The sequence below is a fragment of the Nymphalis io genome, chromosome 6, assembly GCF_905147045.1.
Source record: "Nymphalis io chromosome 6, ilAglIoxx1.1, whole genome shotgun sequence".
Lineage (NCBI taxonomy): Eukaryota > Metazoa > Arthropoda > Insecta > Lepidoptera > Nymphalidae > Nymphalis > Nymphalis io.
Genome location: NC_065893.1, coordinates 6852531 through 6996709, shown reverse-complemented (window position 1 = coordinate 6996709; position 144179 = coordinate 6852531). Strand labels below are relative to the sequence as shown.

The window sequence follows — 144179 nt, the reverse complement described above, 5'->3', positions numbered from 1 at the left end:
TTTAAAATGTTCTTTAAATAAAGATAACATTTTTTCTGGCATCCAATTTGAATAAAAGAAAGCCTAAACGTTACTTTAAGTTTAGCTTAATCTACCTGATAAAACCTGTGAAGATTAACGTTATCATACAGACAGATAGACAGTCAAAAAATTTACTCTCTCTCTCTCAAATTTACTCTTTATTTATCGCCCATAGTGTTTTTTTTTATATAAATCTGTTAAATCTTACCAAATCTTGTTGGGCTTCATCTCAAGGCAAGGTACTGACTTTAGGAACCCTAATACACACATTATATTTTATAATGCTTACGTTCGGTCACACTTGTAATATGCATCGACTGTATGGAATCCATGTTATGCTAAGTATATTCAAGCAATCGAAACAATTCAAAATAAATTTCTTAAAAAATTGAAATATAAATTTGGTCACGATTTGCCTACTCTACTGTCCTTAAAAACTAGACGAGAACATAGAGACCAATTGTTTCTATTTAAAATTATTAACAGCCTTATAGATTCGCCTTATCTCCTAAATAAAATATTATTTAACTGTCCTCGCTCAAGTGCTCGGTACAAAGCCACTTTCGCAACTCCAAATCATAAAACAAATTATTACAAAAAATAGTTTTATAGTAAGATCGTGTAACAACTATAACGATAAATATAACCACATAGACTTGTTTAGCAGCGGTCTCAGTAAGTTTAACTCGATACTTAAAAATAATTAGATTAAGATTTGTTATTAACTTTTTTTTTTCCTTTTTCATATTTCACATGATATAAGTTTGGTTTATATACATTTTTACACTTGTTAGTTTTTTTTTTTTACCATACATTTAATTTTACTGTTTTATCTTTTTTATATATATGTTCACTTCCAGATTAATTATTTGTGGACACTGTATTGGCATGTGTGTTATTTAAGGTTTATAAGTTTTATGTAATATAAAATATGCTGTTTGTTTCACTTACTTACAAATAAACAAATAAATGTACAGACAAACGGCTTCTACTGCTTTCTTATATGTATAGATATGTTCATTGTTAATACGCACAATTTTTATCGAGATTAACCCAGTTTTATATTATAGTATAATATTTTGAATTCATCAATGCGATTAATATAAAATATCAACCCTGCGAATGAAACGATTGCCTCGAGGCTTTTACAAATATAGACAATAATTTTATTGTAAGAGTGCTTATTCCAATTGCCGCTTGTCAATTTCTGTCATTTATAAGCTTGTGTTCGCATGACTGTGTATGTGAGTATAATCACTACCACTACTTTAGTCGAACCAATAGAAATAAAATATCTTAATTATATTATTTTTTTATTCTGTATTGATTATTATTGGGTTTTATTTTCACTTGTTTATAAATAAGCGACTACGAACATACAAATCATAACAAATTACTGAAATAATAAACTATTGGATATACATACGACAGACGATAGGAGTGAAAACTCGAAACTGTTAAATATATTTGTCCAATTTCCAAATCTATTGACACTACAAATAATAATTCTATTCCTTTTTATTCATCAAAATACACAGTGTGTCGAAACTCGTTAAAAATATAAATACAGCTAAATTCAAATAAATAATAGTTAAAATACACTTATATCATTTTTATATAATGTTAGTATTTACATAAATTTCAATCATTACTATCCTTATTAAATCCCACAGTACTTAAATTATTTTTACTTTCTACATATGATTTCATTTCAATTTCATTATATTATTATTAGCATGTCGGGAACGCGGGGCCACGATTATGTATGCTCTAAGATAAATGCGTCTAAAGAAAATATTTTCACTTCAAACATAAAACCTGTAAGTAAAAACTAAAAATCAACTGTCGCACAAATAAATATTATGTTCGAAAAAGTTTTGAATCCGGCGCACGTAATATGCTTTAGTTGATCAAATCTTTATATATCTCTAATCTATAAAAATCTCGTGTCACGGTGTTTGTGGTCGAACTCCACCGAAAGGGCTCGACCGATTTTTATAAATTTTTTTATATATTTGGGAGGTATGAGAATCAGTCGTAAGGTATATTTCATAGCGCTAGGTGTTAGGGGTGTCCCTATCCAGAATTTATTTTTCAATTTTTTTGTATTTTTTTTTAAATTTTGTATTTTATTTTGATTTGGCGTTAAAAATACATACAACCCCAATTTTCACTCTCCTAACCCATCATCCCATTTTGTAATCACGATTTTAGTATTTTTGTATGAACGATATCAAAATAATTACTTATAATGAACCTTATCGAACTTTCGTCACGTCATTCACGTCATTTTGACATTTAAAAATTTGCAAAATATTTAACGATTTATTAATTTGATAAGAAATATAAATGTGTTTTATGAATAGAAAAGGTTGGTAAAATACTAAAAAATCAAATATATATCGGTATACCGTTTTTATCAGTAAATACAACAATTTGGTCTAGTTGTCTGTGTTACATTAAAAAATGCCGTTTTTGTATTTGGGCCGTCGAACTAATAAAGCATTAAGCATGCGTAACAATAGAGCAGAAAGAACAGACGAACAAATCCAACAAAATAACGAAAATGTGCGTGTGGCATGTCATTATTGAACGATTTGCTCATCGGCACTAAATATATACTATAGGTATCCAGTAAAGGCTGTTCCTGAAGTCCATTCGCACACGAAAAAATATCGCACAGGACTTCGTTCCTCCCCGGGTCTCTTCTTCCCCAACCGTACATTTTTTTTGTTATTGTATTAATTTACACGGGTCTTATATCGTATCTTCATCGCAATTTTATGAAGAAAAGTCAAGGAAACGAAATTGTAGCAAGTATAAATAATGCAAGCTTGAAAAATAAGTTATTTATTTATTTATTTTTTTTATATTCGCCGGGAGGGCAAATGACTCTACTCCACCTGATGGTAAGTGGTAGTAGAGTCCAAACGCGACGACGGCCAGTACAGACGGGAAAAACGTTCTGCACTAGCCGCCTTCGCCTTGCCGGCCCGCAAGATGCCTCTTCACGCCTCGTTTGAAGGAACCCGGGTTGTAAGAGGAGGGGAACACGTGAGCTGGTAAGGAATTCCATTTTTTGGAAGTGCGGCAAAGAAAGGAGTTGCCAAATTTCTTTGTTCGCGATGGAATTGATGTCACAGTTAGGCGGTGACATCGAGAACCAGCTCGCGTGGACTTAAGAAGGAAGGGGGAAGCGGGAATTAGAGAGAATAATTCCTCAGAGCACTCGCCGTGATACAGTCGATAGAAAGCGCTCAGTGCTGCTATCTCACGACGCAATTGTAAAGGTTCAAGGGTGTTTGTGACCTTTACGTCGCCAATAATGCGTACGGCACGTCGCTGCAACCGGTCCAAGGCCTCAAGTAGGTACTTAGCGGAGCCATCCCAAAGGTGCGAGCAATATTCCACGCAAGACCGTACCTGTGTTTTGTACAGCAAGCACAGTTGTTGTGGCGTGAAAAATCGCCGCACCTTGTTCAGAACTCCGAGTTTCCGTGAAGCTGTTTTTATAACAGCCTCGATGTAATCCCTTGGACTAAGGTCGTAGCGAACGTCAATCCCCAGCATGGTGATTTTGCTTTGTATCACCAGCGGAGTACCACAGAGGGAGGGAAGAGGGGAAAATGTTGACTTTTTCGCCGTGAGAGCGCATACCTGTGTTTTCTTGGCATTAAACTCAACAAGATTATCAGAGCCCCATTTGGCGATGAGCTCTAACGTCCTATCGAGTTCAATGACAAGATTCTCCCGCCTCTCCTCAGTTTCCGCCCGCCCAGCCACTGCGCGTCCGTGGTATCCACCATGCACTGTACTATCGTCTGCATAGCAATGTATGTTCCCAAGGGAGAGCATATCATTGATATGCAAAAGAAAGAGTGTGGGAGATAGCACAGATCCCTGGGGGACCCCAGCATTCACTACATAGAATTGTGAAGCGCAACCATCTACTAAAACACGAAGGCTACGCTTGTGTAGGAAGCTGGCAATCCAGGTGCATGCTGGCAATCCAGGTGCATATATGTTAATAAATCATGTAAATTAATTCAAGTATACATACATTACATACATTCAATATAGACATGATTCGAGTGTTTACTATTGACAGTATAATCTGAGAAATGATAGTATAATCATATGCTCAGCGTCAAAAAAACTATCGAAGGAAAAAAAATCAATGTCCATTATTTATCAAGCAATAATAACAATATTTATTATATAGTAGACTCTGTTTTGATTGTTTGAAACTTTTAAAGACATTTTTGATGTTTAATTTATTGTTAAAAGGTTTAAATTACTTTGACAATATTCAAAATAAAATCCTTTAGAAATAATATCATAATTCTGAATCAAATTTAATAATTTAATGCAAAAAGTAAAACTTAATTCCATTTTAATTCTGTAAGAAGCGCCACCTTTGAACAGACTTTTGTTTGTTTATATAGTTTGTGTGAAAAAAATCATCTCGAGTTGTGTAAAATATTAAACTATATTTCAAAAAATATTTAGCAGTAATTAAATTTGTCCGTTTTAATAGAAACTGTTATTTGCTAATAATTGAATCGATTGAAAGGCAATAAAAAGACTCGGTTGCGTCACTGGAATTATAAAAGGATTTATTTAATTTAATATCTTAGAAGTCACGGCAAAATTAAAATTCTTGCGCAAGAAGAAAAATTATGGTGATGTCCAACGATGCGGCAGCGAAATAGCCAGCGCAAAGATTATGTTCCATTCGTATGTACTATATTTGTCCCATATTCTAACGCCAAACAGCAATATTTAGTAATGTTGTGTTTCGGCTTAAAGGGCGAAGGAGCCAGTGCAACTACAGGCACTAGGGACTATTTAGTTCCCATGGTTCACCCCCACCCATATACATTGGCATTAGATATTAAAAAAAAAGTAAATTTTTGCTATAATTTAAGCAAAGGATAGCAAAAATGTATTTGACATTTTTGCTATCATTTAATTTCAAATTTAAAGTAAGAATTAATTTGATTAACATATTAATTTGAATAAAATAACAATTTTTAACTTCAGAACTCGGTATCAAAGTATACTTTCATTTACTATGAACTAAATACCTACAGGTATTATAATATACCTTGTTAAAAATTTATAGAGAATTTTAAATCCTTACCCGTCGAAAAGAAATTGCTCAATCTTGGTTTATCATCATAAATAGGTACATATGTAGTATAGAATATCGTCAAACTAGAACACAGATGTTCCGCTCATAAGCGCAAACCATTAAGGAAATATGGAGGAGGCACTATTTAATATTTGCATAGAAGATGATTTGGATGTAAATTTACCTATACAATTTAAGATTTAGACAAACTTTTAATACTTTTAACTTACAACTAATATATATGTTGTTATCGTTGTTTGTAAAATATTTTTAATCATATAAATTTACTAGGAAATCATATTATTACAATGTTTTTATTTTAATATGCGAAACATTAAAATATTATATATATAAAAAAAAAACTTTCAATAAATTTAGTTAAAAATATAAGTTTAAAACGGATGACTATATTTGATACATTTTATTCCACGAAAAAATTAATTAAGTATACACAAGCTAACGATAATGCTGATAATCCCGTAGTTTTTATATCGTATAATTTATACAACATTTTTTAAAAATTACTACTCTTTTAAACGTGAATTTAATATTTTGAAACCATTTCCTTCATAAAAGGAAACATGGTTGTCCTATGCAGTATTTTAAGGTAATTTTTAGTCATTCGAATTCATTGACTTGGTAAAGTTCTACTTATGCAAAGTAAGTACCAACTACCTTTTATTAAAATAAGGTGAATTTGAAAACCTCATCGCCACGCCATTTCATAAACCTCTTTTAATAGAAATAACATAGATCCTTGAGAATTTGGTCTATAGCTTCATATTAGGTCCTTACATATGAAATTGGCGATTTGTACGGGAGGAATATAAAGTCTATTTTTTTTTTTGTAAAATATATTTAATTAATCAAAGTATGCACCGTTGTTATGTCGCAGATATTTCAATTGTATATTATATTGTTTCATAAAAAAAACCGCGTTTATTTTTATATGAATGTATAGTTAACTGGTCTAAAGATCCAATAATAATATTGCTAAATAATAATAAGTGTTTTTGTATTTTTTTATTCAGAAAATTATATATTTAGCGATTACTAGCTGTTGCCCGCGGCTTGCTCGCGCTTAAGTATAATTAAAGGATAACTGATAGTTTGGAAGTCTGGCATTTCAAAGTAAGAAGCATGAAATGTCATTATGGTCAGAAAAAAGTAAGGTTAAGGGTTTTTTTTTATTTTTAGATTGATGATTATTCTTTTTTACTGGTGATAAAAATGAATAATCTCGCATTGGAGCAGCGCGATGGAATAAGCTCCAAATCTTCTCCTCAAAAAGGGAGAGGAGGCCTTAGCCCAGCAGTTCACAGGCTGATACGATTATTCTTTTAATAATCAGCAGTGACCTTACTGCGAATACCGGTAGTTTCATTTAATATATTTTATAGTGACTTAAATGACTTGAAGAAAAAGTTATTTTATACAAATATTCCGATTTACGATTCTGTTGCTTAAATACCCCGGGATCCACCCACGCCGTTGGATATAATTAATAATGTAAATGACCAAGCGTATCTGTTTTTTGTATTCTATCAACCTCAGGTTAAACAAAACCATTCAACTCACTAAACAACACGACAACACACGCACCTCTTTGTAAACGATAGTAGGCCTTATAAGGATAAGGCACGGGCTTGGTAGGGACCAAGCCCGTCCCCGAATCCCGTATGAGTGGGTATCACCCACTCATCAGATATTCTACAGCTAAACAGCAATACTTAGTATGGTTGCGTTCCGGTTTGAAGGATGAATGAGTAAGCCAGTGTAACTACAGGCACAAAAGACATAACGTCTTCGTTCCCAAGATAGGTGGTGCATTAGCGAAGTAAGGAATGGTTAATATTTCTTACATCGTCAATATCTAAGGACGGTGGTGAAATTTTTCTGTCTGGCTACCTATGATATAAATAATAAATCTTATTTACATCCAAAAACATGTACACAATTTTAGTTGTCAGTTTTATCTAAATCTAGGGTTCTTACATAAGCAACATAGGAGGTAATATTACAATTTATATACATACATATTATTTAAATAAAAAAACGACGTTTGCGGTATTTTTTAGGGGCTAAAATTACTAGATTACTCGCAGAGCTCACTCTGGAGCATGCAACATAACAACTGTCCATGTGATAACAGTTCTCACTAAAATCAGTGCCGGCCATGTTCAACGACAGGCGAGGAGACTTTTAATTGTCATGGGGAAGCACACTTTAAAAGGGAACTATACACTTTCAAATTCGAATGATATATTCTCATGGATGGTATTCTTGGACTGAAAACTACCTCTCCTCGAGCACATCCTAAAATAAATCTATAGGAATTGACGGTCATGTTGAGGTAAAGCTATCTTAGATGTAGACTATCAATTAAGTGGTGCACATGGCAATAATGGAATACGTTTTCTTTTTATAAACATTACTACCATAGTACAGTTCGTTTAAAAAAAAAGTATTACTTGTCGTTCGTTTAAAAAAAAGTATTACTAGTATCCTAGGGAGGTGATAGGAGATAGTGATAGATTGTTCTAACTCCTGTGGTTTAGGCTCTGCGTTAATGAATTAGTCAGGAAAAATCATTATATCTGTATATATATAACAAAAAAATACGTATGTATTTATAAGGTTTGACAGACTCAACCAATTTTGTTGAAATAAAGATTAAACAAAACCTTGAAATACTTCTTATATTTTTATATTCAGTTATTTCAATTTGCAATTTTTAGCCGTTTCAAATATTAGCCAGCCAGCCAGACAGACAGCTAGACAGACAAAAATTAAAAAAAATGATTGTTTTGGTTTTGGAAAATCGCAAATAGCCACTTCAGTTTTATTTATATGCTTAAATTTGACAATAGAATACCTTAATAACATTCAAACTAATAAAAATTAAATAAATTATGGTCAATTTTGTACCACTGGGCGATCACTAGTAATTATAATAAGTTAAATTATTTATATGCAAAAACTGTGAACATTGGAAACGTTTTTTAAATGTTATAAGTATAAGGAAGTTATAAAGTTAAAGTTATAAGTAATTTTTGGATAGCAATTTTTTTATCTTGTTAGTTCCTAGGCTGGTCGTGTTCAGTCTGCCTGTCCATGATAGGGTCATCCATATTATGGATCGATATTCTAAGGAAGTCCTTACAAAATGTTTAAGCAACAAATGTTTTCCTGGTGATTAAAAAATATTATAATTCAGAGCTTGTACACCCGACTAAACTTTAGATAGAGAGTAAATTCAATTATTTTAAATAATATTGATACTTGTTATTCATACAAGAACACAGAATTGACAGAGCTATTCCTGAGAAATATTATTATTTGATTTAAAGAGAAAATAATAAATATGAATTAAGGAAAGAATCAAAAAAAGTATTTCTGACATCGTCACTGCCCACATATATTGACCACAATATATACATGACCACATACTTGACCCACATTTACTTAATGAGACGACAAGAGCTTATTTTGACTTACCAGAAGCGGCGTGTTGAATATCGCGTGTCATTGAGAACTTAATAGTTTAATAACCTAGATATTGAACTTGTTAGATATTTTGATACTTTTCATTACTAAGTGTTTGAATTGTATTTAATATTAAATTTTATTTTACTAATCAAAATATAAGGGTCTCGAAATTCGAAAATTATTTCGGTAAATAATAATCCTCCGATTTCGACCACGGCGGTCAATCTTAAGAGAAATTAAAAAATGCGCAAAACATATTATACAGCACAAGTGTGTGCGCAAACACAGGTGCACTCTCTTTTTCCTAATTCTCATAACCCGATGAGACGGCAAACCGACACATCAACAACGAGTGAATCAATATGTAATAAGCGACAAAATATTTTGTTGTTATAAAAATAAAACGAAAGACTTTTATAAAAACCCTCAGTTATTTGTAAAGAAAATCACTACACAGTTTTTGTCTCAATAACTAGTAGTATTACGAGTATAAATCAATGATATAAAACGAAAAGTACATTATTTTACGTTTCTGGTAATCTTGAAAATAAAATGCAGTTAAACATACAATATTTTATAGGTAGACAGAAGTAGCAAATAAATGCATCGCCAATGCATCACCAACCCAGGTAACTAAGATACTATCAACCTTGTACCTATAGTTATACTCTCACTCAAATTTCAAACAGGATTGTGTTCCTGTTTGAAATTTGAATACTCTGTATTGCTCTTGCTTACTACTAGAATATGTGATGTATGGATAGTATCTACCCAGACGGGCTCGCACAGAGCCCGAACATCAATTATATAATAAATATCATAATATTAATAAGAATCCATTATCGCAAGAGTCCAATCCCTGATGAAAAGCGATCTTCCTAAAAACTGGGAAGTACTTAAAATAACGTGGATGAATATTGAAAAAGTCACTAACCGAGCAGGAGTGGACGCGGCATATAATATACGCATATTAGCGTCGATTCTTGAGGATAGCATCAGAGATTAAGTAGCGAATACAGTGCAAATTTGGTATATCTCTATAAAATGGTTTCTAGTAGACGATGCACTCATGAACCACTTCGGGTCCATCGTGGTGATATTGATTATCATCAAAGCCCGCGAGCTCTTACTCATACTGTTAGCTTTGTTTTATTTGATTTTAAATTGTTTCTTAGCAACTTAATAGCAACATTGCAAAAACAAAAAAAAAAAATCATTGCATTCGTTACAAAAGAAATAAAAATAAAAAATGAAGTAAAAAAAATCAAGTGAAAAATAAAGAGAATATCGATGTAGATAATGTACTAAAAGCTAAAAATTAATTCGGTAGGTTCTAGGTACCAGTCATCACACCACTCTCCTAATCAATCTAATGAGGACAAAAAAATAAAATCGTTGGGCGCGTGAAATTTCTATTAAGTCAAGCGCTATATCATTATGATTGCTTAATCTGACATCAAAGAGATAGACGCAAATAGAAATCGATGAAAAAACCATAGTTATAAGATTTCGTTAATACATCAGCGAACTTCAAAGAGATATTCATATTTCACAATGATGTGTAAAAAAAGGAAGCGGGGACGCCATAGAATTGTCCAGTAACCGTTTGACCCTGTTTCACAACATGTGGTTTGTCGGCCGAGTTTTCGAATCGATATTAATGACTGAAAACAAACGTTTCTTTTAATGTTTACTACTTCCTCGAGTAGATCACTTTCATTAAAGGTGTGTTTGACATTCGTATTGATATTTACTTCAGTATCGCGTAGTTCTATTTTTACGACTTACCCGTAATATTTTTTGTAGTCAACCACTACAACTACGCTTTAGAAAAACGATGAGCTATTTCTGTATGGCATTAAAATCATCATTATAACTTCAGTATTATGTCAACGGAATTCCACTACTTAATTAAATATATCAATAATCTCATTTTGTTGTTGTTGTGTTTGTTTCGTTTATGTGTCAATATTTAAATGGCATTTAAATTAAATGTAAATAATTAATAAAGAAATAATGCCAGCTTAATTCCATAATATCTAAAATATATAAAATATTTTTACGCTCATTTCGTTCATCATTCGTTTTGTAAGGGGAAAAAAGTGCAACTTGAGAAATGGACGAGAGCAGATGCGACTCCAAAAGTTGAATAATTCATTTAATTCTCCCAAAAGGCTATGGAACTTTGGAGACTGTACAACAAAAGAAAAATTCCGAGTAACTTAAATGTTTATTTATAGTAAAGTTGTAAATGTACGTATTTCATCGTCATGTCACCAAGGCAAATTCTTTGATACTAATACATTTCAATACCTGAAAAAGTGATTGATATTATAGTATTCTATTTATCACTATGTCGGCGACTCTATTCCGGCGTAGTGAGGTCGATGAGTTATGAGTATGTAAGCAGTTGAAGTTTTTTGTTTCTATCGCGTCTTGTTTTTAAGGTACCTTACACATCCATAACCTTATTTTAAACGACCCTGATATTGTTCAGTGGTGCTTGCCCGGGTTTGAACCCACGATCATCGGTTAAGATTCACGCGTTCTTACCACTGTGACATCTCTGGCTGAACTGGATTTTCATGTGCTTAATTTGTTATTATAATTCATCTCGTGCTTTACGGTGAAGGAAAACATCGTGAGGAAACCTGCATGCGTCTAATTTCACTGAAATTCTGCCAAATGAGTATTCCACCAACCCTCACTGGAGCAGCGTGGTGGAATAAGCTCCAAACCTTCTCCTCAAAAATGGGAGAGGAGGCCTTTAGCCCAGCAGTGGGACATTCACAGGCTGTTATGGATATTGCCGTGTGGTGACGGCGACGAATATCACCACCCCATCTCATCCGTAGGGGGGCGTAGAAGTCGATCCGAGGGAATATACATCAGAGAACGGGCAGCAGCGTCTCTCTGAGTACTATGACTAACTTACTGCGATCGCCAACCCGTCTGCCAAGCGTGACGATTATGGCATATCCCCTCAATGATTCGCGCAACTAAACAACGGCTCCTAGTCCCCGGCAACCCTGCTATTCCTAGCCTTGGTAACAGCTGTGGTAACGGCGGGGCAGGGGGTGCTAAGAATCCCCGGCAGATTTCGTGTTACCAACACCGACGACCTCTGGCCCTGGCAACATATAACACGCGTACACTGCGGACCGACGAAAAGATCATCGAACTGGAGGAAGAACTGAACAGGTTACACTGGGATATCGTCGGATTATCCGAAGTCCAAAGACAGGGGGAGGATACGATGATCCTGAAATCCGGTAACCTTCTCTACTTCCGAGAGGGCGATCAACTGCCTCAAGGTGGTGTGGGTTCATAGTCCACAAGTCCCTCGTTAACAACGTTGTGAAAATCGAGAGCGTGTCGACTAGAGTAGCGTACCTTATACTCAGAATCACCAAGCGGTATTCTTTGAAGGTCATACAGGTATACGCGCCGACTTCGACACACTCCGACGATGAGGTTGAGGTCATGTATGAGGATTTATCTAAAGCCATACATACCAACAAGTCTCATTTCACTGTTGTAATGGGGGACTTCAACGCGAAGCTGGGCAAACGATTCGGTGATGAGTTAAAGGTGGGACCTCATGGAATTGGAGACCGCAACCCTCGGGGCCAGATGTTGGCCGACTTTATGGAGAAGGAGGGACTCTTTATGATGAACTCCTTTTTCAAGAAGCCAGGTCAGCGTAAATGGACCTGGGTGAGCCCTGATGGGAAAACCAAGAATGAGATAGACTTCATCTTGTCGACGAGAAGACAAATATTTAATGACGTCTCCGTGATCAATGCAGTCAAAACTGGGAGCGATCACAGACTCGTAAGAGGCTCGTTAAATATTAATGTTAAACTCCAGAGGTCCCGACTGATGAAGTCTACGCTCCGACCATCACCTCTCCAAATCCGATATCCCGAAGCCTTTCAGCTCGAACTCCAAAACCTATGTGTCTAGAATAGCGGCGACGCTCCGCCTTGGGAACTCCAAGCGGAGATGCTCGCAGAGGTGTACGGTTTCCGGGCCGAGGCGAGAGACGCGGCGATCGTCCAGGGTCGGCAGAAGTTTTAAGAGGGTATGGGCTCGGACATCAGCGAGCTCCACATACCGCCCACTGTTCCCGTGGGGGAAACGCGTAATGCGTTTTTCCATCGTGAAAAAAAAGTCATTATTGTACGTAAAATTTGAAGCCATTGCCAAAAGACATGGAAGTTTTCAGTCAAGATCTCCTTTCTGAGAGACCGTCATGGTCCAGAAGGACATGGTGGAGTGGGAATGGAAAAGGGCTGATCCTGCTCGGCGGAGCGGCCCCGACGCCCGGGGTTTAAAAGATAGGACGTAATCCTGGGACCGTGGATGCGTGTCTTATTTTAGACGGCACTGAGGAGGACGGTAGCCGGGATGGCCTCGCACTGCTGTACACACTAGCAAGGAGTGCGGGAGGGGTGAGATTACCTTCGCCCCCTGAAGAGAGCTTCACTGAGCTACGAACGGAGCACAGCATGGGAGAGGCCGCGGATGCCTTACATATTAACACGATCCCACAGCCTCTCCGATCTGTGCTGAGGACGGCCATCACAGTGGTTTTAATGGGCAAAAATCCCACATAACCCAGTTTCCCCCCATGGGAGCCGGGTGCCTTTCTGAAGGTTTCCACTGTGGGGAAAAAAAGTCAAACTATTCGTGCATACTTTTAAGAGTCGTTTGCATAATTATTGTTTATCAATATAACTATAGCATGTTACAATATTATACGTATAATATGAAGCCATTGTCAAAAGACATGGAAGTTGTCAGCCAAGATCCAGAGCTTCATATTGGACAAAGTCTGGACTTTGTCCCCCTTCTAGTGATTTACACCAACAACATGTAACAAAAATATTTTTCTTTTTTCACTTCAAACCTTGGAGGAGGGAGTATTGAACTGGGGGAATGATTTCATCGGGATGTGAAAAGGCTAGAGCTAGCAAGCCTCTTTAATTCCGTCATCCAACATGGCAAGACCCCGGAAACGTGGAGCGGGAGTGAGGTGGTACTGGTTTTCAAGAAAGGTGATAAAACCCTCTTGAAAAACTACAGACCAATCTCCCTCCTGAGTCACGTGTATAAGCTGTTCTCAAGAGTCGTCACGAACCGTCTCGCCAGCCGACTTGACGAGTTCCAGCCCCCAGAGCAAGCCGGCTTTCGATCAGGCTACAGCACCGTGGACCACATCCATACTGTTCGGCAGATTGTACAGAAGACAGAAGAGTACAATCAGCCGCTGTGTATGGCATTTGTGGACTACGAGAAAGCCTTCGACTCCATCGAAAGCTGGGCAGTGCTCGACTCATTGCAGAGATGTCATATCGACTGGAGATATATCGAGGTACTGAGATGTCTGTACAACGCCGCTACAATGACTGTCCACATCCAGGACTGTAAGACGAAGGCGATCCAACTGCGCAGAGGGGTGAGACAGGGGGATGTAATATCTCCGAAACTGTTCACCAACGCGTTGGAAGACGTTTTCAAGACGCTGGATTGGACTGGGTATGGAGTCAATGTAAACGGCGAGTACATCTCACACCTTCGATTTGCCGACGATATCGTCAACATAGCAGATTCGCTAGAACAACTCACCGAAATGCTGCGTAGCCTAGCCGACTCTCCCCGGTGTGTCGGTCTCGGTATAAACTTGGACAAGACCAAGGTCATGTTCAATAGGCATGTCGTGCCGGGACCGGTATACCTCGAGGGGAAACCTCTCGAAGTTGTTAGTGAATATACCTACCTAGGAGAGATAATACAAGTCGGTAGGAACAACTTCGAGAAGGAAGCCGATCGAAGAATTCGCTTGGGATGGGCAGCATTTGGCAACCTTCGTCAAGTCCTCCAGTCGTCTATACCGCAATGTTTGAAGACGAAAGTCTTCAACCAATGCGTCTTACCTGCCATGACATACGGTGCCGAAACGTGGACACTAACTGCGGGACTAGTCCACAAATTCGAAGTCGCTCAGCGTGCTATGGAGCGAGCTATGCTCGGAGTATCTTTGAAGGATAAGATCAGAGATGAGATTATCCGGAAAAGAACCGGAGTCACCGACATAGCTTGCAAAATTAGCAGGCTGAAGTGACAATGGGCTGGTCACGTATGTCGTAGGACCGATGGCTATTGGAGCAGACGAGTCCTAAAGTGGAGACCGCGAATCGGCAAGCGCAGCGTAGGGCGCCCTCCAGCCAGGTGGACCGACGACCTTAAGAAGGTGGCGGGCACCAACTGGACGCGGAAGGCGGAAGACAGGGAGCTTTGGCGCACTTTGGGAGAGGCCTATGTTCAGCAGCGGACAGCGATTGGCTGTTGATTGATTGATTGATTGATTGTGAAAAGGCTTGAGGAATGGTTTCAAGGTCGTTTGGACGCAGCTATGTTATGAGATTACTGATGGCTTTTAAAGCGAGAAGATACTTCCCAATATAAGAGAAAACCTTAAATATTTTCAATTTTTTATATACAATATAAACTTTTTACCATATTATATTTTATTGTGTGAACATGTGATATTGTTTTTCGAATTAATAAATTTAATAAATAAAGTTAATAAAGTTACATGTATACTGTTTGCTTAAAATTGTTACCTGCCTTACATACCTGAAAACAGTATGTGATAGAAAAAAGTACTTATGTGTTCTTAATAAGTGATGCGTATTAATGAATAAACAAGTAAAAAATACCTAGATAGTTCGATTCAAATAACCTTTATATATATATATAACAAAAATAATGTATTACAGAATATTTGGCATAGCGTGGCATAATGTATTGGAATTTAATATGTAAGGTGGTGGTAAGGGTTTGTTGTAAATTTTTACGATAAATTAGATTAAAATAAATACTATTAAAATAGGTTTTACGATTAGGTTTTTATTATCAACACTAAAATTATTATTTTAAACAATAGTTAAAACAGTAGTCTATTGTTACTATAGTATTATATTACATACGCTAAAATATGATATTCTTGTTTACACTTACATTTAAAACTTAGTCTTATTTATGTAAATTCGAATAAACAATGGATTTTCAGTCATAAATCAAATAATTTGTAAATATTATAAAGTATATAAAAGTTTTTAATACGTTTCGTTACTAATTTGGCAAGTTTTTATATACATTATCAATATTAGTTGTAATTAGAATTAAAAATAGCTTACAATCTTAGATACAATAAAATACTAAAATATAAAAACTTGAAGCGTCTTACGCCTTAAAATTATATAATTATTATAAAACAGTAAGATATATTACAAAAATTCTCATTTTAAAATTAAAACAATATTTTATAAAACTACATTAAATTCCATTTCCTAATGTCCGCTAAGATAAAAATAAGATAAAAATTAACAAAAAGTTATGGTTACTGGACATGCATTTTCATCGATCAAAATTAAACTTATTAACTTTCTTTATATGAATGACAAATTTTTGCTAATTATGAACGAAGTCACAGCTTACACTAAATTTACGTAACGGCATTATTTAGATTTATTACAAACTCCATTTTTTTATTGAGTGTTTATAAATAAATTACTCATTATACATCATATACTCATTTAAAAGTTAGACTTTAAATTATTCCGATGGACGATAAAACTATAAAATATTTATGGTGAACACTTATTATCCATATGTTAGTAGCCGAACATATAAGATAAACAACTTACATAAAATTGGATGATTTCTGTTTGACATGGAATAATTATACCAAAAGATTTCTTGCCCTAAGTATTTAATCACACGGCCTAAATTGTGTTGTATGTTTTATTAAAAATAGTATTTAAATCGATATCTGTTGACTGAACTTCAACATTCGGCACAGTAAAATTATCATAAGAAATGTATTGAGGAGGCTGCTGAACGAAATCTTTGGGTACAACCGGTCGTTTTTTCTTCTTCATATGTCCTAAAACTGACAATATTACAATAAATACTAAAAGTCCTATGCAACAGCCCACAACCAAACTAAGTCTTCTTGTCAACATTTCAACAATAGCCATGTAAGTGTTAGAAAATTGACTATCTAACGCTCCACTAAATATTTCAATTGTGCTTACACTGGTACATTTACTAGTGTAAGAATCATTCATATACGATCGAAAATTATTGAAAATTTGTTCATCACCATATAAGTTCATTCCTGAATTTTCCATAGATGGAGACGCTATTCTTGCGTTGGGCGTCGAAGATACTGCGGTATTTCTAAAATTGCCGACAGCGATAACACAAATTACGTATCGCGCTCCTGGTGTCAAATGATTTAATCTCGTTGATCTGGCCGTCGAATTCAGAACTTTGCCTCTTATCTTTGATAAACAAAGTAAAATATGTTAGAAAAGTTTGTAGGTCATATAAACTATTGTTAATAGAAGATTTAAATGGATTCACAGTACAAACACAATAACTTCGAGCGTGGGTCATAATTTTGTTTTTATGGTCCATCGAAGTCACTGTATTCAAATGTTTGGTGTAATTTTTGAAACCTACCTACTTTAAATATATTTTCCATATACATATTTAAATTAGGCGTGACATATCAACGATTGGTTACCCTTTCATTATATTATTTTTTAAATGAATAAAACATTACTTTCAAATGATTTTTAAAAGAATTGAGAATGTTAAATGTTAAAATTGGTACGTAAATAAAAATAAATGATTTTATTTAAAATGTCCAAATCAAGAATAATCACTAACTGCTTTGACTTACCATTGTTGGCATTTGCTCCCTGAAGTATGCTACTTGATATCCATTTAAGCCACTTTGATTACGACTGTGCCAAGAAACTAAAACCGAATACGTCTGAATGTCCTGTATGGCTATACGGATTACGACAGGTATATCGCAAAGTTTCTGAGACGGGAGTTCTAAAAATCTGAAACCATAAAGATTCTCTGGATATTCACATCGTAGCTTTGTATTTCCTTGTAAAGTAATTTTTTTATGATCTTGCATCCATATCCAAAGGTCTTGCGATTCGCAGTTGCAAGCCATAGGGTTTTCTGAAAAAGCAAAGTTTTTAAAGTTATGATATATTTATAATGTTTTTTTTTTTACTTTCTACTTATATCGCGTAAAATAAAAGGAAAGGAATTGCCACAAGAAACTTTCAAGTACAATCGGTTGTATTACATGCTCTAAAATATGAAAAAAGAAAACTATGTAAAATAAGGAGTAACGAAGTAATAATATTGCTTACCATCAAAGGCGATCGTTTCAATCTGCATTTCTAAAGAACGTAGCATCTCGAATGGTATCTTTTGAAAGTAGTTTCGACTTAAATCAATATATGCAATTGTTTTTGATTTTGAAAATATATCTGATACTATTTTTGATAGCCAGTTGTCGCTTAAGTAAAGTTCTCTGAGGTTGGCAAGGTTTTGAAAAACATCTTTAGTTATTCTCGAGATATGATTAAAAGATAGGTCCAAAATCTCTAATATCTGTAAATCTGATGCAAAGTCCTGCAGTTCCCTGATCGTATTGCGAGAAATGTTTATTAATTTAGCTGAGTATAAACCTTGAAGTCTCTCTGTAGGAATATTTTCTAATTTATTTTTACTTAAATCCAACGTTTCCAATTTATGTAAATTCAAAAACGCACTAGGCGAGATTAATGTAATTAAATTATGTGTTAATACTAGTTTCCTTAAAGAATTAAAGTTTTCAAAATCCTTACTAGTTATAATAGATAAATTTGTATTTGTAACAACTAATTCCTCTAAATGTGGAAATTGCTGAATCGGATATGTTTCTAACAGTTGTTTTATAGAATTTGAAGATATATTTAATACAATTACACCTGGAAAAGTCATTTCTGACATACTATTACTAGGAATATGCCTAACAAAATTGTGTGATAGATCTATTTCTTTTAAAAATATTGAATGTTGTAAGAAGTTCGATGGAAGAACTGTTATCATATTGTGACTCAAGTTTATTATTATCAAATTTTTAAGCGACGGAGATTCAAAACCATTCAATACGGAAATGCGATTATGACACACATTAAGAGTCCGTAAATTGTGCAATCCCACTAATTTAAAGAAGTCAATGCCTTGTAATTGATTGTGACATAAATCTAAAACCTCGAGCGAAGTAGCATGGAATAATGCATCGTGAGGAAAGTCTGTAAAGCGATTACTCTTTAAATTCAATTCCTGTAATATGTTTGTGTAAGCAAATATATCTTTGTTTAAGTCTTTCAAGTTATTATGAGCCAAATTAACTCTTCGTAAATTTTGATTCTTCATAAATATGGCAGGAGGTAGTTGCGATATGTTTGACATTTCCAATGTTAGTGATTGTAGCGAAATTAAATGTGAAAAAGTTTTGTTATCTAAATGCGTAAAGTTATTATTAGAAACAACGAGAGTTTTTAATCCCAGTATTCGAATGCAAATAATATCTTCCCATGTAAGTACATTGTTTTTTAGTTCGATTTCATTTAAATTTTGCAGTGTCTGTAATGACTTTTCATCAATTAAAGATATAAAATTTTGGTTAAGCCATATTTGCTTAAAAGATAAAGAAGAAATATTGAAATCTAGAACAATAATCTTGTTTTCTGATAAATCTAACGTTTGAAGTTTTATTAAATATTTAAATGCATCCCATGCCACATATTTAATGTTATTATTCTTTAGGAACAGTTGTTCCAACGTTACAAGATTGTAAAATGTTTCATTACTTATGTCATTTATTTTGTTATAACTTATATCTAATAACATTATTTTCTTAAGATGCATAAATGTTCTATTTTCAATATGCATTATACTGTTATTTTGTAACAATAATGTTAATATATTAAATAAGTCACTAAACAAAGTAGTTGTCAAAACTTTTAACTTATTTTCTGTTAGCCACAAAATCTCTAAATTTGTTTGACTTCTAAGGGAGCTATTTTTCAACAAGGATATATAATTATTATTTAGTTGTAAGGATATTAATGAAGAATTTCCATTAGGAAAAATATCGCCTATCGTGGTTAAATTATTATTCTCCAAATTAATAGTCTGAATCTTCCGTAGTGTAATAAAAGCATGAGAATCAATATTTTTAATTACATTGTCTTGCAAAAATAATTCTGAGAGTTCTGAAAGTGGACTAAACACATTTCGTTTGATATGACTTAATTCATTATTTTGTAATCTTAATGCTTTAATGACGACCAAATTTTCAAATACTGAAACATCTAAATCTTGAATTTTATTTCTATCTAAGCTTATAATTGTAAGTTCACGATTAAAGCTGAATATATTCTTTGGAAGTACTTTTATAAAATTTGATCCCATGTGCAGCATCGTTAGATTTTGTAATGAATCGAAACAGTTTGGACGTAGCAATTGTATAGCATTATGTTCTATGTTAAGAACTTTTAATCCCACTGTGTTGTTAAATGCATCATTCGGTATTTCGAAAATATTGTTTTCGAATAATAATACCTCATAAAGTTGCTTAAGATTACTGAATAAACCATTTATATGGTGTAAATGATTATAACTTAAATCAATAGAGCCTATATTTAAGTTTTTGCTGAAAGTATTTTTTCCTACATTTACAATTTTATTTTTGCTTAAATCTATTATTTCTATATTGAATAAATAAGTAAATGCGTCTTCAGGTATTTCATGAATTTCATTACTCATCAAAATTAAGATTTTTATATTAGGCATACTCTTAAACCAATTTTTATCTATTTTGGTAAACAAGTTTGAACTTAAATCTAGATTTGATAGGTTAGGTATAGTAACATTGATGTTTTCAGGAATTGAATTTATTTTGTTCGAAGCTAATTTAAGTTTTATTAGTTTACTTAAATTTCCAAGAGGCTGTAAAGGAAATGTTTCCAAAAAATTTTCATTCATGTCTATCTCAATTAAGATTTCATCTAATGTCTGGAATGCATAATCAGAAATATTAGCTATTTTGTTACCACTCAAGTTGATTTCTTTTATTTTCAGATCTTTAAAAGTATTTGCTTGAATATATTTAATGTCATTGAATTGAAAATCAAGCGCTTCAATGTTAAATAGCTTGAAAATAGATTCATACGGAATTTTGCTTAATTTGCTGCCAATTACACTTAACGATTTCAGCGAATTACGTAATGACGTAAAAGCATTGGGGTTAATTTTATTTATGCCAGTCTTTGTAATTTTTAAATGTTTAATTTTTGTGTGGGAAGGAAAGAAATCCCTGCTCAATTCTGTCGTCGAACGTTCTAAATTATATATCGATAACGAATGAATAATTCCTTTTATCTTTGTCAGTACATTCTTAACAACGCTGGAAGTAGCACTTGGACACTCCAAAAATAATTCTGAAACAATATATTGAACATGTGTAGTTAATTATAATGTTAAAAAGTAATAAATTAGCTTAATAATGATATTATATTTTTAAGTATACCTCCTCTATATTTATTACACGGACAAAGAGGATTATTCGATAAACTCGGACAGTAAGCATATTCTTCTCCTTTCAGTATCGGCATATGGACCATTAAAAAGAAGGCGTATATTCCACATTTCACAATATTTCGAATAAGTGTACCCATTTTCTTTAAATATCGTTTCATCAATATCTTTCACTTCATTTTTGGACGTCGTCAATCTACAACATACACAATATTATGTAGAAAATATATAACAGGTACAAAGCCAGAGATAAAATTGCCGCAATTTTTTTATTTCAAACGAGTTTTATGAAAATGCCTTGATATTGATATTATTGTAGTATTATCCTTTAAAGTTAGACTGTATATAAACATTTATAAATTTATAAACTAAATTCAGCGAATATAATATTTTTTATCAATCATTCATGAGTTATAATTTTACAAGTCTTAGATTATACTTATGTTTATTACGTAAGTAAATAAGTAGTAAGTAAAGTGTTTAAATATTTTTTTAAATATACATCTATATTAAAAAGTAACATATAGACACTGTGATTTTATTATATAAAATTTATTTACGCTTCGATAATACTGTTATTGATACAAAAAACTTATGTCTTGAAAAAAATTAAATTATTTTGTAAGTATGTGTTATAGAGTATGTATGTAAGTATGTCTTAAAGAAAAAATATGATGAATAAAGTTAAATCATACATAATTTCCCTATTAATATTAATTTAAAAGGTTAAGAACAAGCAAGATTATACAAGATTATATAAGACTCTCTAATTAAAGTTTAACGCTACAAGAGGATTTAATTAATCGTAGTTTCTGTAGATATGCACATTTACTCTCTTTAATGTTAGGTGTCATTTATTTCTTTAAGAATAAATGAAATCACTTAGCGTAATGGCCTTAAATATTTATCATATTAAAAACGTATGTGCATTTATGGTGTGCAAATTTTTGAAGGTGTTTTTTTTTTTGCAATAATTTTTATTTATAGAACCTATATACCGTAGTGGTATATTTCTGGTAGTCTTGTAAATTAGCATATTTTTATTATAATATATTATAATAAAAAAGGTATATATTATATATAATAATATTATTATAAAAATAAAAATAAGTAGTCACACTTACAAATGGTATTGCATGGCTTCTGATGGTATAGTGCCAATACGTGACCAATTTTGGGAGCTAAGTTGTCTTCCTTGTACCTGTAGGTACACTGGATAACTTACCCTTCAAACCGGAATAATTATTGCTGCTTGGCGTTAAAATATGTAATAAGTATTAGGTGGGCTTGATGGAACAAAGAATTAAGTTTTATACTTTTTTTATACAAAACAGGTAAGCGGACGAGCAAAATAGGCCACCTGATGGTAAGTGATTTCCACCGCCCATAGACATTGGCATTGAAAGCTAGAACAGAAAGAAGATTGAACTGCCCCAATGCGGGCTTACACACACACGTGTTGAAAATCTGCATACACATGCAGATTATCTGATGATTTCTTTGACGAGCACATGAAAATTCAGTGGTTTCATCCAGTGGACGTTTTCACTAAATTTAAGTTTTCACGACTGAGAGCCACTAGGACTCACTAATCCATTGCGATAGCAGTCTTCGACACGGATAAGAGAGGTTGCGGAATCCTCTCAATGTAACACATCTACGACACCTTCTCCAAGGTACACTTTTTCCACTTGATAATAAAAATGATACGACTACACTGTACTAAAAATGATACTTATTGACTCAAAACTAGTGAAGTGAATGTATCGATATGCGTTGTCATGTTAACCGCAACAAGCGAGTTCTATGTGAAGATGGCTGAAGCTGAATTATATATTTTTTATTTTTATTTTATTTATTTAAGATTCACCAGTGGTAAATACATCAACACGTACAAAGGTATACAATTTTAATACAACTTAAAACTAAATGCATTACCTATTAAGGTGAATACCACTTGCAAAGATAAAGTTGGAGATGACAAACTTATAAATAATTAATTGTTAGTAAATCAAGGTTAAAAATGACAAGAATTAACAATAATAGTAAAATAATAAAATACAAATATAAACAAAATAAATTAGTTAGCTGACAATTTTGACAATATTTTTTTGTGAAACTTGTTTGATGAGTCTCCAAAAGGGTCTAAAACAGCACTGTGCTCATTCAAAATTCCACATATGCGAGATACAGGTGAATTGCTTCCTAAAACAGTTTTGCGGAAAGGTCTTACTAATGGTGTTATTGGTTTACGTGGATATCTAATGGGAACATTCAATTTAATTTTTGATATCAGAAACGAGTTATCATAGTTGTTGTTAAGTGTTTTATAAATAAATTTTAAATCCAACAAATCCCTCCGATCAATTAGTGAAAGAATTTTGAAAAATTCCAATCTTTTTTTGTAAGAAGGAAGTATTTTCCCTTTACCTAACGAGAAAGTAAGATGATAAAGAAAACGTTATATGATATAAAGTTCCCTATTTGTATAAATACTTCATACACGTAGTAATATTCCTTCCATCACAAATACGAGGTAAATTATACAAACAACATTTTCAATTGTATTCACGTAAGTAAAAAATAACCTGCTGATCGCGTTCTAACCTCTGAGCCGTAGAGGCTAGAACGTGTGAATCTTAACCGATGATTGCCGGTTCAATTCCAGTCAAATACTACTGAATGTTCATGTGTGTTAATTTGTGTTTATAATTCGTCTCTTGCTCTCCGTTGAAGGAAAACGTCATAAGAAAACCTGCATGTGTCTAATTTCACTGAAATTCACCCGCATTGGAGCAGCGTGTTGAAATTAGCTCTAAGCCTTCTCCTCAAAAGGGTAAGGGGACTTTTACCTGGCGGTTGGACATTTACAAGCTTTTGCTTTACTTTTTAGATTACTTTTATCCGATCGCAGCGTCATTTACCGAGTCCAATATAAACCATTCAGAGACCTACTCAAACACACACAAAATCATTTATCGAAATCGATCCAGCCATTCAGGAGTTCAGTGCCATACATATGCAAGATACACATAGAAAATTATGTATATAAAGAGAAATAAGGTAACACGTTGAAAATAAAGTTCTGAAGACAGGCTTTTATTTAATGAATGTACTAAAACCAACAGCATGTATTTTGCTGGACATCACAGTCCCCACAATCGTTTGCGTTGAAGTGGTCAAAAATTAATTTGTAAGCTTTAACCTACACATACTAAAAAGTTATGTTAAATGAAAGCTTGTAAAAATGCATGGAGCTAGGGTTGGTTAATTGTCATAAAGGATATATAAACGAATTATGTTTAATTTAAAAACGTAATTTAAGAAAAGTGAGTACCGAGTTTACAGCAGGTTTAGACGACTTTAAAAAATAGAAGGAACCTACTCTGTCCTTTAAGTGACGCAGTTACTTTCCATCAGCCCCCAACCCATTTACCCCTTATACCATAAATAAAACTGTTGTCGTTTATTCGATTAAGTACAATAAATTTTATTCTGGATATAATATTTATACCGAACCAGTTATAGCTTAATATTTAATTCAATCTTGTAAAAATAAAGATTTTAAAGCGGCTTTAGACTGTAGTATGTACTCTTGCTACTTAACTAAAGTTTATTTTGATTTTTGGTAGCAATGAGGCTATTAAAATCGTAACATTTCTACTTAATGCAACGACTTGTACAGTTAAAGTTGCTGTTCGTTTTGTTTTACGTACGACTGCGATGTCAATCAAAGGTGACAAGTAGATGACACGTCTTTGCCAGAAAAATTACAGTAGAAATGTGGCTAAAAGAATGTATCGTTATGGCTTTGAAGTTGGCGAATAACATTTCTGTATGATTTGCTCATGTGACAGATATTATTAATAGTTATAATTTTGTCATTTGAAACATTAGATACCACATCTGCCACTACGGCAGGGCTGTATTGCTAATTTGTCTTTGAATCGCTTTGAATTGTAAATATGTTTGATGAATGTATGTATATACTACTACAAAGATCAAAATCAACATCCAGATGTCTGTCTGTCATTTTAAGAATAAATCTGAACTTCAGCCTCAGAGGCAGACATGGGCAAAGAATTTAGTAAACTTTTTTTATTTTTACAAATATGAAGCGTCATAACTCAAAAACGTAGCAACATACGACTTTAATTAACAGTGTGCCAAGTGCGATTTTTTTTTACTTATTCAATAGCGTTCACGTTAGCTGCCATTTGTATAGAATTTCGATTATACGGCACTGTTTTCATTCCATACAAATCGTTGTTAACCTCTATGCTATCGAATAAAAAAAAAAAAAAAAAGAATAAGTATAATAACTCGCATTACGCATACTGGACTAAATCGATTCGTATTGATCTGAAATGTAATCGTTATCGATATGAAACATAAGCAAATCATATACTAAACTACTCGCCGTATCTCCTACCTATTATCAATATTTGAAACTAATTTTTCTTCAAAATATAAATTACTTCGATTTTATGTATATGTTTTTTTTTTTTTTTTTATAGTATAGGAAGGCGGACGAGCATATGGGCCACCTGATGGTAAGTGGTCCCCAACGCTCTTAGACATTGGCATTGTAAGTAATGTCAACCATCGCTTACATATCCAATGTGCCACCAACCTTGGGAACTAAAATTTTATGTCCCTTGTGCCTGTAATTACGGTGAGGTGAGGCGAGTCTTCCCGGTGTGTCGGTCTCGGTATAAAATTGGACAAGACCAAGGTCATGTTCAATAGGCATGTCGTGCCGGGACCGATATACGTCGAGGGGAAACCTCTCGAAGTTGTTAGTGAATATACCTACCTAGGACAGATAATACAAGTCGGTAGGAACAACTTCGAGAAGGAAGCCGATCGAAGAATTCGCTTGGGATGGGCAGCATTTGGCAACCATCGTCAAGTCCTCAAGTCGTCTAAGCCGCAATGTTTGAAGACGAAAGTCTTCAACCAATGCGTCTTACCTGCCATGACATACGGTGCCGAAACGTGGACACTAACTGCGGGACTAGTCCACAAATTCAAAGTCGCTCAGCATGCTATGGAGGGAGCTATGCTCGGAGTATCTTTGAAGGATAAGATCAGAAATGAGATTATCCGGAAAAGAACCGGAGTCACGGACATAGCTTGAAAAATCAGCAGGCTGAAGTGGCAGTGGGCTGGTCACGTATGTCGTAGGACCGATGGCCGTTGGAGCAGACGAGTCCTAGAGTGGAGACCGCGAATCGGCAAGCGCAGCGTAGGGCGCCCTCCAGCCAGGTGGACCGACGACCTTAAGAAGGTGGCGGGCACCAACTGGATGCGGAAGGCGCAGGACAGGGAGCTTTGGCGCACCTTGGGAGAGGTCTATGTTCAGCAGTGGACAACGATTGGCTGTTGATTGATTGATTGATTGATGGATTTCATATTTCAGGGACAAGATTTTAAAGTTCCATTTAAAGATATTTGATTGATTGATTATTTTAATTACAAAATTTGCCACGTTGAAAACAATATATGACAATTCATCTAATTAAATAAATGCTACTAACTAATTCAAGTTGGACGATTCATAAAAAGGATAGATAATTAGTTGAATGGCCTGACGAGTTTATGTGGATAAGTGAGTGGATAGACGAATGAATTGGTCGATTAATATCTATAACCTGTTTAGTTGAATGATTGGATTAGCAGTTAGCGAATGTGTAAAACGTGTCGGCCGTCAGAGCGTCACGGTAGCATGCGCAAGTTATACCGTTGCGCTCCTCGTTAAGACGGAAAGGGTATCGCTGGTTTTTATTGGGTATTCCGAAAATCGGGGCGCACTCGGCCTTGATAAATTTAATAATAACGAATAGATGTGAATGAATTAGCATATTTAATATTATATATATAGGAATTTTATTTAATATTTCTTACATTCTTTGATATAATGATATGATGATTAATATAATCCTATAATCAATGATATTGTAATCTTAGTTAGATATTATTTTCTACATTTATAAAATTTGCTATACCTAATGCAATATGCTGTAATAAATAATTATTAAGTACCTACCCTTTACCTCGTTTCAATAAAAATAACTTTTCAATAACTTATTTGCTGTAAATGTAGTTAGTTGAAATAGTAGAAGTTGTTTAAAGTTATTAAATTTACGTACATAATTTTAAACCCGACACTTAGGACCATTTTTAAGAATACGAAGCGGTAGCAATTTCTAAATGTTAGTTAACATTAGCATTGTTATAATCAGTGGGTAAAACAATGTACTAGCTAGGTAAGGAACATTATCGATGTTTGATTATCTGGATTTAATTGCCTATAATGTATTTCAATTTCGTTGGCTTTGTTAAGAAATTATTATAATATTCGCATCTACTTTCTTACTTTATTATTATTCAACCAATAAAAATATAGAAATGTTATATATTATATGTTAATTATACAATTTACTATAATTCAATTAATTTTGCCGTTACATTTTAATTAGCCTTAGCATACTTTGATCATTTGGTGCAAGTTCGTCTGGGTAGGTAACACCCACTCATCATATATTCTGTCGATAAACTGTGACCGAGTATAACTAGGGACTAAACATCTTAGTCCCCAAGATTGGCGGCGTATTGGCGCCATACATATGGAATTATATAAAAAATAAATGATAATCTATTACTTATTTTTCTTCCGAAATTATAATAAGCTGCATTTAATGGTATAACGTTTTATCAACAAATAATACAACTGTTGTGTTATTTGTACCTCGATATGAACGTAATTAAATTGTGTAGGACACCATACGTCCCACAAGAGAAACTACGCCAAGTTAAAATATGAATTAGACTATTACAGAGGCGGTCACTGGCCGCCAACTTACTGCGCTATGATATCGTTCAGTTCTCTGTATAAGTGACAGACGGTGCTAATGACAAAGGGTTATCATTTCATCGATACGTTATAAGCAAAATGATTTAGATATAAGATTAAAGAGTACATGAGGCAGTTTGTTGTTTAATGAATCCATACTAAAATTATAAATGTGAAAGTAACTCTGTCTGTCTATATGTTACGCTTCATGGCTAAACCACGGATCCTATTTTGAGGAAATTTGGTATGAGGTAAGCTTTAAATCCAAGGAAGGATATAGACATAATTTAGTTGTTGGGTTATAACTTAGCTTGCTTATAATGTTTACTTATATATTAAATGTGTCTTTAGTTATAATCTGTTTTGTGGACCATAAATAAATAAATAAATAAATTGGTGCGTACAGCTTCACCAAGGCGTGACCTTTACCAGTGAATCTATTTGTTATCAGTAATTGCCAATAGATATCTTTAATCTAATTAGGAATGTCTGTACGGCGGTCACCACCCACCGTGCTCACTCCTAATTTTCTAACACAAGACTCAGACTCGGCGTCATTTATTGTGAAGTCCGACGAACGTTACTAATACGTTTATGATATTGTGTAGGGCAGTGTGTGTAGGGCAGTGTGTGCAAGGCAGTTCCTTTATTTCTATAGTCGCAACGTATCCGTGTTTACGCTTAATTCGTTTATGATAGTGTTGTTGCTATATAAGCAACCACAATATTATAAACGAATTTTATAATAAAGTAAGTACGCTTAATTCGTTTATAATATTGTGGTTGCTTATATAGCAACCACACTATCATAAACGAATTTCATTTTACAATGAAAACAAGAGGCAGAATTTTTGACTCTTAAAGAAAATATGGAAACGATCAAACAACAAAATACTAACTACCTAAAGTCCCTCCAATTTCTGTCAGAAAAGTACGACACTAATTCGTAAGTTCTTAAGTTGTACACTATTTTCTTTATCAATGGACTGGCCATTGTTGGTAAAGAAAATAGTGTACAAAAATAACTTATATTAGCCCTCGAACGTAAAGTAGAAAAACTAGAACGAAACATTAAATCATCATTGATTTAAATTAAAAACATCCCGCATTCTAAATTATTTAATACTATTATTATCTAATACTTTTACCTTCTATGACAACAATCAAGTTATAAACACTGACATAGACACAATTTATCTGGTGGATCTCTCTATCTCTCTTAAACTAATTGTGCAAAACATACGGAATATAAATTTAAGTTTTATCAACTTTCAAACAATTTTGAAACGCTCTAAAATTGAGTGTCTGCGGCCTTACATCTAACCACTTGACCAACGAGGCAGTCAATAGTAATTATTACCTCTGTACCGATCCCTACGAGTAATCGAGCCTGGTAATCTTTAAAACAGTTATTATTAGCATGGATACTAGTCTCTCACGAAGGAATGTGACCATTGTTAACGGTTTAATACTACTGATTAATTAAAATACCTGTACATTATCTTTGTGATGAGAAATAAATATCGTTTCTTTTCAAATATAATAACATATCCTCCCCCTACTACGCGACCGCGGGAGAAAACTAGATAGATATAGTGGTCATATCCTTACGAGATACCAAAGCAAGTTTAGAAGTTCCCTAAATATTAACTAAAGTATATATGTATATAATATATAATATTATATTATCAATGAGTCATAATTTAGTTTATGTTGTATCTACTATAACAAGATTTTATATAAAGTTAGGCTGTTATAACTTTTAATTAGTAATGAGATTTTTTAGTTTTGTGACATATGAAAATATGTTTTAAAAAAAAACAAAAGATTTGTAGTTGTAAGATTTTGTATTGTACTCAATTTACAAAAAAATTAAGAAGTGTCCATAATTAAAATTAAATTAGCTAAGGATTGGTGCTTAAGTAAACAGATAAAACAGGAGGTAAGTTCGTTAACATAAAACATAAAATAAAGTATCTCAGTCTTGTTTTCGCTTGAATATAACAAATGGCGCTTATCCTTTCCGGGAAATAAACGACCACCGAGAAGTGCTGAGAGACGGCTTGTCGATTTTGAAGTAATCGAACCTTTCCAATAACAATTTCTTGATTGCTTCTCATTTTTACCTTCCTAGTTGTTGTTATTTCAATGATCATGTAAAATAATTAAAAACATTTTTTTCTACCATTTAAAAAAATATCATTACTTATAAATAATAGTTTAATCTAATTTTTAGTTTAAAATTAATTATTTAATTTGTTAATAGTGATATAAAAATATATTTTAATTTAATAATAACAATATAAAAGGCATTTTCATATAGTTATTATATTAGACCTTATTATAACATAAATCCATTTTTTTAAAGTATGATAACAAAAGTTTTTGAACATTTGAATTATCTTTTACTTAGGATGTAAAAAAATTGTTTCGAACTACAAATTTACGTCAGGTAATAAAAAAGTCGGTAAACTAAAACTAAAAAAAGAAAACATAAAACGAAATCTTTATTTATAAGCATTAAAACAATGAACTTACCATTTTTATTAATAAGTCACTTTTTTAATTATATTTCACAATGCCACAAAACACTGTCGAACACAAGTCCTTTACATATCCAAGTAGTAACTTTTGTCCATAAGCACACTTTCGGTTTAAATGGCGCGCTCGGCGAAATCTCGGCGATATAATTCCGAAACTGAATTTGGAACAGTCTGGAGCGACCGTCGTGTTTCCACTCCCGCAGCTCACTGGCGGAGAGATCTCAACGGAGTCTGCGTAATAGAACGGCATTCCTACAGATTGCTATATGGGAATAAACGCTAATAAATTACCAACATCATACACGCGTAACGCCAACCCGAATGAGCCCGTGTTCTTGATTAGTTTGAAGTCTTTGATAATGTGTTCTACAACAACATTAGGTTCATGATGGCCCAAATAAACGCGCAGTTTTAACATAATCTTATAAATTTTAATCATTTCAAACGAATTTAAAGTTAAATTAGCAATTTACTTCTAAAATGAAAACTGAGTTTATTTAACTTGTTTAATGATTATATGTAAAAAAATAGACTAGAGCTTACTATATTCTTCTTACTTCATTTAATCCAGCTCTGAAAACTTTAAAATGTGAAGTTTCAGCAGTATTTAGTTTTGAAAAAATAAAAATTCTATTTGCCAGAAAAAAAAAATGGATTATGAATTATAATATATTGAGATTTTACACATGTGAAGAATCAAATTACATTGATTTTTTGAGTATCTCTCACGATAAAGCTTAGTTTCTACTTGGATGCAAAATAAGTTATTTGCGGAGTTCTTCCAGTATAACGGTAAAGGGAACGCCACACAAGATAGACGATACTTTACTGCACCTAATATTGTAAGTACCAAATTGGAAAAATTACTCGGTTATTGTTTAATAAGCAAGTAACTAAAATAATATCAGTTATCTAATACGAAATTTACATTACTTATCTTGGCTGTCTGACAAACACCCATATCGAATAATCTTTTTAAATTTAAAATAAGTTGTAGTACAGTCCTTTTTACATGTATATATATGTATATATAATAAAGTAATATATATATGTATATATATATATATACATTTACTTACTAGTTTCCGCTCGTGGCTTTGCTTGCGGGTGAGGGAGGAGGGGCAGGTGTCAGATACCCTTTCCATTTCTGTTGTTTTCTGTACCTCTGACGTGTACTCAAATTTCATGGTAATGGGATGACTATAGCCCAAATTTAGAATATAGTTATAATATAAAAAAAAAAAATCTTGAATATTGTTATTAAAATAGAAAGAAACTACTGGATTAATTTACTAAGCTTAATTTGGCGATATGGGATAAATATCTTTAGCATAGAGCACAAATAATATATGTATATAGTGCTTAACATTGCTTTTTTGTGCGCTTATAAGTTTTGTTTTAGGTGTTAAAATGCAAAAATAAAATATTCATTTAATTTTGATCACATATTCAAAAATTGAGGAATGACAATATCGAAGGTACCAAGTAGTGCTTACCTCAATACCAACTAGTTCTTCAGGTCATCCTCTTTTTTATTCCTTAAAAAAGCTATCACTTAAGATAAAGGCGTACAATACAAATGCTCTTTATATTGATAATACGCTTTTAGTTTTGTTCGTTACCATTGACGTTATTAAACAATTCTGAATTACGTAAATAAATACAAATTTAAAGTTTTTAAAGCTTAAAATACAAATCAAAATAAAAAAATTATATCTCCATATATTTTACGACTTCTGACAATATTAAATGGAAACGTTGTTAATGAATAATGCGAACGTAACAATCACACGTGAAAGCGTTCGTAATTAAAATTGTAGGTAATTGGTTGTTAAAAATATTGTAGGAGTTGATTATTTTCTTCTTTACTAATTATTATTAACTCCGAAAAAAATTTATACAAACTAAAATGTTTTCAGTTGAGACTTAATCGTATTATAACTGTTAATACTAATAATAGTGTCTTCTAAGCCGCTTTCGCAGACTCCGGGCCGCTGCTGAGAATTTTTGACAGAAAAATCAATAACTTTTTTTATTGGCGTGACTGTGGTTGAGCCATTGTAACTACCGGCCCAGCACAAGGTGTTCTTTGTATCTTAGTTCCAAAGATTTTTGTCACATTGACGGTGTAAGGAATGGTTATTATTCCTTATAGTGCCAATGTTTATGTGCAGCAGTATCCACTTACCAGTGAGAGGCAAATTTGTCTTTAAGCTTACCTATTTAATAAAACAACACCAACAATTTTAAAAACATTGTATTGATCCATCTTTTCCTCATAATCACCGAAATGATAATAATAATTCTATCGAAATGCGTTCAAAGAATGAATCAAAAGCAAGAAATCGTTTGATCTATTTAGTAACGTTGCGTTAAAAGAAAATTGTGTATTTCCGCTGTGAATCTTTGCTTAATACACAACTCTATAAAATTATGTACAAATGTAGAATAGAAATGTAGAATCTAGAATTACCAACATCTACCAGATAGTCATTACACATTCATGTGCCGTATTTAGCTTTATGCTTACATAATTTTACTGTGGGTAAACTTATTAGCTGAAGCCTCACCCTATTAGACAATGCAATGTTTCAAGCAACCATTGGCAAGAACAAACGTAAATGATATCACAGTATGATTCATATGCACATTATTTAATTACATCCTTCTAAACTACAACGTAAAGATTTGTGTTACAGATGTTGATGTGTCAATAGAAAAGGAGAATATTCTACCATTTTTTTAGTCTCTGAAGCAGAAGTTAGCATACAAAATACATATTCGTCATACCTACATCAGAAGTCGAATAAATTGAAGATGCTTTGCAAGCGCTAGTAAATGCTGTTGACGAATTACCGCAGTATGGTAAAGATGTTCACCATGAATTAGCCCAAAGCCTACCTAAGAAATTTAGGGGATTAATTGTGTATTTGATACCTAGTATTTGAAAAATATAGAAAGCTCCGACGTTGAACGCTGGAACTTTTGCCGCAGATTTTCAAAAAGATTTTCAATCGCAGATTTTCAAAAGACAATGACTGAAAAATGAAATTAATGAAATAACTAAAGGCAAAAACAGACCAATTAATTGTGCAAATTCACGTTAGTAATTGTAAATGTTTGACAATAATCGCATTATGTTGTTTCGTAATGAAATTTACACTTTGAATGTATAACTCAAAGACTGTAAAGACTCGATGCAGCTTTTTCATAATTAATTATAAAACCTAGGCATTCGAGAACCTGAATAGTAAAATAAAATAACTTTTACATTTTTCAAACAATCTTCGTAATCTACTTCAATAAATAAATAAAAATAGACGTGATATTTCTAAAATATTTTTGGAAATATCACGTTTATTTTTCACATACATAAAAACTAACTTTTATTATAATAATAGCTGCGACGAAAGCTTTAAGGCCTTGTAAATGTCCGAACCAGCCTTTAAGCCACCTAAAAAGAAACCAAATTGAAACTACAATTTTATTATAGATATTTTTGATCAACAAGTAATCTGGAGGAGAATTCATAAATTAGAAATTCCCACGGTGAAAACACTACACGCGAAATTAAAAGTAGGCATGGATGGCATTTAGCATTACTAGGTTCGCATTACGTAGTCGTACCAGTAAATAAGTGGTAGTTGTAGAAATCTTATACCAGAAGTTATTACAACAGTAGCCTAAGGAGACAGTATTCAACCTGCGATGTCATATAATGTAAAATGTGATATCCATACATTTATTTATGGATAAACATAAAAACTTATTTATTCGTATTCTGAATTTTCTGTTACTCAATATAATTAAAGTATTTGTAAGAAGTAGTTAACGTTTCCTCAGATGTAATCTGAAAGTTAAGAGTAAGAGACCCTTGATGAAACAACGTAACACAATTTACATTTTCCTACTACGAAACACTTTTACAAAGAACGAGTTTTTGTACTGTCTGAAATTACTACGGCATAATACACATGTACTGTTTTATGCGTTATTTTTTTTATTAATAATATTTTATTATTACTTAAAATAAATGATCTTATCAAAACCCAAAGCTAAAAACATTAGTTTTAACATTATTCATACTAAATAGCTTAGATTTAAATATTCAATACAAGAATTTTTGGGGAGAACACTATGCATGTTATTTCCCTTTGGCTTATAATTTTATACGACAACCAGATGATGCTAGAGACGTCCCCGTAAAGTCTGTTTTATTATATATTAAAAAATAACATTTTCGTTTTCTACCTAGTTTTGTTACTCATTCTTTATCAACACACTCGTCGTCGCATGTCTTTCATCTTCTTTTTTATGTAAAGATGAAGACAAATTTAAAATGTTCTTTAAATAAAGATAACATTTTTTCTGGCATCCAATTTGAATAAAAGAAAGAATAAACGTTACTTTAAGTTTAGCTTAATCTACCTGATAAAACCTGTGAAGATTAACGTTATCATACAGACAGATAGACAGTCAAAAAATTTACTCTCTCTCTCTCAAATTTACTCTTTATTTATCGCCCATAGTGTTTTTTTTTATATAAATCTGTTAAATCTTACCAAATCTTGTTGGGCTTCATCTCAAGGCAAGGTACTGACTTTAGGAACCCTAATACACACATTATATTTTATAATGCTTACGTTCGGTCACACTTGTAATATGCATCGACTGTATGGAATCCATGTTATGCTAAGTATATTCAAGCAATCGAAACAATTCAAAATAAATTTCTTAAAAAATTGAAATATAAATTTGGTCACGATTTGCCTACTCTACTGTCCTTAAAAACTAGACGAGAACATAGAGACCAATTGTTTCTATTTAAAATTATTAACAGCCTTATAGATTCGCCTTATCTCCTAAATAAAATATTATTTAACTGTCCTCGCTCAAGTGCTCGGTACAAAGCCACTTTCGCAACTCCAAATCATAAAACAAATTATTACAAAAAATAGTTTTATAGTAAGATCGTGTAACAACTATAACGATAAATATAACCACATAGACTTGTTTAGCAGCGGTCTCAGTAAGTTTAACTCGATACTTAAAAATAATTAGATTAAGATTTGTTATTAACTTTTTTTTTTCCTTTTTCATATTTCACATGATATAAGTTTGGTTTATATACATTTTTACACTTGTTAGTTTTTTTTTTTTACCATACATTTAATTTTACTGTTTTATCTTTTTTATATATATGTTCACTTCCAGATTAATTATTTGTGGACACTGTATTGGCATGTGTGTTATTTAAGGTTTATAAGTTTTATGTAATATAAAATATGCTGTTTGTTTCACTTACTTACAAATAAACAAATAAATGTACAGACAAACGGCTTCTACTGCTTTCTTATATGTATAGATATGTTCATTGTTAATACGCACAATTTTTATCGAGATTAACCCAGTTTTATATTATTTGAAAAATGTTACTTTTTTGAAATTCTAAGAGCTTAGTGACCTTGAAAATGAAATTATATTTTCGTTATAATACCTTCATGAAAGTTAAAAACGGTCTCTTTGATAAGGTGAAGTAAACTCTTTAACCCTTACACTTATATATTTACCCTTGAGACCGAGCAAAACATTAAAAGACAGAAAGGATAACTGGCATCTGAGTTAAAAAAAAAGCTTTTAAAAAATATTTCGTCATATAGTTTGTTTCTCTTATCAGTTCTTGTCACATGTTGTTATGGTGTTCAAACGAATATTACGTTTAAGATTATATGACAAACATTTTATTTAAGTAATACGAAATAAGAATGCGTTATAGTATAATATTTTGAATTCATCAATGCGATTAATATAAAATATCAACCCTGCGAATGAAACGATTGCCTCGAGGCTTTTACAAATATAGACAATAATTTTATTGTAAGAGTGCGTATTCCAATTGCCGCTTGTCAATTTCTGTCATTTATAAGCTTGTGTTCGCAAGATTATGTATGTGAGTATAATCACTACCACTACTTTAGTCGAACCAATAGAAATAAAATATCTTAATTATATTATTTTTTTATTCTGTATTGATTATTATTGGATTTTATTTTCACTTGTTTATAAATAAGCGACTACGAACATACAAATCATAACAAATTACTGAAATAATAAGCTATTGGATATACATACGACAGACGATAGAAGTGAAAACTCGAAACTGTTAAATATATTTGTCCAATTTCCAAATCTATTGACACTACAAATAATAATTCTATTCCTTTTTATTCATCAAAATACACAGTGTGTCGAAACTCGTTAAAAATATAAATACAGCTAAATTTAAATAAATAATAGTTAAAATACACTTATATCATTTTTATATAATGTTAGTATTTACATAAATTTCAATCATTACTATCCTTATTAAATCCCACAGTACTTAAATTATTTTTACTTTCTATGATTTCATTTCAATTTCATTATATTATTATTAGCATGTCGGGAACGCGGGGCCACGATTATGTATGCTCTACGATAAATGCGTCTAAAGAAAATATTTTCACTTCAAACATAAAACCTGTAAGTAAAAACTAAAAATCAACTGTCGCACAAATAAATATTATGTTCGAAAAAGTTTTGAATCCGGCGCACGTAATATGCTTTAGTTGATCAAATCTTTATATATCTCTAATCTATAAAAATCTCGTGTCACGGTGTTTGTGGTCGAACTCCACCGAAAGGGCTCGACCGATTTTTATAATTTTTTTTATATATTTGGGAGGTATGAGAATCAGTCGTAAGGTATATTTCATAGCGCTAGGTGTTAGGGGTGTCCCTATCCAGAATTTATTTTTCAATTTTTTTGTATTTTTTTTTAAATTTTGTATTTTATTTTGATTTGGCGTTAAAAATACATACAACCCCAATTTTCACTCTCCTAACCCATCATCCCATTTTGTAATCACGATTTTAGTATTTTTGTATGAACGATATCAAAATAATTACTTATAATGAACCTTATCGAACTTTCGTCACGTCATTCACGACATTTTGACATTTAAAAATTTGCAAAATATTTAACGATTTATTAATTTGATAAGAAATATAAATGTGTTTTATGAATAGAAAAGGTTGGTAAAATACTAAAAAATCAAATATATATCGGTATACCGTTTTTATCAGTAAATACAACAATTTGGTCTAGTTGTCTGTGTTACAGTAAAAAATGCCGTTTTTGTATTTGGGCCGTCGAACTAATAAAGCATTAAGCATGCGTAACAATAGAGCAGAAAGAACAGACGAACAAATCCAACAAAATAACGAAAATGTGCGTGTGGCATGTCATTATTGAACGATTTGCTCATCGGCACTAAATATATACTATAGGTATCCAGTAAAGGCTGTTCCTGAAGTCCATTCGCACACGAAAAAATATCGCACAGGACTTCGTTCTTCCCCGGGTCTCTTCTTCCCCAACCGTACTTTTTTTTTGTTATTGTATTAATTTACACGGGTCTTATATCGTATCTTCATCGCAATTTTATGAAGAAAAGTCAAGGAAACGAAATTGTAGCAAGTATAAATAATGCAAGCTTGAAAAATAAGTTATTTTTTTTTTTTATATTCGCCGGGAGGGCAAATGACTCTACTCCACCTGATGGTAAGTGGTAGTAGAGTCCAAACGCGACGACGGCCAGTACAGCCGGGAAAAACGTTCTGCACTAGCCGCCTTCGCCTTGCCGGCCCGCAAGATGCCTCTTCACGCCTCGTTTGAAGGAACCCGGGTTGTAAGAGGAGGGGAACACGTGAGCTGGTAAGGAATTCCATTTTTTGGAAGTGCGACAAAGAAAGGAGTTGCCAAATTTCTTTGTTCGCGATGGAATTGATGTCACAGTTAGGCGGTGACATCGAGAACCAGCTCGCGTGGACTTAAGAAGGAAGGGGGAAGCGGGAATTAGAGGGAATAATTCCTCAGAGCACTCGCCGTGATACAGTCGATAGAAAGCGCTCAGTGCTGCTATCTCACGACGCAATTGTAAAGGTTCAAGGGTGTTTGTGACCTTTACGTCGCCAATAATGCGTACGGCACGTCGCTGCAACCGGTCCAAGGCCTCAAGTAGGTACTTAGCGGAGCCATCCCAAAGGTGCGAGCAATATTCCACGCAAGACCGTACCTGTGTTTTGTACAGCAAGCACAGTTGTTGTGGCGTGAAAAATCGCCGCACCTTGTTCAGAACTCCGAGTTTCCGTGAAGCTGTTTTTATAACAGCCTCGATGTAATCCCTTGGACTAAGGTCGTAGCGAACGTCAATCCCCAGCATGGCGATTTTGCTTTGTATCACCAGCGGAGTACCACAGAGGGAGGGAAGAGGGGAAAATGTTGACTTTTTCGCCGTGAGAGCGCATACCTGTGTTTTCTTGGCATTAAACTCAACAAGATTATCAGAGCCCCATTTGGCGATGAGCTCTAACGTCCTATCGAGTTCAATGACAAGATTCTCCCGCCTCTCCTCAGTTTCCGCCCGCCCAGCCACTGCGCGTCCGTGGTATCCACCATGCACTGTACTATCGTCTGCATAGCAATGTATGTTCCCAAGGGAGAGCATATCATTGATATGCAAAAGAAAGAGTGTGCACATATCCCTGGGGGACCCCAGCATTCACTACATAGAATTGTGAAGCGCAACCATCTACTAAAACACGAAGGCTACGCTTGTGTAGGAAGCTGGCAATCCAGGTGCATGCTGGCAATCCAGGTGCATATATGTTAATAAATCATGTAAATTAATTCAAGTATACATACATTACATACATTCAATATAGACATGATTCGAGTGTTTACTATTGACAGTATAATCTGAGAAATGATAGTATAATCATATGCTCAGCGTCAAAAAAACTATCGAAATAATATCATAATTCTGAATCAAATTTAATAATTTAATGCAAAAAGTAAAACTTAATTCCATTTTAATTCTGTAAGAAGCGCCACCTTTGAACAGACTTTTGTTTGTTTATATAGTTTGTGTGAAAAAAATCATCTCGAGTTGTGTAAAATATTAAACTATATTTCAAAAAATATTTAGCAGTAATTAAATTTGTCCCTTTTAATAGAAACTGTTATTTGCTAATAATTGAATCGATTGAAAGGCAATAAAAAGACTCGGTTGCGTCACTGGAATTATAAAAGGATTTATTTAATTTAATATCTTAGAAGTCACGGCAAAATTAAAATTCTTGCGCAAGAAGAAAAATTATGGTGATGTCCAACGATGCGGCAGCGAAATAGCCAGCGCAAAGATTATGTTCCATTCGTATGTACTATATTTGTCCCATATTCTAACGCCAAACAGCAATATTTAGTATTGTTGTGTTTCGGCTTAAAGGGCGATGGAGCCAGTGCAACTACAGGCACTAGGGACTATTTAGTTCCCATGGTTCACCCCCACCCATAGACATTGGCATTAGATATTAAAAAAAAAGTAAATTTTTGCTATAATTTAAGCAAAGGATAGCAAAAATGTATTTGACATTTTTGCTATCATTTAATTTCAAATTTAAAGTAAGAATTAATTTGATTAACATATTAATTTGAATAAAATAGCAATTTTTAACTTCAGAACTCGGTATCAAAGTATACTTTCATTTACTATGAACTAAATACCTACAGGTATTATAATATACCTTGTTAAAAATTTATAGAGAATTTTAAATCCTTACCCGTCGAAAAGAAATTACTCAATCTTGGTTTATCATCATAAATAGGTACATATGTAGTATAGAATATCGTCAAACTAGAACACAGATGTTCCGCTCATAAGCGCAAACCATTAAGGAAATATGGAGGAGGCACTATTTAATATTTGCATAGAAGATGATTTGGATGTAAATTTACCTATACAATTTAAGATTTAGACAAACTTTTAATACTTTTAACTTACAACTAATATATATGTTGTTATCGTTGTTTGTAAAATATTTTTAATCATATAAATTTACTAGGAAATCATATTATTACAATGTTTTTATTTTAATATGCGAAACATTAAAATATTATATATATAAAAAAAAATATAAGTTTAAAACGGATGACTATATTTGATATATTTTATTCCACGAAAAAATTAATTAAGTATACACAAGCTAACGATAATGCTGATAATCCCGTAGTTTTTATGTCGTATAATTTATACAACATTTTTTAAAAATTACTACTCTATTAAACGTGAATTTAATATTTTGAAACCATTTCCTTCATAAAAGGAAACATGGTTGTCGTATGCAGTATTTTAAGGTAATTTTTAGTCATTCGAATTCATTGACTTGGTAAAGTTCTACTTATGCCAAGTAAGTACCAACTACCTTTTATTAAAATAAGGTGAATTTGAAAACCTCATCGCCACGCCATTTCATAAACCTCTTTTAATAGAAATAACATAGATTCTTGAGAATTTGGTCTATAGCTTCATATTAGGTCCTTACATATGAAATTGGCGATTTGTACGGGAGGAATATAAAGTCTATTTTTTTTTTGGTAAAATATATTTAATTAATCAAAGTATGCACCGTTGTTATGTCGCAGATATTTCAATTGTATATTATATTGTTTCATAAAAAAACCGCGTTTATTTTTATATGAATGTATAGTTAACTGGTCTAAGGATCCAATAATAATATTGCTAAATAATAATAAGTGTTTTTGTATTTTTTTATTCAGAAAATTATATATTTAGCAATTACTAGCTGTTGCCCGCGGCTCGCTCGCGCTTAAGTATAATTAAAGGATAACTGATAGTTTGGAAGTCTGGCATTTCAAAGTAAGAAGCATGAAATGTCATTATGGTCAGAAAAAAGTAAGGTTAAGGATTTTTTTTTTATTTTTAGATTGATGATTATTCTTTTTTACTGGTGATAAAAATGAATAATCTCGCATTGGAGCAGCGCGATGGAATAAGCTCCAAATCTTCTCCTCAAAAAGGGAGAGGAGGCCTTAGCCCAGCAGTTCACAGGCTGATACGATTATTCTTTTAATAATCAGCAGTGACCTTACTGCGAATACCGGTAGTTTCATTTAATATATTTTATAGTGACTTAAATGACTTGAAGAAAAAGTTATTTTATACAAATATTCCGATTTACGATTCTGTTGCTTAAATACCCCGGGATCCACCCACGCCGTTGGATATAATTAATAATGTAAATGACCAAGCGTATCTATTTTTTGTATTCTATCAACCTCAGGTTAAACAAAACCATTCAACTCACTAAACAACACGACAACACACGCACCTCTTTGTAAACGATAGTAGGCCTTATAAGGATAAGGCACGGGCTTGGTAGGGACCAAGCCCGTCCCCGAATCCCGTATGAGTGGGTATCACCCACTCATCAGATATTCTACAGCTAAACAGCAATACTTAGTATGGTTGCGTTCCGGTTTGAAGGATGAATGAGTAAGCCAGTGTAACTTCAGGCACAAAAGACATAACGTCTTCGTTCCCAAGATAGGTGGTGCATTAGCGAAGTAAGGAATGGTTAATATTTCTTACATCGTCAATATCTAAGGACGGTGGTGAAATTTTTCTGTCTGGCTACCTATAATATAAATAATAAATCTTATTTACATCCAAAAACATGTACACAATTTTAGTTGTCAGTTTTATCTAAATCTAGGGTTCTTACATAAGCAACATAGGAGGTAATATTACAATTTATATACATACATATTATTTAAATAAAAAAACGACGTTTGCGGTATTTTTTAGGGGCTAAAATTACTAGATTACTCGCAGAGCTCACTCTGGAGCATGCAACATAACAACTGTCCAGTGATAATAGTTCTCACTAAAATCAGTGCCGGCCATGTTCAACGACAGGCGAGGAGACTTTTAATTGTCATGGGAAAGCACACTTTAAAAGGGAACTATACACTTTCAAATTTGAATGATATATTCTCATGGATGGTATTCTTGGACTGAAAACTACCTCTCCTCGAGCACATCCTAAAATAAATCTATAGGAATTGACGGTCATGTTGAGGTAAAGCTATCTTAGATGTAGACTATCAATTAAGTGGTGCACATGGCAATAATGGATTACGTTTTCTTTTTATAAACATTACTACCATAGTACAGTTCGTTTAAAAAAAAAGTATTACTTGTCGTTCGTTTAAAAAAAAGTATTACTAGTATCCTAGGGAGGTGATAGGACATAGTGATAGATTGTTCTAACTCCTGTGGTTTAGGCTCTGCGTTAATGAATCAGTCAGGAAAAATCATTATATCTGTATATATATAACAAAAAAATACGTATGTATTTATAAGGTTTGACAGACTCAACCAATTTTGTTGAAATAAAGATTAAACAAAACCTTGAAATACTTCTTATATTTTTATATTCAGTTATTTCAATTTGCAATTTTTAGCCGTTTCAAATATTAGCCAGCCAGCCAGACAGACAGCTAGACAGACAAAAATTAAAAAAAATGATTGTTTTGGTTTTGGAAAATCGCAAATAGCCACTTCAGTTTTATTTATATGCTTAAATTTGACAATAGAATACCTTAATAACATTCAAACTAATAAAAATTAAATAAATTATGGTCAATTTTGTACCACTGGGCGATCACTAGTAATTATAATAAGTTAAATTATTTATATGCAAAAACTGTGAACATTGGAAACGTTTTTTAATGTTATAAGTATAAGGAAGTTATAAAGTTAAAGTTATAAGTAATTTTTGGATAGCGATTTTTTTATCTTGTTAGTTCCTAGGCTGGTCGTGTTCAGTCTGCCTGTCCATGATAGGGTCATCCATATTATGGATCGCTATTCTAAGGAAGTCCTTACAAAATGTTTAAGCAACAAATGTTTTCCTGGTGATTAAAAAATATTATAATTCAGAGCTTGTACACCCGACTAAACTTTAGATAGAGAGTAAATTCAATTATTTTAAATAATATTGATACTTGTTATTCATACAAGAACACAGAATTGACAGAGCTATTCCTGAGAAATATTATTATTTGATTTAAAGAGAAAATAATAAATATGAATTAAGGAAAGAATCAAAAAAAGTATTTCTGACATCGTCACTGCCCACATATATTGACCACAATATATACATGACCACATACTTGACCCACATTTACTTAATGAGACGACAAGAGCTTATTTTGACTTACCAGAAGCGGCGTGTTGAATATCGCGTGTCATTGAGAACTTAATAGTTTAATAACCTAGATATTGAACTTGTTAGATATTTTGATACTTTTCATTACTAAGTGTTTGAATTGTATTTAATATTAAATTTTATTTTACTAATCAAAATATAAGGGTCTCGAAATTCGAAAATTATTTCGGTAAATAATAATCCTCCGATTTCGACCACGGCGGTCAATCTTAAGAGAAATTAAAAAATGCGCAAAACATATTATACAGCACAAGTGTGTGCGCAAACACAGGTGCACTCTCTTTTTCCTAATTCTCATAACCCGATGAGACGGCAAACCGACACATCAACAACGAGTGAATCAATATGTAATAAGCGACAAAATATTTTATTGTTATAAAAATAAAACGAAAGACTTTTATAAAAACCCTCAGTTATTTGTAAAGAAAATCACTACACAGTTTTTGTCTCAATAACTAGTAGTATTACGAGTATAAATCAATGATATAAAACGAAAAGTACATTATTTTACGTTTCTGGTAATCTTGAAAATAAAATGCAGTTAAACATACAATATTTTATAGGTAGACAGAAGTAGCAAATAAATGCATCGCCAATGCATCACCAACCCAGGTAACTAAGATACTATCAACCTTGTACCTATAGTTATACTCTCACTCAAATTTCAAACAGGAACACAACAATACTCTGTATTGCTCTTGCTTACTACTAGAATATGTGATGTATGGATAGTATCTACCCAGACGGGCTCGCACAGAGCCCGAACATCAATTATATAATAAATATCATAATATTAATAAGAATCCATTATCGCAAGAGTCCAATCCCTGATGAAAAGCGATCTTCCTAAAAACTGGGAAGTACTTAAAATAACGTGGATGAATATTGAAAAAGTCACTAACCGAGCAGGAGTAGACGCGGCATATAATATACGCATATTAGCGTCGATTCTTGAGGATAGCATCAGAGATTAAGTAGCGAATACAGTGCAAATTTGGTATATCTCTATAAAATGGTTTCTAGTAGACGATGCACTCATGAACCACTTCGGGTCCATCGTGGTGATATTGTGTATCATCAAAGCCCGCGAGCTCTTACTCATACTGTTATGTTTGTTTTATTTGATTTTAAATTGTTTCTTTGCAACTTAATAGCAACATTGGTTTGTCGGGTTGCACACGACATAGACATCACACGATATCGTGAGCCAATCGGAGAACCAGATTTTCGCGTCAAAAAGAAAAATCAGGTGGTCATAGGCTAGAGTTTAAAAGAGGATTCGTAGACTGAACATAAAGGGTGACACAGGTCAATAATTAAAATTGTATGTTGTGAGAGAAAAAAACAAGTACACAGTTAAATATTATTTTACTGGTCTGACATAACGATCAGGAAGTTTAATAATAATAAAACCTTTGTTAAAAAACAAACCGACGACAGTGAAAACTCGTTATTAACACTGGTGAAGAGGACATAATGTCGATTACCAAGACGATTCCGGATTACAACCTAAAAATTAAAGATAAGATATATCAAAGGCACAGATTTCAGAATCAGGCACGCCTGTGGATTTAAATACACAAAAAATAAAAAAGGGTACAGTAAATATCAGTAGTAGCAGTAAAAAAGATTATGAAATAGGACAATAGAACGAAAACAATTATCTGTTGTATTGTTTTGTTACATATACGACATATATAAGATATTTGAATACGAGGTATTGTTTGCGGGGATATTGCGGATTGTTTTCATACTGATTACTATTGATAGCTGTAATAGAATCAAGTATTGGCTTTAGAATGAAGAATAAATAACAAATAAATAACCAGATTCCAGTTCCATTAAATCTTTAATTTTAAATAAATATGTTAAAAATTATATGTTGAACTTTGATTTTTCATTTCCCTAGTAAGAGCATGGTGATTCAATCGCGACAAAAGAAACAGGCCAAAGAAAAATACAGTGTATTATTATAATTACTTTATCTATTATAATTACTTTTATTACGAACAAAACTCGTACAATTTATAGTGACCGGCATTTACAAAACTAAATTTTATTGTTAGCGGTCGGTGGAATCCCACGCACGGTTTATCCCTAGACGGATTTCTAGAGCCTATAAAGGAATAAAAAACTGAAAAATTCTAAAATAAAAAAATATATATTCATTATTTCCTCATTTATTTGCAGTTTGTAATCTTCCGGCTCTTCACAAATCAGTATGGCGAATCATTTTACGAAGACCTGCATATTATGTAACATTGTAATCATAGTGATGCTAGCCACTGAACGTGCGATTGGAGTGGTTAACTTTTGACCATGAGAAAAAAATTGTAAGTACTTAATAAAAACAAAAAAAAAATCATTGCATTCGTTACAAAAGAAATAAATATAAAAAATGAAGTAAAAAAAATCAAGTGAAAAATAAAGAGAATATCGATGTAGATAATGTACTAAAAGCTAAAAATTAATTCGGTAGGTTCTAGGTACCAGTCATCACACCACTCTCCTAATCAATCTAATGAGGACAAAAAAATAAAATCGTTGGGCGCGTGAAATTTCTATTAAGTCAAACGCTATATCATTATGATTGCTTAATCTGACATCAAAGAGATAGACGCAAATAGAAATCGATGAAAAAACCATAGTTATAAGATTTCGTTAATACATCAGCGAACTTCAAAGAGATATTCATATTTCACAATGATGTGTAAAAAAAAGGAAGCGGGAACGCCATAGAATCGTCCAGTAACAGTTTGACCCTGTTTCACAACATGTGGTTTGTCGGCCGAGTTTTCGAATCGATATTAATGACTGAAAACAAACGTTTCTTTTAATGTTTACTACTTCCTCGAGTAGATCACTTTCATTTAAGGTGTGTTTGACATTCGTATTGATATTTACTTCAGTATCACGCGATACTGAAATAAAATAGTTCTATTTTTACGACTTACCTGTAATATTTTTTGTAGTCAACCACTACAACTACGCTTTAGAAAAACGATGAGCTATTTCTGTATGGCATTAAAAATCATCATTATAACTTCAGTATTATGTCAACGGAATTCCACTACTTAATTAAATATATCAATAATCTCATTTTTTTGTTGTTGTGTTTGTTTCGTTTATGTGTCAATATTTAAATGGCATTTAAATTAAATGTAAATAATTAATAAAGAAATAATGCCAGCTTAATTCCATAATATCTAAAATATATAAAATATTTTTACGCTCATTTCGTTCATCATTCGTTTTGTAAGGGGAAAAAAGTGCAACTTGAGAAATGGACGAGAGCAGATGCGACTCCAAAAGTTGAATAATTCATTTAATTCTCCCAAAAGGCTATGGAACTTTGGAGACTTTACAACAAAAGAAAAATTCCGAGTAACTTAAATGTTTATTTATAGTAAAGTTGTAAATGTACGTATTTCATCGTCATGTCACCAAGGCAAATTCTTTGATACTAATACATTTCAATACCTGAAAAAGTGATTGATATTATAGTATTCTATTTATCACTATGTCGGCGCCTCTATTCCGGCGTAGTGAGGTCGATGAGTTATGAGTATGTAAGCAGTTGAAGTTTTTTGTTTCTATCGCGTCTTGTTTTTAAGGTACCTTACACACCCATAACCTTATTTTAAACGACCCTGATATTGTCAAGTGGTGCATGCCCGGGTTTGAACCCACGATCATCGGTTAAAATTCACGCGTTCTTACCACTGGGACATCTCTGGCTGAACTGGATTTTCATGTGCTTAATTTGTTATTATAATTCATATCGTGCTTTACGGTGAAGGAAAACATCGTGAGGAAACCTGCATGCGTCTAATTTCACTGAAATTCTGCCAAATGTGTATTCCACCAACCCGCACTGGAGCAGCGTGGTGGAATAAGCTCCAAACCTTCTCCTCAAAAATGGGAGAGGAGGCCTTTAGCCCAGCAGTGGGACATTCACAGGCTGTTATGGATATTGCCGTGTGGTGACGGCGACGAATATCACCACCCCATCTCATCCCGCGGGGGGCGTAGAAGACGATCCGAGGGAATATACATCAGAGAACGGGCAGCAGCGTCTCTCTGAGTACTATGACTAACTTACTGCGATCGCCAACCCGTCTGCCAAGCGTGACGATTATGGCATATCCCCTCAATGATTCGCGCAACTAAACCACGGCTCCTAGTCCCCGGCAACCCTGCTATTCCTAGCCTTGGTAACAGCTGTGGTAACGGCGGGGCAGGGGGTGCTAAGAATCCCCGGCAGATTTCGTGTTACCAACACCGACGACCTCTGGCCCTGGCAACATATAACACGCGTACACTGCGGACCGACGAAAAGATCATCGAACTGGAGGAAGAACTGAACAGGTTACACTGGGATATCGTCGGATTATCCGAAGTCCGAAGACAGGGGGAGGATACGATGGTCCTGAAATCCGGTAACCTTCTCTACTTCCGAGAGGGCGATCAACTGCCTCAAGGTGGTTTGGGGTTCATAGTCCACAAGTCCCTCGTTAACAACGTTGTGAAAATCGAGAGCGTGTCGACTAGAGTAGCGTACCTTATACTCAGAATCACCAAGCGGTATTCTTTGAAGGTCATAAAAGTATACGCGCCGACTTCGACACACTCCGACGATGAGGTTGAGGTCATGTATGAGGATTTATCTAAAGCCATACATACCAATAAGACTCATTTCACTGTTGTAATGGGGGACTTTAACGCGAAGCTGGGCAAACGATTCAATGATGAATTAAAGGTGGGACCACATGGAATTGAAGACCGCAACCCTCGGCCAGATGTTGGTCGACTTTATGGAGAAGGAGGGACTCTTTATGATGAACTCCTTTTTCAAGAAGCCAGGTCAACGTAAATGGACCTGGGTGAGCCCTGATGGGAAAACCAAGAATGAGATAGACTTCATCTTGTCGCCGAGAAGACAAATATTTAATGACGTCTCCGTGATCAATGCAGTCAAAACTGGGAGCGATCACAGACTAGTAAGAGGCTCATTGAATATCAATGTTAAGCTCCAGAGGTCCCGACTGATGAAGTCTACGCTCCGACCATCACCTCTCCAAATCCGAAATCCCGAAGCCTTTCAGCTCGAACTCCAAAACCTATGTGTCTAGAATAGCGGCGACGCTCCGCCTTGGGAACTCCAAGCGGAGGTGCTCGCAGAGGTGTACGGTTTCCGGGCCGAGGCGAGAGACGCGGCGATCGTCCAGGGTCGGCAGAAGTTTTAAGTGGGTATGGGCTCGGACATCAGCGAGCTCCACATACCGCCCACTGTTCCCGTGGGGGAAACGCGTAATGCGTTTTTCCATCGTGAAAAAAAAGTCATTATTGTACGTAAAATTTGAAGCCATTGCCAAAAGACATGGAAGTTTTCAGTCAAGATCTCCTTTCTGAGAGACAGTCATGGTCCAGAAGGACATGGTGGAGTGGGAATGGAAAAGGGCTGATCCTGCTCGGCGGAGCGGCCCCGACGCCCGGGGTTTAAAAGATAGGACGTAATCCTGGGACCGTGGATGCGTGAGGTGGGTCTCGCGTGTCTTATTTTAGACGGCACTGAGGAGGACGGTAGCCGGGATGGCCTTGCACTGCTGTACACACTAGCAAGGAGTGCGGGAGGGGTGAGATTACCTTCGCCCCCTGAAGAGAGCTTCACTGAGCTACGAACGGAGCACAGCATGGGAGAGGCCGCGGATGCCTTACATATTAACACGATCCCACAGCCTCTCCGATCTGTGCTGAGGACGGCCATCACAGTGGTTTTAATGGGCAAAAATCCCACATAACCTAGTTCCCCCCATGGGAGCCGGGTGCCTTTCTGAAGGTTTCCACTGTGGGGAAAAAAAGTCAAACTATTCGTGCATACTTTTAAGAGTCGTTTGCATAATTATTGTTTATCAATATAACTATAGCATGTTACAATATTATACGTATAATATTAAGCCATTGTCAAAAGACATGGAAGTTGTCAGCCAAGATCCAGAGCTTCATATTGGACAAAGTCTGGACTTTGTCCCCCTTCTAGTGATTTACACCAACAACATGTAACAAAAATATTTTTCTTTTTTCACTTCAAACCTTGGAGGAGGGAGTATTGAACTGGGGGAATGATTTCATCGGGATGTGAAAAGGCTAGAGCTAGCAAGCCTCTTTAATTCCGTCATCCAACATGGCAAGACCCCGGAAACGTGGAGCGGGAGTGAGGTGGTACTGGTTTTCAAGAAAGGTGATAAAACCCTCTTGAAAAACTACAGACCAATCTCCCTCCTGAGTCACGTGTATAAGCTGTTCTCAAGAGTCGTCACGAACCGGCTCGCCAGCCGACTTGACGAGTTCCAGCCCCCAGAGCAAGCCGGCTTTCGATCAGGCTACAGCACCGTGGACCACATCCATACTGTTCGGCAGATTGTACAGAAGACAGAAGAGTACAATCAGCCGCTGTGTATGGCATTTGTGGACTACGAGAAAGCCTTCGACTCCATCGAAAGCTGGGCAGTGCTCGACTCATTGCAGAGATGTCATATCGACTGGAGATATATCGAGGTACTGAGATGTCTGTACAACGCCGCTACAATGACTGTCCACATCCAGGACTGTAAGACGAAGGCGATCCAACTGTCCTCCAGTCGTCTATACCGCAATGTTTGAAGACGAAAGTCTTCAACCAATGCGTCTTACCTGCCATGACATACGATGCCGAAACGTGGACACTAACTGCGGGACTAGTCCACAAATTCAAAGTCGCTCAGCGTGCTATGGAGCGAGCTATGCTCGGAGTATTTTTGAAGGATAAGATCAGAAATGAGATTATCCGGAAAAGAACCGGAGTCACCGACATAGCTTGCAAAATTAGCAGGCTGAAGAGGCAATGGGCTGGTCACGTATGTCGTAGGACCGATGGCTGTTGGAGCAGACGAGTCCTAAAGTGGAGACCGCGAATCGGCAAGCGCAGCGTAGGGCGCTCTCCAGCCAGGTGGACCGACGACCTTAAGAAGGTGGCGGGCACCAACTGGACGTGGAAGGCGGAAGACAGGGAGCTTTGGCGCACCTTGGGAGAGGCCTATGTTCAGCAGTGGACAACGATTGGCTGTTGATTGATTGATTGATTGTGAAAAGGCTTGAGGAATGGTTTCAAGGTCGTTTGGACGCAGCTATGTTATGAGATTACTGATGGCTTTTAAAGCGAGAAGATACTTCCCAATATAAGAGAAAACCTTAAATATTTTCAATTTTTTATATACAATATAAACTTTTTACCATATTATATTTTATTGTGTGAACATGTGATATTGTTTTTCGAATTAATAAATTTAATAAATAAAGTTAATAAAGTTACATGTATACTGTTTGCTTAAAATTGTTACCTGCCTTACATACCTGAAAACAGTATGTGATAGAAAAAAGTACTTATGTGTTCTTAATAAGTGATGCGTATTAATGAATAAACAAGTAAAAATACCTAGATAGTTCGATTCAAATAACCTTTATATATATATATAACAAAAATAATGTATTACAGAATATTTGGCATAGCATGGCATAATGTATTGGAATTTAATATGTAAGGTGGCGTTTTTGTTGTAAATTTTTACGATAAATTAGATTAAAATAAATACTATTAAAATAGGTTTTACGATTAGGTTTTTATTATCAACACTACAATTATTATTTTAAACAATAGTTAAAACAGTAGTCTATTGTTACTATAGTATTATATTACATACGCTAAAATATGATATTCTTGTTTACACTTACATTTAAAACTTAGTCTTATTTATGTAAATTCGAATAAACAATGGATTTTCAGTCATAAATCAAATAATTTGTAAATATTATAAAGTATATAAAAGTTTTCAATACGTTTCGTTACTAATTTGGCAAGTTTTTATATACATTATCAATATTACTTGTAATTAGAATTAAAAATAGCTTACAATCTTAGATACAATAAAATACTAAAATATAAAAACTTGAAGCGTCTTACGCCTTAAAATTATATAATTATTATAAAACAGTAAGATATATTACAAAAATTCTCATTTTAAAATTAAAACAATATTTTATAAAACTACATTAAATTTTCCTAATGTCCGCTAATAAGATAAAAATTAACAAAAAGTTATGGTTACTGGACATGCATTTTCATCGATCAAAATTAAACTTATTAACTTTCTTTATATGAACAACAAATTTTTGCTAATTATGAACGAAGTCACAGCTTACACTAAATTTACGTAACGGCATTATTTAGATTTATTACAAACTGCATTTTTTTATTGAGTGTTTATAAATAAATTACTCATTATACATCATATACTCATTTAAAAGTTAGACTTTAAATTATTCCGATGGACGATAAAACTATAAAATATTTATGGTGAACACTTATTATCCATATGTTAGTAGCCGAACATTTAAGATAAACAACTTACATAAAATTGGATGATTTCTGTTTGACATGGAATAATTATACCAAAAGATTTCTTGCCCTAAGTATTTAATCACACGGCCTAAATTGTGTTGTATGTTTTATTAAAAATAGTATTTAAATCGATATCTGTTGACTGAACTTCAACATTCGGCACAGTAAAATTATCATAAGAAATGTATTGAGGAGGCTGCTGAACGAAATCTTTGGGTACAACCGGTCGTTTTTTCTTCTTCATATGTCCTAAAACTGACAATATTACAATAAATACTAAAAGTCCTATGCAACAGCCCACAACCAAACTAAGTCTTCTTGTCAACATTTCAACAATAGCCATGTAAGTGTTAGAAAATTGACTATCTAACGCTCCACTAAATATTTCAATTGTGCTTACACTGGTACATTTACTAGTGTAAGAATCATTCATATACGATCGAAAATTATTGAAAATTTGTTCATCACCATATAAGTTCATTCCTGAATTTTCCATAGATGGAGACGCTATTCTTGCGTTGGGCGTCGAAGATACTGCGGTATTTCTAAAATTGCCGACAGCGATAACACAAATTACGTATCGCGCTCCTGGTGTCAAATGATTTAATCTCGTTGATCTGGCCGTCGAATTCAGAACTTTGCCTCTTATCTTTGATAAACAAAGTAAAATATGTTAGAAAAGTTTGTAGGTCATATAAACTATTGTTAATAGAAGATTTAAATGGATTCACAGTACAAACACAATAACTTCGAGCGTGGGTCATAATTTTGTTTTTATGGTCCATCGAAGTCACTGTATTCAAATGTTTGGTGTAATTTTTGAAACCTACCTACTTTAAATATATTTTCCATATACATATTTAAATTAGGCGTGACATATCAACGATTGGTTACCCTTTCATTATATTATTTTTTAAATGAATAAAACATTACTTTCAAATGATTTTTAAAAGAATTGAGAATGTTAAATGTTAAAATTGGTACGTAAATAAAAATAAATGATTTTATTTAAAATGTCCAAATCAAGAATAATCACTAACTGCTTTGACTTACCATTGTTGGCATTTGCTCCCTGAAGTATGCTACTTGATATCCATTTAAGCCACTTTGATTACGACTGTGCCAAGAAACTAAAACCGAATACGTCTGAATGTCCTGTATGGCTATACGGATTACGACAGGTATATCGCAAAGTTTCTGAGACGGGAGTTCTAAAAATCTGAAACCATAAAGATTCTCTGGATATTCACATCGTAGCTTTGTATTTCCTTGTAAAGTAATTTTTTTATGATCTTGCATCCATATCCAAAGGTCTTGCGATTCGCAGTTGCAAGCCATAGGGTTTTCTGAAAAAGCAAAGTTTTTAAAGTTATGATATATTTATAATGTTTTTTTTTTTACTTTCTACTTATATCGCGTAAAATAAAAGGAAAGGAATTGCCACAAGAAACTTTCAAGTACAATCGGTTGTATTACATGCTCTAAAATATGAAAAAAGAAAACTATGTAAAATAAGGAGTAACGAAGTAATAATATTGCTTACCATCAAAGGCGATCGTTTCAATCTGCATTTCTAAAGAACGTAGCATCTCGAATGGTATCTTTTGAAAGTAGTTTCGACTTAAATCAATATATGCAATTGTTTTTGATTTTGAAAATATATCTGATACTATTTTTGATAGCCAGTTGTCGCTTAAGTAAAGTTCTCTGAGGTTGGCAAGGTTTTGAAAAACATCTTTAGTTATTCTCGAGATATGATTAAAAGATAGGTCCAAAATCTCTAATATCTGTAAATCTGATGCAAAGTCCTGCAGTTCCCTGATCGTATTGCGAGAAATGTTTATTAATTTAGCTGAGTATAAACCTTGAAGTCTCTCTGTAGGAATATTTTCTAATTTATTTTTACTTAAATCCAACGTTTCCAATTTATGTAAATTCAAAAACGCACTAGGCGAGATTAATGTAATTAAATTATGTGTTAATACTAGTTTCCTTAAAGAATTAAAGTTTTCAAAATCCTTACTAGTTATAATAGATAAATTTGTATTTGTAACAACTAATTCCTCTAAATGTGGAAATTGCTGAATCGGATATGTTTCTAACAGTTGTTTTATAGAATTTGAAGATATATTTAATACAATTACACCTGGAAAAGTCATTTCTGACATACTATTACTAGGAATATGCCTAACAAAATTGTGTGATAGATCTATTTCTTTTAAAAATATTGAATGTTGTAAGAAGTTCGATGGAAGAACTGTTATCATATTGTGACTCAAGTTTATTATTATCAAATTTTTAAGCGACGGAGATTCAAAACCATTCAATACGGAAATGCGATTATGACACACATTAAGAGTCCGTAAATTGTGCAATCCCACTAATTTAAAGAAGTCAATGCCTTGTAATTGATTGTGACATAAATCTAAAACCTCGAGCGAAGTAGCATGGAATAATGCATCGTGAGGAAAGTCTGTAAAGCGATTACTCTTTAAATTCAATTCCTGTAATATGTTTGTGTAAGCAAATATATCTTTGTTTAAGTCTTTCAAGTTATTATGAGCCAAATTAACTCTTCGTAAATTTTGATTCTTCATAAATATGGCAGGAGGTAGTTGCGATATGTTTGACATTTCCAATGTTAGTGATTGTAGCGAAATTAAATGTGAAAAAGTTTTGTTATCTAAATGCGTAAAGTTATTATTAGAAACAACGAGAGTTTTTAATCCCAGTATTCGAATGCAAATAATATCTTCCCATGTAAGTACATTGTTTTTTAGTTCGATTTCATTTAAATTTTGCAGTGTCTGTAATGACTTTTCATCAATTAAAGATATAAAATTTTGGTTAAGCCATATTTGCTTAAAAGATAAAGAAGAAATATTGAAATCTAGAACAATAATCTTGTTTTCTGATAAATCTAACGTTTGAAGTTTTATTAAATATTTAAATGCATCCCATGCCACATATTTAATGTTATTATTCTTTAGGAACAGTTGTTCCAACGTTACAAGATTGTAAAATGTTTCATTACTTATGTCATTTATTTTGTTATAACTTATATCTAATAACATTATTTTCTTAAGATGCATAAATGTTCTATTTTCAATATGCATTATACTGTTATTTTGTAACAATAATGTTAATATATTAAATAAGTCACTAAACAAAGTAGTTGTCAAAACTTTTAACTTATTTTCTGTTAGCCACAAAATCTCTAAATTTGTTTGACTTCTAAGGGAGCTATTTTTCAACAAGGATATATAATTATTATTTAGTTGTAAGGATATTAATGAAGAATTTCCATTAGGAAAAATATCGCCTATCGTGGTTAAATTATTATTCTCCAAATTAATAGTCTGAATCTTCCGTAGTGTAATAAAAGCATGAGAATCAATATTTTTAATTACATTGTCTTGCAAAAATAATTCTGAGAGTTCTGAAAGTGGACTAAACACATTTCGTTTGATATGACTTAATTCATTATTTTGTAATCTTAATGCTTTAATGACGACCAAATTTTCAAATACTGAAACATCTAAATCTTGAATTTTATTTCTATCTAAGCTTATAATTGTAAGTTCACGATTAAAGCTGAATATATTCTTTGGAAGTACTTTTATAAAATTTGATCCCATGTGCAGCATCGTTAGATTTTGTAATGAATCGAAACAGTTTGGACGTAGCAATTGTATAGCATTATGTTCTATGTTAAGAACTTTTAATCCCACTGTGTTGTTAAATGCATCATTCGGTATTTCGAAAATATTGTTTTCGAATAATAATACCTCATAAAGTTGCTTAAGATTACTGAATAAACCATTTATATGGTGTAAATGATTATAACTTAAATCAATAGAGCCTATATTTAAGTTTTTGCTGAAAGTATTTTTTCCTACATTTACAATTTTATTTTTGCTTAAATCTATTATTTCTATATTGAATAAATAATTAAATGCGTCTTCAGGTATTTCATGAATTTCATTACTCATCAAAATTAAGATTTTTATATTAGGCATACTCTTAAACCAATTTTTATCTATTTTGGTAAACAAGTTTGAACTTAAATCTAGATTTGATAGGTTAGGTATAGTAATATTGATGTTTTCAGGAATTGAATTTATTTTGTTCGAAGCTAATTTAAGTTTTATTAGTTTACTTAAATTTCCAAGAGGCTGTAAAGGAAATGTTTCCAAAAAATTTTCATTCATGTCTATCTCAATTAAGATTTCATCTAATGTCTGGAATGCATAATCAGAAATATTAGCTATTTTGTTACCACTCAAGTTGATTTCTTTTATTTTCAGATCTTTAAAAGTATTTGCTTGAATATATTTAATGTCATTGAATTGAAAATCAAGCGCTTCAATGTTAAGCTTGAAAAACGATTCATACGGAATTTTGCTTAATTTACTGCCAATTACACTTAAAGATTTCAGCGAATTACGTAATGACGTAAAAGCATTGGGGTTAATTTTATTTATACCAGTCTTTGTAATTTTTAAATGTTTAATTTTTGTGTGGGAAGGAAAAAAATCCCTGCTCAATTCTGTCGTCGAACGTTCCAAATTATATATCGATAACGAATGAATAATTCCTTTTATCTTTGTCAGTACATTCTTAACAATGCTGGAAGTAGCACTTGGACACTCCAAAAATAATTCTGAAACAATATATTGAACATGTGTAGTTAATTATAATGTTAAAAAGTAATAAATTAGCTTAATAATGATATTATATTTTTAAGTATACCTCCTCTATATTTATTACACGGACAAAGAGGATTATTCGATAAACTCGGACAGTAAGCATATTCTTCTCCTTTCAGTATCGGCATTTGGACCATTAAATAGAAGGCGTATATTCCACATTTCACAATATTTCGAATAAGTGTACCCATTTTCTTTAAATATCGTTTCATCAATATCTTTCACTTCATTTTTGGACGTCGTCAATCTACAACATACACAATATTATGTAGAAAATATATAACAGGTACAAAGCCAGAGATAAAAGTGCCGCAATTTTTTTTATTGCAAACGAGTTTTATGAAAATGCCTTGATATTGTTATTAATGTAGTATTATCCTTGAAAGTTAGACTGTATATAAACATTTATAAATTTATAAACTAAATTCAGCGAATATAATATTTTTTATCAACCATTCATGAGTTATAATTTTACAAGTCTTAGATTATACTTATGTTTATTACGTAAGTAAATAAGTAGTAAGTAAAGTGTTTAAATATTTTTTTAAATATACATCTATATTAAAAAATAACATAAAGACACTGTGATTTTATTATATAAAATTTATTTACGCTTCGATAATACTGTTATTGATACAAAAAACTTATGTCTTGAAAAAAATTAAATTATTTTGTAAGTATGTGTTATAGAGTATGTATTTAAGTATGTCTTAAAGAAAAAATATGATGAATAAAGTTAAATCGTACATAATTTCACATATTATTTTATAGTATTTCCCTATTAAAATTAATTTAAAAGGTTAAGAACAAGCAAGATTATACAAGATTATATAAGACTCTCTAATTAAAGTTTAACGCTACAAGAGGATTTAATTAATCGTGGTTTCTGTAGATATGCACAATTACTCTCTTTAATGTTAGGTGTCATTTATTTCTTTAAGAATAAATGAAATCACTTAGCGTAATGGCCTTAAATATTTATCATATTAAAAACGTATGTGCATTTATGGTGTGCAAATTTTTGAAGGTGTTTTTTTTTTGCAATAATTTTTATTTATAGAACCTATATACCGTGATGGTATATTTCTGGTAGTCTTGTAAATTAGCATTTTTTTATTATAATATATTATAATGAAAAAGGTATATATTATATATAATAATATTATTATAAAAATAAAAATAAGTAGTCACACTTACAAATGGTATTGCATGGCTTCTGATGGTATAGTGCCAATACGTGACCAATTTTGGGAGCTAAGTTGTCTTCCTTGTACCTGTAGGTACACTGGATAACTTACCCTTCAAACCGGAATAATTATTGCTGCTTGGCGTTAAAATATGTAATAAGTATTAGATGGGCTTGATGGCACAAAGAATTAAGTTTTATACTTTTTTTATATAAAACAGGTACGGACGAGCAAAATAGGCCACCTGATGGTAAGTGTTAACCAACGCTTATATTGCCAACGCGCCACCAACCTTGGGAACTGAGTTGTTATGTTCCTTGTACCTGTTGTCGTTTTTGTTATCTTTCTACCTTCATTAATTTCGTAGTAATATTGTATCAAACTGTACGAATAATAAGACATACATACATATTGAATAATAATATTATTGTATAATGATAATAAATAAAAGTAAAACGATAGGTACCCAAAGAAATAAGTAAAGTAATAGTAATAGTGTTAATGACCCAATGCTTGGCTAGGACCTCCTCTCCTTGTGAAGAGAAAGTTTGAAGATTGAACTGCCCCAATGCGGGCTTACACACACACGTGTTGAAAATCTGCATACACATGCAGATTATCTGATGATTTCTTTGACGAGCACATGAAAATTCAGTGGTTTCATCCAGTGGACGTTTTCACTAAATTTAAGTTTTCACGACTGAGAGCCACTAGGACTCACTAATCCATTGCGATAGCAGTCTTCGACACGGATAAGAGAGGTTGCGGAATCCTCTCAATGTAACACATCTACGACACCTTCTCCAAGGTACACTTTTTCCACTTGATAATAAAAATGATACGACTACACTGTACTAAAAATGATACTTTTTGACTCAAAACTAGTGAAGTGAATGTATCGATATGCGTTGTCATGTTAACCGCAACAAGCGAGTTCTATGTGAAGATGGCTGAAGCTGAATTATATATGATATAAAGTTCCCTATTTGTATAAATACTTCATACACGTAGTAATATTCCTTCCATCACAAATACGAGGTAAATTATACAAACGACATTTTGAATTGTATTCACGTAAGTAAAAAATAACCTGCTGATCGCGTTCTAACCTCTGAGCCGTAGAGGCTAGAACGTGTGAATCTTAACCGATGATTGCCGGTTCAATTCCAGTCAAATACTACTGAATGTTCATGTGCTTAATTTGTGTTTATAATTCGTCTCGTGCTCTCCGTTGAAGGAAAACGTCATAAGAAAACCTGCATGTGTCTAATTTCACTGAAATTCACCCGCATTGGAGCAGCGTGTTGAAATTAGCTCTAAGCCTTCTCCTCAAAAGGGTAAGGGGACTTTTACCTGGCGGTTGGACATTTACAAGCTTTTGCTTTACTTTTTAGATTACTTTTATCCGATCGCAGCGTCATTTACCGAGTCCAATATAAACCATTCAGGGACCTACTCAAACACACACAAAATCATTTATTGAAATCGATCCAGCCATTCAGGAGTTCAGTGCCATATATATGCAAGATACACATAGAAAATTATGTATATAAAGAGAAATAAGGTAACACGTTGAAAATAAAGTTCTGAAGACAGGCTTTTATTTAATGAATGTACTAAAACCAACTGCATGTATTTTGCTGGACATCACAGTCCCCACAATCATTTGCGTTGAAGTGGTCAAAAATTAATTTGTAAGCTTTAACCTACACATACTAAAAGGTTATCTTAAATGAAAGCTTGTAAAAATGCATGGAGCTAGGGTTGGTTAATTGTCATAAAGGATATATAAACGAATTATGTTTAATTTATAAACGTAATTTAAGAAAAGTGAGTACCGAGTTTACAGCAGGTTTAGACGACTTTAAAAAATAGAAGGAACCTACTCTGTCCTTTAAGTGACGCAGTTACTTTCCATCAGCCCCAACCCATTTACCCCTTATACCATAAATAAAACTGTTGTCGTTTATTCGATTAAGTACAATAAATTTTATTCTGGATATAATATTTATACCGAACCAGTTATAGCTTAATATTTAATTCAATCTTGTAAAAATAAAGATTTTAAAGCGGCTTTAGACTGTAGTATGTACTCTTGCTACTTAACTAAAGTTTATTTTGATTTTTGGTAGCAATGAGGCTATTAAAATCGTAACATTTCTACTTAATGCAACGACTTGTACAGTTAAAGTTGCTGTTCGTTTTGTTTTACGTACGACTGCGATGTCAATCAAAGGTGACAAGTAGATGACACGTCTTTGCCAGAAAAATTACAGTAGAAATGTGGCTAAAAGAATGTATCGTTATGGCTTTGAAGTTGGCGAATAACATTTCTGTATGATTTGCTCATATGACAGATATTATTAATAGTTATAATTTTGTCATTTGAAACATTAGATACCACATCTGCCACTACGGCAGGGCTGTATTGCTAATTTGTCTTAGAATCGCTTTGAATTGTAAAAATGTTTGATGAATGTATGTATATACTACTACAAAGATCAAAATCAACATCCAGATGTCTGTCTGTCATTTTAAGAATAACTGAACTTCAGCCTCAGAGGCAGACATGGGCAAAGAATTTAGTAAACTTTTTTTATTTTTACAAATATGAAGCGTCATAACTCAAAAACGTAGCAACATACGACTTTAATTAACAGTGTGCCAAGTGCGTTTTTTTTTTACTTATTCAATAGCGTTCACGTTAGCTGCCATTTGTATAGAATTTCGATTATACGGCGCTGTTTTCATTCCATACAAATCGTTGTTAACCTCTATGCTATCGAATAAGTATAATAACTCGCACTACGCATACTGGACTAAATCGATTCGTATTGATCTGAAATGTAATCGTTATCGATATGAAACATAAGCAAATCGTATACTAAACTACTCGCCGTATCTCCTACCTATTATCAATATTTGAAACTTTAATTTTTCTTCAAAATATAAATTACTTCGATTTTATGTATATGTATTTTTTTTTTTATTTTTTTTTTTTTGGTGTAGGAAGGCGGACGAGCATATGGGCCACCTGATGGTAAGTGGTCTCCAACGCTCTTAGACATTGGCATTGTAAGTAATGTCAACCATCGCTTACATATCCAATGTGCCACCAACCTTGGGAACTAAAATTTTATGTCCCTTGTGCCTGTAATTACACTGGCTCACTCACCCTTCGAACCGGAACACAACAATATCAAGTACTGCTGTTTTGCGGTAGAATATCTGATGAGTGGGTGGTACCTACCCAGACGAGCTTGCACATAGCCCTACCTCCAGTTAATATTGAATCACTAACGGTTCTTTGCATTAACATAAGTATTTATTTAAGAAACAAAACCATTTTTATCAACACAATCCCTCTAAATGTCAACTACATTATTCAAATGGAATAGGAATCCTTTTCATAATTCGATAGACACTATATTTTACCCAATAAGATAATAGGCTACACAGACCCATGAAAAGATGATTACATTGACAAATGACCCGACTCTTGATAATCTACTTGCAAATGTGGGCCAATTAATTCTCATATATAAATGGAGAAATAATTACATCATAAGCATTGTTTTAAAATTACAATTATATTGAATTTCAAGTGCGAAGTTTCTGACCGCAAACTTAATAAATTCCTGAGGCAAGGAATAGTTTTCATAAAAAAAAACACATGTCCCACTGCTGTCTTCTTCTCCTTTTTAAGGCGAAGGTTTAAATGCTATGCTTTAATGCCATCATGCTACGCATAATCTTGGTGTGAACCATCGTACCGGTAGGTGACCGGATGGTGAGGTCCCGGTGGCCACATCCGGGGGGGTTCCGGCGAATCAGTGCATTTTCCCTTAGGCAGTTTTCTCTGGGGAAGCACGCCTCTACACTTCGACCATCTTTGTCGCGGCAATGTGCCGCTTGCTTCACGCCCTCTGTTCACTTTTATTTATGGTAGCGCGTCATGTAAAAAATAACGGACGTTCAACGGTGCACACCTGGGGGTGTGCACCGTTGAACGTCCGTTATTTTTAACCAGTCCTACGCTTTTTGAAGTCGGGTTCGCTAACATCCGCGGACTCCACACTAACTTCAACCACCATCTTGAGACAGCACGGCCAGCAATGTTGTTTCTTACGGAGACACAAATACTCCGTCCTGTCGATACGGGTTACCTTAATTATCCCGGCTACGTGCTTGAAGAGTCCTTCAAAGCGAAAGCCGGAAAGTGTGCTTGTTCGTCAGGACGGATGTTTGCTGTCACCGACTGTGCTGCTTGGAGGCCCCTCCTTCTCCATGTAGGTGATACGTGTGGACTACAGTGAGTCTACGTGTGCCTCTACAGATCCTACAAAGGTGACTTGGAGACAAGCCGACTGTTTGACCACCTTAGTCGGGTAGCAGATACTGCGCAGGAGCAGTTTCCTAACGCGGAATTGGTGTTTTTAAGGGATTTTAATGCTCACGATGAATCATGGTTGAACTCATGCTTTTGCTCTCACACAAAACTTGACCCAACTGGCTGATCAGCCCACTAGGATCCCGGACATTGATAGGCAAGCGCCTTCTCTACTGTACCTTCTGTTGACTTCTCACCCGGTGTAATATTAGGTTGTGGTTCAAGCTCCACTTGGTTCTTCGAATCACAGCCTAATATCTACCAAAGTGCCACAGGCCAAGCCGCCGCTACCAGCGGTATGCAAACGTCGCGTATATAAGTCGGCAGATTGGGACGGTATGCACGACTACTATGCGTCAGTCCCTTGGAAGGAACGTTTCGTCAGTGGGAATGACCCGACGACCAGCACCGCTGCTGTTGATGATGAGATTCTGTTAAGGATGGAATACTACATTACAAGCAACCTACAACAAAAACATCAAAGTCTTGTAAGATGACATACTCAAGAGCTACCTTATTTCACATCCAACGAGCTCCCGTAGCTTTTGGTGTCGGACCAAGTCTGTACAAAACAATTTCTGCCAATCTTCGCTGCCACCGCTCCGGAATCCGGACGGATCACTAGCTCACACTCCGCAGGAGAAAGCCGATCTCTTGGCAAAACTCTTTGCAGATAACTCTGTAATCGATGATTGTAGTGCGCTACCACCAACAATACCTCCGTGTGGAGACACAATGCCTGACATTAAAGTCAGGCAGCGTGATGTGCGTGCAGAGCTGCAATCACTTTATGTGCGGAAAACTAGCAGTCCCGATGGAATACCAGCTATAGGGCTGAAGAAGTGTGCAGCGGAGTTGTCTCCCGTGTTAACGCGCCTGTTCTAGCTTTTTATCTCTGCAGGATGTGTGCCGGAGGCTTGGAGAAGGGCTAATGTGCAAGCGGTTCCCAAAAAGGGGGCTCGGTTGGAATGGATCTTAAACAACCAACTGAAGACCTTACCTTACCTAGAAGATCACTGTCTTATTAATGATCGTCAGTACGGATTTCGAACAAAACGATCAACAGGGGATCTTCTAGCGTACGTAACGCACCTTTGGAGTGAAGCTATCGTCAAGCGTAGGGAATCGTTGGCTGTCAGCCTCGATTTCTCCCAGGCTTTCAACAAAGTCTGGCACAGAAGTCTTCTCTCCAAACTGCCGACATATGGTCTGCCTGCTCAGTTTAATTCCTGCTTCCCCTTTTCTTCACAAGTCTACGCGTGCTGGCTCTCGATGTCACCGCCTTATTGTGACTTCAAATCTATCGCGCACGAAGAAATTTGGCAACTCTTTTTTTCGTTGCTCAACTAAAAAATGGAACTCTTTACCAGCATACGTGTTCCCTCCTCCTACAACCTGGGTTCCTTCAAACGAGGCTTGAAGAGGTATCTTGCGGGCTGGCAAGGCGGGGGCGGCTAGTGCAGAACATTCTTCCTGACTGTACTAGCCGTAGTCGCGTTTGGACTTCACTATCACTTACCATCAGGTCGAGTGGAGTCATTTGCTTTCCCGGTTTTTATAAAAAAATCCAGGCATCGTTTTCCGACATAGTCTAGCAGTCTGCGGCTAATGTAGCCAAACCAACGCAAAAGCTTTCCTGCAACTTATCTGCTACATCGCGAACGCCGAGGCTACCACGGATGTGCTCGTTACGAATGATATCTAGTCACGCCACACATCCTCCGCAGCATCTTTATTTCCGCGACGTGAAGTTGCGGACATGTCTCGCGAGATCTAGATTGCTAATCTATTGATTAAGAAACAAATAATAATAATTAATCTATTGATTAATAATTTAAACGTTTTGTTACAAAAAATATAATAAAAACGCATAATACTCACAGGAATATATAGATGATTGGTGGTAGGGCTTTGTGCAAGCTCGTCTGGGTAGGTACCACCCACTCATCAGATGTTCTACCGCAAAACAGCAGTACTTGATATTGTTGTGTTCCGGTTTGAAGGGTGAGTGAGCCAGTGTAATTACAGGCACAAGGGACATAATATCTTAGTTCCCAAGGTTGGTGGCGCATTGGCTATGTAAGCGATGGTTGACATTTCTTACCAATGCCAATGCCAATGTCTAAGGGCGTTGGTGACCACATACCATCAGGTGATCCATATGCACGTCCACCTTCCTATTTTATAAAAAAAGATGAGAAAAAATATGGAGTTAGAATTCGTAAATTTCCAGGCAGAACATATATAAATTTCCTTATTTATTTGAAATAACTTTGTAACTGAATGGTGAAAAAGAGTTACTACAGAGACTCTTCTCGATGGAATCTACATTCCGAATCAGATAGACGATAATCCTGTAATAGAACGAATCAGAAGTGCTTGTAAAAGTCTATTTGAATTAAGCATATTTTTAATTATTACTAACTTAATAATAATCTTAACAAACATTTATATAACCAACTAACCCTTTAGGCTGTTGTCGTCCCCACTCCTGGTACAAACTCACCACATAATTTGAAGAGGAAATAAAAATATAAATAAAACCTTAAACTATGCAATAAGATTATACTAAAAAGATCGTATATTTTAAGATTTCAGAAATTTTAATTTTGTGTTATATCCATTTCATGTTTTTCCTTATTTTTTACAGGCTAACGATCTTTGCAAAGATTTTTTTCAATTTTGTAATTAATTGTTTAAAATTATGGATGTAATTGTTCCTTGTCACACTATTTTTTTCTTTGCTTCTTATTTTTGGTTTATGATTCGTCTTTTTATTGCTTATTATTTGTTTCTCGAATAAAATAAATAAATAAATATTGCCAGACATAATTACTCCAGTCCGAAAAACAGTCTCGCCAGACGACTTAACGAGTTCCAGCCCCCAGAGCAAGCCGGCTTTCGATCAGGCTACAGCACCGTGGACCACATCCATACTGTTCGGCAGATTGTGCAGAAGACCGAAGAGTACAATCAGCCGCTGTGTATGGCATTTGTGGACTACGAGAAAGCCTTCGACTCCATCGAAAGCTGGGCAGTGCTCGACTCATTGCAGAGATGTCATATCGACTGGAGATATATCGAGGTACTGAGATGTCTGTACAACGCCACTACAATGACTGTCCACATCCAGGACTGTAAGACGAAGGCGATCCAACTGCGCAGAGGGGTGAGACAAGGGGATGTAATATCCCCGAAACTGTTCACCAACGCGTTGGAAGACGTTTTCAAGACGCTGGATTGGACTGGGTATGGATTCAATGTAAACGGCGAGTACATCTCACACCTTCGATTTGCCGACGATATCGTCATCATAGCAGAGTCGCTGGAACAACTCACCGAAATGCTGCGTAGAATAGGCGAGTCTTCCCGGTGTGTCGGTCTCGGTATAAAATTGGACAAGACCAAGGTCATGTTCAATAGGCATGTCGTGCCGGGACCGATATACGTCGAGGGGAAACCTCTCGAAGTTGTTAGTGAATATACCTACCTAGGACAGATAATACAAGTCGGTAGGAACAACTTCGAGAAGGAAGCCGATCGAAGAATTCGCTTGGGATGGGCAGCATTTGGCAACCATCGTCAAGTCCTCAAGTCGTCTATACCGTAATGTTTGAAGACGAAAGTCTTCAACCAATGCGTCTTACCTGCCATGACATACGGTGCCGAAACGTGGACACTAACTGCGGGACTAGTCCACAAATTCAAAGTAGCTCAGCGTGCTATGGAGGGAGCTATGCTCGGAGTATCTTTGAATGATAAGATCAGAAATGAGATTATCCGGAAAAGAACCGGAGTCACGGACATAGCTTGAAAAATTAGCAGGCTGAAGTGGCAGTGGGCTGGTCACGTATGTCGTAGGACCGATGGCCGTTGGAGCAGACGAGTCCTAGAGTGGAGACCGCGAATCGGCAAGCGCAGCGTAGGGCGCCCTCCAGCCAGGTGGACCGACGACCTTAAGAAGGTGGCGGGCACCAACTGGATGCGGAAGGCGCAGGACAGGGAGCTTTGGCGCACCTTGGGAGAGGTCTATGTTCAGCAGTGGACAACGATTGGCTGTTGATTGATTGATTGATTGATGGATTTCATATTTCAGGGACAAGATTTTAAAGTTCCATTTAAAGATATTTGATTGATTGATTATTTTAATTACAAAATTTGCCACGTTGAAAACAATATATGATAATTCATCTAATTAAATAAATGCTACTAACTAATTCAAGTTGGACGATTCATAAAAAGGATAGATAATTAGTTGAATGGCCTGACGAGTTTATGTGGATAAGTGAGTGGATAGACGAATGAATTGGTCGATTAATATCTATAACCTGTTTAGTTGAATGATTGGATTAGCAGTTGGCGAATGTGTAAAACGTGTCGGCCGTCAGAGCGTCACGGTAGCATGCGCAAGTTATACCGTTGCGCTCCTCGTTAAGACGGAAAGGGTATCGCTGGTTTTTTATTGGGTATTCCGAAAATCGGGGCGCACTCGGCCTTGATAAATTTAATAATAACGAATAGATGTGAATGAATTAGCATATTTAATATTATATATATAGGAATTTTATTTAATATTTCTTACATTATTTGATATAATGATATGATGATTAATATAATCCTATAATCAATGATATTGTAATCTTAGTTAGATATTATTTTCTACATTTATAAAATTTGCTATACCTAATGCAATATGCTGTAATAAATAATTATTAAGTACCTACCCTATACCTCGTTTCAATAAAAATAACTTTTCAATAACTTATTTGCTGTAAATGTAGTTAGTTGAAATAGTAGAAGTTGTTTAAAGTTATTAAATTTACGTACATAATTTTAAACCCGACACTTAGGACCATTTTTAAGAATACGAAGCGGTAGCAATTTCTAAATGTTAGTTAACATTAGCATTGCTATAATCAGTGGGTAAAACAATGTACTAGCTAGGTAAGGAACATTATCGATGTTTGATTATCTGGATTTAATTGCCTATAATGTATTTCAATTTCGTTGGCTTTGTTAAGAAATTATTATAATATTCGCATCTACTTTCTTACTTTATTATTATTCAACCAATAAAAATATAGAAATGTTATATATTATATGTTAATTATACAATTTACTATAATTCAATTAATTTTGCCGTTACATTTTAATTAGCCTTAGCATACTTTGATCATTTGGTGCAAGTTCGTCTGGGTAGGTAACACCCACTCATCATATATTCTGTCGATAAACTGTGACCGAGTATAACTAGGGACTAAACATCTTAGTCCCCAAGATTGGCGGCGTATTGGCGCCATACATATGGAATTATATAAAAAATAAATGATAATCTATTACTTATTTTTCTTCCGAAATTATAATAAGCTGCATTTAATGGTATAACGTTTTATCAACAAATAATACAACTGTTGTGTTATTTGTACCTCGATATGAACGTAATTAAATTGTGTAGGACACCATACGTCCCACAAGAGAAACTACGCCAAGTTAAAATATGAATTAGACTATTACAGAGGCGGTCACTGGCCGCCAACTTACTGCGCTATGATATCGTTCAGTTCTCTGTATAAGTGACAGACGGTGCTAATGACAAAAGGTTATCATTTCATCGATACGTTATAAGCAAAATGATTTAGATATAAGATTAAAGAGTCAACACCAGTGCATGAGGCAGTTTGTTGTTTAATGAATCCATACTAAAATTATAAATGCGAAAGTAACTCTGTCTGTCTATATGTTACGCTTCATGGCTAAACCACGGATCCTATTTTGAGGAAATTTGGTATGAGGTAAGCTTTAAATCCAAGGAAGGATATAGACATAATTTAGTTGTTGGGTTATAACTTAGCTTGCTTATAATGTTTACTTATATATTAAATGTGTCTTTAGTTATAATCTGTTTTGTGGACCATAAATAAATAAATAAATAAATTGGTGCGTACAGCTTCACCAAGGCGTGACCTTTACCAGTGAATCTATTTGTTATCAGTAATTGCCAATAGATATCTTTAATCTAATTAGGAATGTCTGTACGGCGGTCACCACCCACCGTGCTCACTCCTAATTTTCTAACACAAGACTCAGACTCGGCGTCATTTATTGTGAAGTCCGACGAACGTTACTAATACGTTTATGATATTGTGTAGGGCAGTGTGTGCAAGGCAGTTCCTTTATTTCTATAGTCGCAACGTATCCGTGTTTACGCTTAATTCGTTTATGATAGTGTGGTTGCTATATAAGCAACCACAATATTATAAACGAATTTTATAATAAAGTAAGTACGCTTAATTCGTTTCATTTTACAATGAAAACAAGAGGCAGAATTGTTGACCCTTAAAGAAAATATGGAAACGATCAAACAACAAAATACTAACTACCTAAAGTCCCTCCAATTTCTGTCAGAAAAGTACGACACTAATTCGTAAGTTCTTAAGTTGTACACTATTTTCTTTATCAATGGACTGGCCATTGTTGGTAAAGAAAATAGTGTACAAAAATAACTTATATTAGCCCTCGAACGTAAAGTAGAAAAACTAGAACGAAACATTAAATCATCATTGATTTAAATTGAAAACATCCCGCATTCTAAATTATTTAATACTATTATTATCTAATACTTTTACCTTCTATGACAACAATCAAGTTATAAACACTGACATAGACACAATTTATCTGGTGGATCTCTCTATCTCTCTTAAACTAATTGTGCAAAACATACGGAATATAAATTTAAGTTTTATCAACTTTCAAACAATTTTGAAACGCTCTAAAATTGAGTGTCTGCGGCCTTACATCTAACCACTTGACCAACGAGGCAGTCAATAGTAATTATTACCTCTGTACCGATCCCTACGAGTAATCGAGCCTGGTAATCTTTAAAACAGTTATTATTAGCATGGATACTAGTCTCTCACGAAGGAATGTGACCATTGTTAACGGTTTAATACTACTGATTAATTAAAATACCTGTACATTATCTTTGTGATGAGAAATAAATATCGTTTCTTTTCAAATATAATAACATATCCTCCCCCTACTACGCGACCGCGGGAGAAAACTAGATATATATAGTGGTCATATCCTTACGAGATACCAAAGCAAGTTTAGAAGTTCCCTAAATATTAACTAAAGTATATATGTATATAATATATAATATTATATTATCAATGAGTCATAATTTAGTTTATGTTGTATCTACTATAACAAGATTTTATATAAAGTTAGGCTGTTATAACTTTTAATTAGTAATGAGATTTTTTAGTTTTGTGACATATGAAAATATGTTTTAAAAAAAAACAAAAGATTTGTAGTTGTAAGATTTTGTATTGTACTCAATTTACAAAAAAATTAAGAAGTGTCCATAATTAAAATTAAATTAGCTAAGGATTGGTGCTTAAGTAAACAGATAAAACAGGAGGTAAGTTCGTTAACATAAAACATAAAATAAAGTATCTCAGTCTTGTTTTCGCTTGAATCTAACAAATGGCGCTTATCCTTTCCGGGAAATAAACGACCACCGAGAAGTGCTGAGAGACGGCTTGTCGATTTTGAAGTAATCGAACCTTTCCAATAACAATTTCTTGATTGCTTCTCATTTTTACCTTCCTAGTTGTTGTTATTTCAATGATCATGTAAAATAATTAAAAACATTTTTTTCTACCATTTAAAAAAATATCATTACTTATAAATAATAGTTTAATCTAATTTTTAGTTTAAAATTAATTATTTAATTTGTTAATAGTGATATAAAAATATATTTTAATTTAATAATAACAATATAAAAGGCATTTTCATATAGTTATTATATTAGACCTTATTATAACATAAATCCATTTTTTTAAAGTATGATAACAAAAGTTTTTGAACATTTGAATTATCTTTTACTTAGGATGTAAAAAAATTGTTTCGAACTACAAATTTACGTCAGGTAATAAAAAAGTCGGTAAACTAAAACTAAAAAAAGAAAACATAAAACGAAATCTTTATTTATAAGCATTAAAACAATGAACTTACCATTTTTATTAACAAGTCACTTTTTTAATTATATTTCACAATGCCACAAAACACTGTCGAACACAAGTCCTTTACATATCCAAGTAGTAACTTTTGTCCATAAGCACACTTTCGGTTTAAATGGCGCGCTCGGCGAAATCTCGGCGATATAATTCCGAAACTGAATTTGGAACAGTCTGGAGCGACCGTCGTGTTTCCACTCCCGCAGCTCACTGGCAGAGAGATCTCAACGGAGTCTGCGTAATAGAACGGCATTCCTACAGATTGCTATATGGGAATAAACGCTAATAAATTACCAACATCATACACGCGTAACGCCAACCCGAATGAGCCCGTGTTCTTGATTAGTTTGAAGTCTTTGATAATGTGTTCTACAACAACATTAGGTTCATGATGGCCCAAATAAACGCGCAGTTTTAACATAATCTTATAAATTTTAATCATTTCAAACGGATTTAAAGTTAAATTAGCAATTTACTTCTAAAATGAAAACTGAGTTTATTTAACTTGTTTAATGATTATATGTAAAAAAATAGACTAGAGCTTACTATATTCTTCTTACTTCATTTAATCCAGCTCTGAAAACTTTAAAATGTGAAGTTTCAGCAGTATTTAGTTTTGAAAAAATAAAAATTCTATTTGCCAGAAAAAAAAAATGGATTATGAATTATAATATATTGAGATTTTACACATGTGAAGAATCAAATTACATTGATTTTTTGAGTATCTCTCACGATAAAGCTTAGTTTCTACTTGGATGCAAAATAAGTTATTTGCGGAGTTCTTCCAGTATAACGGTAAAGGGAACGCCACACAAGATAGACGATACTTTACTGCACCTAATGTTGTAAGTACCAAATTGGAAAAATTACTCGGTTATTGTTTAATAAGCAAGTAACTAAAATAATATCAGTTATCTAATACGAAATTTACATTACTTATCTTGGCTGTCTGACCAACACCCATATCGAATAATCTTTTTAAATTTAAAATAAGTTGTAGTACAGTCCTTTTTACATGTATATATATGTATATATAATAAAGTAATATATATATATATATACATTTACTTACTAGTTTCCGCTCGTGGCTTTGCTTGCGGGTGAGGGAGGAGGGGCAGGTGTCAGATACCCTTTCCATTTCTGTTGTTTTCTGTACCTCTGACGTGTACTCAAATTTCATGGTAATGGGATGACTATAGCCCAAATTTAGAATATAGTTATAATATAAAAAAAAATCTTGAATATTGTTATTAAAATAGAAAGAAACTACTGGATTAATTTACTAAGCTTAATTTAAATTTATGGGATAAATATCTTTAACATAGAGCACAAATAATATATGTATATAGTGCTTAACATTGCTTTTTTGTGCGCTTATAAGTTTTGTTTTAGGTGTTAAAATGCAAAAATAAAATATTCATTTAATTTTGATCACATATTCAAAAATTGAGGAATGACAATATCGAAGGTACCAAGTAGTGCTTACCTCAGTACCAACTAGTTCTTCAGGTCATCCTCTTTTTTATTCCTTAGAAAAGCTATCACTTAAGATAAAGGCGTACAATACAAATGCTCTTTATATTGATAATACGCTTTTAGTTTTGTTCGTTACCATTGACGTTATTAAACAATTCTGAATTACGTTACCAGCGTTGCATGGCATAATTGCAAACATTTTTTTTAGTAAATAAATGCAAATTTAAAGTTTTTAAAGCTTAAAATACAAATCAAAATAAAAAATTTATATCTCCATATATTTTACGACTTCTGACAATATTAAATGGAAACGTTGTTAATGAATAATGCGAACGTAACAATCACACGTGAAAGCGTTCGTAATTAAAATTGTAGGTAATTGGTTGTTAAAAATATTGTAAGAGTTGAGTATTTTCTTCTTTACTAATTATTATTAACTCCGAAAAAAATTTATACAAACTAAAATGTTTTCAGTTGAGACTTAATCGTATTATAACTGTTTTACTAAAATTATGTAACAAATGTGACATATATGCTAGGAATCTATATCTAATAATAATAATAGTGTCTTCTAAACCGCTTTCGCAGACTCCGGGCCGCTGCTGAGAATTTTTGACAGAAAAATCAATAACTTTTTTTATTGGCGTGACTGTGGTTGAGCCATTGTAACTACCGGCCCAGCACAAGGTGTTCTTTGTATCTTAGTTCCAAAGATTTTTGTCACATTGACGGTGTAAGGAATGGTTATTATTCCTTATAGTGCCAATGTTTATGTGCAGCAGTATCCACTTACCAGTGAGAGGCAAATTTGTCTTTAAGCTTACCTATTTAATAAAACAACACCAACAATTTTAAAAACATTGTATTGATCCATCTTTTCCTCATAATCACCGAAATGATAATAATAATTCTATCGAAATGCGTTCAAAGAATGAATCAAAAGCAAGAAATCGTTTGATCTATTTAGTAACGTTGCGTTAAAAGAAAATTGTGTATTTCCGCTGTGAATCTTTGCTTAATACACAACTCTATAAAATTATGTACAAATGTAGAATAGAAATGTAGAATCTAGAATTACCAACATCTACCAGATAGTCATTACACATTCATGTGCCGTATTTAGCTTTATGCTTACATAATTTTACAGTGGGTAATCTTATTAGCTGAAGCCTCACCCTATTAGACAATGCAATGTTTCAAGCAACCATTGGCAAGAACAAACGTAAATGATATCACAATATGATTCATATGCACATTATATTTCTTTGTTTCATTCCTCAGATAAAATTAACTAGCTACCTATTTAATTACATCCTTCTAAACTACAACGTAAAGATTTGTGTTACAGATGTTGATGTGTCAGTAGAAAAGGAGAATATTCTACCATTTTTTTAGTCTCTAAAGCAGAAGTTAGCATACAAAATACATATTCGTCATACCTACATCAGAAGTCGAATAAATTGAAGATGCTTTGCAAGCGCTAGTAAATGGTAGAACACTGCCTTTACAGTCTTTGAGTATAACTCAAAGACTGTAAAGGCAATATAATTAAAGTATTTGTAAGAAGTAGTTAACGTTTCCTCAGATGTAATCTGAAAGTTAAGAGTAAGAGACCCTTGATGAAACAACGTAACACAATTTACATTTTCCTACTACGAAACACTTTTACAAAGAACGAGTTTTTGTACTGTCTGAAATTACTACGGCATAATACACATGTACTGTTTTATGCGTTATTTTTTTTATTATTAATATTTTATTATTACTTAAAATAAATGATCTTATCAAAACCCAAAGCTAAAAACATTAGTTTAAACATTATTCATACTAAATAGCTTAGATTTAAATATTCAATACAAGAATTTTTGGGGAGAACACTATGCATGTTATTTCCCTTTGGCTTATAATTTTATACGACAACCAGATGATGCTAGAGACGTCCCCGTAAAGTCTGTTTTATTATATATTAAAAAATAACATTTTCGTTTTCTACCTAGTTTTGTTACTCTTTTATTAATTTTATTATTCTTTATCAACACACTCGTCGTCGCATGTCTTTCATCTTCTTTTTTATGTAAAGATGAAGACAAATTTAAAATGTTCTTTAAATAAAGATAACATTTTTTCTGGCATCCAATTTGAATAAAAGAAAGCCTAAACGTTACTTTAAGTTTAGCTTAATCTACCTGATAAAACCTGTGAAGATTAACGTTATCATACAGACAGATAGACAGTCAAAAAATTTACTCTCTCTCTCTCAAATTTACTCTTTATTTATCGCCCATAGTGTTTTTTTTTATATAAATCTGTTAAATCTTACCAAATGTTGGGCTTCATCTCAAGGCAAGGTACTGACTTTAGGAACCCTAATACACACATTATATTTTATAATGCTTACGTTCGGTCACACTTGTAATATGCATCGACTGTATGGAATCCATGTTATGCTAAGCATATTCAAGCAATCGAAACAATTCAAAATAAATTTCTTAAAAAATTGAAATATAAATTTGGTCACGATTTGCCTACTCTACTGTCCTTGAAAACTAGACGAGAACATAGAGACCAATTGTTTCTATTTAAAATTATTAACAGCCTTATAGATTCGCCTTATCTCCTAAATAAAATATTATTTAACTGTCCTCGCTCAAGTGCTCGGTACAAAGCCACTTTCGCAACTCCAAATCATAAAACAAATTATTACAAAAATAGTTTTATAGTAAGATCGTGTAGCAACTATAACGATAAATATAACCACATAGACTTGTTTAGCAGCGGTCTCAGTAAGTTTAACTCGATACTTAAAAATAATTAGATTAAGATTTGTTATTAACTTTTTTTTTTCCTTTTTCATATTTCACATGATATAAGTTTGGTTTATATACATTTTTACACGTTAGTTTTTTTTTTTACCATACATTTAATTTTACTGTTTTATCTTTTTTATATATATGTTCACTTCCAGATTAATTATTTGTGGAAACTGTATTGGCATGTGTGTTATTTAAGGTTTATAAGTTTTATGTAATATAAAATATGCTGTTTGTTTCACTTACTAACAAATAAACAAATAAATGTACAGACAAACGGCTTCTACTGCTTTCTTATATGTATAGATATGTTCATTGTTAATACGCACAATTTTTGTCGAGATTAACCCAGTTTTATATTATTTGAAAAATGTTACTTTTTTGAAATTCTAAAAGAGCTTAGTGACCTTGAAAATGAAATTATATTTTCGTTATAATACCTTCATGAAAGTTAAAAACGGTCTCTTTGATAAGGTGAAGTAAACTCTTTAACCCTTACACTTATATATTTACCCTTGAGACCGAGCAAAACATTAAAAGACAGAAAGGATAACTGGCATCTGAGTTAAAATAAAAGCTTTTAAAAAATATTTCGTCATATAGTTTGTTTCTCTTATCAGTTTTTGTCACATGTTGTTATGGTGTTCAAACGAATATTACGTTTAAGATTATATGACAAACATTATATTTAAGTAATACGAAATAAGAATACGTTATAGTATAATATTTTGAATTCATCAATGCGATTAATATAAAATATCAACCCTGCGAATGAAACGATTGCCTCGAGGCTTTTACAAATATAGACAATAATTTTATTGTAAGAGTGCTTATTCCAATTGCCGCTTGTCAATTTCTGTCATTTATAAGCTTGTGTTCGCAAGATTATGTATGTGAGTATAATCACTACCACTACTTTAGTCGAACCAATAGAAATAAAATATCTTAATTATATTATTTTTTTATTCTGTATTGATTATTATTGGGTTTTATTTTCACTTGTTTATAAATAAGCGACTACGAACATACAAATCATAACAAAGTACTGAAATAATAAACTATTGGATATACATACGACAGACGATAGGAGTGAAAACTCGAAACTGTTAAATATATTTGTCCAATTTCCAAATCTATTGACACTACAAATAATAATTCTATTCCTTTTTATTCATCAAAATACACAGTGTGTCGAAACTCGTTAAAAATATAAATACAGCTAAATTCAAATAAATAATAGTTAAAATACACTTATATCATTTTTATATAATGTTAGTATTTACATAAATTTCAATCATTACTATCCTTATTAAATCCCACAGTACTTAAATTATTTTTACTTTCTATGATTTCATTTCAATTTCATTATATTATTATTAGCATGTCGGGAACGCGGGGCCACGATTATGTATGCTCTAAGATAAATGCGTCTAAAGAAAATATTTTCACTTCAAACATAAAACCTGTAAGTAAAAACTAAAAATCAACTGTCGCACAAATAAATATTATGTTCGAAAAAGTTTTGAATCCGGCGCACGTAATATGCTTTAGTTGATCAAATCTTTATATATCTCTAATCTATAAAAATCTCGTGTCACGGTGTTTGTGGTCGAACTCCACCGAAAGGGCTCGACCGATTTTTATAAATTTTTTTATATATTTGGGAGGTATGAGAATCAGTCGTAAGGTATATTTCATAGCGCTAGGTGTTAGGGGTGTCCCTATCCAGAATTTATTTTTCAATTTTTTTGTATTTTTTTTTAAATTTTGTATTTTATTTTGATTTGGCGTTAAAAATACATACAACCCCAATTTTCACTCTCCTAACCCATCATCCCATTTTGTAATCACGATTTTAGTATTTTTGTATGAACGATATCAAAATAATTACTTATAATGAACCTTATCGAACTTTCGTCACGTCATTCACGTCATTTTGACATTTAAAAATTTGCAAAATATTTAACGATTTATTAATTTGATAAGAAATATAAATGTGTTTTATGAATAGAAAAGGTTGGTAAAATACTAAAAAATCAAATATATATCGGTATACCGTTTTTATCAGTAAATACAACAATTTGGTCTAGTTGTCTGTGTTACAGTAAAAAATGCCGTTTTTTTATTTGGGCCGTCGAACTAATAAAGCATTAAGCATGCGTAACAATAGAGCAGAAAGAACAGACGAACAAATCCAACAAAATAACGAAAATGTGCGTGTGGCATGTCATTATTGAACGATTTGCTCATCGGCACTAAATATATACTATAGGTATCCAGTAAAGGCTGTTCCTGAAGTCCATTCGCACACGAAAAAATATCGCACAGGACTTCGTTCCTCCCCGGGTCTCTTCTTCCCCAACCGTACATTTTTTTTGTTATTGTATTAATTTACACGGGTCTTATATCGTATCTTCATCGCAATTTTATGAAGAAAAGTCAAGGAAACGAAATTGTAGCAAGTATAAATAATGCAAGCTTGAAAAATAAGTTATTTATTTATTTATTTTTTTTATATTCGCCGGGAGGGCAAATGACTCTACTCCACCTGATGGTAAGTGGTAGTAGAGTCCAAACGCGACGACGGCCAGTACAGACGGGAAAAACGTTCTGCACTAGCCGCCTTCGCCTTGCCGGCCCGCAAGATGCCTCTTCACGCCTCGTTTGAAGGAACCCGGGTTGTAAGAGGAGGGGAACACGTGAGCTGGTAAGGAATTCCATTTTTTGGAAGTGCGACAAAGAAAGGAGTTGCCAAATTTCTTTGTTCGCGATGGAATTGATGTCACAGTTAGGCGGTGACATCGAGAACCAGCTCGCGTGGACTTAAGAAGGAAGGGGGAAGCGGGAATTAGAGAGAATAATTCCTCAGAGCACTCGCCGTGATACAGTCGATAGAAAGCGCTCAGTGCTGCTATCTCACGACGCAATTGTAAAGGTTCAAGGGTGTTTGTGACCTTTACGTCGCCAATAATGCGTACGGCACGTCGCTGCAACCGGTCCAAGGCCTCAAGTAGGTACTTAGCGGAGCCATCCCAAAGGTGCGAGCAATATTCCACGCAAGACCGTACCTGTGTTTTGTACAGCAAGCACAGTTGTTGTGGCGTGAAAAATCGCCGCACCTTGTTCAGAACTCCGAGTTTCCGTGAAGCTGTTTTTATAACAGCCTCGATGTAATCCCTTGGACTAAGGTCGTAGCGAACGTCAATCCCATGCGTGCATGATGCGTGCATGTCACTACATAGCATGGCGATTTTGCTTTGTATCACCAGCGGAGTACCACAGAGGGAGGGAAGAGGGGAAAATGTTGACTTTTTCGCCGTGAGAGCGCATACCTGTGTTTTCTTGGCATTAAACTCAACAAGATTATCAGAGCCCCATTTGGCGATGAGCTCTAACGTCCTATCGAGTTCAATGACAAGATTCTCCCGCCTCTCCTCAGTTTCCGCCCGCCCAGCCACTGCGCGTCCGTGGTATCCACCATGCACTGTACTATCGTCTGCATAGCAATGTATGTTCCCAAGGGAGAGCATATCATTGATATGCAAAAGAAAGAGTGTGGGAGATAGCACAGATCCCTGGGGGACCCCAGCATTCACTACATAGAATTGTGAAGCGCAACCATCTACTAAAACACGAAGGCTACGCTTGTGTAGGAAGCTGGCAATCCAGGTGCATGCTGGCAATCCAGGTGCATATATATTTAATAAATCATGTAAATTAATTCAAGTATACATACATTACATACATTCAATATAGACATGATTCGAGTGTTTACTATTGACAGTATAATCTGAGAAATGATAGTATAATCATATGCTCAGCGTCAAAAAAACTATCGAAGGAAAAAAAATCAATGTCCATTATTTATCAAGCAATAATAACAATATTTATTATATAGTAGACTCTGTTTTGATTGTTTGAAACTTTTAAAGACATTTTTGATGTTTAATTTATTGTTAAAAGGTTTAAATTACTTTGACAATATTCAAAATAAAATCCTTTAGAAATAATATCATAATTCTGAATCAAATTTAATAATTTAATGCAAAAAGTAAAACTTAATTCCATTTTAATTCTGTAAGAAGCGCCACCTTTGAACAGACTTTTGTTTGTTTATATAGTTTGTGTGAAAAAAATCATCTCGAGTTGTGTAAAATATTAAACTATATTTCAAAAAATATTTAGCAGTAATTAAATTTGTCCGTTTTAATAGAAACTGTTATTTGCTAATAATTGAATCGATTGAAAGGCAATAAAAAGACTCGGTTGCGTCACTGGAATTATAAAAGGATTTATTTAATTTAATATCTTAGAAGTCACGGCAAAATTAAAATTCTTGCGCAAGAAGAAAAATTATGGTGATGTCCAACGATGCGGCAGCGAAATAGCCAGCGCAAAGATTATGTTCCATTCGTATGTACTATATTTGTCCCATATTCTAACGCCAAACAGCAATATTTAGTAATGTTGTGTTTCGGCTTAAAGGGCGAAGGAGCCAGTGCAACTACAGGCACTAGGGACTATTTAGTTCCCATGGTTCACCCCCACCCATATACATTGGCATTAGATATTAAAAAAAAAAGTAAATTTTTGCTATAATTTAAGCAAAGGATAGCAAAAATGTATTTGACATTTTTGCTATCATTTAATTTCAAATTTAAAGTAAGAATTAATTTGATTAACATATTAATTTGAATAAAATAACAATTTTTAACTTCAGAACTCGGTATCAAAGTATACTTTCATTTACTATGAACTAAATACCTACAGGTATTATAATATACCTTGTTAAAAATTTATAGAGAATTTTAAATCCTTACCCGTCGAAAAGAAATTGCTCAATCTTGGTTTATCATCATAAATAGGTACATATGTAGTATAGAATATCGTCAAACTAGAACACAGATGTTCCGCTCATAAGCGCAAACCATTAAGGAAATATGGAGGAGGCACTATTTAATATTTGCATAGAAGATGATTTGGATGTAAATTTACCTATACAATTTAAGATTTAGACAAACTTTTAATACTTTTAACTTACAACTAATATATATGTTGTTATCGTTGTTTGTAAAATATTTTTAATCATATAAATTTACTAGGAAATCATATTATTACAATGTTTTTATTTTAATATGCGAAACATTAAAATATTATATATATAAAAAAAATATAAGTTTAAAACGGATGACTATATTTGATACATTTTATTCCACGAAAAAATTAATTAAGTATACACAAGCTAACGATAATGCTGATAATCCCGTAGTTTTTATATCGTATAATTTATACAACATTTTTTAAAAATTACTACTCTTTTAAACGTGAATTTAATATTTTGAAACCATTTCCTTCATAAAAGGAAACATGGTTGTCGTATGCAGTATTTTAAGGTAATTTTTAGTAATTCGAATTCATTGACTTGGTAAAGTTCTACTTATGCAAAGTAAGTACCAACTACCTTTTATTAAAATAAGGTGAATTTGAAAACCTCATCGCCACGCCATTTCATAAACCTCTTTTAATAGAAATAACATAGATCCTTGAGAATTTGGTCTATAGCTTCATATTAGGTCCTTACATATGAAATTGGCGATTTGTACGGGAGGAATATAAAGTCTATTTTTTTTTTTGTAAAATATATTTAATTAATCAAAGTATGCACCGTTGTTATGTCGCAGATATTTCAATTGTATGTTATATTGTTTCATAAAAAAAACCGCGTTTATTTTTATATGAATGTATAGTTAACTGGTCTAAAGATCCAATAATAATATTGCTAAATAATAATAAGTGTTTTTGTATTTTTTTATTCAGAAAATTATATATTTAGCGATTACTAGCTGTTGCCCGCGGCTTGCTCGCGCTTAAGTATAATTAAAGGATAACTGATAGTTTGGAAGTCTGGCATTTCAAAGTAAGAAGCATGAAATGTCATTATGGTCAGAAAAAAGTAAGGTGAAGGGTTTTTTTTTATTTTTAGATTGATGATTATTCTTTTTTACTGGTGATAAAAATGAATAATCTCGCATTGGAGCAGCGCGATGGAATAAGCTCCAAATCTTCTCCTCAAAAAGGGAGAGGAGGCCTTAGCCCAGCAGTTCACAGGCTGATACGATTATTCTTTTAATAATCAGCAGTGACCTTACTGCGAATACCGGTAGTTTCATTTAATATATTTTATAGTGACTTAAATGACTTGAAGAAAAAGTTATTTTATACAAATATTCCGATTTACGATTCTGTTGCTTAAATACCCCGGGATCCACCCACGCCGTTGGATATAATTAATAATGTAAATGACCAAGCGTATCTGTTTTTTGTATTCTATCAACCTCAGGTTAAACAAAACCATTCAACTCACTAAACAACACGACAACACACGCACCTCTTTGTAAACGATAGTAGGCCTTATAAGGATAAGGCACGGGCTTGGTAGGGACCAAGCCCGTCCCCGAATCCCGTATGAGTGGGTATCACCCACTCATCAGATATTCTACAGCTAAACAGCAATACTTAGTATGGTTGCGTTCCGGTTTGAAGGATGAATGAGTAAGCCAGTGTAACTACAGGCACAAAAGACATAACGTCTTCGTTCCCAAGATAGGTGGTGCATTAGCGAAGTAAGGAATGGTTAATATTTCTTACATCGTCAATATCTAAGGACGGTGGTGAAATTTTTCTGTCTGGCTACCTATAATATAAATAATAAATCTTATTTACATCCAAAAACATGTACACAATTTTAGTTGTCAGTTTTATCTAAATCTAGGGTTCTTACATAAGCAACATAGGAGGTAATATTACAATTTATATACATACATATTATTTAAATAAAAAAACGACGTTTGCGGTATTTTTTAGGGGCTAAAATTACTAGATTACTCGCAGAGCTCACTCTGGAGCATGCAACATAACAACTGTCCATGTGATAACAGTTCTCACTAAAATCAGTGCCGGCCATGTTCAACGACAGGCGAGGAGACTTTTAATTGTCATGGGGAAGCACACTTTAAAAGGGAACTATACACTTTCAAATTCGAATGATATATTCTCATGGATGGTATTCTTGGACTGAAAACTACCTCTCCTCGAGCACATCCTAAAATAAATCTATAGGAATTGACGGTCATGTTGAGGTAAAGCTATCTTAGATGTAGACTATCAATTAAGTGGTGCACATGGCAATAATGGAATACGTTTTCTTTTTATAAACATTACTACCATAGTACAGTTCGTTTAAAAAAAAAGTATTACTTGTCGTTCGTTTAAAAAAAAGTATTACTAGTATCCTAGGGAGGTGATAGGAGATAGTGATAGATTGTTCTAACTCCTGTGGTTTAGGCTCTGCGTTAATGAATCAGTCAGGAAAAATCATTATATCTGTATATATATAACAAAAAAATACGTATGTATTTATAAGGTTTGACAGACTCAACCAATTTTGTTGAAATAAAGATTAAACAAAACCTTGAAATACTTCTTATATTTTTATATTCAGTTATTTCAATTTGCAATTTTTAGCCGTTTCAAATATTAGCCAGCCAGCCAGACAGACAGCTAGACAGACAAAAATTAAAAAAAATGATTGTTTTGGTTTTGGAAAATCGCAAATAGCCACTTCAGTTTTATTTATATGCTTAAATTTGACAATAGAATACCTTAATAACATTCAAACTAATAAAAATTAAATAAATTATGGTCAATTTTGTACCACTGGGCGATCACTAGTAATTATAATAAGTTAAATTATTTATATGCAAAAACTGTGAACATTGGAAACGTTTTTTAAATGTTATAAGTATAAGGAAGTTATAAAGTTAAAGTTATAAGTAATTTTTGGATAGCAATTTTTTTATCTTGTTAGTTCCTAGGCTGGTCGTGTTCAGTCTGCCTGTCCATGATAGGGTCATCCATATTATGGATCGCTATTCTAAGGAAGTCCTTACAAAATGTTTAAGCAACAAATGTTTTCCTGGTGATTAAAAAATATTATAATTCAGAGCTTGTACACCCGACTAAACTTTAGATAGAGAGTAAATTCAATTATTTTAAATAATATTGATACTTGTTATTCATACAAGAACACAGAATTGACAGAGCTATTCCTGAGAAATATTATTATTTGATTTAAAGAGAAAATAATAAATATGAATTAAGGAAAGAATCAAAAAAAGTATTTCTGACATCGTCACTGCCCACATATATTGACCACAATATATACATGACCACATACTTGACCCACATTTACTTAATGAGACGACAAGAGCTTATTTTGACTTACCAGAAGCGGCGTGTTGAATATCGCGTGTCATTGAGAACTTAATAGTTTAATAACCTAGATATTGAACTTGTTAGATATTTTGATACTTTTCATTACTAAGTGTTTGAATTGTATTTAATATTAAATTTTATTTTACTAATCAAAATATAAGGGTCTCGAAATTCGAAAATTATTTCGGTAAATAATAATCCTCCGATTTCGACCACGGCGGTCAATCTTAAGAGAAATTAAAAAATGCGCAAAACATATTATACAGCACAAGTGTGTGCGCAAACACAGGTGCACTCTCTTTTTCCTAATTCTCATAACCCGATGAGACGGCAAACCGACACATCAACAACAAGTGAATCAATATGTAATAAGCGACAAAATATTTTATTGTTATAAAAATAAAACGAAAGACTTTTATAAAAACCCTCAGTTATTTGTAAAGAAAATCACTACACAGTTTTTGTCTCAATAACTAGTAGTATTACGAGTATAAATCAATGATATAAAACGAAAAGTACATTATTTTACGTTTCTGGTAATCTTGAAAATAAAATGCAGTTAAACATACAATATTTTATAGGTAGACAGAAGTAGCAAATAAATGCATCGCCAATGCATCACCAACCCAGGTAACTAAGATACTATCAACCTTGTACCTATAGTTATACTCTCACTCAAATTTCAAACAGGATTGTGTTCCTGTTTGAAATTTGAATACTCTGTATTGCTCTTGCTTACTACTAGAATATGTGATGTATGGATAGTATCTACCCAGACGGGCTCGCACAGAGCCCGAACATCAATTATATAATAAATATCATAATATTAATAAGAATCCATTATCGCAAGAGTCCAATCCCTGATGAAAAGCGATCTTCCTAAAAACTGGGAAGTACTTAAAATAACGTGGATGAATATTGAAAAAGTCACTAACCGAGCAGGAGTGGACGCGGCATATAATATACGCATATTAGCGTCGATTCTTGAGGATAGCATCAGAGATTAAGTAGCGAATACAGTGCAAATTTGGTATATCTCTATAAAATGGTTTCTAGTAGACGATGCACTCATGAACCACTTCGGGTCCATCGTGGTGATATTGATTATCATCAAAGCCCGCGAGCTCTTACTCATACTGTTAGGTTTGTTTTATTTGATTTTAAATTGTTTCTTAGCAACTTAATAGCAACATTGCAAAAACAAAAAAAAAATCATTGCATTCGTTACAAAAGAAATAAAAATAAAAAATGAAGTAAAAAAAATCAAGTGAAAAATAAAGAGAATATCGATGTAGATAATGTACTAAAAGCTAAAAATTAATTCGGTAGGTTCTAGGTACCAGTCATCACACCACTCTCCTAATCAATCTAATGAGGACAAAAAAATAAAATCGTTGGGCGCGTGAAATTTCTATTAAGTCAAGCGCTATATCATTATGATTGCTTAATCTGACATCAAATAGATAGATGCAAATAGAAATCGATGAAAAAACCATAGTTATAAGATTTCGTTAATACATCAGCGAACTTCAAAGAGATATTCATATTTCACAATGATGTGTAAAAAAAGGAAGCGGGGACGCCATAGAATTGTCCAGTAACCGTTTGACCCTGTTTCACAACATGTGGTTTGTCGGCCGAGTTTTCGAATCGATATTAATGACTGAAAACAAACGTTTCTTTTAATGTTTACTACTTCCTCGAGTAGATCACTTTCATTAAAGGTGTGTTTGACATTCGTATTGATATTTACTTCAGTATCGCGTAGTTCTATTTTTACGACTTACCCGTAATATTTTTTGTAGTCAACCACTACAACTACGCTTTAGAAAAACGATGAGCTATTTCTGTATGGCATTAAAATCATCATTATAACTTCAGTATTATGTCAACGGAATTCCACTACTTAATTAAATATATCAATAATCTCATTTTGTTGTTGTTGTGTTTGTTTCGTTTATGTGTCAATATTTAAATGGCATTTAAATTAAATGTAAATAATTAATAAAGAAATAATTAATGCCAGCTTAATTCCATAATATCTAAAATATATAAAATATTTTTACGCTCATTTCGTTCATCATTCGTTTTGTAAGGGGAAAAAAGTGCAACTTGAGAAATGGACGAGAGCAGATGCGACTCCAAAAGTTGAATAATTCATTTAATTCTCCCAAAAGGCTATGGAACTTTGGAGACTGTACAACAAAAGAAAAATTCCGAGTAACTTAAATGTTTATTTATAGTAAAGTTGTAAATGTACGTATTTCATCGTCATGTCACCAAGGCAAATTCTTTGATACTAATACATTTCAATACCTGAAAAAGTGATTGCTATTATAGTATTCTATTTATCACTATGTCGGCGCCTCTATTCCGGCGTAGTGAGGTCGATGAGTTATGAGTATGTAAGCAGTTGAAGTTTTTTGTTTCTTTCGCGTCTTGTTTTTAAGGTACCTTACATACCCATAACCTTATTTTAAACGACCCTGATATTGTCCAGTGCTGCATGCCCGGGTTTGAACCCACGATCATCGGTTAAGATTCACGCGTTCTTACCACTGGGACATCTCTGGCTGAACTGGATTTTCATGTGCTTAATTTGTGATTATAATTCATATCGTGCTTTACGGTGAAGGAAAACATCGTGAGGAAACCTGCATGCGTCTAATTTCACTGAAATTCTGCCAAATGCGTATTCCACCAACCCGCACTTGAGCAGCGTGGGGGAATAAGCTCCAAACCTTCTCCTCAAAAATGGGAGAGGAGGCCTTTAGCCCAGCAGTGGGACATTCACAGGCTGTTATGGATATTGCCGTGTGGTGACGGCGACGAATATCACCACCCCATCTCATCCCGCGGGGGGCGTAGAAGTCGATCCGAGGGAATATACATCAGAGAACGGGCAGCAGCGTCTCTCTGAGTACTATGACTAACTTACTGCGATCGCCAACCCGTCTGCCAAGCGTGACGATTATTGCATATCCCCTCAATGATTCGCGCAACTAAACCACGGCTCCTAGTCCCCGGCAACCCTGCTATTCCTAGCCTTGGTAACAGCTGTGGTAACGGCGGGGCAGGGGGTGCTAAGAATCCCCGGCAGATTTCGTGTTACCAACACCGACGACCTCTGGCCCTGGCAACATATAACACGCGTACACTGCGGACCGACGAAAAGATCATCGAACTGGAGGAAGAACTGAACAGGTTACACTGGGATATCGTCGGATTATCCGAAGTCTGAAGACAGGGGGAGGATACGATGATCCTGAAATCCGGTAACCTTCTCTACTTCCGAGAGGGCGATCAACTGCCTCAAGGTGGTGTGGGGTTCATAGTCCACAGGTCCCTCGTTAACAACGTTGTGAAAATCGAGAGCGTGTCGACTAGAGTAGCGTACCTTATACTCAGAATCACCAAGCGGTATTCTTTGAAGGTCATACAGGTATACGCGCCGACTTCGACACACTCCGACGATGAGGTTGAGGTCATGTATGACGATTTATCTAAAGCCATACATACCAATAAGACTCATTTCACTGTTATAATGGGGGACTTTAACGCGAAGCTGGGCAAACGATTCAATGATGAGTTGAAGGTGGGACCACATGGAATTGGAGACCGCAACCCTCGGCCAGATGTTGGTCGACTTTATGGAGAAGGAGGGACTCTTTATGATGAACTCCTTTTTCAAGAAGCCAGGTCAACGTAAATGGACCTGGGTGAGCCCTGATGGGAAAACCAAGAATGAGATTGACTTCATCTTGTCGCCGAGAAGACAAATATTTAATGACGTCTCCGTGATCAATGCAGTCAAAACTGGGAGCGATCACAGACTAGTAAGAGGCTCATTGAATATCAATGTTAAACTCCAGAGGTCCCGACTGATGAAGTCTACGCTCCGACCATCACCTCTCCAAATCCGAAATCCCGAAGCCTTTCAGCTCGAACTCCAAAACCTATGTGTCTAGAATAGCGGCGACGCTCCGCCTTGGGAACTCCAAGCGGAGGTGCTCGCAGAGGTGTACGGTTTCCGGGCCGAGGCGAGAGACGCGGCGATCGTCCAGGGTCGGCAGAAGTTTTAAGAGGGTATGGGCTCGGACATCAGCGAGCTCCACATACCGCCCACTGTTCCCGTGGGGGAAACGCGTAATGCGTTTGTCCATCGTGAAAAAAAAGTCATTATTGTACGTAAAATTTGAAGCCATTGCCAAAAGACATGGAAGTTTTCAGTCAAGATCTCCTTTCTGAGAGACCGTCATGGTCCAGAAGGACATGGTGAAGTGGGAATGGAAAAGGACTGATCCTGCTCGGCGGAGCGGCCCCGACGCCCGGGGCTTAAAAGATAGGACGTAATCCTGGGACCGTGGATGCGTGAGGTGGGTCTCGCGTGTCTTATTTTAGACGGCACTGAGGAGGACGGTAGCCGGGATGGCCTCGCACTGCTGTACACACTAGCAAGGAGTGCGGGAGGGGTGAGATTACCTTCGCCCCCTGAAGAGAGCTTCACTGAGCTACAAACGGAGCACAGCATGGGAGAGGCCGCGGATGCCTTACATATTAACACGATCCCACAGCCTCTCCGATCTGTGCTGAGGACGGCCATCACAGTGGTTTTAATGGGCAAAAATCCGACATAACCCAGTTCCCCCCATGGGAGCCGGGTGCCTTTCTGAAGTTTTCCACTGTGGGGAAAAAAAGTCAAACTATTCGTGCATACTTTTAAGAGTCGTTTGCATAATTATTGTTTATCAATATAACTATAGCATATGTTACAATATTATACGTATAATATGAAGCCATTGTCAAAAGACATGGAAGTTGTCAGCCAAGATCCAGAGCTTCATATTGGACAAAGTCTGGACTTTGTCCCCCTTCTAGTGATTTACACCAACAACATGTAACAAAAATATTTTTCTTTTTTCACTTCAAACCTTGGAGGAGGGAGTATTGAACTGGGGGAATGATTTCATCGGGATGTGAAAAGGCTAGAGCTAGCAAGCCTCTTTAATTCCGTCGCTGCCGCAGACGCTGTGTATGGCATTTGTGGACTACGAAAAAGCCTTCGACTCATCGAAAGCTGGGCAGTGCTCGACTCATTGCAGAGATGTCATATCGACTGGAGATATATCGAGGTACTGAGATGTCTGTACAACGCCGCTACAATGACTGTCCACATCCAGGACTGTAAGACGAAGGCGATCCAACTGCGCAGAGGGGTGTGACAGGGGGATGTAATATCCCCGAAACTGTTCACCAACGAGTTGGAAGACGTTTTCAAGACGCTGGATTGGACTGGGTATGGAGTCAATGTAAACGGCGAGTACATCTCACACCTTCGATTTTCCGACGATATCGTCATCATAGCAGAGTCGCTGGAACAACTCACCGAAATGCTGCGTAGCCTGGCCGAGTCTCCCCGGTGTGTCGGTCTCAGTATAAACTTGGACAAGACCAAGGTCATGTTCAATAGGCATGTCGTGCCGGGACCGGTATACCTCGAGGGGAAACCTCTCGAAGTTGTTAGTGAATATACCTACCTAGGACAGATAGTACAAGTCGGTAGGAACAACTTCGAGAAGGAAGCCGATCGAAGAATTCGCTTGGGATGAGCAGCATTTGGCAACCTTCGTCAAGTCCTCCAGTCGTCTATACCGCAATGTTTGAAGACGAAAGTCTTCAACCAATGCGTCTTACCTGCCATGACATACGGTGCCGAAACGTGGACACTAACTGCGGGACTAATCCACAAATTCAAAGTCGCTCAGCGTGCTATGGAGCGAGCTATGCTTGGAGTATCTTTAAAGGATAAGATCAGAAATGAGATTATCCGGAAAAGAACCGGAGTCACCGACATAGCTTGCAAAATTAGCAGGCTGAAGAGGCAATGGGCTGGTCACGTATGTCGTAGGACCGATGGCTGTTGGAGCAGACGAGTCCTAGAGTGGAGACCGCGAATCGGCAAGCGCAGCGTAGGGCGCCCTCCAGCCAGGTGGACCGACGACCTTGAGAAGGTGGCGGGCACCAACTGGACGCGGAAGGCGGAAGACAGGGAGCTTTGGCGCACCTTGGGAGAGGCCTCTGTTCAGCAGCGGACAACGATTGGCTGTTGATTGATTGATTGATTGTGAAAAGGCTTGAGGAATGGTTTCAAGGTCGTTTGGACGCAGCTATGTTATGAGATTACTGATGGCTTTTAAAGCGAGAAGATACTTCCCAATATAAGAGAAAACCTTAAATATTTTCAATTTTTTATATACAATATAAACTTTTTACCATATTATATTTTATTGTGTGAACATGTGATATTGTTTTTCGAATTAATAAATTTAATAAATAAAGTTAATAAAGTTACATGTATACTGTTTGCTTAAAATTGTTACCTGCCTTACATACCTGAAAACAGTATGTGATAGAAAAAAGTACTTATGTGTTCTTAATAAGTGATGCGTATTAATGAATAAACAAGAAAAAATACCTAGATAGTTCGATTCAAATAACCTTTATATATATATATAACAAAAATAATGTATTACAGAATATTTGGCATAGCGTGGCATAATGTATTGGAATTTAATATGTAAGGTGGTGGTAAGGGTTTGTTGTAAATTTTTACGATAAATTAGATTAAAATAAATACTATTAAAATAGGTTTTACGATTAGGTTTTTATTATCAACACTACAATTATTATTTTAAACAATAGTTAAAACAGTAGTCTATTGTTACTATAGTATTATATTACATACGCTAAAATATGATATTCTTGTTTACACTTACATTTAAAACTTAGTCTTATTTATGTAAATTCGAATAAACAATGGATTTTCAGTCATAAATCAAATAATTTGTAAATATTATAAAGTATATAAAAGTTTTTAATACGTTTCGTTACTAATTTGGCAAGTTTTTATATACATTATCAATATTAGTTGTAATTAGAATTAAAAATAGCTTACAATCTTAGATACAATAAAATACTAAAATATAAAAACTTGAAGCGTCTTACGCCTTAAAATTATATAATTATTATAAAACAGTAAGATATATTACAAAAATTCTCATTTTAAAATTAAAACAATATTTTATAAAACTACATTAAATTCCATTTCCTAATGTCCGCTAAGATAAAAATAAGATAAAAATTAACAAAAAGTTATGGTTACTGGACATGCATTTTCATCGATCAAAATTAAACTTATTAACTTTCTTTATATGAATGACAAATTTTTGCTAATTATGAACGAAGTCACAGCTTACACTAAATTAACGTAACGGCATTGTTTAGATTTATTACAAACTGCATTTTTTTATTGAGCGTTTATATATAAATTATCATTATACATCATATACTCATTTAAAAGTTAGACTTTAAATTATTCCAATGGACGATAAAACTATAAAATATTTATGGTGAACACTTATTATCCATATGTTAGTAGCCAAACATTTAAGAAAAACAACTTACATAAAATTGGATGATTTCTGTTTGACATGGAATAATTATACCAAAAGATTTCTTGCCCTAAGTATTTAATCACACGGCCTAAATTGTGTTGTATGTTTTATTAAAAATAGTATTTAAATCGATATCTGTTGACTGAACTTCAACATTCGGCACAGTAAAATTATCATAAGAAATGTATTGAGGAGGCTGCTGAACGAAATCTTTGGGTACAACCGGTCGTTTTTTCTTCTTCATATGTCCTAAAACTGACAATATTACAATAAATACTAAAAGTCCTATGCAACAGCCCACAACCAAACTAAGTCTTCTTGTCAACATTTCAACAATAGCCATGTAAGTGTTAGAAAATTGACTATCTAACGCTCCACTAAATATTTCAATTGTGCTTACACTGGTACATTTACTAGTGTAAGAATCATTCATATACGATCGAAAATTATTGAAAATTTGTTCATCACCATATAAGTTCATTCCTGAATTTTCCATAGATGGAGACGCTATTCTTGCATTGGGCGTCGAAGATACTACGGTATTTCTAAAATTGCCGACAGCGATAACACAAATTACGTATCGCGCTCCTGGTGTCAAATGATTTAATCTCGTTGATCTGGCCGTCGAATTCAGAACTTTGCCTCTTATCTTTGATAAACAAAGTAAAATATGTTAGAAAAGTTTGTAGGTCATATAAACTATTGTTAATAGAAGATTTAAATGGATTCACAGTACAAACACAATAACCTCTAGCGTGGGTCATAATTTTGTTTTTATGGTCCATCGAAGTCACTGTATTCAAATGTTTGGTGTAATTTTTGAAACCTACCTACTACTACTACTACTACTTTAAATATATTTTCCATATATTTAAATTAGGCGTGACATATCAACAATTAGGTTACCCTTTCATTATATTATTTTTTAAATGAATAAAACATTACTTTCAAATGCTTTTTAAAAGAATTGAGAATGTTAAATGTTAAAATTGGTACGTAAATAAAAATAAACGATTTTATTTAAAATGTTCAAATCAAGAATAATCACTAACTGCTTTGACTTACCATTGTTGGCATTTGCTCCCTGAAGTATGCTACTTGATATCCATTTAAGCCACTTTGATTGCGACTGTGCCAAGAAACTAAAACCGAATACGTCTGAATGTCCTGTATGGCTATACGGATTACGACAGGTATATCGCAAAGTTTCTGAGACGGGAGTTCTAAAAATCTGAAACCATAAAGATTCTCTGGATATTCACATCGTAGCTTTGTATTTCCTTGTAAAGTAATTTTTTTATGATCTTGCATCCATATCCAAAGGTCTTGCGATTCGCAGTTGCAAGCCATAGGGTTTTCTGAAAAAGCAAAGTTTTTAAAGTTATGATATATTTATAATGTTTTTTTTTACTTTCTACTTATATCGCGTAAAATAAAAGGAAAGGAATTGCCACAAGAAACTTTAAAGTACAATCGGTTGTATTACATGCTCTAAAATATGAAAAAAGAAAACTATGTAAAATAAGGAGTAACGAAGTAGTAATATTGCTTACCATCAAAGGCGATCGTTTCAATCTGCATTTCTAAAGAACGTAGCATCTCGAATGGTATCTTTTGAAAGTAATTTCGACTTAAATCAATATATGCAATTGTTTTTGATTTTGAAAATATATCTGATACTATTTTTGATAGCCAGTTGTCGCTTAAGTAAAGTTCTCTGAGGTTGGCAAGGTTTTGAAAAACATCTTTAGTTATTCTCGAGATATGATTAAAAGATAGGTCCAAGATCTCTAATATCTGTAAATCTGATGCAAAGTCCTGCAGTTCCCTGATCGTATTGCGAGAAATGTTTATTAATTTAGCTGAGTATAAACCTTGAAGTCTCTCTGTAGGAATATTTTCTAATTTATTTTTACTTAAATCCAACGTTTCCAATTTATGTAAATTCAAAAACGCACTAGGCGAGATTAATGTAATTAAATTATGTGTTAATACTAGTTTCCTTAAAGAATTAAAGTTTTCAAAATCCTTACTAGTTATAATAGATAAATTTGTATTTGTAACAACTAATTCCTCTAAATGTGGAAATTGCTGAATCGGATATGTTTCTAACAGTTGTTTTATAGAATTTGAAGATATATTTAATACAATTACACCTGGAAAAGTCATTTCTGACATACTATTACTAGGAATATGCCTAACAAAATTGTGTGATAGATCTATTTCTTTTAAAAATATTGAATGTTGTAAGAAGTTCGATGGAAGAACTGTTATCATATTGTGACTCAAGTTTATTATTATCAAATTTTTAAGCGACGGAGATTCAAAACCATTCAATACGGAAATGCGATTATGACACACATTAAGAGTCCGTAAATTGTGCAATCCCACTAATTTAAAGAAGTCAATGCCTTGTAATTGATTGTGACATAAATCTAAAACCTCGAGCGAAGTAGCATGGAATAATGCATCGTGAGGAAAGTCTGTAAAGCGATTACTCTTTAAATTCAATTCCTGTAATATGTTTGTGTAAGCAAATACATCTTTGTTTAAGTCTTTCAAGTTATTATGAGCCAAATTAACTCTTCGTAAATTTTGATTCTTCATAAATATGGCAGGAGGTAGTTGCGATATGTTTGACATTTCCAATGTAAGTGATTGTAGCGAAATTAAATGTGAAAAAGTTTTGTTATCTAAATGCGTAAAGTTATTATTAGAAACAACGAGAGATTTTAATCCCAGTATTCGAATGCAAATAATATCTTCCCATGTAAGTACATTGTTTTTTAGTTCGATTTCATTTAAATTTTGCAGTGTCTGTAATGACTTTTCATCAATTAAAGATATAAAATTTTGGTTAAGCCATATTTGCTTAAAAGATAAAGAAGAAATATTGAAATCTAGAACAATAATCTTGTTTTCTGATAAATCTAACGTTTGAAGTTTTATTAAATATTTAAATGCATCCCATGCCACATATTTAATGTTATTATTCTTTAGGAACAGTTGTTCCAACGTTACAAGATTGTAAAATGTTTCATTACTTATGTCATTTATTTTGTTATAACTTATATCTAATAACATTATTTTCTTAAGATGCATAAATGTTCTATTTTCAATATGCATTATACTGTTATTTTGTAACAATAATGTTAATATATTAAATAAGTCACTAAACAAAGTAGTTGTCAAAACTTTTAACTTATTTTCTGTTAGCCACAAAATCTCTAAATTTGTTTGACTTCTAAGGGAGCTATTTTTCAACAAGGATATATAATTATTATTTAGTTGTAAGGATATTAATGAAGAATTTCCATTAGGAAAAATATCGCCTATCGTGGTTAAATTATTATTCTCCAAATTAATAGTCTGAATCTTCCGTAGTGTAATAAAAGCATGAGAATCAATATTTTTAATTACATTGTCTTGCAAAAATAATTCTGAGAGTTCTGAAAGTGGGCTAAACACATTTCGTTTGATATGACTTAATTCATTATTTTGTAATCTTAATGCTTTAATGACGACCAAATTTTCAAATACTGAAACATCTAAATCTTGAATTTTATTTCTATCTAAGCTTATAATTGTAAGTTCACGATTAAAGCTGAATATATTCTTTGGAAGTACTTTTATAAAATTTGATCCCATGTGCAGCATCGTTAGATTTTGTAATGAATCGAAACAGTTTGGACGTAGCAATTGTATAGCATTATGTTCTATGTTAAGAACTTTTAATCCCACTGTGTTGTTAAATGCATCATTCGGTATTTCGAAAATATTGTTTTCGAATAATAATACCTCATAAAGTTGCTTAAGATTACTGAATAAACCATTTATATGGTGTAAATGATTATAACTTAAATCAATAGAGCCTATATTTAAGTTTTTGCTGAAAGTATTTTTTCCTACATTTACAATTTTATTTTTGCTTAAATCTATTATTTCTATATTGAATAAATAATTAAATGCGTCTTCAGGTATTTCATGAATTTCATTACTCATCAAAATTAAGATTTTTATATTAGGCATACTCTTAAACCAATTTTTATCTATTTTGGTAAACAAGTTTGAACTTAAATCTAGATTTGATAGGTTAGGTATAGTAATATTGATGTTTTCAGGAATTGAATTTATTTTGTTCGAAGCTAATTTAAGTTTTATTAGTTTACTTAAATTTCCAAGAGGCTGTAAAGGAAATGTTTCCAAAAAATTTTCATTCATGTCTATCTCAATTAAGATTTCATCTAATGTCTGGAATGCATAATCAGAAATATTAGCTATTTTGTTACCACTCAAGTTGATTTCTTTTATTTTCAGATCTTTAAAAGTATTTGCTTGAATATATTTAATGTCATTGAATTGAAAATCAAGCGCTTCAATGTTAAATAGCTTGAAAATAGATTCATACGGAATTTTGCTTAATTTGCTGCCAATTACACTTAACGATTTCAGCGAATTACGTAATGACGTAAAAGCATTGGGGTTAATTTTATTTATGCCAGTCTTTGTAATTTTTAAATGTTTAATTTTTGTGTGGGAAGGAAAGAAATCCCTGCTCAATTCTGTCGTCGAACGTTCTAAATTATATATCGATAACGAATGAATAATTCCTTTTATCTTTGTCAGTACATTCTTAACAACGCTGGAAGTAGCACTTGGACACTCCAAAAATAATTCTGAAACAATATATTGAACATGTGTAGTTAATTATAATGTTAAAAAGTAATAAATTAGCTTAATAATGATATTATATTTTTAAGTATACCTCCTCTATATTTATTACACGGACAAAGAGGATTATTCGATAAACTCGGACAGTAAGCATATTCTTCTCCTTTCAGTATCGGCATATGGACCATTAAAAAGAAGGCGTATATTCCACATTTCACAATATTTCGAATAAGTGTACCCATTTTCTTTAAATATCGTTTCATCAATATCTTTCACTTCATTTTTGGACGTCGTCAATCTACAACATACACAATATTATGTAGAAAATATATAACAGGTACAAAGCCAGAGATAAAATTGCCGCAATTTTTTTATTTCAAACGAGTTTTATGAAAATGCCTTGATATTGTTATTATTGTAGTATTATCCTTTAAAGTTAGACTGTATATAAACATTTATAAATTTATAAACTAAATTCAGCGAATATAATATTTTTTATCAATCATTCATGAGTTATAATTTTACAAGTCTTAGATTATACTTATGTTTATTACGTAAGTAAATAAGTAGTAAGTAAAGTGTTTAAATATTTTTTTAAATATACATCTATATTAAAAAATAACATATAGACACTGTGATTTTATTATATAAAATTTATTTACGCTTCGATAATACTGTTATTGATACAAAAAACTTATGTCTTGAAAAAATTTAAATTATTTTGTAAGTATGTGTTATAGAGTATGTATGTAAGTATGTCTTAAAGAAAAAATATGATGAATAAAGTTAAATCATACATAATTTCCCTATTAATATTAATTTAAAAGGTTAAGAACAAGCAAGATTATACAAGATTATATAAGACTCTCTAATTAAAGTTTAACGCTACAAGAGGATTTAATTAATCGTGGTTTCTGTAGATATGCACAATTACTCTCTTTAATGTTGGGTGTCATTTATTTCTTTAAGAATAAATGAAATCACTTAGCGTAATGGCCTTAAATATTTATCATATTAAAAACGTATGTGCATTTATGGTGTGCAAATTTTTGAAGGTGTTTTTTTTTGCAATAATTTTTATTTATAGAACCTATATACCGTGATGGTATATTTCTGGTAGTCTTGTAAATTAGCATTTTTTTATTATAATATATTATAATGAAAAAGGTATATATTATATATAATAATATTATTATAAAAATAAGTAGTCACACTTACAAATGGTATTGCATGGCTTCTGATGGTATAGTGCCAATACGTGACCAATTTTGGGAGCTAAGTTGTCTTCCTTGTACCTGTAGGTACACTGGATAACTTACCCTTCAAACCGGAATAATTATTGCTGCTTGGCGTTAAAATATGTAATAAGTATTAGATGGGCTTGATGGCACAAAGATTTAAGTTTTATACTTTTTTTATATAAAACAGGTACGGACGAGCAAAATAGGCCACCTGATGGTAAGTGTTAACCAACGCTTATATTGCCAACGCGCCACCAACCTTGGGAACTGAGTTGTTATGTTCCTTGTACCTGTTGTCGTTTTTGTTATCTTTCTACCTTCATTAATTTCGTAGTAATATTGTATCAAACTGTACGAATAATAAGACATACATACATATTGAATAATAATATTATTGTATAATGATAATAAATAAAAGTAAAACGATAGGTACCCAAAGAAATAAGTAAAGTAATAGTAATAGTGTTAATGACCCAATGCTTGGCTAGGACCTCCTCTCCTTGTGAAGAGAAAGTTTGAAGATTGAACTGCCCCAATGCGGGCTTACACACACACACGTGTTGAAAATCTGCATACACATGCAGATTATCTGATGATTTCTTTGACGAGCACATGAAAATTCAGTGGTTTCATCCAGTGGACGTTTTCACTAAATTTAAGTTTTCACGACTGAGAGCCACTAGGACTCACTAATCCATTGCGATAGCAGTCTTCGACACGGATAAGAGAGGTTGCGGAATCCTCTCAATGTAACACATCTACGACACCTTCTCCAAGGTACACTTTTTCCACTTGATAATAAAAATGATACGACTACACTGTACTAAAAATGATACTTTTTGACTCAAAACTAGTGAAGTGAATGTATCGATATGCGTTGTCATGTTAACCGCAACAAGCGAGTTCTATGTGAAGATGGCTGAAGCTGAATTATATATGATATAAAGTTCCCTATTTGTATAAATACTTCATACACGTAGTAATATTCCTTCCATCACAAATACGAGGTAAATTATACAAACAACATTTTCAATTGTATTCACGTAAGTAAAAAATAACCTGCTGATCGCGTTCTAACCTCTGAGCCGTAGAGGCTAGAACGTGTGAATCTTAACCGATGATTGCCGGTTCAATTCCAGTCAAATACTACTGAATGTTCATGTGTGTTAATTTGTGTTTATAATTCGTCTCGTGCTCTCCGTTGAAGGAAAACGTCATAAGAAAACCTGCATGTGTCTAATTTCACTGAAATTCACCCGCATTGGAGCAGCGTGTTAAAATTAGCTCTAAGCCTTCTCCTCAAAAGGGTAAGGGGACTCTTACCTGGCGGTTGGACATTTACAAGCTTTTGCTTTACTTTTTAGATTACTTTTATCCGATCGCAGCGTCATTTACCGAGTCCAATATAAACCATTCAGGGACCTACTCAAACACACACAAAATCATTTATCGAAATCGATCCAGCCATTCAGGAGTTCAGTGCCATACATATGCAAGATACACATAGAAAATTATGTATATAAAGAGAAATAAGGTAACACGTTGAAAATAAAGTTCTGAAGACAGGCTTTTATTTAATGAATGTACTAAAACCAACAGCATGTATTTTGCTGGACATCACAGTCCCCACAATCGTTTGCGTTGAAGTGGTCAAAAATTAATTTGTAAGCTTTAACCTACACATACTAAAAAGTTATGTTAAATGAAAGCTTGTAAAAATGCATGGAGCTAGGGTTGGTTAATTGTCATAAAGGATATATAAACGAATTATGTTTAATTTATAAACGTAATTTAAGAGAAGTGAGTACCGAGTTTACAGCAGGTTTAGACGACTTTAAAAAATAGAAGGAACCTACTCTGTCCTTTAAGTGACGCAGATACTTTCCATCAGCCCCCAACCCATTTACCTCTTATACCATAAATATAACTGTTGTCGTTTATTCGATTAAGTACAATAAATTTTATTCTGGATATAATATTTATACCGAACCAGTTATAGCTTAATATTTAATTCAATCTTGTAAAAATAAAGATTTTAAAGCGGCTTTAGACTGTAGTATACTCTTGCTACTTAACTAAAGTTTATTTTGATTTTTGGTAGCAATGAGGCTATTAAAATCGTAACATTTCTACTTAATGCAACGACTTGTATAGTTAAAGTTAAAGTTGCTGTTCGTTTTGTTATACGTACGACTGCGATGTCAATCAAAGGTGACAAGTAGATGACACGTCTTTGCCAGAAAAATTACAGTAGAAATGTGGCTAAAAGAATGTATCGTTATGGCTTTGAAGTTGGCGAATAACATTTCTGTATGATTTGCTCATGTGACAGATATTATTAATAGTTATAATTTTGTCATTTGAAACATTAGATACCACATCTGCCACTACGGCAGGGCTGTATTGCTAATTTGTCTTTGAATCGCTTTGAATTGTAAATATGTTTGATGAATGTATGTATATACTACTACAAAGATCAAAATCAACATCCAGATGTCTGTCTGTCATTTTAAGAATAAATCTGAACTTCAGCCTCAGAGGCAGACATGGGCAAAGAATTTAGTAAACTTTTTTTATTTTTACAAATATGAAGCGTCATAACTCAAAAACGTAGCAACATACGACTTTAATTAACAGTGTGCCAAGTGCGGTTTTTTTTTTTTTTTACTTATTCAATAGCGTTCACGTTAGCTGCGATTTGTATAGAATTTCGATTATACGGCGCTGTTTTCATTCCATACAAATCGTTGTTAACCTCTATGCTATCGAATAAGTATAATAACTCGCACTACGCATACTGGACTAAATCGATTCGTATTGATCTGAAATGTAATCGTTATCGATATGAAACATAAGCAAATCATATACTAAACTACTCGCCGTATCTCCTACCTATTATCAATATTTGAAGAGAATATTTGAAACTTTAATTTTTCTTCAAAATATAAATTACTTCGATTTTATGTATATGTATTTTTTTTATTTTTTTTTTTATAGTATAGGAAGGCGGACGAGGATATGGGCCACCTGATGGTAAGTGGTCCCCACCGCTCTTAGACATTGGCATTGTAAGTAATGTCAACCATCGCTTACATATCCAATGTGCCACCAACCTTGGGAACTAAAATTTTATGTCCCTTGTGCCTGTAATTACACTGGCTCACTCACCCTTCAAACCGGAACACAACAATATCAAGTACTGCTGTTTTGCGGTAGAATATCTGATGAGTGGGTGGTACCTACCCAGACGAGCTTGCACAAAGCCCTACCTTCAGTTAATATTGAATCACTAGCGGTTCTTTGCATTAACATAAGTATTTATTTAAGAAACAAAACCATTTTTATCAACACAATCCCTCTAAATGTCAACTACATTATTCAAATGGAATAGGAATCATTTTCATAATTCGATAGACACTATATTTTACCCAATAAGATAATAGCTACTCAGACCCGTGAAAAGATGATTACATTGACAAATGACCCGTCCCTTGATAATCTACTTGCAAATGTGGGCTAATTAATTCTCATATATAAATGGAGAAATAATTACTTCATAAGCATTGTTTTAAAATTACAATTATATTGAATTTCAAGTGCGAAGTTTCTGACCGCAAACTTAATAAATTCCTGAGGCAAGGAATAGTTTTTATAAAAAAAAACACATGTCCCACTGCTGTCTTCTTCTCCTTTTTAAGGCGAAGGTTTAAATGCTATGCTTTAATGCCATCATGCTACGCATAATCTTGGTGTGGACCATCGTACCGGTAGGTGACCGGATGGTGAGGTCCCGGTGGCCACATCCGGGGGGGTTCCGGCGAATCAGTGCATTTTCCCTTAGGCAGTTTTCTCTGGGGAAGCACGCCTCTACACTTCGACCATCTTTGTCGCGGCAATGTGCCGCTTGCTTCACGCCCTCTGTTCACTTTTATTTATGGTAGCGCGTCATGTAAAAAATAACGGACGTTCAACGGTGCACACCCCTACCAGTCCTACGCTTTTTGAGGTCGGGTTCGCTAACATCCGCGGACTCCACACTAACTTCAACCACCATCTTCAGACAGCACGGCCAGCAAGGTTGTTTCTTACGGAGACACAAATACTCCGTCCTGTCGATACGGGTTACCTTAATTATCCCGGCTACGTGCTTGAAGAGTCCTTCAAAGCGAAAGCCGGAAAGTGTGCTTGTTCGTCAGAACGGATGTTTGCTGTCACCGACTGTGCTGCTTGGAGGCCCCTCCTTCTCCATGTAGGTGGTACGTGTGGACTACAGTGAGTCTACGTGTGCCTCTACAGATCCTACAAAGGTGACTTGGAGACAAGCCGACTGTTTGACCACCTTAGTCGGGTAGCAGATACTGCGCAGGAGCAGTTTCCTAACGCGGAATTGGTGTTTTTAAGGGATTTTAATGCTCACGATGAATCGTGGTTGAACTCATGCTTTTGCTCTCACACAAAACTTGACCCAACTGGCTGATCAGCCCACTAGGATCCCGGACATTGATGGGCAAGCGCCTTCTCTACTGTACCTTCTATTGACTTCTCACCCGGTGTAATATCAGGTTGTGGTTCAAGCTCCACTTGGTTCTTCGAATCACAGCCTAATATCTACCAAAGTGCCACAGGCCAAGCCGCCGCTACCAGCGGTATGCAAACGTCGCGTATATAAGTCGGCAGATTGGGACGGTATGCACGACTACTATGCGTCAGTCCCTTGGAAGGAACGTTTCGTCAGTGGGAATGACCCGACGACCAGCACCGCTGCTGTTGATGATGAGATTCTGTTAAGGATGGAATACTACATTACAAGCAACCTACAACAAAAACATCAAAGTCTTGTAAGATGACATACTCAAGAGCTACCTTATTTCACATCCAACGAGCTCCCGTAGCTTTTGGTGTCGGACCAAGTCTGTACAAAACAATTTCTGCCAATCTTCGCTGCCACCGCTCCGGAATCCGGACGGATCACTAGCTCACACTCCGCAGGAGAAAGCCGATCTCTTGGCAAAACTCTTTGCAGATAACTCTGTAATCGATGATTGTAGTGCGCTACCACCAACAATACCTCCGTGTGGAGACACAATGCCTGACATTAAAGTCAGGCAGCGTGATGTGCGTGCAGAGCTGCAATCACTTTATGTGCGGAAAACTAGCAGTCCCGATCCAATACCAGCTATAGGGCTGAAGAAGTGTGCAGCGGAGTTGTCTCCCGTGTTAACGCGCCTGTTCTAGCTTTTTATCTCTGCAGGATGTGTGCCGGAGGCTTGGAGAAGGGCTAATGTGCAAGCGGTTCCCAAAAAGGGGGCTCGGTTGGAATGGATCTTAAACAACCAACTGAAGACCTTACCTTAACTAGAAGATCACTGTCTTATTAATGATCGTCAGTACGGATTTCGAACAAAACGATCAACAGGGGATCTTCTAGCGTACGTAACGCACCTTTGGAGTGAAGCTATCGTCAAGCGTGGGGAATCGTTGGCTGTCAGCCTCAATTTCTCCCAGGCTTTCAACAAAGTCTGGCACAGAAGTCTTCTCTCCAAACTGCCGACATATGGTCTGCCTGCTCAGTTTAATTCCTGCTTCCCCTTTTATTCACAAGTCTACGCGTGCTGGCTCTCGATGTCACCGCCTTATTGTGACTTCAAATCTATCGCGTACGAAGAAATTTTGCAACTCTTTTTTTCGTTGCACAACTAAAAAATGGAACTCTTTACCAGCATACGTGTTCCCTCCTCCTACAACCTGGGTTCCTTCAAACGAGGCGTGAAGAGGTATCTTGCGGGCTTGCAAGGCGGGGGCGGCTAGTGCAGAATATTCTTCCCGACTGTACTAGCCGTAGTCGCGTTTACACTCCACTACCACTTACCATCAGGTCGAGTGGAGTCATTTGCTTTCCCGGTTTTTATAAAAAAATCCAGGCATCGTTTTCCGACATAGTCTAGCAGTCTGCGGCTAATGTAGCCAAACCAACGCAAAAGCTTTCCTGCAACTTATCTGCTACATCGCGAACGCCGAGGCTACCACAGATGTGCTCGTTACGAATGATATGTAGTCACGCGACACATCCTCCGCAGCATCTTTATTTCCGCGACGTGAAGTTGCGGACATGTCTCGCGAGATCTAGATTGCTAATCAATAAATTTAAACGTTTTGTACAAAAAATATAATAAAAACGCATAATACTCACAGGAATATATAGATGACTGGTGGTAGGGCTTTGTGCAAGCTCGTCTGGGTAGGTACCACCCACTCATCAGATGTTCTACCGCAAAACAGCAGTACTTGATATTGTTGTATTGGTTTGAAGGGTGAGTGAGCCAGTGTAATTACAGGCACAAGGGACATAATATCTTAGTTCCCAAGGTTGGTGGCGCATTGGCTATGTAAGCGATGGTTGACATTTCTTACAATGCCAATGTCTAAGGGCGTTGGTGACCACATACCATCAGGTGACCCATATGCACGTCCGCCTTCCTATTTTATAAAAAAAGATGAGAAAAAATATGGAGTTAGAATTCGTAAATTTCCAGGCAGAACATATATAAATTTACTTATTTCTTTGAAATAACTTTGTAACTGAATGGTGAAAAAGAGTTACTACAGAGACTCTTCTCGATGGAATCTACATTTCAAATCAGATAGACGATAATCCTGTAATAGAACGATTCAGAAGTGCTTGTAAAAGTTTATTTGAATAAAGCATATTTTTAATTATTACTAACTTAATAATAATCTTAAAAACATTTATATAACCAACTAACCCTTTAGGCTGTTGTCGTCCCCACTCCTAGTACAAACTCACCACATAATTTGAAGAGGAAATAAAAATATAAATAAAACCTTAAACTATGCAATAAGATTATACTAAAAAGATCGTATATTTTAAGATTTAAGAAATTTTAATTTTGTGTTATATCCATTTCATGTTTTTCCTTATTTTTTACAGTCTAACGATCTTTGCAAAGATTCTTTTCAATTTCGTATATAATTGTTTAAAATTTTGGATGTAATTGTTCCTTGTCACACTATTTTTTTCTTTGCTTCTTATTTTTGGTTTATGATTTGTCTTTTTATTGCTTATTATTTGTTTCTCGAATAAAATAAATAAATAAATATTGCCAGACATAATTACTCCAGTCCGAAGAACCGTCTCGCCAGACGACTTAACGAGTTCCAGCCCCCAGAGCAAGCCGGCTTTCAATCAGGCTATAGCACCGTGGACCACATCCATACTGTTCGGCAGATTGTGCAGAAGACCGAAGAGTACAATCAGCCGCTGTGTATGGCATTTGTGGACTACGAGAAAGCCTTCGACTCCATCGAAACCTGGGCAGTGCTCGACTCATTGCAGAGATGTCATATCGACTGGAGATATATCGAGGTACTGAGATGTCTGTATAACGCCACTACAATGACTGTCCACATCCAGGACTATAAGACGAAGGCGATGCAACTGCGCAGAGGGGTGAGACAGGGGGATGTAATATCCCTGAAACTGTTCACCAACGCGTTGGAAGACGTTTTCAAGACGCTGGATTAGACTGGGTATGGAGTCAATGTAAACGGCGAGTACATCTCACGCCTTCGATTTGCCGACGATATCTTCATCATAGCAGAGTCGCTGGAACAACTCACCGAAATGCTGCGTAGAATATGCCGGGACCGATATACGTTGAGGGGAAACCTCTCGATGTTGTTAGTGAATATACCTACCTAGGACAGATAATACAAGTCGGTAGGAACAACTTCGAGAAGGAAGCCGATCGAAGAATTTGCTAGGGATGGGCAGCATTTGGCAACCTTCGTCAAGTCCTCAAGTCGTCTATACCGCAATGTTTGAAGACGAAAGTCTTCAACCAATGCGTCTTACCTGCCATGACATACGGTGCCGAAACGTGGACACTAACTGCGGGACTAGTCCGCAAATTCAAAGTCGCTCAGCGTGCTATGGAGGGAGCTATGCTCGGAGTATCTTTGAAGGATAAGATCAGAAATGAGATTATCCGGAAAAGAACTGGAGTCATGGACATAGCTTGAAAAATTAGCAAGCTGAAGTGTCAGTGGGCTGGTCACGTATGTCGTAGGACCGATGGCCGTCGGAGCAGACGAGTCCTAGAGTGGAGACCGCGAATCGGCAAGCGCAGCGTAGGGCGCCCTCCAGCCAGATGGACCGACGACCTTAAGTAGGTGGCGGGCACCAACTGGATGCGGAAGGCGGAGGACAGGGAGCTTTGGCGCACCTTGGGAGAGGCCTATTTCAGCAGTGGACAACGATTGGCTGTTGATTGATTGATTGATTGATGGATTGCATATTTCAGGGACAACATTTTAAAATTCCATTTAAAGATATTTGATTGATTGATTATTTTAATTACAAAATTTGCCACGTTGAAAACAATATATGACAATTCATCTAATTAAATAAATGCTACTAACTAATTCAAGTTGGACGATTCATAAAAAGGATAGATAATTAGTTGAATGGCCTGACGAGTTTATGTGGATAAGAAGTTGATAGACGAATGAATTGGTCGATTAATATCTATAACCTGTTTAGTTGAATGATTGGATTAGAAGTTGGCGAATGTGTAAAACGTGTCGGCCGTCAGAGCGTCACTGTAGCATGCGCAAGTTATACCGTTGCGCTCCTCGTTAAGACGGAAAGGGTATCGCTGGTTTTTTATTGGGTATTCCGATGCTCGGGGCGCACTCGGCCTTGGATAAATTTAATAATAACGAATAGATGTGAATGAATTAGCATATTTAATATTATATATATAAGAATTTTATTTAATATTTCTTACATTCTTTGATATAATGATTAATATAATCCTATAATTAATGATATTGTAATCTTAGTTAGATATTATTTTCTACATTTATAAAATGTGCTATACCTAATGCAATATGCTGTAATAAATAATTATTAAGTACCTACCCTATACCTCGTTCCAATAAAAATAACTTTTCAATCACTTATTTGCTGTAAATGTAGTTAGTTGAAATAGTAGAAGTTGTTTAAAGTTATTAAATTTACGTACATAATTTAAAACCCGACACTTAGGACCATTTTTAAGAATACGAAGCGGTAGCAATTTCTAAATGTTAGTTAACATTAGCATTGCTATAATCAGTGGGTAAAACAATGTATTAGCTAGGTAAGGAACATTATCGATGTTTGATTACCGTAACAGCCTGTGAATGTCCCACTGCTGGGCTAAAGGCCTCCTCTCCTCTTTTTGAGGAGAAGTTTTGGAGCTTATTCCACCACGCTGCTCCAATACGGGTTGATGGAATACACATGTGGCAGAATTTCAGTGAAATTAGACAAATGCAGGTTTCCTCACGATGTTTTCCTTCACCGTAAAGCACGAGATGAATTATAATCACAAATTAAGCACATGAAAATTCAGTGGAGCTTGCCCGGGTTTGAACCCACGATCATCGGTTAAGATTCACATGTTCTTACCATTGGGCCATCTCGGCTTATGTTGGATGTTTGATTATCTGGATTTAATTGCCTATAATGTATTTCAATTTCGTTGGCTTTGTTAAGAAATTATTATAATATTCGCATCTACTTTCCTACTTTATTATTATTCAACCAATAAAAATATAGAAATGTTATATATTATATGTTAATTATACAATTTACTATAATTCAATTAATTTGCCGTTACATTTTAATTAGCCTTAGCGTACTTTGATCATTTGGTGCAAGTTCGTCTGGGTAGGTATCACCACTCATCATATATTCTGTCGATAAACTGTGACCGAGTATAACTAGGGACTAAACATCTTAGTCCCCAAGATTGGCGGCGTATTGGCGCCATACATATGGAATTATATAAAAAATAAATGATAATCTATTACTTATTTTTCTTCCGAAATTATAATAAGCTGCATTTAATGGTATAACGTTTTATCAACAAATAATACAACTGTTGTGTTATTTGTACCTCGATATGAACGTAATTAAATTGTGTAGGACACCATACGTCCCACAAGAGAAACTACGCCCAGTTAAAATATGAATTAGACTATTACAGAGGCGGTCACTGGCCGCCAACTTACTGCGCTATGATATCGTTCAGTTCTCTGTATAAGTGACAGACGGTGCTAATGACAAAAGGTTATCATTTCATCGATACGTTATAAGCAAAATGATTTAGATATAAGATTAAAGAGTCAACACCAGTACATGAGGCAGTTTGTTGTTTAATGAATCTATACTAAAATTATAAATGCGAAAGTAACTCTGTCTGTCTATATGTTACGCTTCATTGCTAAACCACGGATCCTATTTTGAGGAAATTTGGTATGAGGTAAGCTTTAAATCCAAGGAAGGATATAGACATAATTGGTGCATACAGCTTCACCAAGGCGTGACCTTTACCAGTGAATCTATTTGTTATCAGTAATTGCCAATAGAAATCTTTAATCTAATTAGGAATGTCTGTACGGCGGTCACCGCCCACCGTGCTCACTCCTAATTTTCTAACACAAGACTCAGACTCGGCGTCATTTATTGTGAAGTCCGACGAACGTTACTAATACGTTTATGATATTGTGTAGGGCAGTGTGTGTAGGGCAGTGTTTGCAAGGCAGTTCCTTTATTTCTATAGTCGCAACGTCTCCGTGTTTACGCTTAATTCGTTTATGATAGTGTGGTTGCTATATAAGCAACCACAATATTATAAACGAATTTCATTTTACAATGAAAACAAGAGTCAGAATTTTTGACCCTTAAAGAAAATATGGAAACGATCAAACAACAAAATACTAAGTACCTAAAGTCCCTCCAATTTCTGTCAGAAAAGTACGACACTAATTCGTAAGTTCTTAAGTTGTACACTATTTTCTTTATCAATGGACTGGCCATTGATAAAGAAAATAGTATACAAAAATAACTTATATTAACCCTCGAACGTAAAATAGAAAAACTAGAACGAAACATTAAATTATCATTGATTTAAATTAAAAACATCCCGCATTGTATTTTATCTATATCATTCTAATTATCTAATACTATTATTATCTAATAATTTTACCTTCTATGACAACAATCAAGTTATTAACACTGACATAGACACAATTTATCTGGTGGATCTCTCTCTCTCTCTTAAACTAATTGTGCAAAACATACGGAATATAAATTTAAGTTTTATCAACTTTCAAACAATTTTGAAACGCTCTAAAATTGAGTGTCTGCGGCCTTACATCTAACCACTTGACCAACGAGGCAGTCAATAGTAATTATTACCTCTGTACCGATCCCTACGAGTAATCGAGCCTGGTAATCTTTAAAACAGTTATTATTAGCATGGATACTAGTCCCTCACGAAGGAATGTGACCATTGTTAACGGTTTAATACTACTGATTAATTAAATTACCTGTACATTATCTTTGTGATGAGAAATAAATATCGTTTCTTTTCAAATATAATAACATATGCTCCCCCTACTACGCGACCGCGGGAGAAAACTAGATAGATATAGTGATCATATCCTTACGAGATACCAAAGCAAGTTTAGAAGTTCCCTAAATATTAACTAAATGTCCATAATTAAAATTAAATTAGCTAAGGATAGGTGCTTAAGCCTTTATGGTGCTTAAGTAAATAGATAAAACAGGAGGTAAGTTCGTTAACATAAAACATAAAATAAAGTATCTCAGTCTTGTTTTCGCTTGAATCTAACAAATGGCGCTTATCCTTTCCGGGAAATAAACGACCACCGAGAAGTGCTGAGAGACGGCTTGTCGATTTTGAAGTAATCGAACCTTTCCAATAACAATTTCTTGATTGCTTCTCATTTTTACCTTCCTAGTTGTTGTCATTTCAATGATCATATAAAATAATTAAAAACATTTTTTTCTACCATTTAAAAAATATCATTACTTATAAATAATAGTTTAATCTAATTTTTAGTTTAAATTTAATAATTTAATTTGTTAATAGTGATATAAAAATATATTTTAATTTAATAATAACAATATAAAAGGCATTTTCATCTAGTCGACCTTATTATAACATAAATCCATTTTTTTATAGTATGATAACAAAATTTTTTGAACATTTGAATTATCTTTTACTTAGGATGTAAAAAAATTGTTTCGAACTACAAATTTACGTCAGGTAAAAAAGTTGTTAAACTAAAACTAAAAAAAGAAAACATAAAACGAAATCTTTATTTATAAGCATTAAAACAATGAACTTACCATTTTTATTAATAAGTCACTTTTTTAATTATATTTCACAATGCCACAAAACACAGTCGAACACAAGTCCTTTACATATCCAAGTAGTAACTTTTGTCCATAAGCACACTTTCGGTTTAAATGGCGCGCTCGGCGAAATCTCGGCGATATAGTTCCGAAACTGAATTTGGAACAGTCTGGAGCGACCGTCGTGTTTCCACTCCCGCAGCTCACTGGCGGAGAGATCTCAACGGAGTCTGCGTAATAGAACGGCATTCATACATATTGCTATATGGGAATAAACGCTAATAAATTACCAACATCGTACACGCGTAACACCAACCCGAATGAGCCCGTGTTCTTGATTAGTTTGAAGTCTTTGCTAATGTGTTCTACAACAACATTAGGTTCGTGATGGCCCAAATAAACGCGCAGTTTTAACATAATCTTATAGATTTTAATCATTTCAAACAGATTTAAAGTTAAATTAGCAATTTACTTCTAAAATGAAAACTGAGTTTATTTAACTTGTTTATTGATTATATGTAAAAAAAATAGACTAGAGCTTACTATATTCTTCTTACTTCATTTAATCCAGCTCTGAAAACTTTAAAATGTGAAGTTTCAGCAGTATTTAGTTTTGAAAAAAAAAACTATTTTCCAGAAAAAAAATGGATTATGAATTATATGTATATTGAGATTTTGCACGTGTTCATTTGATACTTTATATTTCAAATAATTTATAGGAGCCGTTAAATAGCTTAGCTTTTTAATATATTTTAAGTCCCTGTAATAATTAAGTATTATAAGATCGTTTTTTGAGTATCCCTCACGCTAAAGCTTAGTTTCATTTTTTGTTACTTATATTTGGATGCAAAATAAGTTATTTGCGGAGTTCCGACCAACACCCATATCGAATAATCTTTTTAAATTTTAAATAAGTTGTAGTAAAGTCCTAAATGTATATATATATATATATATATATATACTTATATACTTCTTAACTCTTATTTTATGTATAATTTTATAGGCTCACTCAGAATAATAAAGACGTAAATACGAATATGTCAATTTATTTTTCGCAGTTTAAAGTTTACATCAAATCACGAATAAATGTAAAATGTGGTATTTTAAATTAAATCTACGAATTTCAACCTATGTTGAAAAGTATATTTACTTACTAGTTTCCGCCCATGGCTTTGCTTGCGGGTGAGGGAGGAGGGGCAGGTGTCAGATCAGATACCCTTTCCATTTCTGTACCTCTGACAACGTGTACTTAAAATTTCATGGTAATGGGATGACTATCGCCTAGATTTATAATATAGTTATAATATTAGATTTTTTTAAATCTTGAATATTGTTATTAAAAGAGAAAGAAACTACTGCCTAAATTTACTAAGCTTAACTGGGCGATATGGAATTGAATATCTTTAGCATAGAGCACAAATAATATATGTATAAATAATATATGTGCTTAATTTTGCTTTTTTGTGCGTTTATAAAGTTTTATTTTGGGTGTTAAAATGCAAAAATAAAATATTCATTTAATTTTGATCACGTATTCAAAAATTGAGGAATGACACTATCGAAGGTACCAAGTAATTCTTACCTCAGTACCAAGTAGTTCTTCAAGGCATCCTCTTTTTTATTCTTTAAAAAAGCTATTACTTAAGATAAAGGCGTGACAATACAAATGCTTTTTATATTGATAATACGCTTTTACTTTTGTTCGTTACCATTGACGTTATTAAACAATTCTGAATTACGTTACCAGCGTTGCATGGCATGATTCCATACATTTTTTACAGTAGGTAAATGCAAATTTATAGTTTTTAAAGCTTAAAATACAAATCAAAATAAAAAATTTAGATCTCCGTATATTTTACGGTTTTGACAATATTAAATGGAAACTTTGTTAATTTGAATAATGCGAACGTAGCAATCACACGTAAAAGCGTTCGTTATTAAAATTTTAGGTGATTGGTGATTTTGTCGCTGTGTTAAAGATATTGTTGGAGTTGATTATTTTCTTCTTTACTAATTATTATAACCTCCTAAAAAAATTTATCAAACTAAAATGTTATCAGTTGAGACTTAATCGCATTTCAACTCTTTTAATAAAATAATGTAACAAATTTAACACATATGCTAGGAATCTATATCTGATAATAATAATAATGTCCTCCAAACCAATTTCGCAGACTCCGGGCCGCTGCTGAGAATTTTTGACAGAAAAATCAATAACTTTTTTTATTGGCCTGACTGTGGTTGAGCCATTGTAACTACCGGCCCGGCACAAGGTGTTCTTTGTATCTTAGTTCCAAAGATTTTTGTCATTCATGTCATTGACGGTGTAAGGAATGGTTAATATTCCTTATAGTGCCAATGTTTATGTGCAGCAGTATCCACTTACCAGTGAGAGGCAAATTTGTCTTTAAGCCTACCTATGTAATAAAACAACATCAACAATTTTAAAAACATTGTATTGATCCATCTTTTCCTCATAATCACCGGAATGATAATAATAATACTTCTATTGAAATGCGTACAAAGAATGTTAATGAATGTTAATCAAAAGAAAGAAATCGTTTGATCCATTCAGTAACGTTGCGTTAAAAGAAAATTGTGTATTTCCGCTGTTAACCTTTGCTTAATAGTTAACTCTACAAAATTATGTACAAACGTAGAATGCCTACAATACGTTCTAAAATTACCAACATTTACCAGATAGTCATTACACATTCATGTGCCTTATTTAGCTTCGTGCTTATATAATTTTACTGTGGGTAATCTTATTAGCTTAAGCCTCACCCTATTAGACAATGCAATGTTTCAAACGACCATTGGCAAGAACAAACGTAAATGATATCACAGTAGGATTCATATACACATTCATTGTTTCATTCCTCAGATAAAATTAACTAGCTAGTTAATTACATCCTTCTAAACAACAACGTAAAGTGTTGTGTTACAGATGTGGATGTGCCAGTAGAAAAGGAGTATATTCTACCACTTTTTGAATCTCTGAAGCAGAAGTTTGCAGACAAAATACATACTCGTCATACTTACAACAGAAGTCGAATCATTTGAAGATACATCAAAGCTGACGCTCGAGTACTTGCAAGCGCTAGTAAATGATAATGGTGATGAAGTAACGCAGTATGATAAAGATGTTCACCATGAATTAGCCCAAAGGTGGCTTCCTATAAAAGGCTAGACCTACCTAATTAATTTGGGGGAATAATTGTGTATTGGATACCTAGTACTTGAAAAATATAGAAAGCTTCAACTTTGAACGCTGAAACATTTGCCGTAATCGCAAATTCTCAAAGACGAAAGAAAAATAACGAAGAAAAATGAAATGAACAAAATAATTAACGACAAAAATAGTCCAATGAATTGTGCAAATTCACGTAAGTAATTGTAAATGTTTGACAATTAATCGCATTATGTTGTTTCGTAATGAAATTGACACTGAACGTATAACTCAAAGACTGTTAAGACTCGATGCAACTTTTTTCATAATGAATTATAAAACCTAGGCTATTCGAGAACCTGAGTAGTATAATAAAAATAGTTTTTCATTTTTCAAGCAATCTTCGTAATCTACTAATATACGCAAATAAAAAATAAACGTGATATTTCTTAAATATTTTTGGAAATATCACGTTTATTTTCCACATACATAAAAACTAATTTTGATTATATATTGCGACAAAGGCCTTGTAAATGTCTAAACCAGCCTTTAAACCACCTAATAAGAAACCAAATTGAAATTCTACATTTTTATCATGGATATTTTTGATCAGCAAGGAATCTGGAGGAGAATTCACAAATTAGAAATTACTACGGTGAAAGTACTATTCGCGAAATTAAAAGTAGGCATAGATGACTACTAGCTTCGCATTACGTAATGGTACCAGTAAATAAGCGGTAGTTGTAGAAATCTTGTACCAGAAGTCAGTACGATGGTATTCAACCTGCGATGTCACTAGGTAGTAAAAATATATGTCCATATAATGTAAAATGTGATATACGTACATTTATTTACGCATACAGTTAAAAACTTATTTATTCGTATTCCGAATTTTCTGTTACTCAATATAATTAAAGTATTTGTAAGAAGTAGTTAACGTTTCCTCAGTTGTACTTTGAAAGTTAAAAGTACCTTGATAAAACAACGTAACACAATTTACATTTTCCTACTACGAAACACTTTTACAAAGAACGAGTTTTTGTATATTTGAGCTAAAGTGAAATTACTATGGCATAATACACATGTACTTTTTTATGTGGTATTTTTTAATAATAATATTTTCTTATTACTTAAAATAAATGATCTTATCTAAACCCAAAGCTAAAAACATTAGTTTTAACATTATTCATACTAAATAGCTTAGACTTAAATATTCAATACAAGAATTTCTGGCGAGAACACTATGCATGTTATTTCTCTTTGGTTTATAATTCTATACGACAACCAGCTGATTCAAGAGACTTAGAGATATACTAAAAAATAACATTTTCGTTTTCTTCCTAGTTTTGTTACTCATTCTTTATCAACACACTCGTCGTCACATGTCTTTCATCTTCTTTTTTATGTTAAGATGAAGACAAATTTAAAATGTTCTTTAAATAAAGATAACATTTTTTCTGGCATCCAATTTGAATAAAAGAAAGCCTAAACGTTACTTTTATTTTAGCTTATCCTACCTGTTAAAGCCTGTGGAGATAAACATGTACATACAGACAGATACACAATCAAAAAATTTACTCTCTCTCTCTCTCTCTAAAATTTACTCTTTATTTATCGCCCATACTGTTTTTTTTTATATAAATCTGTTAAATGTACAGACAAACGGCTTCTACTGCTTTCTTATATGTATAGATATGTTCATTGTTAATACGCACAATTTTTGTCGAGATTAACCCAGTTTTATATTATTTGAAAAATGTTACTTTTTTGAAATTCTAAAAGAGCTTAGTGACCTTGAAAATGAAATTATATTTTCGTTATAATACCTTCATGAAAGTTAAAAACGGTCTCTTTGATAAGGTGAAGCAAACTCTTTAACCCTTACACTTATCCCTTGAGACCGAGCAAAACATTAAAAGACAGAAAGGATAACTGGCATCTGAGTTAAAATAAAAGCTTTTAAAAAATATTTCGTCATATAGTTTGTTTCTCTTATCAGTTCTTGTCACATGTTGTTATGGTGTTCAAACGAATATTACGTTTGAACACCATAACAGATTATATGACAAACATTATATTTAAGTAATACGAAATAAGAATACGTTATAGTATAATATTTTGAATTTATCAATGCGATTAATATAAAATATCAACCCTGCGAATGAAACGATTGCCTCGAGGCTTTTACAAATATAGAAAATAAAATGGTAAGAGTGCGTATTCCAATTGCCGCTTGTCAATTTCTGTCATTTATAAGCTTGTGTTCGCAAGATTATGTATGTGAGTATAATCACTACCACTACTTTAGTCGAACCAATAGAAATAAAATATCTTAATTATATTATTTTTTTATTCTGTATTGATTATTATTGGGTTTTATTTTCACTTGTTTATAAATAAGCGACTACGAACATACAAATCATAACAAAGTACTGAAATAATAAACTATTGGACACAGTAAAACTAGCTCTCATAGAGACTGATGATAGAAGTGAAAAACTTGAAACTGCTGAATATATTTGTCTAATTTCCACATCTATTGGCACTGCAAATAATAATACTATACCTTTTTATTATATAGCTTTTTATTCATCAAAATACACAGTATGCCATATATACAAACTTGGTACAAAATATGAATACAGCTTAATTTAAATAAATAATAGTTAAAATACACTTATATTATTTTATATACTGTTAGTATTTACATAAATTTCAATCATTACTATCCTTATTAAATTCCACAATACTTAAATTATTTGTACTTTTAATGATTTCTCATATCATTATATTATCATTAGCATGTCGGTGACGCGAGGCCACGATTCTATGCTCTACGATAAACATACGATAAAAATAGCGCAATGCGTCTAAAGAAAATCTTTTCACTTCAAAAATAAAAACTGTAAGTAAAAAATAAAAATCAATTGTCGCACAAATAAGGCCAATTTTTACAAGCTTTCAAGCTGTACAAACATACAAATTTTGAAATAAATTTAATTAAAATAAATAAATATTTTTAAATAAATGCTTCCATTTCATTGTTATCTCTGAAAAAAAAATTCTTATTGTAAAAAGTTGAAATCATATAATATTATCGCAGATAATAAAAATAAAATATATTATATTCGAAAAAGCTTTCAATCTAGCGCACGTAACTTGTTTTAGTTGATCAAATCTATATATAACTAACCTTCTCCTCAAAAAAAAAAGGGAGAGGAGGCCTTAGCCCAGCAGTGGGACATTTACAGGCTGTTACTGATACTGATTACTGAACTAACTTTGACCGCGGTTTCAACCGCGTGTAACTTAAAGAAATTACTAAGAGCAAATAGTATTTTACATAGGATTCTTACCCATTAATAGTTTTAATGGCGCCCACGGCACGGATTGTTGAGGCTGCAGGATCGTGACGATAGAATGCTAATGCTTTTAAATGTAATGGCTATTTGTGAGACACCTAAATCAAAACAATTGTTTTTAAAATTTTTGTCGGTATATCTGTTTTTTATAGTATAGGTAGGCGGACAGCATGTGGTAAGTGGTCACCAACGCGTATAGACATAGGCATTGTAAGAAATCGCTTACAGCGCCAATGCGCCACCACCATACCTTGGGCACTAAGATGTTGTGTCGCTTGTGCCTGTAATTACACTGGCTCACTCAACCTTCAAACCGTAACACAAAAATACCAATATAATAATAATTACTGCTGTTTTGCGGTAGAATATCTGATGAGAGGGTGGATTAGAAGGTATTGTTATTTTTTTATAACTTTTTAGTTCTTTTTTAAATTTTAAATCTTTAATTATACTTTGCATTAAATTGCTTAGTTTTAACTTTATTTTAACTTTATTGAAGAATCTTTTAAAGCGAAAGCCGGAGTATGCTTGTTCGTCAGGGCGGATGTTTGTTGTCACCGATTGCGCTGCTTGGAGGACCCCTCCTTCTCCATGTTGGTGGTACGTGTGGACCTGGTTCGTCAGAGTCGAGTCTACGTGTGCCTCTACAGATCCCACAATGGTGACTTGGAGACAAGCCGATTATTCGACCATCTTAGTCGGGTGGCAGATGCTGCGCAAGAGCAGTTTCCTAACGCGGAATTGGTGTTTTTGGGGGATTTTAATGCTCACCATGAATCATGGTTGAAATCAAAACTGACCATGCTGGAAGAACTGCTCATGCTTTTGCTCTCACACACGACTTGACCCAACTGGTTGATCAGCCCACCAGGATCCCAGACATTGATGGGCAAGCGCCTTCTCTACTGGATCTTCTGCTGACTTCTCACCCGGTGGAATATCAGGTTGTGGTTCAAGCTCCACTTGGTTCTTCGGATCACGGCCTTATATCTACCAAAGTGCCACAGGCCAAGCTGCCGCCATCAGCGGTATGCAAACGTCGCGTTTGGCACTATAAGTCGGCAGATTGGGACGGTATGCGCGATTACTATGCGTCAGTCCCTTGGAAGGAACGTTGCTTCAGTGGGAATGACCCGACAGCTAGTGCCGCTGCTGTTGCTGATGAGATCATGTTAGGAATGGAATACTACATTCCTAGCTCAGATCTCATCAATAGGGGTACGCGTAACCGTTGGTTCACGCGTGAATGTGCCGACGCTGTATCATCTAAGCAGGCGGCATATCGCGCGTGGATCAACGGCTGCATTAGCGGGGCATCTAACATTGACTCACTGAAAGAAAACTACGATAAAAATTCCAAGTCCTGTAGGAAGGCATACACGAGAGCGGATGCACAGCGCATTGTACAGATTGGTCTTGACCTTATTTCGCATCCTAGGGGCTCCCGTAGCTTCTGGCGTCTGACCAAGTCTGTGCAAAACAATTTCTGCCAACCTTCGCTGCCACCGCTCAGAAATCCGGACGGATCGCTAGCTCACAGTCCGCAGGAGAAAGCCGACCTCCTGGCTAAACTCTTTGCCGACAACTCTGTGATCGATGATTGTAGTGCGCAGCCACCAACAATACCTTCATGTGGCCACACGATGCCTGACATCAAAATCAGGCAACGTGATGTGCGTGCGGAGCTGCAATCACTCGATATACGGAAAGCTAGCGGTCCCGATGGAATACCAGCCATTGTGCTGAAGAAGTGCGCGGCGGAGCTGACTCCTGTGTTAACGCGCCTGTTCCAACTTTCTCTCTCTTCGGGATGTGTGCCGGAGGCTTGGAGAAGAGCTAATGTGCAAGCGGTTCCCAAAAAAGGGGATCGGTCTGACCCGGCAAATTATAATGTAATATAAAATAGCTATCACTTCAGGGCTTTGTAAGGCGATGGAACGGATACTTAACAACCAACTGATCCATTATCTATATGATCACTGTCTAATTAATGATCGTCAGTACGGGTTTCAACCAAAACGGTCCACAGGTATATGTCACGGGCGAAGCCGTAGGTGAACTACTAGTATGAAATGAATCATAAAATAGGTTAACTAACATTGTGAAGTACAGTATTAATATAACATTAAAATATTGACAGAGAAACTTCCTTATATTATGTACTGGCTACTTTCCATTTATTAGGTGTAAATCTGTCAAAATTCAAGCTGTTTATTAAGTAATGTCATTCATAGTAGTTTCTGATCGTTCATTCGATTATGAAATAATGCAATGTTCAAATTTTTCCCTAAGAAAGTATATGAATCAACATGTAAAAGAAACAGGCTAAAGTGTTGTTTTAGCAAACAAACTGCTGCGTCAGATTATTTGAAGTTAAAATCCGAAGACTTTTTATCACCTGAGACGAATATATACTAATATATATGAAATTATAAGTTAATCACGATAAAAATGTAAATTTTTATTGAAAAATCATCATCATCATCATCATCACCCTTTTCGTGTCCACTGCTGGACATAGGTCTCTCCAATGGCACGCCACTGAGCTCGATTTTCAGCTGCCAATCTCCAACCGCTGCCAGCCACCTTGCGTATATCGTCACTCCACCTAGCTGGAGGACGTTCTACGCTACGTTTGCCAAGGCGTGGTCTCCACTCCAGAACACGTCTACTCCAATGGTCGTTGGTTCTGCGACATATACGTCCAGCCCACTGCCACTTCAGCTTACTAATCCTTTGGGCTATATCGATAACCTTGGTTCTCTGTCGGATCACCACATTTAGGATTCGATCCTTCAGAGAAACTCCGAGCATAGCCTTCTCCATAGCTCGCTGAGCGACCTTAAAATGGTGGACCAAACGCACTGTCAGTGTCCACGTCTCGGCTCCGTAGGTCATAACCGGTAAGACGCACTCAATATATAGCGCAATGCTTGAAGATTTTTGTCTTCAAGCATTGCGCTATCCGTGACGAAAAGACATAACCGAGTTTTCTATACGCTGTCCATCTTTTGATGATTGAAAAATCATGACCATGCAATTTTTAAACGCCCATAATTTTAATCCACGTAATGTTATATTAAATGATATGAATATCATCTTTGTAAAACCTGGGCCAAAAGCTGATATAATTTTAGGCCATCTCCTTACAATTGCAAGTAGCATATTGCAATAGTAGTGAGTAATTTATTTTCACATTTTGCAAAACTTGTAGTTTAATTTTTTTGTGATACGCATATTAACAATATATAATTGTTTTGAAAATTGGCTATAAAATGCAAAATTTCCGAAAGCGATCATATTACAAAAAAAAAAAAAAATAAGTTAAGACAGATATATAAAAAGACCATAACGACTTAGCTGCTATTTTTGCGCTATATTTGTACTGAGAGACTGTTTTCTCAACACCAGACTTAATTACGTACAGTTTTTGTCACTTTTTTCTTTTACTTTTAATTCTTTGATTACTTTGATACTTTCATACTTCTATGATTTTGCTTTTACTTCAACAATATTATCAATATTTTAATCAAAATATTATTGTGCTGCATTTGCGTTGAACCAGAAAATCAAATGAGGAAAAATAGGTGCTTCACTTAAAACCAAAGAGTCGTTCAATGAATGTGAATAAAACTATTGACTTTATTCTTTTGATTTCTTAAATGATCAAGAAAATATAATTTATTCTAATAAAATTGCTTGTTATTTTACATCCTTCTTATCGTATGACATTCACGGTTGAACTTTTCTAAGATTGTGGACTAAAAAGTAAATGCAAGATATAGTAGTAGTTTCCATATAAATGAGAGAACCGGTTAGATATAAACAAAGTTACATTAAGCATATTGTAAACAACACATTTTTTATTTGAGGGTCACCATGTATTTTCATGTACTGGACCTCGATTATCGTTGAATAAACAGAGACAATATTTATTCTTAAGAATACTATTATGACTCATTATTTATGGCTTGAGTCTATTTTTATTTCATTATTATTTTTAATAATAGTAAATTTTAGTATTAAAGTACAAAAGTTTAAGATTAGGTTAATCTACTGATATATATTTGCGAGATATAATATGTACATAATTAGATTTACACATATTAGTACAATTTATAAGACTAAAAGGTGTTTCCTTAAAAAATAGTTTCCAGCTCGCCTCGGCTCGACTGAGTCCGCGCGAATGATGTTGCATTATGCATTTTCACTAACGAACGCGTATTCCAAGAGCTACGTACAGAAATTTAAAATCCCGAATTAAAACGGTAAAGAAGGTGTAGCACTACAGCTTCTCATCTAATCTTTTCATAGATTAAACATCTATCAAAGATTATTTATTAATTTTATTTCGATTTCGAGTAATAATATCTATTAACAAAATTTTAAAAGAAAAAAGTAAAGTACATATCATTATGACAAAATAAGTTAAAATTACAGACCACCAGCTCACTGTTTGTAAATTCACGTGATGTTATAATTGTACTGAAATTTAATTAGTCTTTTTTAAAACATTAATCCTTTTAAATGGTTGGATTGCAACCATATTTTTGATGTTCTTATATTATCTTACAGCAATGCAAATACACATCTATTTTTTTTGTTATATGACATTCATCCCTTCGCATAACATGTTAATACCATAGTAATCTGATATCTTTCAGCTTGTCACGGGAACTACTTACAAATATCCTATTCATTCCGGATTCTATCCATTTTCATCACTCCACACATCCATCTTAACATTGTCCTGCTGAATGCATTTTCCTTGCAAATTTCGTCTTCGAACAACACTTCGAACCATTCACGACACGTAAATAAATGGTTAAAACTTTATCGTAAATCACAAAGATTAAAAAAAAAGTTTAATTTATCATATTAATTTTTAGATTTACCAATTAACACTTTCCGCCCTGTTAATTTTTTTAACACTCACGTCGTCTTTATAAAATAAAGGATGTGAACCATTCTGTTTTCAATTGAATCATTATTTGTGTATGCTTAGTCTGTTTCAAGGCCAGTTAGTCAAGAGACAATGTAGATTTGAAACTTATTAAAGAGAAGAGAAGATCACTTTGCACAGTTTAATCATTTGTCTCTGGAAAATAATAAATTACGGAAATCAATTTCATTTTTGTATACAAATTTAATTAAAAACATTATTTAGGAGCTGTCCGAGTTTGAGAAAACAGAAAAGTTATTTGTCGGAAAGCCCCAATTAAGGGCAAAGCTTTCTGGACTTAATCCAATAAACCTACTCATTTAGTGAACGGAATGAAAGGTAAATAATTTTAGGGCGAGAGCCGAATTGCGCGACAGAATTTCGTTCCGGCTGAAGGGTTACACAATACATAAAATCCATTTGCTTGTTGCCTGAGAATTGATTAAACAATGCAAAACAGTATCCAAAGCCGTCCGTGATAAAGCGTTCCAGATTTTAACGATACTAGTTTTGATCTGATTTTATACTATAGCTGTTGCTTGAATATGGTATATATTGAATTCTGGGAAACTTGTGCTATTTTATACTGTGTGCTAAGCATACACTTTAATCAAGTAAAATTTGAGATTACAAAATCCTTTTTTATAAACAGTAAATGACGCTTAAATTTTAACAGACTTACTTATAAAATTTGTGTACCGGGTAATTTAAACAATGGTGTGACTTCTTCTTATTAATGTCAACTCAATAAAGGCAGAAAGAGCGGAATCAGTGTTTAATCAAACAGTCCCTAAATAACTTTTATAAGTAAGGCCGTGTATTTTCACATTTTCAAACGTAACTAACCAATCTAACTATTCTTAATTCCTTTTCCTATGTTTTCTCTTAAATAATTATAAACACGTATATTTTCAAATCTTCAAAATTATTATATGAGAATATTTAAAATGTACGATTCCTTCATACAACTTATTCTGACTAATTTATACAAACAGAGGCTTCATTCCCCTCGTGTAACTCGATTTGTGATGAAACTGATTGCTTAGCTCTTTTTTAATGACGGCTTGAAGTGATTTTAAATTATAGATATGAAGTTAGTCTGATGTGGGTAGCGTTGAATTGCAGCACAAAGTTCAATTATACGGCAGGCACTTAACTTTTCAAAGTTATGTCCGTATCATTCGTTATGCCGTAAAAGTATCTTAAGTTAATTTACGTTATAAGATATGTGTATGCCTTCATCTGTAAAGCCGTTTTTAAACATACTTCGCATTAGTAATCTATAAAACATTAATTAATAGGATAAAGGCATAGACAAAAGATTGCAAATTATAAAGTTTTAAAGTATGCCGTAGGACTATTAGCACTTATTATAATTAAACACAAAACAAATTCCACGCGGCGGATCATCAGATTCAGTTAGTATACCAAATATAAACAAACAAATGTCTTAAAAATAATTTATCGTACTGTTATAATAAAATAATTCTTTTATATCAATCACATAAGTAATTTTTACATAAATCCGGAAAAAACAAATAAACCGAACCTTTACTGTTTACAATTTCAGTAATATAAATTTAATGTATCAGGGAGTATCTTTATCGATACATCGTATGTTCGCTAAATGATTTCACTTCTATAAAATAGATACGCGGACGAGCTAGTGGACCTGATTGGTAAGTGGGCACCACCTACTGGCGCTGTAAGAAATATTGAATATTAAAAGAAGCAGTTATTATAAAATCACAGACAGACACTTCATTTTTATTTATTTGTATAGAATAGATTATTCAACTCGTCTTTTCTCTATATTAATCTTTGGTATTTTAAAATAATTTAAATGCTAATGGTATAGTGTCTACTACCTATCTACTATATTTTTTCTTCTTTCTTTATATTAATGTATATTTAACTAATATTTGGAGCAGATTATTTGGAATGTAATAATTATTTTTATTTTAAGTAGATATTGATAACTAACAAAATGATGTTCTACTGACCGATTTCATAGTCAGTCATTCTCAAGAGAGACTCATAATTCAATGGGGCGGTAAAACTGACAACCGATTGGGGGGTAAAGGGGTAACGGAACTACCATCTAAACCGACCCAATTGCCAACCTCACCTGCACGTGGTGCTCCCTGCTAGATAACAGACGAGGCTCTGGCGACCGATCAATGGCGGTATAACCATACGCACCATGATTGGAAAAAGGGAAACAGCGACCTTGAGGTACAAGTAACCTCTAAAATGTCTGGTGCAGAAGGCAAGGGGAAACCACTGCACTATTATTCCCTAGTTATCGTCACCTTTATGGAAAAGTCTAAGAAAGAAATGGCCCCGAGTTCCTGGCGTCCCTTAGATGGGACAGGGGAGCTAAGAATCTCCAGGTGGAAAAAACAACAAATGAAGATAGGAACGTGGAACGTCAGAAGTTTGAAGAGTCCTGAAAAAGTCTACAATGTCTGCAAAGAAATGCAACGAATGAAGATTAACATCATGGGACTAAGTGAGATTAGATGGACAGGCAAAGGTAAACACCAAATAGATAATAATTACACCATGTATTACTCTGGTTCCGAAGATACCTCCAACAAGTATGGAGTGGGAGTAATCATAAACACAAAATACATTAATACACCTGTTAACTTAGTACCAAAATCAAACCGAACCATGTTACTTCAAATAGAAGCCAAGCCAAGAAATATCAACATTCTTCAAGTGTAGGCTCCCACTACAGATGGGTCAGATCAAGAAGTTCGAAACTTTTATAAAGAAATAGAAGATCTGCTCCAAATGACAAAAAATTACGAAATAAATCTAGTGATTGGCGATTTTAATGCTAAAGTAGGGAAAGAAGAAGTGCCAAAAGTAGCCGGGAAGTTCGGACTTGGGGAAAGAGTGATACACCAAGGAGGTTGTATACATGGACGTCACCTAAGCATACCCCTCAGCAAATTATAAGAAATCAGATATATTACATCCTGATCAATAATCGCTTTCGTAATTGTGTCAAAAGTGCTAAGGCCTATCCTGGGGCTGATATAAGATCTGACCATAATCCTGTTGTAGCGACAATATCATGTAGACTCAAGCAACTAAAGAAGAGAACACAGTACCACGCAATAGACGCGAGGAAACTTAAAGAACTTAACATCCAAGATAAAGTGGCGAAAGAAATAAACGAGTGGGCAGCAGATGAGAAACCTGGGATAATGCGTACGGTGGAGAAAGAGTGGTGTTCAATGAAGAACAAAATATTGAACATCAATAAGACACACTTGAAAAGAGATTGGATTCCTAAGCAGAGTTGGATGACAGAAAAAATATATGATCTTATCGAAGAAAGGCGAATCTACAAGAATTTCGACAATAGCAAGTATACTGAGATTGATAAGAAAATTCGGCGTGAAGTTCGTTATGTTAGAGATGCTTGGTATCAGTGCAAGTGTGATTTTGTGGAGGACCTTTATGCTAAACATGATGCATTTAACCTGCATAAGGAAATAAAATCTTTGGTAGGACACAAAAAGACCACTCACCAACTTACGGATGAAAATAATATTCCCATATTAGATATATCAGGAAAAAAACACCTATGGGAAAAATACATTTCATCAATGTTTGCCGACGATTTTCGAAGCATAGCGGTAAATTGTGATCCAAATGAGGGATATCCTATCCTGAAAAATGAAGTCACAAACGCTTTTAAAAAAGTTAAAACGGGAAAATCAATCGGACCGGATAATGTCCCCATAGAGGTACTCAAACTTATCGAAGACGAAAATATTGACTTCCTGGTTAAATTCTTTAACTTGGTATACGACTCTGGCCACTTACCCAAAGACTGGCTAACCTCAACTTTTATTACGCTTCCTAAGAAGACCAACGCAAGAAGGTGCGAAGAGTTTCGAACTATTAGCCTTATGAGCCAAGTATTGAAACTATTTCTGAATATCATCCACGAGCGAATAAGAGCTAAATGCGACGAACATCTAGCAGATAGTCAGTTTGGTTTTCGAATAGGAGTGGGCACGAGAGAGGCTCTTTTCGCAATGCAGGTTCTCGTACAAAAATGCAGAGACATGCAACAAGACGTTTTCCTTTGTTTCATCGATTACGAAAAAGCCTTTGACAGAGTACTGCAGTACAGTACAGTAACAGCCTGTTAATGTCCCACTGCTGGGCTAAGGCCTCCTCTCCTTTTTGAGGAGAAGGTTTGGAGCTTATTCCACCACGCTGCTCCAATGCGGGTTGGTAGAATACACATGTGGCAGAATTTCAATGAAATTTCACACATGCAGGTTTCCTCACGATGTTTTCCTTCACCGTTAAGCACGAGATGAATTATAAACACAAATTAAGCACATGAAAATTCAGTGGTGCTTGCCCGGGTTTGAACCCACGATCATCAGTTAAGATTCACGCGTTCTTACCACTAGGCCATCTCGGCTGTACTGCATGACCGTCTAATTGCAATATTACATGATATCGGCTTAGATGACAAAGATGTACGTATTATCCAGAATCTGAATTGGAACCAGAAGGCTACTGTACGAGTTGACAATGAGGAGACTGATGAGGTAGAAATAAAGAGAGGAGTCCGACAGGGCTGTATATTATCACCCACGCTATTTAATTTGTACTCGGAACAAATAATAGCAGAAGCAATTGAAGGTCAAGAATGTGGAGTCAAAATAAATGGCCGGTATATTAACAACATCAAATACGCTGACGATACAATCCTAATAGCATCATCTCCTGAAGAGCTGCAATTAATTATGAGCCGTGTTAATGAGTGCAGTGAAAACGCTGGTCTGAGGATGAACCTATCAAAAACGAAGATCATAGTGTTATCTAAACATAGCTTCGATGACATTGCTATCATTGTAGCAGGTCAAAAAATTGAGAGGGCGCGCAAGTACAAATATCTGGGGACATGGCTTAATGACACCTGGAACTGTGAACAGGAGGTAAAGACTCGCATCGAAATAGCTCAAAGTGCCTTCTGCACGTTGAAAAAAGTACTCTGCAATCGCAGACTTAAGATCCTTGTGCGCATACGACTCCTATATTGTTACATCTGGCCTATACTTCTTTACGGATGCGAGGCGTGGACAATTAAAGAAGACCTCAAAAAACGTATAGAAGCTTTCGAGATGTGGGCTTATAGACGTATGTTGGCCATTAGTTGGACTCAAAAGGTCTCGAACGTGGAAGTTCTGCGACGCGTCAACCAAAAACGGCAATTTTGGAGACTGTCAAGAAGAGAAAAGTTGCATATCTCGGACACGTGTTTAGGCATGAAAGATATGAACTTTTGCAATTGATTATGATGGGAAAAGTTGCCGGAAGGAGAGCTGGGCGCAGAAAAAAGTCTTGGCTGTGCAACATCCGTTAATGGACGGGAATCGCGAGTGCTGCCGAACTCTTTCGCCTCGCGAAGAACAAGAAGGAGTATTTAAAGCTGACTGCCAACCTTCGCTAGTCGGAGTGGCACTCGAAGAAGAAAACCGACACGACTGGTTATACGTGCTCACGTGCAGGACCTTCAGCTTTAAGTGATTGTTAAGCCACGAGAGTGAAAATCCAAACAAATAAACTTTAATTAAAAAGTAAAAGTCAATAATAATTAAAATTTATAATTTATTAATATATTATATATAAGTAATTAAAATTTAGTATACTTTAATAAGCTAAATTTATTTTATTAATTTGAAAAATAAGCAATTACTTCTCTATCATTTATTGGTGTTGTAAATATAACATCATTTAAACTTTAAACGATACTAAACGCCAATCGCTGCTGCTCTTTAATGTTCTCTCGGCTAAACAAACATCTCGGCGCACTCAATTACCGGACGACTTTTGCTACTTTATTTCCAGAAAATTATTAGGTTTTTCTTTTCAATTTTATATTGCTGAATATAATATTACTGGTAACGTATTTTTTATACCAGCGCGATTTATTTTAATTCTGAGGCCATTTCAATAGTAAGTTTAAGTTTATATTTTGAATTACCTAAATAGTTGCTCTCGTTGAACTATCGCAATCGATCCAGTTTGAGTTATTAATCACTTACGTAAGAATTATGACTTTTTTTTCTTTTTCTCTAAAATTATATGTAGTTTTATATAATTATTTATTGGTAATAATAATTTCAAAATATTTTACAACCCGGGTTCCTTCAAACGAGGCGTGAATCTTGCGGGCCGGCAAGGCGAAGGCGGCTAGTGCAGAACGTTTTTCCCATCTGTACTGGCCGTCGTCGCGTTTGGACTCTACTACCACTTACCATCAGGTGGAGTAGAGTCATTTGCCCTCCCGGCGAATATAAAAAAAAAATTTAATCATTTTAATGATGTTAATATATTATTATTATTAAATAACTTTATTTCACACTCACAACTAAAAAAGAAAAGCCAAACGCAAGTAAAAAAAAAAGAAAAACAAAAGTTCAAGAGAAGCCATGTTATATAAATAAAATTGTGGACCTCAAGGTATTATCACTCAAGTGGTGATCTCTTCCAGACAACCCTGCATTAAGATGCTGGCAGGACCTAACAGACAAGTGCATTGTACATACATATATATAATGTAATATATATATATATATATATATATATATATATATAATATATATATACATATATATATTAACAATACATACACAAAGATACATATAACCATTTATAAACCACACAACATATATCAATACATATATACATAAATACATACAGAGATAGTTAATAGTTTTTAGTACGAGTTTTGAAGATAGAAATTGAAGAGGATTAACGGATATCTGATTGAAGTTTATTCCACAGTCTTACTGCCTTTGCCATGAATGAGTTAGCATATAGTTTAGAATGAAATATAGGCAAACTAAGTTTTCACTCTGTGAGCGAAGATTAAGTTGAAGAGTTGAGTCCGAACCAAGAAAATTAAAGCGTTCCTTCAGATAGGGTGTACAGGGGTGAAATAGAATAGAATAGAGGAGAGAAAGAACATGTAATTTGCGGCGATCTTTGATTGTAAGCCACCTAAGGGTAGAACGATACTCTGAAATACGGTCAAATTTCTTCAGTCCAAATATAAACCTTATGCAAATATTTTGCAGGCGTTTCAACTTGTTAATTAGTTACTCTGACAGATCACGGTAACACGCATCCGCATAATCCAAAATTGGTAGCAGAAGGCTATTAGCAAGTAGTATTTTGGTTTTAATGGGTAGGAAGTTTTTCATCCTTTGAAGAGAATGGATTGTCGCGAATATTTTACGGCTAATTTCAGCAACCTGTGGTCGCCAGGTAAAGGAAGCATCCATTAAATTTCCTAGATTTTTAATAACATTGTAATTAAGCAAAGTCATCCTATCAAAAATAACATCAGGTAGGTCAATTTTGTCAACTTTACAAAGTTGCTTAGGGGTGCCCATAGTGCATAATTGTGACTTACTGACATTTATTGATAATCCAAATAATTTACTCCAGCAGGTAATAATGTTAAGATTAGAGTTTAATTTAGCTATAGCATCTGCAATTTTCTCAATTGGTGTAGTCAAATAGATTTGCAAGTCATCGGCATACAAGTGAAAAGGGACGGAGAGAAGATTAGTAACAGTCTTGATGAAGATAGAATAAAAGCGGCGAAAGTACACTACCTGTCTCCAGCATGTACACGCTGTTGGCGTCCATATAAATAGGTTCGGAACCACTCGACAACATCTGGAGATATGTATTCCCTCCCTCTGTGGCACACCACTGATACAAAGCAAAATCGCCATGCTGGGGATGGACGTTCGCTGCGACCTTAGTCCAAGGGATTACATCGAGGCTATTATAAAAATAACTTCACGGAAACTCGGAGTTCTGAACAAGGTGCGGCGTTTTTTCACGCCACAACAACTGTGCCTGTTATACAAAAGACAGGTACGGTCTTGCGTTGAATATTGCTCGCACCTTTGGGATGGCTCCGCTAAGTACCTACTGGAGGCCTTGGACCGGTTGCAGCGACGTGCAGTACGCATTATTGGCGACGTAAAGGTCACAAACTAGCAGATATAGAGATAGCAGCACTGAGCGCTTTCTATCGGCTATATCACGGCGAGTGCTCTGAGGAATAATTCTCTCTAATTTCCTGCTTTCCCCTTCCTTCTTAAGTCCACGCGAGCTGGTTCTCGATATAACCGCCTAACTGTATCATCAATTCCATCGCGCGCAAAGAAATTTGGCAACTCCTTTCTTTTGTCCCAAAAAAAAAAATGTTGTGTGAGTCCAAAATGGCTAGGAGGATATCATGCTGTGATAGGAATAGAGTAAGTTGAGAGTGGACAATACGTTCAAAGACTTTAGACAGAAAAGGAAGAATACAAATTGGTCGATACTGTGAAGGTGTTGTAGGATTTGAAATTTTAAGGATAGGAATAATATGGGCAACGCGCCAGGTACTAGGAAACGTTTTAGAGCATAACGAGAAGTTAAATAGATGGCAGAGGACAGGTACAACTTTATTCAGGACAAAGGTTATCATTTTTCTGCTTATACCGCAGATTTAGATTTTCTTCCGCAAAACTAAAGTACTTGGTATTGTTGTGTTCCGGTTTGACGGGTAAGTGAGCCAGTGTAATTACAGGCACAAGGGACATAACATCTTAGTTCCCAAGGTTGGTGGCGAATTGGTGATGTAAGCGATGGTTAACATTTCTTACAATGCCAATGTCTATGGGCGCTGGTGACCACTTACCATCAGGTGGCCCATATGCTCGTCCGATTTATATTTGGCCTTCGCAGCATTGCGTTTAGTCATTAGAGCTCTAATGTCATCGGTCAGCCAAGGATCAAGTAGGAGTTTTAATTCAGTAGGTCTAAGAGGAGTGTGCTTATCAAAAATTTCAGTAAGCAGGGAGTTAAAAATGCTTAGTTTATCATTTATCGCGGGAGCGTTGAAAACTGAATTCCAGTCAATCGAGTTCAAGTCCCGCATGAAGTCGTCATTATAAAAGTTTTTGAAACTGCGGCGCATAACGATGGTTGGCTTAGCCTTGGGTGGGCGGACTTTATATGACAAATAGATCAAATCATGATAAGAGAAAGCGTCGGCTGGAATCTGTCCATGTACACTGACAAGCTCCGGTGAGGAGACGATCATTAAATCCAGCAAAGAAGGTGCGTAATAAGGGAAATAGTGTGTAGCACTCGTATTAAGCAGATTTAAATTAGAGCTGTTGATTATTTGATGTAACCGCTTAGCACGTGAATCATTTTTGATTAAACAAGTGTTTAAGTCGCCCATGATTATAGTGTGATCAGCGCTAGGAACGTAGGACTTCAACAATTGCTCAAACTTCTGGAAGTAATTTATAAGGAGTGATGGAGAGTAGAAGACTCCTAAAAGAACTTTTAGGCTACCAAATAAAACTTCCAGAAGGATATGTTCCGACGACTCAGAGTAAGCAGATGACGATTTGCTAAGAATAGAAAAAGGAATATGACTACGTAAATAGATACCAACCCCACCGCCACCTTTGCCTGTACGATCGTTGCGAATTAAGTGAAACCCTGGGATTGAGAAAGATGTCGAAGGAAGAGATGGTTTTAGAAACGTCTCCGATACCAAAATCGCATGAATATTCGCAACATCGAAGGAGGCTAACATATCAGTGTAATGTGCAGGGACGCTTTGTGCATTTATGTGTATGACATTAAAGTTTTTGCAGAAAGAGGCAAATTTTGTACCAAGGAGACTGTTTAAGGGCAATGTAGTACTATGGAAACTATCGTCTGAAAACAAAGAAAAATAGTAGTAACTGTCGTTGTCAGAGACAGTCGCACTGTGACTAGTATCCATATTGTGTAATCAGAATTATAAAATTGTTGACGTATAAAATAAATGTTATAATAATTTAACAATATATTAATAAAATATATATATATATATATATACAATAATAAATAAGTATAAAATATAATAAAATAGCAGTTAAAAAAAAAAAAAGAAAATATATATTTATATAAAATAAAAATAAAATATATAATATAAATAAGAAACAGTAGATAAATAATTATTTACATGCCAGGTACTTACTACAATATATAAAAGGCATCGAATATTCCTTTTACAGTAAATAAGAACTAGTAAAATTACACATACATACATTATACATTCATTATAAAAGAGAAAAAAAAAACAGACAAAATGATTGACAATTTGCTATTTATATAATCAAATAGATGTTTGATATTTATAATGAATTTAAGGTATGTTTTATCTATAATAATTAGTTGTTGCTCCGACAGATGTCAGTTGTCAGTCACTTTGACATTGTCATTTGTCAATCACTGCTTATAGAATTCAGAATCAATAATAAATGTCATAATAGTTTTACAAAATAGAGGAATTCCAATGTACCCAAACATAAACAAAAGGTCAACGTGTAGATCTATAGGTAATATAGTTAAACACCAACAACCCAAAGCGGGGTATGCGAAGCAAACTGAAGTATACATATAATGCAAAGCAGAACACTACAAACGAAATTGACCTCCATGAAAATAACTGTTTGTTATCTACAATTACAAACAGTGGTACGAACTATAATTATTAACTAAGATTACTATAATTATTAACTAATGCTAGACATTTAAACAAGTGAGACTACATTAATAAAAATAAAACAAGAAATAAAAATTTAAAGAACATACTGTATCCTACACTTGATATTTCTTTTGGCTCTGGCAGCTTGACTAGGCTGTACGGTCTTGATAATTCTATGACTGGGACTTGCAACAGTATTGGCTAAATTTGCGGTGTGACTATTAGCGATGGGGATCTGGTCTTGAGCACTATTTGCACCCAGGATCGCAGTGATTTCAGCCATCGAGGTGATATGGTGATGAGCTCCATCTGGCCCAATTATAATTATTTGCCCCTTTTAGGTCAGCATTTAGAAATACCGAAGGTCTGCCCTGCCTTCATAAATGCCTCGTGCCGACTCTTGGTCAGGAACTCAGAGAGTGTAATTCCTGTATTTTTAAGGTTTGTTTTGGAGTACCAAACCTTATTACGTAAGGACAGCTCTTGGAATTTAATAAGAATTGGCATGGGTTTGTCACTTGTAATATGTCCCATACCATGGCTGCGACTGATATTAGTGGAAGTAAGCTGAGGCATTTTCAGATGCTCCGACAAGGCTTTAATGGCTAGAGTAGTCACATTTTCCTTTTTCACTTCTGGAATACCATGCAACAACAGTATTTTTCTCCTGCTTCACATCTCCAACTGATCTACTTGCTTGGAAAGAACTTTTATTTGCTGTTAAAGACTTTCTAGAGCAGACATGACAAAGCCACGGAAGTTTTTGAATTAAGCTTTGATGTTAGCAGTTGGGCTTGATGCTGGGTTAACAGCTTACAGATTATGTTGGAATTCAGCCATTTTGTTGTTAAAATGTAGTGCTAAATCATCCATAGATTGTTTAATGGATTCCATTACTAGTGTAACTTAACGGTGATAGTGAAAGTTGATGATTTTAATTTGGATATTCTGTGTATATATATAATATTTAATGATTAAGTTTATTTAATAACTATTTATAATGTGATGGTTTTTGTGAATGATTTGATAACCGATAATTAGTAGAATACTTATCGAATTACTTTTTAACCAATGTTTAATTGTCTATCTAATGTATCTATTTGTGGGTTGTGCTAAATAAATAAATATATTTTGTCATGGTATTGACAAATTTACTCGATTTTTAAATCACTTTATTTATTCTTTCTTTTTTTTAATTATTAACATTATTGGCCCATGATTTAGGTAGGCAACCCATTGCGATTTGTCGATGTACATATAATCTAACATATAATATTAATCATTATCAAATAACAGATGATGGTATATATTTCTAATATCGTATGTTAGACTATTATTATGTCGTTTATATATATAAAAAAACGTTAGTTTATAATAAATGTAAGTCCTATTGTAAACTGTCGAAAAATTATAAACTGCACGTATTGAATTTAATATTATCAATTTGAGTTACATTATAAACACGAACCTTAATTGAAATGGTTTTTTTTTTCTTGGTGTAATGCTCTACGGATACTTCCCTGTCCGGGGTGGCGAAGAAGTTGTGTCAGGCTTTTACCGACTAACACTCCAACGTGACCATCTCGTTGTTATATTTTTTTTTTTATAGAATAGGAAGGCGGACGAGCATATGGCCCACCTGATGGTAAGTGATCACGACGCCCTTAGACATTGGCATTCTAAGATATGTCAACCATCACTTACATAACCAATGCGCCTCCAACCTTGGGAACTAAGATTTTATGTCCCTTGTGCCTGTAACTATACTGGCTCACTCACCTGTCAAACCAGGACACAATAATATTAAGTACTGCTGTTTTGTGGTAGAATATCTGATGAGTGGGTAGTACCTACCCAGACGAGCTTGCACAAAGCGTTACCACAAGTAATATGGTGAAGCCGGTTAAACGCTATCGCACGCGTCCGCGATAAACACACGAACCTTTTTTCCGTGGGGAAATCCTCATAGATACCCCCTATCTCGGAGGTGATGGAGGATTATGTCGGACTCGTACCAACTAAAACCACCATGGTGTTCTTCTCTCCGCAAACGATGAGGCTGCGGGTACGATCGCGCATTCGCCCGCGCCCCGCCAGCGGTCGTTCTTATCGTAAACTCTTTCTGATTTTTTCTTTTTTAATAACGCACTCCTCAGACTACATGCATACAATGGGATTCCACTAGTTGTGTTCTATTGCAATTTTACGGTGATATATTACACCTACAGCTAACGAAAATATCTATATTTCACGACTAGATATGAAATAATAGTTAAGCGTAAGATCTCCAGAACATTCCCCGTGTTTCCGAAATAACAGATAAGTGTTTCTGAAATAACAGATAAGTCAACTCATATATAGTTGTACTGGTGTACAAGAAAGATAAAAACATATTCATATATAAACAAAATAAATGACTTGGTCAATCATTAAAATCGAACAAATCGGAAACTTTTTATAAAGAACTTATATAAGGCTTCCCATGCACAACTTGTAACAGGATATTTTGGGTTTGTTAATAATAAGTAACGAATATAACCTAATGTAACGAGTTTATTTGTACAGTATCGATCAACTGCATCATAATTTGTTTTATATACAAATAATATTGCTATTTGCCGCTTTATGTGTTGAGTGAGGAAGCGTTTATGAGGCACTTGGTGGATCTTTGGTAGGTCTTCGTGGAAGGCCGTCTGGGTAGGTAGCACCCACTCTTCACATATCCTACCGCCGAACAGTACTACTTACTATTATGGTGTTCTAATTGGAAGAGTGAGTAAGCTAGTGTAACTATAGGCACACATAACATCATAATTCCCAAGGTTGGTAGCGCATTGGTGAGGTAAGGAATGGTTAACATTTCTTACATCGCTAATGACTATGGGCGGTGGTAACCACTTACCATCAGGCGGCTCGTTTGCTCGGCCGCCTATAACATAAAAAATAAGTAACATTTTCTTGATAAAAGCCAATGAGGATATGCCCTCTAATATTATAATTACATTTTCTTAATTTATATTCGTAATGCCCTATTCTTGAGAAAAAATATTGGTATATAATTATATTTACAAAAAAAATCTAGGACCGCCTCAAGTGATTTTCGTAAATACTCTTTTGTTATTTTTTATAATGGTATAAAGCCCTAGCTGCATTTTCTTACCGCGGAAAATCTCTCATCTCCTATCGCATGTCATTCATACTTCAAACACAATTGTGTTTGTTTGTAAAATCAGTCGCCACGGCGCTGTAGAGTCGAGAAGATTACGGAAAAATAATTGTCAGTTCTCTTAATAATCATATTATTTTCAAGTTAAGAACTATATGATATTCTTTGGATTATTAGTAAAATATGCGCATTACGAAAAAAAAAACAATACCAGCAGTCGTTTTAAACTGAAAAAGCATAGAAATGAGATCGCCTGTCGAGAGAAACGTGTAAGGGATGCGCGGGTGAAATCTGAAATATTTCTGGCTTTAGGCGCGCTCTTAATATAGAAGAACTAAACTTAAAACCCAAAACGAATATTTTGCCACATTTGAAATTCGTTTTACTTAAAGAAAAAACTTGAGGAGGTATATAATATATTTTAACCAACGGCAATGCACAATATAATTTTTCCTTTATATTGCCCACAAACAATAAGAAATATTCGAAAAAATAGATATTTTTAATTTTCGATAGCGTATTATACTAATACTATTCCGTTCACCTAAATTTGGTGCAAGGAATCTCATTTTTATTTGATATATTTTAAAAACCATGACAAGTTTCACTTCTGTAAGAATTATAGTTAAACAATATGAATTTGATTATAACCTCAACACTGGAGAGTTGAATTTCGCAAAAATAATTTTAGCTAAAAATGTTTCCTCAAGATAGTGAACCCGTTAGAAGGTGGGGTATGCACTTTATAGTAATTTATAATATTTTTATGAATCAGGATAGAAATAGGATTTAAAAAAAACAAAACAACTATACAACAAACAACAACAAAGTAAACGTATACCGAAATGTACAATTTACAAAGAACAAAGGAATCAAAACCGAGCAACTGCAATATTATATATATATATCCAAAGTGAGTACCGCCAGCCTGGCCGGCCGATGAGCTCGGCAGGGCCAGTGGTGGCCTCGTGGTGGGGCCACGACGACCATCGCGTGATCGAATCGAGCCACTAGGCCACTCCCCTTCGGAAGATATTCCTAACAATTATTATTTTTTTTAATTTTTATATATTATTTAATCCCCAAGGACTAATTTTAAGATTTTTTTTTGTCTACAAAACAAAATGACAATTACAAAATTCAAATGATTACATTTCTCTTCATGTAGACACGACATGCGCTTTTGATTAAGTTTAAATAAGCGTCTAGCCTATGACAGCAACAAAAATCTAAGCCAAATTTTTTTTTTTAAGTTAAACAATTTAAACTAACGAAATAGTTTTAAAAAAAACTATGAGGCTATAGAACTGTCGGTAAAAATATCATAATTAAAACAAATACTTAATAAGAGAAACACATGCGGCATAAAGGCGAGTGGTTAAGTACATTTTTTCTAGAGGTAGAAAGACAAAAGGTCATACAGTATCACAGGCGAATATTGGACGAGGGATGGAAAATTGTATGCATGGCAGGATATCTGGCGAGTCAATAAGCCCATGAATTAACTTGTGTAGAAAGATAATATCGTTTATTTTCCATTATTGACATTTATTTTTGGTTTAAGAAAGGTAAGAAATCTAATAAATATTATATACTGGCTTCCGAATGGTAAAATGGTTCGTTGGCTACATGTTCGCAGTCTCCAATGATAATCGATAATCTGTGATATTATATACTACTGTAAAAGTATAAAAAGGTGTTAAGAGTTAAAAAATGTACACCGAATTTTATTGCATGTTACAAACAGGGGAGAAATCCTATTCTATAAATAGAATGCTTTGCAGTGCGCAACACACTTCGCTTGGCTTACTTGTGTTTATTTATAGTACTCGCCTACGAAATTCTTGTATAAATACAAAAATTTTCCTTTAAATATTTTGCTAAAGAATAAATTCGAATTCTTTCATATAATTTTTAACTTATACTCTAATGCGGCTTTGCCCCCGTCATAATCAAAATTCCATTGAAACGGAATAAAAAGAACAAAATAATATGTTAATTATGTCATATTTTAGCTGTGATGACGCTTAAATGAGTAACAAATAATCACAACACACTCGTATTTATTTTTTATTTATGATATGATTCTGTTTTGGTTTTGGTAACTCGCAAATATTTATATAAATATATTATATATATCGCAAATATTATTTCACTATTTGCACCCAGAAGTATGTATATGAAGGTTTTAAGCGAATACATTCAAACATTCTAATCCTTCATAGGGAAAATTAAAAAATCCCACTCATTTGGGTGCAATTTCAAAACCTTTGAAATACATGTTTATAAATTCATTCAAGAAACACAAACAGCAAAATTTCAAGCAGATCAGACCATTTATTTATATTAAAGTTTCCACCCCATTTCTCCCGTTTAGGGTTGAATTTTTAAAAATTACGAAATAAGTATGGATTTATTTTTGTTTAATTGCTTTTATAAATTTCATGCTTCTTACTTCAAAAATGATGGACTCGCCATATAAACTTTCAACCGGTATTTCACACTTTTGGGGGCTAGTTTTTCAAAAATCCTTAAAAATGTATTTATTTATTTCTAACCAGAAGCTTGTATACTGGTGGTAGGGCTTTGTGCAAGCTCGTCTGGGTAGGTACCACCCACTCATCAGATATTCTACCGCAAAACAGCAGTACTTGATATTAAAACTTATAAAACGATTTTAAGAATGAAAACTTTTTATTACTTATTTCTTTTGTTGTTACAGAAATTCATAAACAAAAATAACCATTATTACTTATAAATTGTAAGTTTAATTTTAGCAATCATTTTATGAATTTAGAACGTAAAATTAATAAGGAAAACGTCTTTAAAAACAACCAACGGTGTTAACGGAACTTGCCGTTTTATGACATCTAAAATAATGAAACTTAAATATTACTTAAATGTAATCAAAATAACTAAACAATGATGTGTTGTTTTTTTATAAATCCAAATAATAATTTTACAATTGAATTTTTAATTTAGTGATTAACTTCTTAACAAATAAGGAGTAATTGAGTAATTTCACTAGGGACATAACATCTTAGTTCCCAAGGTTGGTGGCGCATGGTGACCACTTACCATCAGGTGGCCCATTTGATTGTCATAATTTTTTTTTTCGTGTTGTTGTATCTCCTCAGACGTGTTGTCTTTTAATGTATTCATCTATACATATAATAAAATTGCAACTAATCGCTGTCTGTACATGGAATATATTTGAGCGTAACTATTATCGGGGGTCTTTATCAACGCAATAGAACCCATAACAATGATAGTTAGAATTTTCGTCTGTTTGTCTGTGCGTTAGTGCACGCTAATCTTCGAAACGGCTAAACAGATTTGTATTGCTATACTATAGTATATTCGATAAAAATCCTATAAAATAACTGTTTAGTTGAATTGGCTGAAACTTTAGGTACCTATAAATGATGATCTGTAAAATGATGACGATTGAAAGTTTATAGGAACAAAACAAAGTTAAAAAATGGACAGTTTCGATACTTCCAATTTAAGTTTAGCTCAGGTCTATATGACCAAACATTGTTGCTCATTATTGATTCAGCTCATGCTGGCATACATCGTTTAACGCGCTCACACGTAGATATTTGTCTATCTTTTAAGGTTGACTCCCTGTAACCTTTTGTATAGCAATCAAATTTGTTCTAAAATAATGCATTATTTGATAAGTCGTTTTTTTAAAATTTGGCATTAATTCTTATTAAAGACATCGAGATAAGACCAAAGACAATTTTAGTATTTTTTATAGTTTTAACATTATTTCAACAGGTAATTGAGTAGGTTGTTTGGAAATACTCATACATTCATAAGTATTTGTTTTCGGTTTGTAAATAACTTTGTAAGTTCAAGATTATAGGTTCATTTTTCATAGTTTTGTTATATCTATGCTTAGTCGGTAAGTTTGACAAGAGAAGCCTTAAATATATACAAATAAAAATTAAAAACAAGTACTGTTCAAATCGTGACCGCGTGGAATGGTGGCAAGAATGCTAGTAGCATTTCCCCTTTGAATCGCAAATCCGATTCTCTGGGCGAAAAATGAACCAGTTGGTTATTTAATAATAAGCACTTAAAAAAACAGATTGAGGTTTTAATTTTAAAAGTATACAATTTTCTGTAAATTTATCGTTTGCAGTCGCAATAAATAAAGCACAGGGAATGACATTCAAGTATGTTGGAATAGAATTAAGGGAATTATGTTTTTCTCGTGACCAATTGAATGTTGGTTACATACAATTGGTACGTACATGTTGTACAAATATTTTTTATACATTTTTATTGATACTTAATTGTTTATTAATTATTTTACTTCAACTTCAAATGCATGGAGGATTTCGTAGTACGCATCGCTATCATCGCGTGAATCATTTATGTTAGTGATAATTGGATGTCATTTATATCTAAAGCCTCGTCTTCCTTTTAATATGTATACACAATAACATATCGACAAATATTGATTCATTCCTAAAACTGTATTTAGCATTAAATGTTTTTGTGTCGTAAGTTTTTACTATTCCATACATTTTATATAGGATTGAATCGTTATATTATTATAGGAATAAAACATGTCTAATATTGATGCGTTTCTATAAATATGTATGAGTATATATAACATAATTTATTCTTATCAGGTGGAATCATATTTGAGTGTTTATTCTATTTTTAATATATTTAGTTAATTATTATTATTCATTTATTTTAATTAATATATCAATCACAGCTACGACTAACATAATTATTGTAATTATCTAAGAATTCTAAGAAGAATGTGCAATTTCCGAACAGACTAATGTCGTTCGTATATATCAAGCAACAAAATAGTAAATTGTAAATTTATATGATTATATAAATAAAAAAATAAGTTGAATTAAAACAATTTATGGAAAAATTGTTGAAGTGGCAAATTGTGAAATGGCAAAACTGACTTGGTTTTATGTGTGATCTCATAAATTTTTCCGGAGAAAGTTTTGCGATGCGAGGCTTCCATTTTTTTTACATTTTACGTTTTCTTTATAAGTAATAAATAATGCTTCAGAATTGAACAAAGATGGTATATTTAAAAAAATAATAGTAGGTGAGGATTGGTATAATGCCATGCAGTTACATTTAGACTGAAATTAAACTACCCTACCCACCCGTTGGTGTGGTTTGAGCGGACTTATCAAAATAAATAAAACAGCAGTACTTGTTATTGTTGTGTTCCGGTTTGAAGGATGAGTGAGCCAGTGTAATTACAGGCACAAGAGACATAAAATCTTAGTTCCCAAGATTGGTGGCGCATTGGCTATGTAAGCGATGTTTGACATTTCTTACAATGCCAATGTCTAAGGGCGTTTGGTGACAACTTACCATCGGGTGGCCCATATGCTCGTCCGCCTTCCTATTCTATAAAAAAAAATTAAATTTTATTCATCACCTCACATAAATGCCATCAGTAAATAGCATAAGGAAAATCTATATTAATATGGAAAAGCGGCCAACTTGAAATAGCATTCCGAAGGGCGTCCTTGTCAACCAAATCATTTTTCTTTGAGTGTTTGAAGCACACTGTGCGGACTCCTAACAATAGTAGAACGGTAATAATAATGATTATAAATGTTGTTAAAATTCTTCGCGTAAGAACAACAATACCACTATATTAAATTATTCAATATGATTTGTTATATTTACAAAACTGAAATTACAACTATTGTAGTGCATTCAAAGAAAAAAATTTACAAAAAAAAACGTTTTATCAGATGAGACATTAAAATAAACGAACCGGTAGGGTATTTCCATTTTGATATTTGAATAATTCATGTACACAATCTATAAACCAGACAACGGAGAGCATTTTACAGAACAAACAAATTTTATCGATCTCTCAGGCGTTGTTTGTGCCACCACAATAAAATATTTACATTTACTTCGCAACACCTGGCCTAGCTAGATGCCGCCCACCACAAACATTAGAATAATGAAACGTTTGCCACCTTGCAACCCTTACCTTTTGAATAAAATACCTACTTTATAACAAATATACAAAATATTAATTTAACGCTTTTCCAGCAAAAACATAATACAAATAGAAAGTAACTACTTTCGAAATGATGAAAACACTAAAAATATACTAATCTGGAAAAAGATACAAAATATATAGCATAACACAAATCTACAATAATTTTAGCAAATGGATCCTCGGATTTATTTTCATACAACTAAATGTATGTAAGTTTGAGATGTTTCTCTTTGTTACAATTTTTCAAAATTTAGAAATCCATATTTGATAAGAAGACTCTCTCAATGTGACATTTGTTCTTAATTGGTTTAGTCGCTAGCTTATAAGAATGATCAATAAGCTGCAAGGTACAACTCTTTGGCCGGGCCTATAAAAGTTATTGCAGTTTACTGTCAAGAAATTCTCAGTAGCCGCCTGGAGTTAAAAAGTTGATAGTGTTACATATGGAGAGCGAGGGAATAAAGATTGTTCCTGTGTGTGTGTATAACTACAATATTATATCCAGCGCTGTTGGCTTGTGAATCTTAACCGATGAACGTGGGTTCAAGCCCGGGCAAGCACTCTGAATTTTCATGTGCTTAATTTGTGATTATAATTTATCTCGTGCTTGACGGTGAAGGAAAACATCGTGAGGAAACCTGCATGTGTCTAATTTCATTGAAATTCTGCCACATGTGTATTCTACCAACCCGCATTGGAGCAGCGTGGTGGAATAAGCTCCAAACCTTCTCCTCAAAAAGAGGAGAGGAGGTCTTAGCCCAGCAGTGGGACATTAACAGGCTGTTACTGTACTGTAATTTCTATTTATAATTCATCTCGTGCTTTTCGGTGAAGGAAAATATCGTGAGCAAAACTTGCATGTGTCTAATTTCACTAACCCGCATTGGAGCAGCGTAGTGGAATAAACTCCAAACCTTGTCCTCGAAAAAAAAAAGCTGAGATGGCCTAGTGGTTTGAATGCGTGAATCTTAACCGACGATCGTGGGTTCAAAACCGGGCAAGCACCACTGAATTTTCATGTGCTTAATTTGTAATTATAATTCATCTCGTGCTTGACGGTGAAGGAAAACATAGTGAGGAAACCTGCATGCGTCTAATTTCATTGAAATTATGTCGCATGTGTATTCTACCAACCCGCATTGGAGCAGCGCGGTGGAATAAGCTCTAAACCTTCTCCCCAAGAAGCGAGAGGAGGCCTTTGCCCAGCAGTGGGACATTAACAGGCTGTTACTACTGTCTTCTCCTCAAAAAGGGAGAGGAGACCTTAGCCCAGCAGTGGGACATTTACAGGCTGTTACTACTACTTGTGATCCCAAAAATGTCTCCAATTTTTTAGCGGTTTAAAAACGAAATGTTATTAGCCAATATTAAAAAAGGTGGAAGCAATTAGCCGAGTTAAAAAAGATTATTACTTTGACTTTATTTTTTGCAATTGTGTATATAAGTTCTGTTATTATATGAGTATTAAAAAAAATAGAGTGTCTCATCTACGGCATCTCGTCTTGGCATAGTGACTATAAAAGCCATTTAACGTTGTTGTACCTCACTCACCTTCTGACGTTAGAAATTTTTATTATATGCCGATTTTCACATAAACTAATAATCGACATGCAATAAATACAAACTGTAGGCCGCTCATCCGAAAAAAAATTGATACTGTTTGACAGTCCAAAGCTTTACATAATCTAAAAACTATTATGCAATGCAAGTAGTTGTCTATTTTTTTCAATTTCACAATCACATAATCAATTTATATATTAGAATAGAAGCGTTTATAAAGCTTTTTAAAATCGATTGAATGTTAACTTAATCATCAATTAATGTAATATATTTTAAGGACAATTTTTAACAACAGCAGAGTTTTAGGTACGATTAGACTGTTTGTTGGGCGGACAATTTTACGTAATATGTTTGTCCAACGTGAGTTCTTCGACACGGAAGACGTCTAATAGCGTACACAAATGAATTCTCGGTTTATTTAATTTTAAAATTGAAAGCATAATATTCAAACTTAGTAATATAAAATTAATTTTATGTCATCTATGTAAAACATTTCAAATAACAAATATACTTGTATACATTATAAATATATTAGATAATTGAAATGTTTGTCTATTTATTTATTTATTTATTTATTTAACACTTTTTGCACAACATATACATGAAATGAGAGAAGTAGGAAACAATCAAAGAAAAAGAAAATAAAAAATGGTGCGCAAAGGCGGTCTTATCGCTTATAGCGATCTCTAACAGACAACCTTTGGTGAAAGAATTTTGTAAGAGAACAGGTAAGTGCATTTACATATAAAAAGGAGATACTAAATATTTAATAGACTACACATATCTACATCCCACTAACCACATATACATATACATACATATACATACATACACACACATACACATATACATTCATACAAATATATATATATATAATTATTATTTAGCATATACATATTATATATAATTATAGAGTATAAAATTATATATAGATAAATTATAAATCACATACTATTTCATACATACATTACCTTACCTACTTCTCTCATTACCTTACTTGGAAATGGACAAATAATAGCTTTTCAAGCGGTATTTAAAAATACTCAATGAATTCGACTGCCGAATATCTGTAGGCAGTGCATTCCAAAGTTTGATGGTTTTTGCAGTAAAAGAGTTACTGTAGGTTTGTGTCCGGCTGCAGGGGGTAACTAGTTTATTATCATCCGAAGAACGCAGGCTGTGTGCGCTGTCGCAACCAAGAAATTTAAAGCGTTCTTTAAGGTAAGATGGTGTGTGATCGATATAAATAATAGAGTAGAGAAGAGATAAGGCGTGTAGATTTCTTCGTAGTCTGATTGGCAGCCACTTTAACTGAGACCGATACTCAGAGACATGATCAAACTTTCGCAGGCCAAAAATAAATCTTATGGCTATATTTTGCAGCCGTTCTAATTTATTTAGGAGGTCTTCAGTTAAATCCATGTAGCAGACATCAGCATAGTCCAGTATTGGTAACAGGAACGTATTAGCTAAACTGATCTTTGCCTTGATAGGCAATAGGTTTTTCCATCGCCTTAAGAAACCAATGATAGCGAAAATCTTACGACTCATTTCAGTGATTTGAGGTACCCAGGAAAAGGAAGCATCAAGAAGTAGTCCAAGATTTCTAACAGTCTCTTGCATGTGTAATATTTGGCCCTCAAATAAGATTGGAGGTAGATGTTTATCTTGGACCCTCGTCAGAAGCTTATGACTGCCAAATATAGCCACTTGCGACTTGCTCGGGTTCACTTTGAGACCGTAAGATTTACACCATTCGGATATCTTTGCCAAATCATGATTCAAGGTTGCAGCTGCCTCATCTATACTGTCTAAAGGAGCGGTAACGTAAATTTGTAGATCATCAGCATATAGATGATAAGAGGAGGAAATAAGTGAAGAGAGAGTATTAATGAATATAGAAAAGAGAAGAGGAGAGAGCACACCACCTTGCGGGACACCGGAAGGAATATCTAGATAGGATGAATATTTATTATTAGCCATTATGCATTGCTGTCGGTTAAACAGATAAGAGTGGAACCATTCAATGACAGTAGAATCTATGCTTAGCGATCTTAGGATTGCCAAGCATATGTCATAGTCGATGTTATTAAAGGCGTTTGAAAAGTCAAGGAGAGCTAGTACAGTCACGGATTTGTTATCAATACCCTGGCGAATGTCATCACATACCTTAACAAGAGCTGTAACTGTACTATGACCTAATCTAAACCCAGATTGAAAAGCGCACAGGATTTTATTAATAGTGAGGAACTGGTTTAGTTGAGAGTGAACAACACGCTCTAACACCTTTGAAAGAAATGGAAGAACAGAAATAGGTCTAAAATGAGAAGGAAGCAAAGGATTGGAAACTTTGGGAATAGGAATCACGAGAGCTTTACGCCATACAGAAGGAAAGGCACCATGTAATAAAGAATAGTTAAATATATGGCATAAAGTAGGCAATATACTGTTAAGGGTAAGAAGTATAAGTTTTCGACTAATTCCGTCATAACCGATTGCATCAGATTTGATGCATAGGATGTGTTTTTTTAATTCTCCCATGGTAACAGGACTGAATTGGAAAGGAGGATAGCTAGGGATTGGCAAGGTATGGAGATAGTTGAGTGTGATGGATTCGTACTGATTGTTTAGAGAGGAAGAGGAAATAAAGTGTTTATTAAGATCATCGAGATTGAAATTGGCAGGAAACGTTTCTCGCTGACGCCCTATCCCCAATGATCTCAAAAACTGCCATATCCTAGATGTTCCGCTTTTTTCGATAGCATTAGTAATAAACTTACACTGAGCATCACGACAAAGCATACTGCAACGATTTATTTATTTATTTTT

The 144179-nt window shown here is 34.1% G+C and overlaps 3 protein-coding genes across 3 annotated transcripts in view; all 3 read right to left on the bottom strand.

Moving 5' to 3' along the window:
• LOC126769225 (chaoptin-like) overlaps positions 1-30685 on the bottom strand; it is a 43337-nt gene extending 12652 nt beyond the window's left edge. Inside the window, exon 1 of the mRNA XM_050487861.1 lies at positions 30507-30685. The gene's annotated coding sequence lies outside the window, so the exon portion shown is untranslated. The remainder of the gene's footprint in view (positions 1-30506) is intronic.
• Positions 16814-35170, bottom strand: LOC126769224 (leucine-rich repeat and fibronectin type-III domain-containing protein 5-like). Its single transcript, XM_050487860.1, has 4 exons — positions 35167-35170; positions 17893-18853; positions 17403-17695; positions 16814-16894 (listed from the first exon to the last, which is right to left on the bottom strand). The coding sequence occupies exons 2-4, from the start codon at positions 18614-18616 to the stop codon at positions 16814-16816; spliced, it is 1098 nt and encodes a 365-aa protein (XP_050343817.1). The 5' UTR covers positions 18617-18853; positions 35167-35170.
• Positions 35171-52546: 17376 nt separating this feature from the next.
• Positions 52547-131133, bottom strand: LOC126769223 (leucine-rich repeat and fibronectin type-III domain-containing protein 5-like). The gene is made up of 4 exons (XM_050487859.1): positions 131130-131133; positions 53626-54586; positions 53136-53428; positions 52547-52627 (listed from the first exon to the last, which is right to left on the bottom strand). Exons 2-4 carry the CDS (start codon positions 54347-54349, stop codon positions 52547-52549), a joined length of 1098 nt encoding a protein of 365 aa, XP_050343816.1. The 5' UTR covers positions 54350-54586; positions 131130-131133.
• Between the last annotated feature and the right edge of the window lie 13046 nt (positions 131134-144179).

Bases quoted from the DNA above. Each gene is read 5' to 3' on its own strand.
- LOC126769224 (XM_050487860.1), bottom strand. From the start codon at position 18,616: ATGATAACAGTTCTTCCATCGAACTTCTTACAACATTCAATATTTTTA. The intron at 17,696-17,892 runs GTAAGCAATATT...TTGCTTTTTCAG, and splicing joins TGAAACGATCGCCTTTGATG to AAAACCCTATGGCTTGCAAC. The intron at 16,895-17,402 runs GTAAGTCAAAGC...CGGCAATTTTAG, and splicing joins GGGAGCAAATGCCAACAATG to AAATACCGCAGTATCTTCGA.
- LOC126769223 (XM_050487859.1), bottom strand. From the start codon at position 54,349: ATGATAACAGTTCTTCCATCGAACTTCTTACAACATTCAATATTTTTA. The intron at 53,429-53,625 runs GTAAGCAATATT...TTGCTTTTTCAG, and splicing joins TGAAACGATCGCCTTTGATG to AAAACCCTATGGCTTGCAAC. The intron at 52,628-53,135 runs GTAAGTCAAAGC...CGGCAATTTTAG, and splicing joins GGGAGCAAATGCCAACAATG to AAATACCGCAGTATCTTCGA.